Source organism: Mobula birostris, unplaced genomic scaffold (assembly GCF_030028105.1).
Source record: "Mobula birostris isolate sMobBir1 unplaced genomic scaffold, sMobBir1.hap1 scaffold_396, whole genome shotgun sequence".
Classification (NCBI taxonomy): domain Eukaryota; kingdom Metazoa; phylum Chordata; class Chondrichthyes; order Myliobatiformes; family Myliobatidae; genus Mobula; species Mobula birostris.
Window position 1 is genome coordinate 304,076 of NW_027277049.1, and position 144,179 is coordinate 448,254.

General features: G+C 45.8%; 2 protein-coding genes across 6 annotated transcripts; one reads left to right on the forward strand and one right to left on the reverse strand.

Moving 5' to 3' along the window:
- Positions 1 to 11,005: 11,005 nt before the first annotated feature.
- Positions 11,006 to 110,828, reverse strand: LOC140193142 (uncharacterized). Its single transcript, XM_072250557.1, has 4 exons — positions 109,125 to 110,828; positions 77,831 to 77,839; positions 18,636 to 20,907; positions 11,006 to 12,794 (listed from the first exon to the last, which is right to left on the reverse strand). The coding sequence occupies exons 1-3, from the start codon at positions 110,601 to 110,603 to the stop codon at positions 18,646 to 18,648; spliced, it is 3,750 nt and encodes a 1,249-aa protein (XP_072106658.1). The 5' UTR covers positions 110,604 to 110,828; the 3' UTR covers positions 11,006 to 12,794; positions 18,636 to 18,645.
- On the forward strand, positions 64,253 to 71,849 carry LOC140193140 (uncharacterized). 5 transcript variants are annotated; one of them, XM_072250555.1, is made up of 4 exons: positions 64,254 to 64,340; positions 65,330 to 65,446; positions 66,841 to 68,372; positions 71,292 to 71,849. In XM_072250555.1, exon 3 carries the CDS (start codon positions 67,415 to 67,417, stop codon positions 68,363 to 68,365), a length of 951 nt encoding a protein of 316 aa, XP_072106656.1. In that variant the 5' UTR covers positions 64,254 to 64,340; positions 65,330 to 65,446; positions 66,841 to 67,414; the 3' UTR covers positions 68,366 to 68,372; positions 71,292 to 71,849. The 5 variants fall into 5 exon arrangements, with proteins under 5 accessions (XP_072106653.1, XP_072106654.1, XP_072106656.1 ...); XM_072250550.1 differs by having other exon boundaries at positions 66,841 to 71,849; XM_072250552.1 differs by lacking the exon at positions 65,330 to 65,446 and having other exon boundaries at positions 64,253 to 64,663; positions 66,841 to 71,849.
- Positions 110,829 to 144,179: the final 33,351 nt, after the last annotated feature.

Below are 144,179 nucleotides of genomic sequence, written 5' to 3' on the forward strand. Positions count from 1 at the left end.
CCATGGGTTATTGAGCCAGACCAGAGGTCAGAGAGCATAGGTTATTATCATCATGAGGCCAAACCGAGATATACGAATGTGTGTCATCAGTGTAACTCTGGAAATCGAGTTTATGCTCTCTGATGAAGTCTCCTAATGGGAGCATGTGTAAGGTGAAGAGTAGGGGACCAAGACTGGTTCCCTAAGCAATACCAAAAGGTACATCGTATCTCTCAGAAAAACGGTCTCCAAATCAGACAAAAAGTTTTCTCTCTGAGAAAATTCTGAGCCTATTTCTTATGTCCATGTTCCAGTCATTTACCTCTCTCAGGTGCCTATCTAGTTTCCCTCTAAAGTCAATGATCATGTCTACTTCAGTTTTGTCACCGTTGGTGTGGTGCTGGGATCTGCGGTTCCCGCTGCTGCCCGTCGCACTCTGGACTGAACCCTGGACACTGGGCTTTGTCTCTGCAGATGTCGTTAACTGAGCTGGGGTTTCATATTCTGAACAATTAAACCAGTTCTATTTCAAATCCTCTGACTCAAGCCCCTGAAGGTTTGCGATAAACAGGACATATGGTAGAAAGAGAGGCCATTGGAACCGCTGGTCCCCGACGGTTTTATGCTCTACATCTGCTGCTGTAAATATTAAAACAGCAGATAACAAAACAATCAATAATAGAAATACCCGGCAGGTCAGGCAGCATCTGTAGAGCAACAATTCCTCACTCAGATTATCAGGGCAGAGTGAGGAAACTAGTGTGTTAGAGGCTGCCAGGGATGGGAGGGTGGAGGGAACACGGGGAACGTCTGTGAAAGGGTTCAGACAAGACAGTCCAGGTGACAATAGTTAATGGATGACGGGGTCCCACCGTTCCAGCCTGTCATCTTGTTGTTTTCTCTCCAAGAGTGGAAGTTCCAGCAAGGCCAGGCTTGAGATCACGTGCTGACAGAGCCACGTTGTAGGCACATTAACTGGACGGGGGTTAAAACTTGAAGCTCGAGAGCTTTATATCTCTTTTGCAAGTTTGAGTTGACTCTGCCCACCGCCCCTTACTGCAGTGCATTCGCGCCTTCGCTGGTGCATTTAATTCCAGTCACCGGCGCTCCTCTACCAGGGTCTGTGGCTGGCATCTTGCTGCCTCCCCGCCACCGGCTTTCTGCCCTCCTCCCCAGCCACACCCTCAACTTCCTGTCTTTCCCCCAGACCCTGTCTGTGGGCTCAGCCATTCCTGCCACAGATGCCACAGACCAATCAGGTGCCTGGATCGAATCAAAGGGCTGCAATGCTCCTCACGGCTGTGTATTGCGGGAGAGACATCAGTTACCGATGGAAGATGCCCCTCTGATATATTTAGCTGTCTGATATAAATATTTAATAGCTCAGGGTCCTTGTGTAATTGAAGGTGCTTTCACCTGCAAAAAATGTCCTGCATCGATTGGGCAATTCCAGAGCAACTTTCGGCATCTATAGCTGAAATTGATTAGACAAACACAGACAAAACATGGGATGTTACGTTTGAGAATGGGAACTGGCATTTCAACAAATGTCGCTAAAAAAAAAACTGGGATTGGAACAACTGGCATGGACCAACACTGTAGTAACTGTGGTAAACCATATATATGTTGTAACTGGGTTACCTGTCTGGACTCGTCCCTCTGCTGACTGCTCCTGTGGCTCCTCCCACAGACTCCTGAATAAAGGTGATTTCGCCTTGCCCTCCCCCTCAGTCCGGGGGCAGACACTCACCATGGAGGTCGTATTGTACAGCGAATAAAAAGCCTTTCAGTATTTTACCCAACTTCAGTCTTTTGGAGTTATTGAAGGTGCTTCAGTAACTCAAGTCAAAGACCATTACAATAAGACCTGGTATGGATGGAACAACCCCCACTGACGGGTACTGGAATCCCTGGGTAATCAGCATCAGTATCGGTGAAGAACCATGGTTATAATTCAACTTGTTGTGCACTTTCTGCAATAACTCTCACTGTCGCAGGTCACAGTGCAAACTTGCACCTGTGGGCCTTTCAATAATCACTCAAACCGAGATGGCTTAGGAACTGCTGGCCTTGGTTGGACATTACAACATCAGGTCACATTGTTGGGCCCACTGGGCCCATTTGGAGGGTTCCACAGCTCCACCATCTCTTCTGTTGACCCTTTGTTCCATTATAATCCCCGAATGTTTGCTGGATGAGGGAGATGTGGCGTTTGAAGAAATTTAGAGACATGAGGTAGGTTTAGCTGATAAGTACAGGGTGAGGAAAGTTTGATACAAACTAGAGGAATATAGACATTATGAGCACACCCCTAAAAAGTTCCTTATTAGCTTTTTAAGATCCCAGTGGATATATTAAAACAAAGTGGAAGATCGGAATGGGAGTAGGAATTTAAGCTCCTGGATAATCTGCCTAGACCGATCAGAAGTAATTACACTGAAATGCCTTTTTCTCGCATATTTCAAAACTGTTCATACTGCTCTTTGGTTTGAAGAAAATAAGAGATGAAAAGAAATTGCTGAGGATGGAGGCAGGAGGCGGGGGTGGTGTCGCTAGTGGAGGGGAGAATGGTTAGCTTTGTTGTCTGGAAAGAAACCAGAGCTTTACGGCTCCCCCTGGTGGCGATGGAGGTGTATCGGAACTGTTCCATCTCTGAACTACCTCAATGTCAGTAAGACCGAAGAATTGATTATGGGCGTCATAAGGGTGAGGGAACACACATCAGTCTTTACAGAGGGATCAGAAGTGGAAAAGAGTGAGCAATTTCAGGTTCCTGGGTGTCAATATCTCTGAGGATCTGTCCTGGACCCAACATATCGACGCAGTCATAAAGAAAGCACACCAGCGGCTATTAGGAATTTGAGGAGATTTGGTGTGTCAGCATAGCCACTCTCAAATTTCTACAGATGTACCATGGAGAGCATTCTGACTGGCTGCACCTGGTATGGTGTGTTGGGGGGTGGGGGGCTACTGCTCAGGATTGAAATAAGTTGCAGAAAGTTGTAAAATTAGTCAGCTCCTTCATGGACACTGGTCTCTGTCGTATCCAGGACATCTTCACGGACCAAAAAGGCAGCGTCCATCACTAAGGAACCATCACCCAGGTCATGTCTTGTTCTCATTGTTACCATCAGGAAGGAGGCACAGAACGATTCAGGAACAGCTTCTTCCCCTCTGCCATCCGACTTCTGAATGGACATGGAACCCATGAACACCACCTCACTACTTTTTTTATTTCTCTTTTTGTAATATTTGATATATATGTGTAATTGATTTTTATATTATGTATTGTATTGTACTGCTCACGCAAAGTCAACAAATTTCACGACAAGGAAAAGAATCTCAGGGTTGTATGTGGTGACTGTTACAAACTGTAACGTTTTACAAATAAACCAGCAGCAAGAGATTTCACACTGAGTCGGGTTTTAATGTTAAAACTACTATCTTTATTAGTATCTACTCATGATATCGTAACTTAACCAAAATAAACAAATGTTAACAGTGTTATGTGTATATATGTGTGTAAATATAGCTCCCAAATTACGTTGGGCTTGGGGAAGCAAAGCTTAGAGTCTTGAGATGGTAAGGTAGGAAAGTTCAGTCATCCACGGAATAAATGATAGGAGAGAGATGTTTGCTATCCAGGGTCAAACGTAGAGAAAAGGTGGTTATGTTGAATTCCACAGGTAAACGAAAGTATCCTCGTCGAAGATCTTGTCCGTCGTTTTGTTCCAAATCCACATATGAATTATCACCGAAAGTGATCTGTCACAGGGACATCGTCTTCAGGTGGCTGCCACACAACACACCAGGCAAGGGTTGACACATAAGTGCTCTCTACGGGATATCTCGAAAAATCCTTTCTTTTTTAATCTTTTTATTAATTTTCAAATGCATAAACATGGCAACAATACTAGTACAAAGAGATTGGGATTACATTATTGGCAATTAACATATGCAAATAAAAACTACAAATAATACAGGTGTATTAGGGCTCCCAAATTCTTAATATAATTAAACATAAGAAAAAAAAAGAAAAAAAATCAAGAAAAAAAACCCCAATTAGAAAAAAAAACTAAACAAAACTGGGCGATTATATTACATCGAAAACAATCATTAATGTCATTAATTCCACTCCTCTTTCCATATATTTTAGGATAATAAAAAGGAATCGGAAAAGGTCAAACTACATCATATGAAAGTGTTGAATAAATGGCCTCCAAGTCTCTGCAAATTTAACCGAAGGATCAAAAGTGACACTTCTGATTTTTTCTAAATTTAAACAAGATATAGTTTGGGAAAACCATTGGAATGTAGTAGGAGGACTAATCTCTTTCCAATTCAATGAAATGGATCTTCTAGCCTTTAATGTAACAAATGCAATCATCCGACGAGCTGAAGAGGATAAATAACTATGTTCCATCATTGGTAAACCAAAAATTCCGGTAATAGGATGAGGTTGTAAATCTACACGCAAAACTGTTGAAATAATATCAAAGATGTCTTTCCAAAATTTTTCCAAAAGAAGGCAAGACCAGAACATATGAGTCAAAGAAACTACCGCAGATTGACATCTGTCACAAACAGGACTTACATGAGAGTAAATACGAGCTAGTTTATCTTTAGATATGTGGGCCCTATACACGACCTTAAATTGCATCAACATATAGAGGAAAAGTTAATTTTCTACTATTTCTCTATACGTAAGTGAAGTTGAAGTACTCTTTCCCATTCATTCTTAATTTTATCAGATATACCTGGCTGTATTTTCATAATCATATCATAAATAATTGCTATTAAACTCTTCTGATAAGGGTTTAAAGCTAAGATTTTTTCTGTGATATCAGTTGGATATGAAGTCGGAAAGGTAGGTAACGTAGTATTTATAAAGTTTCTAATTTGTAAATATCTAAAAAAAAAAGTGGGATCTGGGCAAATTATATTGATTAGACAAGTGTTCAAAAGACATGAAACAGTTATCCAACAATAAATGACTAAACCATTGATACCCTTCACTTTCCATATCAAAAAGGCTTGATCCATAACAGAGGGTTGGAAAAAAAATTAGATATAATAGGGCTTGATAAAATAAATTTGTTCAAACTAAAAAATTTACGAAATTGAAACCATATCCATAATGTATATTTAATTATTGAATTAACCATTTGTTTATTCAATTTAGAGAGAACAAAGGGAAGCGAAGTCTCTGAAATAGAAGCCAATGAGAACCCTTGTACAGAATTACATTCAAGATTTACCCGTTGTGGACTTGGAATTATATCCAAATCTTGTGTCCAAAATATTAAATATCGAATATTAATTGTCCAGTAATAGAATCTTAAATTCGGCAATGCCAAACCACCATCTTTCTTGAACTTTTGTAAGTAATTTTTACTTAGTTTAGGATTTTTAGTTTGCCATATATATATATATGAGGAAATTTTAGAACCAACAGTATCAAAAAAGGATTTAGATTCAAAAATTGGTACCACTTGAAACAGATATAAAAATTTAGGTAGAATAACCGTCTTAATAACATTGATTCGGCCAGTTAGTGATAAAGACAATGGGGACCATTAAGTAAACAATTGTTTAACCCCATTAATTGAAGGTAAAAAATTCAGCTTAAATAAATCCTTATGCTTCTTAGTAATTTTAACACCCAGATACGTAAAATAGTCAGTAACCAATCTGAATGGTGAACGTTCATAAACTGGATCCTGCATGTTTAATGGAAAGAGTGCACTCTTATTAAGAATTCAATTTGTAGCCAGAAAAGTTGCTAAACTGAGCAAGCAGGGATATTACAGCAGGAATGGATTTCTCAGGGTTACAGATAAATAGTAATAAATCAGCTGCATATAGTGATAACTTGTGTACCTCATTCCCACGGGTAATGCCAAGTAAATTAGGTGAGTCACGAATAGCAATAGCTAAAGGTTCCAAAGCAATATCGAATAATACTGGGCTAAGAGGACAGCCCTGTCTAGTACCACGAAACAACTGAAAAAAGGGAGATCTTTGATTATTGGTAAATACCGAAGCCGAAGGGGTAAGGTATATCAATTTAATCCAAGATATAAATATCGGACTAAAATTAAATTTCTCAAGCATACTAAATAAATATGCCCACTAAATTCTGTCAAACGCTTCCTCAGCGGCCAGTGAAATGACACGTTCTGGAGTTCCAGATGAAGTATATACAATATTCATCAGTCTCCTAATATTAAAAAAGAATAGCGATTTTTAATAAATCCATTCTGGTCGACAGATATAATTTGAGGCAATTCATTCTCCAGTCTAGTTGCCAGTATTTTAGAAAAGATCTTAGAATCCACATTCAGCAAGGATATAGGCCTATACGATGCACATTCAGTAGGATCCTTATCTTTTTTAAGAATTAGGGAAATAGAAGCTCCATAAAAAGATTGTGGTAATTTAACTATAAATAATGCATCCTTAAAGATCCTACATAACCAAGAAGAAAGTATAGTAGAAAAGGATTTAAAAAATTCTACTGTATAGCCGTCCGGACCAGGTGCTTTGCCTGAATTCATCGAAGAAATAGCATCCTTTATTTCTTCTTCCGTAAAAGGTGCATCTAATATTAAACGCTCATTGGGTGGTAATTTCGGAATATTCAATTTCCTTAAAAATCCATGCATTTTAGTGGGGTCATCAGGAAATTCTGATTGATATTAAATATAAAATTCCCCGTGCCGATGTTTAACCCAGCCTTGTGGGCTTAAGAGCGTTCCAAGCCTCAGCTGTGACAAGCTGAAGCTACCGGCTTCCCCGGTCTCTCCCTCTCTCTCTCTCGGCTGCGACTACTGTAAAAAGTTTCTCTCTCACAGTCAGCAATGTCAGCCTGTGACTGACGTCATAGCCCCGCCTCACTTAAAGTGACAGTCCACAGTAAAGTCCCAGTCAGACCACAGTAAACGAAACCTGTGGGTTCGTAACAATGACATGTCTGTACCCCGATAATGAATTTTACTTTGAACTTTGAACCTGATTCTGAAGAACTCCGATTGTTTGTTGTCAGCGGGTCGGATAGCGAGACTGAAATCAGGAACATATTTAAGATTAGATTCAATTTTATTGTCATTGTGCCGAGTACAGATACAAAGCCAATGAAATACATTTAGCATCTGACCAGAAATGCAAAGAATAGCATTATTTACAAAATAACTGCGAATAAAAAAGTGCTACAGCACATAAATATAAAAGTACTGAGACAGTACAATGTGGATGCAGTACTATTTAGCGCTGTGATGAGAGGTTCAGCAGGGTCACAGGCTCAGGGAAGAAGCTCTTCCTGTGCCTGCTGGTGCGGGAGCGGAGGCTCCTGTAGCGCCTACCGGATGGGAGGAGAATAAAAAGTCCATGGTTAGGCTGAGATGCATCTCTGATAATGTTTTTCGCCCTAAAAGGTTACAATTGTTTCACAGAACCCAAAAGTTAACCTTCTGCAGTTTAAACGCTAAAGTTCTTTTTGAGGATCCCCGGTCTCCCCCGCCCCAACCCCCGCCAAAGCGCGGCCGCCGACCTCGGCTCCTTTAATGAGCCCGTTCATCCTTAATCGAGAGCGACTCTGCACCAATCAGGAAGCAGGGTAATGCAGGAGGACCATGTGATCCTCCAGCCAATCGTGGTAAGGGGGAGGGGCGGGAGTAAAGCCGCTGCTGACCTGTCCCCGGAAATTCGGATTACCTATACAAGAGATGCTGGACACACGCAAAATGCTGGAGGAACTCAGCGGCGCCGGGCAGCGTCTGTGGAGCCCACCTTCTCTGGCATTCTGTGTGTGTTGGTTGGATTTCTCTGCCCCGGATGCGTGTGGGGAATCGGTCGGGTCTCCCCGGCAAGATTCCAGACCATGTCCTGCATCAACTTCAGACAATGTCCCAATGGGACCGGAACTTGTGTTTCCGTCCCCTGTCGGGTTTTAAAAATTGAATTTGTTTTACTTGTTTGAATTGGGCGCGGGGAACCCCAAAATGTCATGGTGTCCTAAAGTAGTCAGGCATCAGAACTAGAATGAAGGTAAAATTACATGTCCTGAGCTGGCTGTGCCTGAAGGTGTGGCTGTAACATATTTCATAAAATCCCGAAAGGTCTTTGAATAAATTATTATTAAAGAGTAAAATGTCAGCGTGCAGAGATAAGGAAGTGAGCAGTTGGATTGATTACTTTTTAAAATTAACAATACTAATGCAATTTATTCGCTTTCCTCGCAGAGACATTTTCCACTCAGCTTAAAAATATTAGTCTGGTGAAAGATTATTGACCCGAAATTTCACGAGCGCTGTAAGTTGCCCCTAATGTATTGGCATTTGATGGAATCTGGGAGAAGTTGATGGGACTATGAGGAGAATATAAAGGGCTTAGTATCAATGGTCAGTGATTACTAGATGGGCTGAAGGGCCTGTTTCTGTCCAGAGCGATTCTATGATTTGTATCGTTTATTTTCCTAATTCCTTCCAGTATCAGAATATTATGTTTACACTGAATCCACCAGCCCAACACCATAGAACAGTACACGCCATTTCGTTACAGAGATAGGTGTGTAAAAAGGGCCCAAAGGATCATTGGGGAGTGGAGTCACCCCAACCACAAACTCTTCCAGCTGCTACCATGCAGGAAACAGTACCGTAGCGTAAAAGCCAGGACCAACAGGCTCCGGGACAGCTTCTTCCACCAGGCCATCAGACTGATTAATTCACGCTGAATCAATTGTATTTCTATGCTATATTGACTGTCCTGTTGTATATAATATTTATTACAAGTTATAAATTGCACATTTAGACAGAGACATAACACAAAGACTTTTACTCATGTACGTGAGGGATGTAAGTTATAAAGTCAATTCAATCCACCAGCGTGTTGTATGGGGTGGGCGGTCACAGTCCCCTCTCTATCTACGACTGTGATAGGTCTGGGCAACTTTTCCTACAGAAGTGGTTTGCCATTGCCTTCTCCTGGGCAGTGTCTTTACAAGACGGGTGACCCCAGCTGTCAGAGGTCGCATAACCAGGACTTGTGATATGCACCAGCTGCTCCCATGGCTTCAACTGATCCCGACCCGGGGGGAGGGGGTAAAGCAGGTGCTACACCGGGTCCCAGGGCGACCTGCAGGGAAGGAGAACCTCTACCAAACGTGGTGTAAGACACATCTCCACCCGCCACCCCAAGCCACTGTGCCAACCTTTTAACCTACTCCAATCTAAACCTTCCCTCCTTCATAGCCCTCCATTTTCTGTCATCCATGTCCTGAGTGTACCTGTCTCTACCAGTTCCATTGGCCATGCATTCGACCACGATGTGTAAAAAAATACATACGTACCTCAGCCATCCCCCTATACTTTCCTCCAAATCACCTTAAAATTATACCTTCTCATATTAGCCATTTGCATCCTGGGAAATAGACCCGAGCTGTCCACTTGATCTATGGCCATCATCTTTTCATCTCCATCAAGTCACCTCTCCTCCTCCTTTGCTCCAAAGAGAAAAGCCCTGGCTTGCTCATAACCTTTTCTCCAGTCCAGGGAGCATCCTGGTAAATCTCCTCCGACCCCCTCTAAAGCTTCCTCGTTCTTCGTGTAATGATGTGACCAGAACAGAATACAATGTTCCAACTGTGGTCTAACCCGAGCTTCATACAGCTGCACATAGTCTTCAAGGTCCAAGGTCCACTTGTTAACAAAGTATGTACGCAGTATACAACTCTGAGATTCGTCTTCTCCAGACAGCCATGAAACTAAGAAAACCGTGGAAGCCTTTCAAAGAAAAACATCAACACCCACGTGCAAAAAAACACACCTTATGCAAACGGTAACAAGTATATCCCAATGCCAATCCCCCCGCGCAAAAAAAAACAAACAAATGATGCAAACGGGAACTTCAGCCCCTCTGTGCAAAACAAAAACAATGACGCAAATGGGAAAATGGGAACATCAACCTCAAATCCCAACCCCCTGAGCAAAAAAACAAATCACACAAACGGTAACATCAACCCGTCTGCGCAAAAAAAAGACGTAAATGGGAAAACGGGAACATCAACCCCAAACCCCTGCACAAGAAAACAAATCATGCAAACAGCAGCAAGAACATCAACCCCCAAACCAACATCCCTGTGCAAAAATAACTGCGCAAAGAGCAACAAGGAAGAACGGATGAAAACACAGAATACCAAATGTGAAACTGAAAGAGCCCAATCTGAACTGCAGTCTAGTCTATCAATCGCAGAACCTCAGTATCACCCTCTGACAGATTCGAGGGAGAGAGAGATCACTCAAATGTAGGAGCCTTCCCTCAGGAACAGTGAGTGAGAAACGGTCACACACAGGCACCGCCCTTCATCAGCGGTGCGCAAGAGCCTGGCAGGCAGCACTGCACATCCATTGTTTATTCCCCCTCCACAGAGACTGCCCGGCCCACTGAGATCCTGCAGCAATCTTTGTGTGTTGCATTTATTTGTTCTGCTTTCTGTCCATTGTCCTGCTGGGCGATCTGGTTTTGCTGGGTTTGGGCTTTGTGAGTTTTGTTTCTTTTTCTTTTCCATGTGGGGGAGGGGGGGGGAGGCTGATATCTCTTTTTTCAATGACTTCCAGTCTTTCATGACTACCTGGAGAAGATGAATCTCAGAGTTGTATTGTGTGTACACACTTCAATAATAAAATGAATCTTTGAACCTTATTAACCCCCACCAAAGAGAACTCTCAGTCTTGTGATTCCTGGATTACTACAATGAGCTTTTGTCCATTGTATTCAAAAGATATCTTTTTGTAGATGCTGCGTCCACCCTTTCCTTTTTTCACCCAGATAAAAAGCACTGGAAATACTCAGCATGCCAGCAAATGTTAACGTTCCCCAGCTGGCCATTTCACAGTGTTATTGATCTTTTACCAGGGAGAGGTTCAAACCTCTGCACCCGTTGAAGACCTCACCTTCGGTAATGCCACGCAGCAGCTGACCGACCAGCCGGTCAGACAGACGGAGCCCCCGCAGACACCACACCAAGCAGCAGCATAAACATTATTTAATGAACCTGATAAACGCTGTACAGAGTGCTAAATATCGATAGAAACACACATGAACCTGAAATTCAAAGTCTTCTTAAAAAAATACTTTTTCAAGTGATTACATTTCAAAATACAGGTTGTAAAGAATTAAAAAAAAATTTGGGGACAAGTGTATAATTTTAGTGCTAGTTTGCAAAGCAGTATTTATGCCCAGTGCAGGATTATAAATTCACTTAAACCTCATGCAACTGTGTCAGATCTCCAAGTATTTTACAATGGGACAAGTTTGTGAACACCTTGTAACCAGATCAGTTCCACTTATCTGCTTTGGTCCTGGGGACAAGGGGACAGCAGATGTTGATTCATGGACAGCAACTTCAACTCCACTTGTTACAGACGGAACCCGCGTATCCCATCCCCGTGTCCGACATCCATGGGGTGTGGTACACCCTGCCCTGGGTGGTGCCAGGGGCCGACACATCAGGGAATTCTTCTCAAGGTGGAAACTCCAAGAGGATGAGAGGAAACTGGAGAAGGATGTCAGAGGGAAGTTTTTAATATACAGAGAGTGGCAGGTGTATGGAACGTTCTGCCAGGGGTGGTGATGGAGGCAGATACATTAGAGGCATTTAAGAAACTTAGTTAGGCACACGGATAAGAGGAAAATGGAGAGCTACAAGACCATAAGACATAGAAGCAGAATTAGGCCATTCAGCCCATTGAGTCTGCTCCAGCATTCCATCATGGCTGATCCCGGATCCCATTCATACCCCATACAACTATATTCCCATGTACATCTATGTAGAGGGTCAGATTGATCTTAGAATAGGTCAGAAAGTCAGCACAATATTGTCAACCAAAGGGCTTTTAAAGTTGAATATATATTTGTAAATCTGAATACTCTCTTGGTGGCTGTTCAGGGATGGTGCTGGGGCAGCCCAGTCATCTGGAATTATCATCCACCCCCGCTAACACCAACCTGGGCTGGATCACCATTACAGGGAAGGAAGGCAGATTTCCTCTCTTTGAGCTTCATGAATGAACCCGATTTTTTTTTAATATAACAATCCATTAATATCGGTACCACCTAAATTCACCCAATTCCCCAGCTGATGTGGCTGGGGTTCCAGCAGCTCTTGGGGTTGATTGCCCAGGCTGACTCACTAACTTAGTACTGAATAGAAAACTTCAGACCCGTTGTCCCAACCAGAGCAAACCACAGATGACCAGCATTGAACCTGGGCGGCCACCGACCGTGGCGGCAACTACAGAACTGTGCCCCTGCCACGTTGAAATATCCACACGCCAAGCGTTCCATTCTTACGACATACTGAAGCCTCTGCAGAATGGCCGCATCTGCTCCTGCATTCGGAGCAGATGAACAGCCTCTCCCCGTGCGGACTTGCTGCTGCGTCGCTGGATGGCAGTTCGGCAGAAAACCCTTCCCCGCAGTAGTCCCTCCTCACAATGTACCATCATAATTAGTTCATCCTTCCCCTCACCGTGGAGAGAGTACAAGTGAACCTCTTCCTGAATTCGCAACTTCTCTCTGGTAGGAACTCGCTACCTGGCCGAATGACCAAGTGAATCCTTCTCACACCAACAAAACCCGTCCCCATGTGATCTTCCTGGATGGGGTGGCCATGTTAAAATGGAGACCATCCTCCCCAGTTTTATCCAAACGGTCCCGTACTTTGGGTGCCAAACTCTCCCTTCTTTTCTGACTTGACTCCCAATATCAGTTGCATCTCGCAATGAAGCATAACTTGATTTTGGCATACATCTATGTTCCTGAAAGAAAATTTTCAATAAACAGGGGTTCAGAATCAGGTCTACTATCACCGGCATGTGTCATGAAACTTATTAACTGAACAGCAGCAGTTCACTGCAGTACATCATATAGAAGAAAAAATAATAATAAATAAATCAATTACAGTACAAGTATATTGAATGGATTAAAATCATGCAAAAACAGAAATAACATATATTAAAAAAGTGAGTTAGTGTTCATGGGTTCAATGTCCATTTGGGAATCAGAAGGCAGAGGGGAAGAAGCTGTTCCTCAATTGCTGAATGCGTACCTTCAGGCTTCTGTCCCTCCTACCTGATGGTAACAGTAAGAAAAGGGCATGCCCTGGGAGCTGGGGGTCTGACAAACAGGCAAAGTAGGAATTCTGCAAGATGGCATCAAAATAAAATGGTGTTGTGCTCGAATACAGCCGGCCAGCCTCACGACACACAGCGACAACTGTGGCTGCCCTGAGAAACCCTACATTAGGTGCTACAAAGCTCGTTCACCGCGCAGACACGTGCCTATCCTGGAATGATGAACTGCCAGAGGAATTTGTGCATTTGAAGCTCTGAAAACCAACAGTGGAATTTGTTGATGTCTAAAGACAGGGTAACAGTTTTAGCAACATCATGCCAAACTGCTGAATCTACAACTCGTGTTCTCAGCGTTATTTATTTAACATTAGCAAGGTTGAAAGAGCGCAGAGAAAATTTACAAGGATGTTGCCGGGAATGAGGACCTGAGTTCTAGGGAAAGGTTGAGTAGGTTGGGGCTTTATTGAGTGGAAACTGAGTGCAATAAAGTTGGACTTCACCTAAACGCTAAAAAGACAGAGTACATGGCATTTAACTGTGACGAAGGTACTCTTAAGACTGTAAAGAATGATACCATTAAGAAAGTCTTTGACTATAAGTACTTCGGGTCAAGAATGATGAGTTCGGAGAAGGACATAAGGATACGGAAGGTGCTGGTGTGGAGGGCTATGAACGACATGAAGGAAATCTGGAAGTCGAACCTGACCAGTGGGCTTAAAAAGAGGATTTTCATTGCAGTTATAGAGTCCATTCTCACGTACGGATGCGAGGTGTGGACACTCACCAAGACGATGTGAAAGTCTCTAGATGGTTGCTATACACGAATGCTCCGGATGGTTCTTGACGTGAGTTGGCAACAGCACATGACGAACGTCGAGCTCTACATCAACCTACCGATGCTCACCACTAAAATCGAGTCAAGAACACTGCAACTAGCGGGGCACTGTCTACGCCACCCCAAGCTACCTGCCAGCCTAGTCATCATATGGGAGCCCAAGCACGGGAGGATGGACCCTGGGCGCCCTCCCAAGACTATGGTCAACACGCTCCTAGAAGACAGCGGCACGGCTAATGTAGATGAACTGAACACACTGATGAGGGAGAGGGAGAAGTGGAGAGTCCGTCATCGTGCCTGATGCCAGCCCCTTAGGCCTGAGTCGACGTAGTAGTAGCTGCTTTATCCCCTGAAGCATAGGAGAATGAGGGGGATTTAATAGAGGTAGTCAGAATTATGAGTGGTACAGATAGGGTAAATGTAAGCAGCTTTTTCCACTAAGGTTGGGTGTAACTAGAACTAAAGATCATGGGTTAAGAGTGGAAGGTGAAATGTTTGAGGGGAAGATGAGGAGGAACTTCACGGGGGTGGTGAGAGTGTGGGACAAGCTGACAGCAGAAGTGGTGGATGCAGTTTTGATTTCTACATTTAACAGAAGTTTGGATAAACAGATGGGTGAGGGAGCTTGTATTTTATGGCACTAGGTTAATAGTTCAGCCTGCACTAGATGGGCTGAAGGGCCTGTTTCTGTGCTGTAAATGAGTCTGAAACTTTGTATTTCTTTGTTATTTGCATGATTTGTCTTCTGTTGCACATTGCTTGTTTGTCAGTCTTTGTTTATGTAGAGTTTTTCATAAATTCTATTGTATTTCTTTATTTTCCCGTAAACGTCTGTAGGAAAGTGAATCTGAGAGTGATACACAGTGACACGTATAACAAACTTAGTCTGAACTTTGAATCTGAATTTTGAAAACTGGGACGGAGTGCCGCAGCTGAGGAGCAGTCTCCACGTCTCCACGAGGTGTAGCTGGTGAAGAACACAGTAACGAAACACAAACCTTCTACCCATCATCAGAATACAACTGAGGAAAATCTGCTGAGCCGTCAGACTGGAAACCAGAACCCTGGCAGAAACTGCCAATCAGAGCCTGACGATACTAAACAGAGAGGGAGGAGGATGCCGATGAGGAGTAGTTCTGAGGGCGAAAATGCCCTCTTAATGAGAGAGGTCAGAGGAGAATGGCCAGATAGTCCCAAGCTGAGAGGAAGGCGACAGTGACTCAGAAAACCAAGTGTTACAACAGTGGTGTGCAGAAGAGCATCTCTGAGAGTCGGATCGTGAAGTGGACGGGCTACAGCAGCAGAAGACCACGAACGTACACTCAGTGGCCACTTTATTAGGTACAGAAGGTACTGACAATGAATTTACTTTGAACTTTTGAGTTCTTAGCAGGAATCCTGTGTTTAACTTCTAATGTCATTTTGCCAATTCCAACTCCACGGTTTATGAAATCATTGATTCTTTTAACGCGCGAGTGCGCTGATTTTCTCCTGCTCGTGTGGAGTTGCTTACATTTGCTCCTGCTCTCGTGTGGAGCCGATTCCCCATTTACATTAACCACTTTGTCAGCTGAGCTCAATTAGTCTTGCAATCTGGTTTGTGGGTTTGGGAGAGGAAAATGAATTTGAGATTCTACACATGAATGGTCTATTTACAATTACCTGCAAAGAAAATGACAGATTCAATGAAGATTTATTTTAATTCTACCAGAGCCATTTGTAGCACGTCAGGCATCATGTTAGTTGATTGATCTCTGTCTGACTGCCTTCACAACGTACACCATTGTCGAAAGAAAGCCTTCGAGACAGGGGATCTCGAATAAGCGACGCTGCAGTCTGTAACGTTGAAACAGCAAGCTGTCAACCTCCCTCTCGTCTGCTGGGGCAGGAGCGGTATCTCTCTCCCTCATTAGAGAGAGAGAGAGAGGGTCTGTCTGAGATGTTGAAGTGTTGGGATGGACAGTAGTTTTTGACGGACTCAGGATCGTGGTCCCTTTGGGGACTCGCTATTGCTTGCGTGGTGGGTGATGGTGGTGGGGCGATGCTTGTGCTGGAGCAAGCGGGAGGGGAAGGGGGCAGGTCAATGGTTTTGCTGGTGTTTGTGCATGGGAGGGAGAAGAGGTGCTTTGGGGTTCTAATATTTTCTGTCATTCATACTTCAGGAATTTTTTTCCCTACTGTTTTGTGGATGTCTGTGAAGAGTAAGAATTTCAGGTTGTATACCATCTCCGATACTAAATTGAACCATTGAGCTAAAGTTTTCAAAAATTAGCTCAGGTCTGCAGTGTGAATAGATTCTATTAATATTGTTTTGATTGTTTTAAACAAACTCCTACTTAATTTGTCTAGTTTTGTCTTTGAAATTTCAGTTCACTGAGTGTCAATGTGAGGTTCTATGTTTATTTGCACTGAAAAGTTTACAAACCTATTAGTTCTCAGTAAGACTACACAGCTCTGCAAATGGCCTTTATTTCATCAAAACGTTACGGCGGCAGTGCAGACAATGCAGAGGAGATTTACAAGAATGATACTGAAATGTGAGGATGTACAGTGCCTTCAAAAAGTATTCAGCCCCAACTTTTGTTCACACGAGTATTACAACCAGGGATTTTGATCAATTTAACTGAGAATTTTTATTTGAGAGTCACATAATCCTTTTGCACAGTAGCGCCCAAAATACAGGGAAAGTCGTAAAGCATTAAAAATTGACATATCAGCAGCTCAAAAGTACTCATCCCCTTTGCTCAGTACTTTGCTGAATCACCTCTCGCAGCTATTACAGTCAGCAGTCTTTTTGGAGAAGTCAATGTGATGAAGCAAGATTTGCCCGTTCCTCCTTGCAGAATTGCTCAAGCTGTGTCAGGTTAGTTTGGGAGTGGCGGTGGACGGCAATGCTGAGGTCCTGCCAGAGACGTTCGATTGCGTTAAGGTCAGGACTCTGACCGGGCCACTCAACGGCATCAATTGCCTTCATTTGAAGCCACTTCACGGTTGCTCTGGCAGTGTGCATTTGGTCCTTATCCTGCTGAAAGACGAACTTCCTCCCCAGTCTGAAATTTCTGGCAGAGGCTGGCAGGTTTTTATCCAGGATCACTCTGCACTTAACAGCTTTCATCTTCTCATCAATCCTGACCAGATTTCCAGTCCCTGCTACTGAGAAGCATCCCCATGGTATGGTGCTAGCCCCACCATACATTGAAGAAAGGAAGGTGTTACTGGCTGATTCCCAGTATTAGATTTATGTACACATACCGTTTCGTGTTGAGGCTAAAAAAGTTCCACTTTAATCTCATCTGACCACAAGACTTTCTTCCACATCTTTACAGCATCTTCCAGGTGATGTTTGCAAAGTGTTTACGGGTAAGGAATGTCTTTCTTTTAAAGCAGCACAGGTGGCATAAATCTAATACTGGGAGATAAATATAGAGAGATCCTAGATAAAAACCTGCCCGCCTCTGCCAGAAAGTTTAGACTGGGGAGGAAGTTTGTCTTTCAGCAGGATAACAGCCCAAAGCACACTGCCAGAGCAACCAGGGAGTGGCTTCCAGTGAAGGCAATTGATGTCTTTGAGTGGCTGGGAGTCCTGACCTTAACCCAATCGAACTTCTCTAGCAAGACCTCACCACCGCTGTTCACCTAACCCAGCACGGCTCGAGCAATTTTGCAAGGATGAATGGGCAAATCTTTCTCCTTCACCTTGTACCAGGCTAATAGTCTTATCCAAAACGACTACTGACAGTAACAGCTGTGAGACGTGGTCCATCTAGTTCTGAGCAAAGGGGGATGAATACTTTCGAACCGCTGACATCTCAGCTTTTGAATTTTTAGGTTTTCGCGCTCTACAATTTTCCCTGTTTTTCTGGGCTCTACTGTGGAAAAAGGAGCATGTGATTCACAAATAAAAATTCTCAGTTAAATTGGTCAAGATCCCTGGTTGTAGTACTCAGTCACGTCAACAAAGGGTCGGGGGCTGAATACTTTTTCAAGGCACTGTACATAACTGGTCAGAGCAAACAAACCATTTGTCTTGTGGAAAGGTTTCTGGCAACAATGAGCCAGATACACTAGGGACATCAGGGAACAACTTAGATTGGGAGATGGTAGCTGGAACACTGGACGGCTATGTAGGAGGGAAAAGTTCGATGTGTTGGCGTGTGGCCGTGGTTAAGGCATTCGTCTAGTGATTTGGAGGTCGCTAGCTCGAGGCAGTGTGTGTGTCCTTGAGCAAGGTACTTAACCACACCTTGCTCTGCGACGACACCGGTGCCAAACTGTATGGGTCCTAATGCCCTTCTCTTAGACAACATCGGTGGCGTGGAGAGGAGATGCTTGCAGCATGGGCAACTGCTGGTCTTCCATACAACCTTGCCCAGGCCTGCGACCTGGAAACTTTCCAAGGCGCAAATCCATGCTCTCATGAGACTAACGGATGCCTATAACCTTAGGAGTAGGTTGAAAGGTAGACACAACTTGGTGGGCCGAAGAATCTGTTGTTGCGTTCGGTGTTCTATATGATCATGTCTTTATTTGATTTTGTGACTGTGTGTGGCAGATTGTAACGGTATGTGATGTGATGAGTGCAGCGGTACGCAATGTATCTACTGTGTTTTGCACCTTGTCCCAGAGGAACATCGTTTCATTTGGCCATACACATGACAATAAACTTAAACTTGACGAGAAAGCGTACTTACGGTTTGGTAGCTATTGCTCTTTGGAAGAGCTGGCCTTCTCTTCTTTACAGTGCAAGGCTTCCTGGGTGTTGTAATTGTCTTTTGAAGCAATTTTTTGTAACGTCCATTTGTCTTTCAACAGTTTATCGTAGAAGGCCAAGCAGTCAAGGTCAAAGTTTACTTGCACCAGCAAGATGGCCTTCATTGTGGGAATACTGAGATGTGATTTGTCAGGCGACAGGACAGTGCTCATCGCTGAGAAGAGTCTTTCAATGGGGGCTGTGCTGCCCGGTAGGCACAGTATGAACTCCACGGCCTTTGCCAGGTGCGAGTACGCAAACCCGTTCCGCTGCATCTCCTGGAAAACGTGGCACCACCTCTCGGAGGCCGGCAGCTTCTCGGTGTTCCAGACAGGCAGGAGTCTGGAAATGGCTTGCTTCGAATTCCCCCATTCCTCGAAGAGGCGCTTCTTGTCTATCACGCGCAGAGAGGCGATGTTGGCTTGGCAGGTGGCCAGGCTGCCCTGAATGTCCTCCCACTTGGGCACGCTCCTCAGCAAGGCCCAGTCCAGCAGCTCGGCGCACTCAAAGGCCGACCTCCACCGATCCAGGTAGCTCACCGCCGTCGAGAAGAAGTTCTCCACGGCACCATAGAACTTCTCCTCAGTGATTTCCCCATCCTCAACCAGACACTGGAACAGGATCTTTGTGTCCGAGGTGACAAACTTTTCCCTGAGCCCCTCCACCAAGTTTTCTCGCAGGGCTCGGATCTGCAGGGCGACCTCCATCACCGAGGAATCGTTCCTCTCAATGGCCTCCACCGTCTTCTGAAAGGTTGCGATCTGCTTACTCACAAAAGCAAGCCACAGCTTGGTGCAGGGATTGTTGAACATGTGCGTCAACAGTGTCGGGCACTTTTCCTGAGAGAGAAAATACACCTTCAGCCCCTCAAAGATCAACAGAATCCGGTCGAGTGCCGGGCCCAGGGAAAGGAACCGTGTGCTGCCGTGCTCCAGCAACTTAGAGTACTCCAGGCTCACAAATCGGCAGAAGTCTTTCAGCTCCTCTGTACGAACAGTATAAATATGAAAGTATTTATAAATTTTCACGGCAAAGCACTCCACGTCGAGCGGGAGTGAGTCAGCTGCTGTCTGCAGACAGTTGTGAATGATGCGAGTCCCACAACCCACGCTGAAGATCTCCTTGCCGAGGTGAGCCTGCAGCTTGTGCCACACGCCGTTCCTCCCAGCGCGCTTCGTGCCGCCGAGATTCGTATTGGCGTTGTCCGCGCAGAGCCCCACCAGTTTCTCGCCGAGATTATTGCTCTTGATCAGCTGAAGGAGAAATTCGCTTTGCAAGTCCGACGTTTCACCTGGCCGCGAGGTAAACGCGATGATTTTCGTTTTGACCCCGGTCACTGGCAGGAAGTAACGCACCAGGACCGGGAACAGCTTTTGATCTTCCTTGTTTGACGTGTCCAAGCTAAGTGAAATAAATGAACACTGGTCTAAATCAGCTAGTACCTCTTCGGTTGACAAGGGCGCCAAGACGTTGCAAATAATTTCCTCGGAATTTGTCCATGCGGATGAAGATTCGGGCTGGTAAAGCTTTTTAATCAACTGTGAGGTACAATCAGTAAACCTGAAACCATGCCCATGGCGCACAGAGTGGTAAGCAAACAGTCCCTCACTGGCGTGAATATAATCATCGTCTGTATTCTGCTCCACAAAAGCAGGCGAGCCGCCTGCAGAAGGGCACATGCTTTGTTCTTCTTCCTTGCATTTTTTTGGGAGAAGTTGCTGAGTCTTATCAACGTGGTTAACCTGAGAGATTGAGAAGTGCTCCCCGGTGAATCCATTCCTACACTGAGCACAAGTCAACGGCCTCTCTCCAAGGCGTACTTGCTGCTGTATCAAAGGATGGGACGACTGAGTGAATCCCTTACCACACTCGGAGCAAATAAACAGGCTCTCCCCGTTGTGAACGCGCTGGTGCCGTACCAGGTTGGAAGACTGAATGAAGCCCTTGCCACAGGTCGGACAGGTGAACGGACTCTCCCCGTTGTGAACTCGCTGGTGCCTCACCAAGTGGGATGACTGAACGAACCCCTTCCCACACTCGGGGCAGGTGAACGGCCTCTCCCCGGTGTGCACTCGCTGATGCTTCAGCAGATCAGACGAGCGAGTGAACCCCTTCCCGCACTCGGAGCAGGTATATGGCCGCTCACCGGTGTGAATTCGTCGGTGCTTCACCAGGTCGCTGGGTCTCTTGAAGTGCCTCCCACATTCAGAGCACTGAAGTGGGTTCATTGCTGTCGAGATGAGGGCGGGGGCGGTAATGGGTGAACTCCCTCCCGGTCACGCAGCCTGATGTCGGTCCCTCCCCAGCCAGAACTCGGCCGGGGCTTCAATCAACACCGAGGCTGCATCAGGGCCCGAGCCCGAGGAGGAGCTCCAGGCTGGGGGGAGACTCGGTGTTGGCTCCAAAAGCGCCGCATGCCACCATGCTAGGGCAGTCCCGGCCGGCGCTCACTGACCACCCACCCTCCGCCGGCGCTCCCAGGCCCCGGGGAGTCTCCCGGTCTGGTTCTTACCGAAGGTCCCGCCGCCAGCTCGGCCCAGGAAGCACTGCGGGCCCACTAGCGCGCATGCGCGTCCTGTTGGCCCCGGCGAGTAGAGCAGTTTCCAGAGCGCGGAGCATTGTAGGTAGCAAGGTAGGCATGAGCTTCCTGTATCCCTTGCTTTAACCTTCGTATGCAATAGAAACCAACGGAATTCGGGGAAACCACAGAGAGACCTGGACTTGAGACCGGCAGAAGGAGCTGAAAAATCGCCAGTAAATATTCTGATAATCGGGTGGCTTAATTCGGCCAACTGTTTGCCAGGTTATTTATTTGTTTTATGAATCCACGTGACGATCTTAGCTCCGCCTTCAACACCATTGTTCTGGAGTTGCTCGACAGTGAACTAACCCAACTAATTATACCCCACAGTACCTGTCGATGGATTACGACCTTCCTGACAGGAAGGAAAGAGGATGTAAAGCTGGGCTCCTAGTTGACCGATCCAATGTCAATAGGCACAGGCTCTCCCCAGGGCTGTGTTCTGTCACCCTCCTCCCCCCCCCCCGCCCCGTTCTCATTTTATACCATACTTCCACAGACAAATCTATTAACATCCTAAAGATTGCCGCATGGTGCGCTCGTAACCACTTGGAGCTTAATGCTATCAAGACAGTGGAAATGAAGGTTTACTTCCACCGACAATTACCTACCTCCTCCCCCTTGGAAATCAGTGCTCAGGCTGTGTCTGATCGAATCATTCAGATGGCTGGGGACTACCATTACCAATACATTGAAGTGGGACAAGCACGTTACGGTCATCCCTACGAAAGGTCAGCAGAGATTGTTCTTCCTACGCCAGTTTAGGAAAATTAACATCTCAGGGCGTGTCCTGGTGAATTGTTAGTCAGCCCCATCATCGAGAGTGTTGTGACCACCGCTATCACCATTTGGTTTCCAGCCGCCTCCTCTCTCTCCAAGTCCAGGTTGCAGCGAGCGGCTCGCTCAGCGGCGAAGATCATTGACTGTCAGCTACCCACATGTTAATCGTCAGAGCGAAGAAAAAAAGCTGAAAAAATTGCCCGCCCCAGCAGTCATCTAATCGCCGAACTGACATCAGCGAGACGCTAAAAGTCCATCACCACTAGAACCACACGTCATCTCGGAAGCGGTCCAATTTCTCAACACAACTCACTGACTCCGGTGTCATACCCTAACCACCCTGCACAACACCCGTTCAATGGCCTTCCCTGCTCTCCTTCTTCTGTTGGAAATTATATAGACTGTTCATATATTCACATTTATTTAAGTTTGATTTTTAACGGTTATGCATGTGGCCGTTCTGCTAATTGTTGATTACTCATGGCTATTTGTGTTAGTGTCTTGTAAACTGTTGGTTTCCGTTATTTATTTATATACACATATTCTTTTTCTCTCAACACACATAAAAGTTGCTGGTGAACGCAGCAGGCCAGACAGCATCTCTAGGAAGAGGTACAGTCGACGTTTCCGGCCGAGACCCTTCGTCAGGACTAACTGAAGGAAGAGTGAGTAAGGATTTGAAAGTTGGAGGGGGAGGGGGAGATCCAAAATGATAGGAGAAGACAGGAGCGGGAGGGATGGAGCCAAGAGCTGGGCAGCTGATTGGCAAAAGGGATACGAGAGGATCATGGGACAGGAGGTCCGGGAAGAAAGACAAGCGGGGGGCGGGGGGTGGGACCCAGAAGATGGGCAAGGGGTATATTCAGAGGGACAGAGGGAGAAAAAGGAGAGTGAGAGAAAGAATGTGTGTATAAAAATAAGTAAAAGATGGGGTACGAGGGGGAGGGGGGGCATTAGCGGAAGTTAGAGAAGTCGATGTTCATGCCATCACGTTGGAGGCTACCCAGACAGAATATAAGGTGGCCCATGCCTCCCCACTGATCTCCCTCCTGGCCCATCCCTCCCCACTGATCTCCCTCCTGGCCATCCCTCCCCACTGATCTCCCTCCTGGCACTTATCAGTGTAAGCGGAACAAGTGCTACACATGCCCTTACACTTCCTCCCTCACCACCATTCAGGGCCCCAGACAGTCCTTCCAGGTGAGGCAACACTTCACCTGTGAGTCGGCTGGGGTGATATACTGCGTCCGGTGCTTCCGATGTGGCCTTTTATATATTGGCGAGACCCGACGCAGACTGGGAGACCGCTTTGCTGAACATCTACGCTCTGTCCGCCGGAGAAAGCAGGATCTCCCAGTGGCCATACATTTTAATTCCACATCCCATTCCCATTCTGACATGTCTATCCACGGCCTCCTCTACTGTAAAGATGAAGCCACACTCAGGTTGGAGGAACAACACCTTATATTCCGTCTGGGTAGCCTCCAACCTGATGGCATGAACATCGACTTCTCTAACTTCCGCTAGGCCCCACCTCCCCCTCGTACCCCATCTGTTACTCATTTTTATACATACATTCTTTCTCTCACTCTCCTTTTTCTCCCTCTGTCCCTCTGAACATACCCCCTGCCCATCTTCTGGGTCCCCCCCCCCCTCACTTGTCTTTCTTCCCGGACCTCCTGTCCCATGATCCTCTCATATCCCTTTTGCCAATCAGCTGTCCAGTTCTTGGCTCCATCCCTCCTGCTCCTGTCTTCTCCTATCATTTTGGATCTCCCCCTCCCACTTTCAAATCTCTTACTCACTCTTCCTTCAGTCAGACCTGACGAAGGGTCTCGGCCTGAAACGTCGACTGCACCTCTTCCTAGAGATGCTGCCTGGCCTGCTGCGTTCACCAGCAACTTTTATATGTGTTGCTTGAATTTCCAGCATCTGCAGAATTCCTGTTGCCAGCAACTTTGATGTGTGTTGCTCTTGTGTTGTCTGTGATGGTGCTCTGTGTTTTACGCTTGGCACCGAACCACAATCAATGCTGGTCTGTTTCACACACAGACAATAAATGATTCTGATTCCGAAACTTCTTTTATTAAGCAGGTATATTAATGCGCAAATTGGGAAGTCAGATTGACGAAGGTAATTGATTTATCTTTGATGGAAGGAACAGGAAAAGGCGGAGGAATTAAACGTTTTTTTAAAAAACTGGTGAAATATAGGTGAACCGAGAATGAGGGGCAAAGGAAATAAGTATCAATAAAAAAGTAGTTCAGGAAAAGTTGGTAAAAGAAGTAGCGAATAAATCCTAAAGGTGGTTATAACATCGCGGATGATCTGGTGATAATCTTTAACAAAATCTTGTAGATTCTAGAACTGTTCTGTGGTTTAGATCGTAGCGACTGTGATCTTATTTATGAAGAAAGGAGGAGAGCGAGGGTGGAGAACTGCGTTTTAGCCTGAAATCGGTGCGAGGCAAACAGTGATCGAATCGAAAACTCGGAAACGCAACAAATCCACACCGACCATCAACGTCTGCGCATGCGCACTGGTTCCACGTTCATCTTTTAAAAAAACTCCCAGGATTAAACTCCGCCCACGTTCCGTCCCCTCCCTCCCTCCGGGCACTGCGATTTGCCTAAACCCCCGAGGGTACTTACACAGTCAATTAGCGTTCCCTTTCGTGGGATATGAGTACCTGTAGTTGGTAGGGCACCCCATGGAAAGCCACACGGTCTAAGGGAGAATCTGTAATCTCTGCGTACATACATCCGACATCACCCGGGGCGTGCTGCCTTCTCATGTAAGCCATCAAGATGGAGGCACAGGGGCCTGAAGACACACACTCAACGTTTCAGAAACAGCTTCTTCTGTCACAATGGGGGCACTGGGAACGGACCCAAATGCAAGACACAGACACTGAAGTACAAGGAACAGGACTTGACTAGAGTAGGGATCTGACAGGATACAGACAAGGAGCAGACTAGGGCTTGGACCCCGAGCCAGAGACTGGGCAAGGACCCAGAACCTGAGTCTTGCCTTGGGCTCGGGCCCCAGAACCAGGCATGGACATGACATAACTGCAGGACTGGAGGCTGGCGTCTTGGTCTTGAGGCTCGAGGCTTGGAGACAGGCTTGGGGTTTTGAGGCTCGAGGCTTGGAGACAGGCTTGGGGTTTTGAGGCTCGAGGCTTGGAGACAGGCTTGGGGTCTTGAGGCTTAAGGCTTGGAGACAGGCTGAGGTCTTGGTTTTGAGGCCTGCAGGCTGGGGTCTTGGTCTTGTGTCTAGGGTACTTCAAGGTTTGGGTATGGACTCCGAGCCAGAGACTGGGCAAGGACCCAGAACCTGGGACTTGATTCGGGCTCAGACTCCAGAACTAGGCGAGGACAAGATGAGGCTACAGGACTGGACATGGCTTGGGTGTGGAACTCCTGGGTAGGGCAAGACACAAGGACAGGTAAAGGCACATGGACAGGACTCGGATAGGACTGGACTAGGCACGGACTGGACAAGGGCCTTCAGGAGCACAGAGCCTTGGACTGGAAGAGACAGGACCATGGAACACAGAGCCGGGACCCCTCCTTGGGAACAGGACATAGGGCCGGGACTCACACACATTACACAGAGCCGGGACTCCTCCTTGGGAACAGGACATAGGGCTGAGACTCATACACAGAACGCTGAACATGAAGAGACAGATCCCAACATAAGGTGGCGGCAAACGGCCGGACCCACCTAGCGAAGGCGTGGACACAGAGAGACAATTCCATACAACGAAAGACAGTTCCTTATCTTGACCTAACAAGGCTCCGGTCTTGCTCTGGTGGTAAAACTTCAGTGGTACAGGTGGGATATCCAGGCTAGGTGAGCAGGCAGAGAGGCAGGCGAGGTATCCAGGCAGAGGTCAGGCACGGGGGAAAAGACGGGGAGGGAAACAGAACAGTCCAGCAGAGAATCCCTGGTTTGCAGAGGTATTTACGTCTCAGCCCCAAAACAAGAAACGTGCGGCGACAACAGAAGCTGGAGAAGACTAGAAACCCTGGAATAAGGAACCATGGACTGGACCGTGAACCAGAACATGGACTTCACGGACCGGACTATGACATCTTCCCCTCTTCCATTAGATTTCTGATAGGACAAAAGTTCAAAGTAAATTTATTATCAAAGTACATACATGTCACCATATACATTTCTTGCGGTCATACGCAGTGAATCTATAGAACAATAACCAGTACAGAATCAATGAAAGACGGCACCCAACAGGGAGGAAAAACAGTGTGCAAAAACAACAAACTATGGAAGTACAAAAGAAATAAATAAGAAATAATAAAAATAAATAAATAAGCAACTGTTATGGAGAACATGAGATGAAGTGTCCTTGAAAGTGAGTCCAGAGGTTGTAGGAACATGTCAATAATATGGCAAGAGAAGTTGAGAGAAATTATCCCCTTTGGTTCAAGAGCCTAATGGTTGAGGGGTAGTAACAGTTTCTAAACCTGGTGGTGTGAGTCCTGAGGTTGCTGTACCTTTTTCCTCATGAAAGTCATGAGAAAAGAGCCTGACCTGGGTGCTGGGAGTCCCTGATGACAGATGCTGCTTTCCTGCCACAGCATTTCATGTAGATGTGCTCAATGGTGGGGAGGGCTTTACCCATGATGGACTGGGCCATCTCCACTACTTCTTGTAAAATTTTCTGTTCAAGGGCATTGGCGTTTCCATACAAGGCTGTGATGCAGCCAGTCAATATAATTTCCACCACACATCTATAGAAGTTTGTCAAAGCCTTAGATGTCATACTGAATCCTCGCAGACTTGTAAGGAGGTAGAAGCACTGCTGTGCGTTCATCGTAACTGGGCTCAGGACGGCTCTTTTAAAGGAGGAATTCAAAGTTACCTCTAATCCCCAATGAGGACTGGCTCGTGGACTTCCAGTTTCTTCCTCCTGAAGTCAATAATCAGCTCCTTGGCCTTGCTGACATTGAGTAATTATAATGAGCAATATATATTAAAATAATTAGCTTAGGATATAACAGTAACGCAGAAACAGTGAGAAGAATGTGGTAACTTGCCTCAATGACTATCAGTAACATTCACAGGTTGTTGTGCGGCACCATTCAGCAAGATTTTCAACCTCCCTCCTGCACGCTGATTCATCAATAGGTTTCAAAGGTACATTTACTGTCAGAGAAATGTATACAATATACTTTGTACACCCTGAAATTCTTTTTCTTCGCAGACATCCATGAAAACTGAGGAGTGCCCCAAAGAATGAATGACAGTTGAATGTTAGAACCCCAAATTCCCCCCAAGCTCCTCCCTCCCATGCACAAGCAGCAGCAAAGCAACGGCCCCCCAACCCCCACCAGTAAAGAAGCATCGGCACCCCCCACCGAGCACTCAAGGGTGCAGCAAAGCATCAATAAAGACACAGACTTGCAGTACCCCAAAGACTACTCGTTCATCCGGTAATTTGACAGGCCTCAGACTCTCTCTCTCCCTAATAAGGGAAAAAAGAAATGTCTCCATTTCACAGCAAGAGGGAGACATAACAAAACAATTCACTGACTTATGGTGTTCAAAGTCTGTTGCCTCGCTTTTTCTGAGCTCTCTGTGAGAACTCTGGTCTCTGGGCACACAGCCAGCAGCCAGCTCACTGCTTTCAATATAACCAACTAACAATATCACAACTACAGCATGGAAACAGGCCATCTCGGCCTTCTAGTCCATGTCGAATGCTTACTCTCACCTAGTCCGACCGACCTGCACTCAGCCCATAACCCTCCATTCCTTGCCTGTCCATATAGCTATCTAATTTTACTTTAAATGACAGTTTTGAACCTGCCTCTACCACTTCTGCTGGAAGCTCGTTCCACACAGCTACCACTCTCTGACTAAAGAAGTTCCCCCTCATGTTACCCCTAAACTTCTGCCCCCTAACTCTCAACTCATGTCGTCTTGTTTGAATCTCCCCTACTCTGAATGGAAAAAGCCTATCTACGTCAACTCTATCTAACCCCCTCATAATTTTGAATACCTCTATTAAGTCCCCCCTCAACCTTCTACGCTCCAAAGAATAAAGACCCAACTTGTTCAACCTTTCTCTGTAACTTAGGTGCTGAAACCCAGGTAACATTTTAGTAAATCTTCTCTGTACTCTCTCAATTTTGTTGACATCTTTCCTATAATTCAGTGACCAGAACTGTACACAATACTCCAAATTTGGCCTTACCAATGCCTTGTACAACTTCAACATTACATCCCAACTCCTATACTCAATGCTCTGATTTATAAAGGCCAGCATACCAAAAGCTTTCTTCACCACCCTATCCACATGAGATTCCACCTTCAGGGAACTATGCACCATTATTCCTAGATCTCTCTATTCTACTGCATTCTTCAATGCCCTACCATTTACCATGTATGTCCGATCTTGATTAGTCCTACCAAAATGTAGCACCTCACATTTATCAGCATTAAACTCCATCTGCCATCTTTCAGCCCACTCCTCTAACTGGCCCAAAATCTCTGCAAGCTTTGAAAACCCACTTCATTATCCACAATGCCACCTATCTTAGTATCATCTGCGTACTAACTAATCCAATTTACCACCCCATCATCCAGATCATTAATGTATATGACAAACAACATTGGACCCAGTACAGATCTCTAAGGCATACCACTAGTCACCGGCCTCCAATCTGACAAACAGTTATCCACCACTACTCTCTGGTGTCTCCCATCCAGCCACTGCTGAATCCATTTTACTATTTCAATGTTAATACCTAACGATTGAACCTTCCTAACTAACCTTCCATGTGGAACCTTGTCAAAGGCCTTACTGAAGTCCATATAGACAACATCCATCGCTTTACCCTCGTCAATCTTCCTAGTAACCTCTTCAAAAAAATTCAATAAGATTTGTCAAACATGATATTCCATGCACAAATCCATGTTGACTGTTCCTAATCAGACCCTGTCTATCCAGATGATTATATATACCATCTCTAAGAATACTTTCCATCAATTTGCCCACCACTGACGTCAAACTCACAGGCCGATAATTGCTAGGATTACTCTTAGAACCCTTTTTAAACAATGGAACAACATGAGCAATACGCCAATCCTCCAGCACCATCCTCATTTCTAATGACATTTGAAATATTTCTGTCAGAGCCCCTGCTATTTCTACACTAACTTCCCTCAAGGTCCTAGGGAATATCCTGTCAGGACCTGGTGACTTATCCACTTTTATATTCCTTAAAAGCACCAATACTTCCTCTTCTTTAATCATCATAGTTTCCATAGCTTCCCTACCTGTTTCCCTTATCTTACACAATTCAATACCCTTCTCCTTAGTGAATACCGAAGAAAAGAAATTGTTCAAAATCTTCCCCATCTCTTTTGGTTCCACACATAGCCATCCACTCAGATTCTCTAAGAGACCAATTTTATCCCTCACTATTCTTTTGCTATTAATATAACTGTAGAAACCCTTTAGATTTATTTTCACTTTACTTGCCAAGCAACCTCATATCTTCCTTTAGTTTTTCTGATTTCTTTCTTACGATTCTTTTTACATTCTTTATATTCCTCAAGCACCTCATTTACTCCATGCTGCCTATATTTATTGTAGATATCTCTCTTTTTCCAAACCAAGTTTCCAATATCTCTTGAAAACCATGGTTCTCTCAAACTTTTAACCTTTCCTTTCAACCTAACAGGAACATAGAGATTCTGTACCCTCAAAATTTCACCTTTAAATGACCTCCATTTCTCTATTACATCCTTCCCATGAAACAAATTGTCCCAATTCACTCCTTCTAAATTCTTTCGCATCTCCTCAAAGTTAGCCTTTCTTCAATCAAAAATCTCAACCCTGGGTCCAGACCTATCCTTCTCCATAATTATATTGAAACTAATGGCATTGTGATCACTGGACCCGAAGTGCTCCCCAACACATACCTCCGTCACCTGACCTATCTCATTCCGTAACAGGAGATCCAACACTGCCCCTTCTCTAGTTGGTACCTCTATGTATTGCTGCAAAAAACTATCCTGCACACAGTTTACAAACTCCAAACCATCCAGCCCTTTTACAGTATGGGCTTCCCAGTCTATGTGTGGAAAATTAAAATCTCCCACAATCACAACCTTGTGCTTACTACAAATATCTGTTATCTCCTTACAAATTTGCTCCTCCATTTCTCACTCCCCAATAGGTGGTCTATAATACACCCCTATAAGTGTTATTACACATTTCCCATTCCTCAATTCCATCCAAATAGCCTCCCTAGACCAGCCCTCTAATGTATCCTGCCAGAGCACCACTGTAATATTTTCTCTGACAAGCAATGCAACACCTCCCTCCTTGTCCCTCCGATTCTATCACACCTGAAGCAATGAAATCCAGGAATATTTAGTTGCCAATCACACCCCTCCAGAAACCATGTTTCACTAATAGCTACAACATCATACTTCCAGGTATCAATCCATGCTCTAAACTCATCCACCTTTCTTATAATGCTCCTCGCATTAAAATAAATTCATTTAAGAAATTTTCCACCTCTTACTCTTTGTTTATCACTAACGGTGCAAACAACTTTACTATTTTCTTTTTCTTCCTTCTCCCCTACATCTGTTCCTACACTCTGGTTCCCCTCCACCCCTTGTATTTAGTTTAAATCCACTGGAGCCTCTCTAGCAAACCTGCCTGCAAGAATATTTGTCCCCCTCCAGTTCAGATGTAAACCGTCCTGCCGGAACAGGTCCCACCTTCCCTGGAAAACTGCCCAATTATCTATAAATCTGAAGCCCTCCCTCCTGCACCATGTCTTCAGTGTTGATCTGCACTATCTTACTATTTCTAAACCCGCCTGCACGTGGCACTGGTAGCAATCCTGAGATTGCTATCCTGGAGGTCCTGTCCTTTAACTTGGCGCCTAACTCCCTGAACTCACCTTTCAGGACCTCCTCACTCTTCCCTGTACTCCCACGACACGTCACTACGTTTGATTCAGCCTACGGTAGTGGTGTCATCAGCAAACTTGAATATGGCGTAGGAGCTGTGCTTAGCCACACAGTCACAAGTGTGAAGTGAGTAAGGGAACTGAGCACACAGCCTTGTGGCGCACCTGTGCTGGTGGAGGAGATCTCATTGCCAATCCAAACTGACTGGGGTCTGCAAGTGAGAAAATTGAGGATTTAGTTGCAGGAGGAGGTATTTGGGCCAAGGTGTTGCAGCTTATTGATTAATTTTGAGGGGATGATAGTATTGAATGCAGAGCTGTAGTCAATAAATAACATCCTGATGTATGAATCTTCACTGTCCAGATGTTCCAGGGTTGAGTGAAGAGCTGTTGAGCTGGCATCTACCATGGACCTGTTGCTGCCCTATGTGGATCCAAGTCACTTCTCAGGCAGGAGTTGATATGTTTCATCACCAACCTCCCAAAACTGTTCCGCACTCTGGATGTGAATGCAGCTGATAGTCTTTGAGGCAACTTACAACAGTACCTCAATGACTTAGATAAGGATTAAGACATTCCCCACACTGTTTTTGATCTCTTTTGGCATTACTATTAATTATTTTAATATATATATTTCTGATTATAATTTACAGTATATTCTATTAGATTTAGATTATGAGGACACACAGTCCTCTTTTATTGTCATTTAGTAATGCATACATTAAGAAATGATACAATACTCTATGTATTGCACTGTCCTGCTGCCACAAGACAACACAGTCCACGATAAATGTGGAACCTGATTCTGATTCTGACCTTTCCCAAGCTGGCCTACTGTGGCCAAGGGACGTACCACAGGGATGAGCTCGAGATCCTGAGCTACTCCTAATATACAAGAGTTAGTGATGTGACAGGGTTTCCTCACGAGTGGTGAATGAACGGATCAGGCCTGTATGCTCCAGTGTTGGGCAGGGGATATCATTACAGCTTGGAGTTATGGTGTTATACAGTACAGAAACAGGCCATTCTGCCCATCCTGCCTCTGTCAACCATAATGTCTCTCCAAGCTAGTCCCATTTCCCCACATCTGTCCCATCACCTGTAACTTGTCCTGGCCAGTTCATGTTGACACCATGACCAAGAAAGTTTACCAGTGCCTCTACTTCCTCAGGAGAAAGAAATCTGGCCTGTTCCTCTGCCCCTCACCAATTCTTATCAATGCACTATAGAAAGCCTCTTACCTGGATGCATTGCAACTTAGTATGGGACCCGCTGTGCAGAGAACACAAGGAACTGCAGAGTTGCAAGGCCAAGTGGGCCAGCATATCGTGAAACTCAGTCTCCCCTCTTGTTGACAACTCTCACTGCTTTGCTAAAGCAGCCAGCACAATCAAAGACCACACCATGCGATGGTTCAATTTAATGTCACAGAACGTATACAGTATGCAACCTGAAATCCTTACTCTTCTGTTGCAAGGGGTGCTGGTAGCGGACCCAGATGCAAGACACAGACACTGAGGTACTAGGAACTGGACTAAGATTATCAAGAATGCAAGGGAAGTCAGGAAGAAACGATGCTGGACATGGACACAGGCCCTGGACAAGACAAGGACACAAGGCCTGGGCTAGAACTAAGATGAGGAAAGCAGGACCTGGATGAGGAACTAGGAACTTGGAGTCTAGACTAGGACTCCGAGCCAGAGACTGGACAGGGACCTAGAACCTGGGTCTTGACTCGGGCTCGGACCCCAGATCTAGGCGAGGACAAGACATGGCTACAGGACTGAACGTGTCTAGGCTACAGCACTGGGCGAGGCACTCCTGGGCTGGGCGAGGCTCTAGGACTAGGTTTGGTTAGGCTCTTGGGTACAGGGCCAGGACCCTTTCTCAGATGCCAGGCCGGGATGACTGCTGAGGGACTCCTGGACTGGACTTGGACAGGACTGGAACACGGCACCTGGAACTTGGAACACAGGAACACAGAACACAGAGTCAGGCCCCCTCCTTGGGAACGGGACCTAGGGCTGGGACTCTTCTTTAACACGGACACTAAACACAGGGACATGATAGTTCCAAACTCAACAATAGATAGTTCCTTATCTTGGCATGGCAAGGCTCCGGTCTCAGTCTGGCAGTTGAACTTGCCAGGGATGCAGGTGAAGCTTCAGAAGGAAGGGGAAGGGAACAGTCCAGCAGGGAATCCTTGGTTTGAGAGGTATTTATATGCCCGCCCAAAACGAGAATGTGCCTCAATTAAGTCACCCAATGGAACAAGGGAAAACAGGAAAACCCGGAATAAGGAATTGATGGACCGGACCGTGAACCGGAATGCGGATTTCATGGACCGGACCACAACATCTTCACAGACATCTACAAAACTGAGAGAGAAAAAAACCCAAAGGATGAATGACAAAGCTGTTAAAACCCCAAAGCCTCCCTCCCCTACACACAAGTGGCTGCAAAGCATCAACCCTCCCCCTCCATCTCCCCCCCCCCACCTGTTCCAGCAGGAAGCATCAGCACCCCCCCCGACCACAACCCACTGAGAAATAGCAAGCCTGTAGAGTCCGTCGGAAACTACAGCCCATAACCCAGCACTTTGACATGCTACAGGCTCTCTCTCACTGAAGAAGGAGAGAGACATTGCTCCTTCACAGTGAGAGGGGAGGCCAAGAGCTCATTGCTTCAATGTTACAATCTGCAGCATCACTTTCTTTGAGTTCCCACGACTCAAGAATCTTTGATCCTCTGTCACATCGAGAGAGAGAGAGCGAGAGAGCGATCGTGCGAGTATAGAGGCCTCCGACAGCCACACCCCGTCTCAATGTTTCGATCTCCCTCAGTGCTTCAGAAAGTGACATTGACGAGGAATCAGGTCACCCACGGGCCCAAGGCCACACCACGAAGACGCACGTCTTCCGAGCCATTCCCGGAGACTCTGAAGTACAGGCCGCCAGGCGAACATCCACTCTGGATATTCTCTCTTCTTCCTCCCTCCCACTGCGCAGATACAAAAGCCTGAAAGCAGGTACCATCATCCCCAAGGACAGCTTCTATCCCACTATTGAACAGTTCGCTGGTACCATCAGAATGGACTCTTAACCTCACTGTCTACTTTGCCATGTCCTTGCACCTTATTGTCTCCCTGCACTGCACTCTCTCTGTAACTGTAACACTTGTCCTGCACTCTTTATTGTTTTGCCTTGTACTTTATAATAGTTTGACTATATGGACAGTATCAAGAAAAGTTTTTCACTGTACCCTGGTACACATGACACTAATAAATCAATTTGCCAAATCTCTCTGCACTTTTCCATGTTCCTGTCAAAACGCCTTTTAAACTTCATGAATGTACCTTCTTTAGCAGCTCCTTCCATGCATGCATCAGCCTCTGAGTGGAAAAATATTCTGCTCAGCTGCATTTTAAATCTTTTTCCTCCCACCTCTAACACACAGTCAGCGGCCATTTTATTCGGCACCTCATGTACGTTCACGGTCAGCTGCCATAGTCCACCCACTTCAGGGTTCAACGTGTTGTGCATTCAGAGATGCTCTTCTGCACACCACCGTTGTAATGTGTGGTTATTTGAGTTACTGTCAGCTTGAACCAGTCTGGCCATTCTCCTCTGACCTCTCTCGTTCACAAGGCGTCTTCACCCACAGACCTGAAGCTCACTGAATGTTTTCTTTTTGTTTTTCACACCATTCTCTGTAAACTCTGGAGCAGGCGTTTCCAGCCCCAGGGTCCACGGAGTTGATGAGAGGGGTCCATGGCGTGAAGAAAGATGGAACACGCTGCCTAGAGAATCCCTATCAGTCTCGAGACTGTTGTGCATGAAAATCCCAGGAAATCAGCAGTTTCTGAGACATTCAATCTACTTCGCCTGGCACCAATAACCATTCCATGCTCAAAGTCCCTTAGATCACATTTCACCCCATTCAGATGTTTGTTCTGAACAACAACTGAGCCTCTTGACCATGACTGTGTGCTCTTATGGATTGAGTTGCTGCCATGTGATTGGCTGATTAGATATTTGCAGTAATAAGCTGGTGTACAGGTGTACCTAATAAAGTGGCCACTGAGTGTATGTCCTCTTGTTTTAGGAAGAAAGACAAGCTTTATTTGCCACAAGTACATCAAACATCCAGTGAAAAGCATCAAATAAAATCAGTGAGGACTGTGCTGGACAGCCCGCAAGTGTCGCTACGCTTCTGGCACAAACATAGCACATCCACGACCCACTAACCCTAACCTGTATGTCTTAGCGTGGAAGGAAATCTCAGCACCTGGGGGAAAGGCTCGCTGGCACAGGGAGATCATAGAAACTCCTTACAGTCAGCAGTGGCAATTGAACTGGTGCTGTACAGAGTTGCACTAACTGCCACAATCCACAGACTCCACTACCCTGGGAAAAGACTGACCATTCACCCCTGTGGTCACTCTTCAGCCTTCTACACTTCAAGGTAAAAACCCCCAGCCTATCCAACCTTTCCTCATAACTCAAGCCCTCCACTCCACATGATGGCCTCGTGTGTCCTTTTCACACCCATTCCTGCCCAATGACATCCTTCCTACCGACCTGACTTACTATCTGCTCAGCAGACTGAGGGACGTTTCCTGGACCAGGGTTCGAAGTCTTAAATTAAGGAAACAACAGCCCATTCAGGACTGAGTTGAGAGGACTTTATTTACCCAGAGGCTGGTGAGTTTTTTGAATTCTCTACCATTGAGGGACATGGAGACTCCGTCACTGATTTGGTCAAGAACACAGGTTGAGAGTTTTGGATATCGAGGCACTGAGGTGGAAGACCAAATTCTGAATGGTGGAGCAGGCTCAAGGGAGCAGCTAATCCCCTCCTGTCCCAGTTCTGCTTCTCTAAGGCCACAGAACAACACCCTGCTGGACTCATAACTTCACAATCTGCCTCATTATTGTTGTAAGCTGACTGGCCACATTAAAGGGCAGAGGAGGAGTTCGTCCAGCCCAGGTATGTCAGATTGAACACATTAGACCAGCAGTCCCCAACCACCGGGCTGCGGACCAGTACCAGGCCGCAAAGCATGCGCTACCGGGCCGCGAGGAAACGATACGATTTGGCGATAGGAGTCAGCTGCACCTTTCCTCATCCTGTCACGCCCACTGTTGAGCCATTACGCACATGAGGTCATTACCCGCGCGTCATCCATGTCAGCGCGGGAAGGAGATCAACTCCTCGAGCTTGCAAATGACGGCGGGCTGAAAAGTATGTTTGATATAACATCTCTGCCGGCATTCTGGATCAAAGTCAAGGCTAAATATCCTGAGATAGCCACGAAAGCACTGAAAACGTTGCTTCCATTTCCAACATTTTTCTGCGAAGTGGAGTTTTCTGCAATGAATGCAACGAAAACTAAATTGCAGAATAGACTGGACATAAGGAACTGCCTTCGAGTATCGCTGTCTCCCATCACCCCGCGATAGGACCGTCTTGTTGCAGGAAAACAAGCCCAGGGCTCCCACTGATTCAGCGACATTGGTGTGTTGCAATGATTTTATATGTTCATACGGGGAAAATATGTGCTGTGTGTTTAATATCCAAATGTTACTTAAAATGTTATGATGTTATTGATATAAGTGACTTATAGAACCATACAACAATTACAGCACGGAAACAGGCCATCTCTGCCCTTCTAGTCCGTGCCGAACTCTATTCTTACCTAGTCCCACCGACCTGCACTCAGCCCATAACCCTCCATTCCTTTCCTGTCCATATACCCATCCAGTTTTTCTTTAAATGATAATATCGAACCTGCCTCTACCACTTCTACTGGGAGTTCATTCAACACTTACTTCAAGCTCCCCTGTCCTCCCCTGATAATTGACTTATCACTATATTCATGCGAGGAAAATATGTGCTGTGTGTTTAATATTAAATTCGTTAGATAAACCCTTTCAGACATGAAATTGCGTGTGTTAGCCACTTATCACCTATATTCCAGTCATGATTAACATCACCCCCCCCCCACCCCAAACTGAATCGCCAAAAACAATTTGCAGGGGAAAAAAGTCCGCACGTACACGCATGCGCACTGGTGCCTGCGCAAGGCTTCATGGTCATTGTAGTCTTTCTTGGGGTAAACACAATGTATTTGACTGCTACTCTTGTCTGCTGGCAACCCTACCCTCCCCCGCCCCCGGTTGGCCGGTCTGCAAGGATATTGTCAATATTAAACCAGTCCACAGTGCAAAAAAGGTTGGGGACACCTGCATTAGATCCCTGCCCCAATGGCAGCAACTATTTAAGTAACACACATAAAAATTGCTGGTGAACGCAGCAGGCCAGGCAGCATCTCTAGGAAGAGGTGCAGTCGACGTTTCAGGCCAAGACTCTTCGTCAGGACTAACTGAAGGAAGAGTGAGTAAGGGATTTGAAAGTTGGAGGGGGAGGGGGAGATCTAAAATGATAGGAGAAGACGGGAGGGGGAGGGATGGAGCCAAGAGCTGGACAGGTGATAGACAAAAGCGGGTATGAGAGGATCATGGGACAGGAGGTCCGGGAAGAAAGACAAGGGGGGGGGACCCAGAGGATGGGCAAGCTGCTAAGGAGATACTCTATTGCAGACATCCCACCACTCCCGGAAGTTCCCTGGAGTCTCCTGCAAATTGATGGTGTGATCTCCCTGAAATGAGTTTTTGCAGGGTGGGATGTCTGTAAATGGACTTCTAAAACAACAGATTTGTTTATTGACACCAACTCATACCTTATAGGGATGGCTGCCTGCACTATCCCAAGCCTTGTACAATCTGAATAACAGATCTTTACCCCCAGGATCACCTATGACCAGGAGGTCTAGTGTGCCCGAAGACTGGAGGAGGAAACAGGTACTGAACTAAAGGCTCCCACAGTAGGAGGGATGGTGTGGGTGTACATTTCAAACTCTCCCACTTGCATGGGGGAAGTTGTAGCCAACAGAGATGGTGACATTCACTGGGTATCTGTATAAAGGAAAGATTATCTGGTGTGTTTAAACAGGGAGAGATTGACCAAATGAGAATGATTTAAATCTTTGTGTAACTGATAATAACAGTTACACAGGTGAAATGACATCTGATCCGTGCTATAATCCCACTGTTTAAGGAAATGTATTGTAAAAGTTCTAGCTAACTTGTATTTAGCATAATGTTTGTGTAATGCACCAATGAGGAATGGAGGAGGACAGTGTAAGGAAAGAGTTAATTGTGATTTCTCCTCGGTGTACGCAAAAATAAAATGGAAGTTTGTAAGGCTGTTAGTCTGGAGTGGGATTGTGCTGAGAAAGTACAAGAGAACTAGTTCACAGCAATGTTCTGAAAAAGACAATAAATACAAGTCTGCAGCCAAACTGTGGAAAATGGTGAAAAATAAGTTTGCCTGGGCTGAAGGTCATGAGAGATAAGTGTGTTAGAAACCAGTTATTACAGCAGAGTGCCATTGATATCAGTTATTACTCTCATGTGCTGTAGATACCAGTTATTACAGTTATGTGCCATGGATGACAGTTCTTACAGGAGCGTGCCAACAATATCAGTTATTGCAATAGTGAGCTATTGAGACCAGTTATTACAGTAGTGTGCCAATGATACCAGTTGTTACAATTGTGTGTCACGGATACCAGTTATTACAATAGAGTGCTGTAGATACCAGTTATTACAGTAGTGTGCTGTAGATACCAGTTATTACAGCAGTGCGTCATGGCTACCAGTTATTACAGTAGTGTGCCAATGACACCAGTTATTACAATTATGTGTCACGGATACCAGTTATTATGGTAGTGTGCTGTAGATACCAGTTATTACGGTAGCGTGTCACGGATTCCAGTTATTACGGTAGTGTGCTGTAGATACCAGTTATTTTGATAGTACAGCATCGATACCAGATGTTGTAGTGATAATACAAGTTGATGCAGTGTCAGTGTTATCTTTCTTTTTCAGTTTGAACTCTTTGTCTCTATTTGGTATTTCTCACCAATCCAATCCCTCAGTTCCCAGTTTTGAAAAATTCTCTGCCACCGTCTTTTCCATTTACAGTAAATCGCTCCTAATCTTCTTCTGTTAATATCTGCTGAATAGAACGCTGCACTATAGTTTATGATTAACTGACTGGTTGTTTGTCGTTTCGACGGTGACTTTTGAAACCTGTGCGGGAGACTTTTTGAAGTGGAAAAGCTATTGAACTGGGGCAGTTCCACTCTCTTGCCCTCAGAAGGTCGTGTCTAGAGGTTGGTTGGTTAATTGGCCACTGTAGATTGCCTCTAGTGTGGGAGCGGTGAAATCTCGGGGTGGGGGGGGACTTGATGGGAATGTGGAGAGAATAAAACGGGATGAATGTAGGACCGGTGGGAATGGATGGTTGGTGGGCTTTGCAGATGGGTAGGCAGGAGGGTCTGTGTCTGTCCTGTATGACTGTGAGACAAGGTCACATTGCTCCTCCTATCCTGCTCCCTCACTGGAATTCAGTCGTCTCGTTCAAACCTATGGTATGTTGAAAAGCCTCGATACAGCGGATGTGGAGAGGATGTTCCCTGTGGTGGGAGAGTCACAGCTTCAGAATAGAGGGGCATCCTTTCAGGCCAGAGATGGAGGAATTTCTTTAGCCAGAGAGTGGTGAGTCTGCGGAATTCATCGCCACAGGTGGCTGTGAGGGCCAGGTTATTGGGTATATTTAAGGCAGAGGTTGGTCAGGGTATGAAGGGATGTGGGGAGAAGGCAGGACTTTGGGGCTGAGAGGGAAAATGGATCAGCCATGATGAAATGGTGGAGCAGACTCAACGGGCCAAATGGCCTAATCTTGCTCCTATAATCTCATGGCCTTACTTCTCCTCAAATCCTATGCTATCACTTTGTACAGTCATGGCTTTTCTGATCTTGGGTGCACTTTGCTGCTTCTTTCCACAACCAGTGACTCCGTACAACAAAAACGTGCCTACCTCAGCCTTGGCTATTCGGATCTGCAGAGATTCACACCCACCTGAGAGAAGAAATTCTTCCTCTATTTCTCTATTTCTTTCTGAAACTGTGCCAGCTGGTCGCAGATTCCAGCTCAAGGCTCTGTAAGTTGGCCTTCACTTTCCCAACTTTCCTTCATTTTTCTTACCAAGTGAGCACAATCAGAATCAGGTTTAATATCACCAGCATATGTCATGAAATTTGTTAACTTTGCGGCAGCAGTACAATGCAATACATGATAAATATAGAAAATAACTGTAAATTACAGTAACATATTTAAGGCATCCATTAGTCTTGCAAGACCATGGACCTGTGCCTGGAAAGTCTTCACTCTCCAGAACACAGGCCCGGGCAAGGTTTTATGGAAGACCGGCAGTTGCCCATGCTGCAAGTCTCCCCTCTCCACGACATCGACATTGTCCAAGGGAAGGGCAAGGGCCGATACAGCTTGGCACCAGTGTCGTCGCAAAACAATGTGTGGTTAAGTGCCTTGCTCAAGGTCACAACACGCTACCTCGGCTGGGGCTCGAACTCACGACCTTCAGTAATATATATATATAGATATATATAAATATATATATATAGATTAAAATAAGTAGTGCAAAAACAAAACTTAAAAAGAAAAGAAATGAGGTAGTGTTCATGGATTGAATGTCTATTTAAAATCAGATGGCAGAGGGGAAGAAGTTGTTGCTGAATCACTCAGTGTGTGCTTTCAGACTTTGGAACCTGCTTCCTGAAGGTAACGGTGTGAAGAGAGTGGTGCAGGTCCATAATGATGGCTGTTTCTGAGGCATTTCTTGTTGAAGATTACTTGGGTAATACGGAAGCTAGCGCCCACGATGGAGCTTTCTAATTTCAACAGCTCTCTGCAGGATTACTTTAATCCTGCCCATTAGCCCCTCCCCATACCATACTACCTGTAGAAGTTTTTGAGTGCTTTAGGTGACAAAGCAAACTCCGAATGAAATATAGCTGCTCTCTTGCCTTCTTCATAGCTTTATTCTTCCTTCCTGTCCAAGTATCCTGGACAAACTTCAACTATTCCAACTCACTAACATTCCAGTTTCTTGTCCAACAATTACCCTTCAGTTAACATTGCCAAAACAGTAGCTGAAAAGCAAACAAAAAAGTGTAGTGCTCAAAATAAAAGTAGAATTCGCCAGGAATGTTCAGTGGGTTGGGCAGCATCTGTGGAGAGAGAAGGTGAATGAATTTATCATGTACGTGACTTTTTCTCAGAACAGGAAATTAGAAAGCAATCATGTTTTCATGACTGACAAATGGGGTAGGGGTGCAAGGAAGAAAAGGAGCACCCTCTGTCAACTGCATTCACCTGATTCCACTCCGGAACAATATATCCAAACTTACCGTTCAGTTAGATCATAGGTAATCCCATGTCTGGTTGATTTCCAAGTGGCAGTGATCTTCCAGGTCCACGGGGTAGACAAATCCTTTTGTGCCGTCCCTACACATGCACCGTTTCTTTCCAGTGTGGTGCGTGGTGTCGTACATGTCATATTCGTAGCTGAAGGCTCATGCTCTCTCAGAAGGTTTGAACAATCCCTTCCATGAACGAAGTTGCCCGACGAATTGAACAACTCTGCTAAGTTGTTCATTTTGAGCTTGCTGAATGGGACTGTAGTCTCCATTAGACATAGATGGCTGCTACTGTGCAATCGAGAATCTCTGGAGGGGAAGGCCCCAAATCCTCGGCTTTGCCTATTGCCTGTTGCTGGGGCCAGGGTCGAAGAGCTTGGCAGAGATGATGCTCGGTGTCGGAGGGCTGGTTGGAGTTTTCGGACAGACTCAAGACTCGGCTGTGGTCGGGTGCTTCCAGGGTGCTGCATCGGCAAGTTTGCGGCGCTGGAGGTTCATGGCAGGGAGAGATTTTCTTCCTTCTACCGTCTGTGTGAGAGGATGGGACTTTCAAGAGACTTTGAGACATTTTTTTTAGCGTGCCCATGGTCTGTTCTTCATCAAGTTACGGTATTGCTTTGCACTGTTGTAACTATATGTTATAATTATGTGGTTTATGTCCGTTTTTCAGTCTTGGTTTGTCTTGTGTTTCTGTGATATCATTCTGGAGGAACATTGTATCATTTCTTAATGCATGCATTACTAAATGACAATAAAAGAGGACTGCGTGTCCTCATAAGCTAAAAAAAATTGGGCCATTCGGCCTTAGGTCTGCTCCACCATTCCACTTTCCTTTGATGTCCTTACTAATGAAGAACCTGCTTTAAGTATTCCCATGGACCTGGCTTCCTGTGGCAATGAATTCCACAAATTCACCACAAATGTTAATCCAAAATGTTGGTGGATTGCTGGATAAAGAGTGACCATTAAAGTGTCTAATTGATTTATAAGGGTATGTCGAACACTGTGTTAATAAACACATGCATTGTTTGAATGAAAGAAACCAGGCTGAGTTTCTAGCATGAGAACAAAGAGTTTCTCTGTCTCTGTGTGTCTCTCATATTTATTCAGGTACTTTTCTCCCGGTCTTTGGACTTTGCCTAGGTCGGGGAATGGCGATTGGTGCCTAGGACCCAGGGTGATTTCACGAGTGACTAAGGATCGTGAGCCTGTGTTACAAGATGCTCCCAACTGCACCAGCTTCCGGGGTTTAGACGGTCAAACCCCTCGGAGTACGGATAGCTGACACAGCCCCTTAAGGGTTCAGGACAGTCCTGCTAATTGGTCTGTCTGTCTGTATCTTGTTTTACGGCGGTTGGCATCCAGCTTAATGGTGCATTACCGCCACCCTCTGCTCCAGAATGTGCACTAGACATACATTCTAAATCCCTTCACCCAATCACACACACACACACAAACCTACACTTCACCCTCCCATCTTTGACCATCCTAGTATCCTATTCCTGTTTATTCGTCATATTCTATAAAAAACCCCTGTACCCCTTAAAAACGCTAAAAATACCCGGACTTGTGCTCTCTCACTCATGCCCAGCAACCCTTGTAATGTGAATTCTTGCATCCCCAACTCCCTTAATTTATTTCTCATCATCTCTCTCTGTATCCCATACTTCCTGCAACACAAAACTACATGTTCTACTGACTCCTCTTCCTGACATTCCTCACACAGTCCTGCTAATTGGTGATCAAGTACTGAGTATTTAAGGAGAGTCTGAACTGTGGTTCGGTGCTCAATCATAAGCCTTACTAGTGATTTCACCTGGCGTTTGTTTTGTGCTCCGTTCTCAATCCAGTTTGATACCGTGTCTCGATCCTTGCTTCAGTTGCTCCAGCATTTGTGTCCAAGCTACTCTCGTCGCAGCCTGAAATCTTTGTGACTTGCTGCGTAGTATTTTGTGGGGTTTATCTGTGCTTTCTATCTTATGATAATAGATTTGGCTTGCGTTACTTTGTTGTGCCTGTATGCAGTGTCCACATCTCCAGGACACTCGAGTTCTTTAGTCTGATCAGCCCAGCCCATTACACCTCACTCTTCCAAACTCCAGTGTGTACAGGTCCAGATCCATCAAATGCTCCTTGTGCGTTAACCCTTTCATTCCCAGGATAATTCTCATGAACCTCCTCTGGACCCTCCCCAATTTCAGCACATCTTTTCTTAAATGAACGGCCAAAAGCTGACTAGGAAGAACACCAAGCAGTACTCATGAAGGGTATTCTTGGGGGACCACCCAGTGAGGCTACCCACATGGAAATTAGAAATAAGAATGGGAAATTCACTTTGCCATGCACCCCATCCCCTCTGTATTCTGCTGAAGTTCGAGGAGCAAATATGCAGCTGGGAGGATTGTAACATTTGGTGTTTTCAACATCCCGTGTATCGACTGCTAATGCAGAAGGCTTGGACGGGGTGGAGTTTGTTAAATGTGACTGGGAAAGTTGCAGCAAACAATTTGTAGGTGGCTCTGCCAGAGAGGGGGCAATGCTGCACCTCCAACAGGGCAACAAATGGGAGAGCAGTTTGGTCCAATGCTATCACCTTAAAAATAACTAGTTATGGTAAGAGGTAGGGCTGGTTCACACATGGAATCGTAGGTTGGGGCAAGGCACTAGACAGAGAGCAATTTCTAGACCTAGATCAGGGCTGCCAATGTCCAAGCCACAGAAGATGGTAAAAGATTATTATTAAGACAAAGACATAAGATCAGAATTAAGCCATTCAGCCTGTCGAGTTTGCTCCACCATTCAATATTGGCTGATTTATTATCCCTCTCAATACCATTCTCCTGCCCTTGGAGTGGGGAACGTCGAGGGGAGGGACCTCCTCCCCTCCTGCCTTTGACACCCTGACTAATCATGAACCTAACAACCTCCCCCTGAAATACAGCCAATAACTGGCCCCCACAGATCTCTGTGGAACGAGTTCCCCAGATTCAGCTCCCTCTGACCTTGTCTTTGCAGGAGATGCTGACACTCAAGCTCTGTCACAACTATTGAGCATCCTTCTGTGTTTCACAGCTGCTCTGGACTTGCCACCTTGCACGTCAGATTACTTTCCGAATCGCCAGAGCAGAGTGCCACTGATCTGGATTGTGGGTCTCTTGGTTCATCCAGGGTTGCGGAAGACTCTGAATTGTTTTATGGGGCACACTAATCCATGAACATCTTTATAAAGTCTGTGTATTCATTTAGGTCCTCCAGCGAGTCCTTGGAAATGGCCCAGACCACCAACTCAAAGCAATCTTGTAGCCACCTCTCGTGACCAGCTCTTTGTTGTCCTTGTCTCTGGTACGCTGCTCTTTCGCCTTTGCCTGTGCACAGGTAGGATGTGGACAGCCAGATGGTTATGTAGTGCGAGCAACACACACACAAAATGCTGGTGGAATGCAGCAGGCCGGGCAGCATCTATAGAAAGAAGTACAGTTGAAGTTTCGGGCCGAGATCCTTTGTGTCCTGACGAAGGGTCTCGGCCCGAAACGTCGACTTACTTCTTCCAGTCCTAACGAATTTTGCCTCCAAGGTTTCAATTTTTCTATCCCTTCACCGAGCAGTTTCATTGAGTTCTGAAATTCTTGCTTGTTGTTGTTCAAATTCGCGTCTAAGCGATCTAAAATTATGTTCAACGTCTTTAAAACTCCTTCAATCGCAGAAAACCTGTGGGAAAATTTTTCATCCTGATGGTTGAATTTTTCATCTAGAAGGTTCGAAATTGTATCTAAGGTTAATGGGATGTCCGTAGATGGTTTAGGGTCACCATTTTTTCTTTCCTTTCCGTCAGAATCTTTGCCGTTTTTAACGTCTCTGTGTCTGAGAGTTGCCATTTCCAACAACTTGAAACAAAGTTCAAAAAATATAAGAATATAAACTGTTTAGTGTAGGTTTAATCAAAATGAGTAAGGGTGGTTACGGGTAAAAAAAGCAAAGGAAATGGGGCGAAGCCAAAGTGTACCTCACTCCATGAGCACCTCCTAGAAAGTCCGGTAACTTCTTCCTATAGATGCTGCCTGGCCTGCTGCATTCCACCAGCATTTTGTGTGTGTTGCTTGAATGTCCAGCATCTGCAGGTTTCCTCACATTTGGTTAGGTAACACCCTGGTTAAGATTTCTATTGCTATGCTATAGGTATTTCTGCAAAAGCAGTGTGTCCTGCTGGTAGAATGTTTTGGTTTCGGCTAGAGATAAGAGCCCTACTGTTCAACTTAGGAAAGTCGCGTCAGCCAGTCAGGATGGGATCTGGAGAAAGTTCTAGAGAGAGTGGGACGGAGAGTAGACTGGTTTGGGGTCTTCTCAGCAGGAGCTGCAGAGCGGGATAGAGAGAAGATGCTGCAGAATGCCGGGGAAGGAGACTCTCCTTTGCCAGAAGTGCTTTGTGCAGATGAATGGCTCCAAGGAGGACGGGCCGCTACTCCTGAGAGAGCACCAGTTTGTTCGAGATGGACACCGAGCGAAGTTCAGGCTGTGGTGGGTGCTTTCACGCAGGCGGAGGGTTCAGCACTGTGAGTTCAGCTTTGGAAGAGACGATCTCATGTGCATAGCTAGGCCGGTTTAACTAATGAGCCCTTTTCATTTTTTCTTTCTTTTAATAACTGTTTGATAAAGCTGAAATTGGTAAATATGTATTTTCTTTACAATTTTATGCAGTTATTGCCTGTTATGCCTGTTATTTCTTGCTGACAATTATTTACACAGCATTTGCTCAAATTAGGGTCTTTAATTGGAACAACACCACATTCCTGTTCGGTTGAAGCCCAGATCACACCGACCCTAGACAGGTGTTGCTTATGGGGAAGCTGGCCTTCTCACCGCTGAATCACTTGGCTGTTAGCACAGTTCACCTACAAGCCTAGTTTGTATACGAGCCTGGTGAGAGGGCTACAGTTAGATTTTCAGAAATGAGGCCGAGGGATGGAACAGCAGGCATTCTTGATGGTAGTGTAACACACTGTAAGGTTTCACTGCTAAGGCTAATGTAATGGCTTCTATGTAATGTTTCACTGCTAATGTAATGGTTTCTCCTGTAGCAGCAATATTTGGGTTATGACTAGAGATAACGGGACTTTGGCATGCCGGGGCTACCCAATGGGGGAAATGTTGTTCTTTCTTGTGTGTCTGGGAGCCGGGTTTTTCACGGTCTTTCATCGGGGAGCGATGGAGAGCGGAAACACGAATGGAGAGAGTCAGAAGGCCACCAGACAGAGTGGACTGAGGACCGAGGGTCCGAGGGCCGGTACGCTTGGAGGTTGATGGTTGATGAATAGCCATATCAGTGAGCTCTAACGATGCGCAACAGACTGTTCCTTAAAATGGGCCCTTTTCCTTTTGATTTTCTTTATTAATCCTTTATCCAGATTAAGATTTATAAAGTTCAGTCATTTAATTGCATATGGTGTACTGTCTGATATTTTGCAGTGTGGATTTGTAAACAGGCAACCCATTACGCAGCATCCACACAACCGAGATTTCTCAGTCTGGCTGGGCCGGAAGTTGTTTTCCCCTGGACGGACAGGTGCTGCCCCAGCCTGAGGGTTACAGTAGTGTAGTGTGTTGGGTCCCCTGGTGCTGCAGGTGATGTGTTGATGATAACTGGGCAGTGATTTCTTCAAGCTAGCCTGACTGAAGTCTCTGGCAAGGACGTGAAGATGGTCAGGGAAGGCTGTTCCTTGTTTGTTAAACATGGCTTTGCATATGCCGAGTGCTCACTTGACATCTGTCTTTGGTGGTAAATCAACTGCGGAAAAGATCATGGCGCAGAACTTAAAGTTTGAAGTTAATTTATTATCAAAGCCTGCATAGAAAACATCCTCTCCATGTCCACTCTATCAAGGCCTTTAACTATTCGATAGGTTTCAAACTATCTAAAGCTGCTTTGTCATTTTGCACTGTAAAGTGAGTTACTTCAGATTTTTCCGGATTATATTCCTTCTTCCACCCTTCTGTCACACATCTTGTCTCATATCCTTTATGTTTCTCTTCCTCACTCATAGTCCCACCAAATTTCTGTCTTGTGGAACTATGGGTATATTGAATTACCAGAGAACTGCCTTCCTGAAAATCTTCCTTCTAGTTTCTAGTTCCTAGCATCAAAAAGCAGGTTAGATGCATTATGTGCCAACTATTCCCATGGGCCTAGTGTGATGTGCTTTTCATGAGTGAATATTTGCGATTTGAAGAACACCGATATGATGTTTGGTGCATCATTGTGATGGGCTGGGTTGATCAGACCCAAAAGACCCAAACAATTCTGGTGTCCAGATGTGGTAATAAGTGTAAAGCACAACAACGTAACAAAGAGAATTTATTACAATAAAACAGAAAGCACAAATAAACCACACTAAGTTTACAAAGATTTCAGGGCTCAACATTCTTATTCCCCACTTGATTGTTGCCATCACTGGGGGAACCCCAAATTCCGACTTGTGACATCACCCTGGGTCCATCCTAGCACCGATCGATTGCGATTCCTAAAGGTGCCTCAATAAACAGGGATTCAATCCACAAGCACTGAGACAGACAAATCTTTTGGTCTCTAGTTCTCATGCCACTAGTGCCTGAAGTCTAAAAGAATCTAGCCACTATTAGCAAATATTTAACATACCTATAATGTTTAACTTGTACAGTCACTTTACATGCTGCAAGCTCACAGAGAGTTAGTGTCACCTGGAATCATTCAGACTATCATCTAATATTTTCACAAAATTTAATACACCACAACAGACCCTGCATCCAAACATCCGGATTGCGGTCCAAATACTGATCGGATCAGTACCCCACGAGTAACACCAGCCAGCCTGGGTATGATCTATTTATTCACAGGTTGTCCCCCAATAACTGAGTATCCACCCATTCTGTGATATGGCACAGAAATAGGCCCTTCGATTCACCAAGTCTGTGCCGAACTGTCTATTCCCATCAACCTGCACCCAGGCCATAGCTCTCCATAACCTTCCCAGTATGTACTTATCCAAACTCCTCTTAAACATTGAAATTGAAATTGCATCCTCCACTTGCACTGGCTAAATACTGAGTTATCACCCCACGAGTGAGGAAATTTCCTCTCGTTCCCCTTTCATTTTCACCCTTAATCCATAACCTCTAGTTGTAGTCTCATCCAACCTCAGTGCAAAAATACGGCTTATATTTATCCTATCTGTATCCCTCATACGAGTCAATCATGAACAGCTGGTCAATTGCCTGAACTCAGTGGGGCTGGATGGGAAAGATGTTCGACTGACTGTGAGTCTGTACTGGCATCAGAAGGCAGTAATAAGAACTAGTGGTGGGAATTCACTGGAAGTTGAGATCCAAAAAGGGGTTCGCCAGGGCTGCATTATCTCCCCTTTATTATTTAACATTTACTCAGAGGTAATCTTCAGGGTGTTGAACGATGAAGCTGGTGTCCAAATTGGTGGAGTGATGGTGAACAGCTTGAGGTATGCAGATGATTCAGTGTTGTTAGCCCAGACTGAGGACAAGTTACTCAATAGTAGATGAGATAAATGCTGAAGGAGAACGATTTGGAATGAAAATAAATGCTGCCAAGACGAAGATGATGGTAGTATCATGGAAGAAGGAAGTCCCCAAAATCAGTATCAAAATTAACAGCGTAGGCATAGAGCAAGTCAAGAGGTTTATGTACTTGGGACAGATGGTCACAGAGGATGGGAAATGTGAAACAGAAATTAGACGAAGAATTGAGATTGCAAGATCAACGTTCTGGAGCCTGAGTGACGTGCTGTGTGGCAAGAGGTTGGACTTTGGGCTGCGTTGTAGAATTTGGAAATGCTACGTCTGGAGCAGTCTGTTGTACGGAGTCGAATCATGGACCTTATGCCAGGAAGCGCAACGACGACTGGAGGCATTTGAAATGTGGTGTTTAAGGAGAATGCAGAAAATTAGATGGGTGATGAAAGTCAGTAATATGGAAGTGTTGAAGACAGAGAGGAGAGAACAGGAGTTGATGAAGAATGTGCAGAAAAGGAAGCTGGAATATGCCGGGCACTTGTTAAGAGGTGGTGGACTGCAGAAATTGTTATTAGAAGGGATGATAGAAGGAAAGAGGGGAAGAGGAAGGCAGCAAACCACTTGGTACGATAATGTGAGGCAATGGACTGGGTTGCGTTATGCTGAGGCCAGAAAAAGCGCACAAGATTGAAGAAGATGGGGGTGCATAGCCGCCAACCCTGGATTCGGGACGGCATCCACTGACTGACTGACTGACCCCTCAAAATTTTGTACACCACTATCAAATCTCCCCTCAATCTTCTATGTTCTAACCTATTAAATCTTTCCTTACAACTCAGGGGGATAAATCTACTTGACTTCATCCTCACCAAGCTTCTTGTGGCAAATTCATTTGTCCAGGGCAACATATGTAGAAATGCAAGAAACCCTGAAGATGCTGGAAATCCAGAGCAACACACACAAAATGCTGGAGGAACTCAGCAGGTCAGGCAGCGGACCCAGACAGGTGTTGCTTCTCATAACCTTTTAATTCTGATTCCCATTCTGACATATCAGTCCATGGCCCACTTGTGTCATGATGAGGCCACTCTCAGGGTGGAGGAGTACTCCCTTGTATTCCATCTGGGTGGCCTCTAACCTGATAGCAGCTGACATATAAACCCGTAGCTTAGAACATCTTTCACTCCACCATTACTGATGTTATGGGGTGTGTGGGGGAGTCAGGGAGGGGTAGCACCTCTGGTGGGGGAACACGTCGCATCCTTTTTAGGGCGGTTAGTCCACCTTTAGTCCCCACCTGGCACTCAGCTCTCACCTGTGGCTCCCCGTAGCTGTTTGCATGCGACAGCGGCCACACCCCGGGCAACGGCTTCGACAAGCCGGCTAAACCAGGTGAGGGTAGCCGACGGGTCTCAAACCCTCGGTGAGATAGGGAGTTGTCTATTCCAGCATTTGAAGGCAGACTCCGGCAGATTGAGCAGACGAGACCAACGGAAGGTTCAACGGTCAAGAAGGCGGTCTCTGCAAGTGTCGTGGAACGCGCAGATCACAACTAGATGTTGAAGACATCCTGGTCATCCACTGCGCCTAGTCCCATCTCCAGCCATCTCGACTCTTGTCTTGATAGATCCACTGGATCCAGATGGGAATTGGGAAGAGAGAGTGAGGCTGACGCTGTGCAACTCTCCTCCACTTAAATCCAAATCATGTGTTAGTCTCGACACCATCAATTGGTGTCAAGGTCTTCGTCGACAACGATGGACGAACACGAACTGATGTTATACCTGGAGATAACATTGTCCAGAATGTTCTTCAGAGTCAAAAAGGAAGCACAAATCTTATGGTTACATTTGTTTTATTAAATGTTCAACAGAATACAGGTCAGATTTACAGGGTTAGGTCAGAGTTTAAAGGTATAGGTCAGAGTTTACAGGGTCAGGTCTGAGTTTACCTGTACTGGCCAGAGTTTACAGATAAAGGTCACAGTTTACAGATAAAGGTCAGAGTCTACAGATAAAAGTCAGAGTTTACAGGGTCAGCTTGAAACAACGAGTCTTACAAAGTAAAAGATGAAAGGCCAGTAACAAAGAATTGGACCTTGCCTTTCCCCTTTTGACTGCAAAGTAGGTTGAGGTGGTTAGATAGGGGAAGTTTTCTCTTACAAGAACAATTCTGTGAACAAGGACAGACTTGATTGATGCTGCCATGACTTCTCAGGCTTACTGACAAGAAAGCACCAAGCCAACTACATTGCAATTTGTTGAAGATAACTGAAAACTGTACAGGAAATTAAAGAAATACAATAGAATTTATGAAAAACCTATATATAATAAACACTGACAAACAACTAATGTGCAAAAGAAGACAAATTGAGCAAATAAAATAAAAGTACTGAGAACACGAGTTGTAGAGTTGCTGAAAGTGAGTCTGTAGACTGTGAAATCATCCCAGATTTGAGGTGAGCGAGGTTACCCAGCCGGGTTCAGGAGCCTGATGTTTGTAGGGTAATACCTGTTCCTGACCTGTTGGTGTGTGTCCTAAGGTTCCTGTCCCTCCTGCCCGATGGTAGCATGAGGAGAGAGCATGGACTGGACAGTGGTGTTCCTTGCTGATGGATGCTGCTTTCTTGTGTCAGTGCTTCTTGTAGATGAGCTCAGTGGTGGGGAGGGGTTCACCTGCAATAGACTGGCTGCATCCACCACTTTCTGTAGACTTTTCTGTTCCTGAGAAAAAACAACTTAAATAGAAAATTGTACCTAATCCAACACTGACTAGACATAGGATCAATGCAGATTCAGTGAGGACAGCAGTAGAAGCACTAAACATACCGATTCAATGAGATGCCAGTCTGGTCGAGCTACGAGAGCAGCAGGTAATAGACATAGCTGGATGATGCTGAATGCTCTGTAATCCCAGCCCAACTCATCATGCCAAAGCGACAACTGGCACAGGAGCAGCTGTAAGAAAATCCTCATCTCCAATGATGGCAGAGTGCAGCACCAACAGAGACAAGCTTTCACAAACACATTTGGTAAGAAGTGACGAATAAACGGTCCAACTTGGTTTTCCCTGAGGGACCCATCAGCACACAAGTCTATGTCCAGCCAATTTGATTAAGTCCATGTATTGCCATGAAAGAGTCATGAACACTGGATACACCTGGGTCTGTAGAATTAGTCAACATCCCAGCTGTACTGCTAAAGACCTGCCCTTGAAGACTAGCTGTGCTTCAAACTGAGTTGTTCCATTGCAGTTACAACATTGGCAACTACACAACAATATGGAATGTTGCCCTGGTTTGCCCTATTCACTAAACAGAGAACAGATCAGGTCCATGTAATTATCCCCGATTAGTCCACCCTCATCATCCGTACTAGTGTCCAGTTTCGTTAAGCCAACAACACACACAAAATGCTGGAGGAACTCAACAAGTCAGGCAGCATCTATGGGAAAGAGTAAACAGTCAGTGTTTTGGGCCGAGATCCTTCAGCAGGGTCCTCTAGGGTCTCAGCCCAAAACGTTGACTGTGTACTCTTTTCCATAGATGCTGCCTGGCCTGCTGAGCTCCTCCAGTGTTTTGTGTGTGTTGCTTTGGATTTCCAGCATCCCAGGACCGTTTAGCTGCAGACCTCAACAAGTTCTTGCCATCATGGAAACATTTGAATGTGCTTGGCACTGGGAAATCATGGTAAAACTGAAGCCAATGGAGACCAAAGGAAGAACAATCCAATGGTTGAAGTCATACTTTGCACAAGGAAGATGGTTCTAGTTGTTGGAAGTCATCATCCCAGCCACAGGAAATTCACAATGTCTTGCTTTAAGAAGGCTAGATTTATTCCCTGGAGCACAGGAGAATGAGGGGGTTTACTAGAGTGATACACAATTATGAGGGTAAATGCAAGCAGGTTTTTCCCACTTGTAATTTCATTAACTTTGCCTCCAAATTCACTCAGCCCATTTCTGACACATCTCTCCCCTTTCTTGATCTCTTTGTCTCCATCTCTGGAGACAAATCGTCAAGCAGCATCTTTTGTAAACCTACCGATTCCCATGGCTATCTTGAATATACCTCTCCCCAGGCTGTCTCCTGTCCCTGTCATGGTCCGGATCGGGGTCTCTTTAAATTTACTTTGTTTATGTTATGATCCAGACCGTTGACTCCCTGTTTCCCTTTGGTTCCCTGTTTTCCTGTGTCCCTCGGCCTTGGTGATTAAAGGCAATTTACTCTCGGCTAAACTGGTAGTTTATAGTCTCCGGCTCTCAGCTGTTCGAAGTGAGAGCGTTTGCAAAGTCACCAAAGGTACGGCGCACCAATGTCATCTGGCCAAAGCAAGCCTAGTCTCCGCCGGAAGCGAGTGCCGGTAATTCGCCTTTCCTCACCGGAGCAGCCCTGTCAAGTTACCTTGCCAAAGCGAGCCTGCAAAGTTTCCTCACTGAGGTGGGTCCGTCAGTTAACTTGCTGGAGGGAATCAAGAACCGCTGTCGACTGTTCCCGGGCAGAGTCGAGAGCTCACCACTACCCGGAGGCTCCAAGTCAAGTCCCAGTCCTGGCGGCATCCAAGCTCCAAGTTGAGTCCTGTCCCTGGCAGTATCCAAGTTCTGAGTCAAGTCCTGGCCCTAGCGGTCTGTGATTCCTGTCCTACCCCACCGTCTGAATACCTTCTCTGCCCCTCTTGCTTCTAGCCCTTGTCTGCAGCCCTCGCCTGCACCTCAGTCTAGTTCTATCGCCGGAGCTAGATAGGTACTGTTGGTGTTCTTTTGTGTTGGTCTTGTCTTGTCCTCGCCTCCATGGAGTAAGTCAGGCTGTCTTGCCATTGCCCCGCAGGGGGTCATGTCTTGTCGTGTCTTGTCCTCACCTCCGTGGGGTAAGTCAGGCCGTCTTGCCGTTGCCCCGCTGGGGGTCATGAGTCCTTGCCCTATGTCCTGTCCCCAAGGAGGGGTCCCGGCTCTCTGTTCTGTGTATGTGTCCATGGTTCCAGGTACCTGCTCTCCCAAGATCAAGGCTCTGTTTTTCCATGTTCCTCCTCTCCCTAGCCCATATCATGTCCATGCCTGGTTCTGGGGTCCGAGCCCGAGGCAAGACCCAGGTACTGGGTCCGAGCCCGAGGCAAGACCCAGGTACTGGGTCCTTGCCCAGTCTCTGGCTTGGAGTCCATACCCTAGCCTCTTCATGTCACCTCTAGTTTTGGGATCTGTTCCCGAGTCCTAGCCCAGACCCTTAGTCCCAGCCTAGTCATAGTCCTGAGTCCTTGTCCAGTTTGCTATTCCTGTTCCTGCCTTGCTCTCCTGGTATCGAACAATAAACTAAATTTAGTTAACCTCACAATATGTGTCTTGCATTTGGGTCCACCCTTGCTCCCAATGCCCCCCCCCCACTGTGACAGTCCCCTTTTCTCAGTTTCTTTGCCTCCATCTCATCTGTTCCCAGGATGTGGCTTTCATTTCCAGGATATCAGAGATGTCCTTCTTCTTCAAAGAACGAGGACGACTTCCACTGTTGATGCTGCCCTCACCAATATCTCCTCCATTTCGTGGACATCCGTGCTCACCGCATCTTCCCACTGTCTTAACAGTTCCTCTTGTCCTCATCCACCACCTCATGCACCTCCAGATCCAACACATCAATCTCCGCAACTCCTGTGATCTTCAATGGGATCCTACCACCACACACATCTTTACCTTCCCCAACCCATTCTCTGCTTTCTGCAGGGATTTCTCCCTCCATGATTCCCTTGTCCATTTGACCCTCCCCATTATCTCCCACCGGCATTTATCCAAGCAAATGATAGAAATGCTATACCTGCCTATTCACCTTCTCCCTCATCTTCATTCAGGGCCCAAAACAGTTCTTCCAGGTGAGGCAACACCCGTAAATCTGTTGGTGTCATCTATTGTATCCAGTGCTTCTCTACATTGGTGAGGCCTGATGTTAACTGGGGTATTGCTTTGTCGAGGACCTCTGCTCTATCTGCCAAATGTGGAATTTTGCGGCCAACCATTTGTATTCCTATCCCCATTCCTGTTCTGACATGTTGTCCATTGCCTCCTCTTTTGCTATGATGAGGACACTGGGTGAAGGAGCAACACCTCATATTCCTTCTAGGTAGCCTCCACCCTGGTGGCATAAACATTGATGTCTCCTTCTGGTTAACCCTTTTATTTCCTCCCCTTTCTTCTTCTACTCTCCACTCTGGATCCTTACCTCCATCACCTGCCTGTCTTCTCCTTCTTCCCTTTCTCTTATGCTCCACTCTCCTCTCCTATCAGATTCCTCCTTCTCCAGCCCTTTACCTTTCCCACTCACCTGTCATCTTCCAGCTAATCCTTCTTCCCCACACCCCACCTTTTTATTCTGGCATCTTCCCCCTTCCTTTCCAGTCCTGAAGGAGGGTCTTGGGCCGAGACTTCGGCTGTTTATTCATTTTCTTAGATGCTGCCTGGTGTGCTGAGTTGCTTCAGCGTTTTGCGCGTGTTGTTTTAGTGGGAGAAGGGGCAAGAGAGGGTGTCCGGGGTGGGTCAGATCCTCAATTATGCTGGTGCTTTATTGAGGCAGCAAGAAATATAGACAGAGTCCACGGAGGGGAGACTGTTTTTGTGTGATGTTCTGAGCTGTGTCCACAATTGTCTGCAGTTTCCGGTGGAACAGTTGCTGTACCGAGCCGTTACGCATCCGGACAGAATGCCTTCCATGGTGCATCCATAAAGACCTGTAAGGGCTGACAGGGACCTGCCAAACTTCACTGTTAAGTTGCAGGAGGCAGGTAGCTGGGTGAATCAGAATTATTTATTGCCAGTATGTGAAACATGTCAGGAATAATTGTGGATCGGTGCCAAGTACAAAGCACCGGACAAAACCTTAATACTTAACACAATAGAACCAATCGATGTTGGCACTTTCTTGAACTTCTAGTAAGTTCTCCTTCACCATTCCCCCCACCCTTTCCCTCTCTCACCTTATCTTCTTACCTGCCCATCACCTCCGTCTGATGCTCCTCCTTCCTTTCCTTTCTCCCATGGCTTTCTGTTCTCTCCTGTCGGAACCCCCGTTCTCCAGCCCTGTGTCTCTTTCACCAACTTTCCAGCTCTTTGCTTCACACCTCCCCCACCCGGTTTCACCTATCACCTTGTGTTTCTTTCTCCCTTCTGCCCCATCTTTTAACTCTACTCCTCATCTTTCTTCTCTCCAGTCCTGCCGAAGGGTCTGGGCCCGAAGCGCCGATTGTACTGTACTCTTTTCCATAGCTGCTGCCTGGTCTGCTGAGTTCCTCCAGAATTTTGTGTGCGTGGTTGTTTGCTCTGTTGACTTGTTAATGGTTAACGTTTGCGCATGTGACCGTTCTGCTAATTGTTGATTGCAATCCGCAAATGTCAATAATCGGCAGAACGGTGACATGTACAAACGTCAATAATTAAACTTAAATAAATGTAAACAAATGAACAGACTCGATAATCATGAACAGAACAGGGAGATCCGGAAAGGCGCTGGGCGTGGACAGTTCCGGTATTACACCTGAGGGAGTTCTGGTGAGAGTCAGAGATGATGCGTAGCCCTGGTGGGAATTTCATGTATCGTTGACTACCAGGGTGGATGGAATTAGCAGTAGTTTTTTTTCAGCTCTTTTCTTTGCTGTGGCGATGAGCGGGTCTTTTAACGTTGGTATCTGACAGCATCTCCGCTGCAACCTGGACTTGGAGAGGGAGGAGGCGGCTGGAACCCAAATGGAGATAGAAGTGATTACAACGCCCTCAGTGATGGCCGGGTAATAATTCAGGAACCCTGAGATATTAAATCTCCTAAAATAGATGGGGGAAGGGATTAGTCGGAACATGCAGGATATCCCTGTCGCCAGTACTGATTGGGATATTGATGGTGGCCCCATTGATGGGGCGAGTCTGTGAAAGGCAAGCTGCAGCGACTGGGTCTCTGGCACTGACTCTGGCTCAGAAGGGAAGGAGGGAAAGAGGAGTTTAGTGGTGACAGGGGATTCCACAGTTAGTGGAGCAGGCAGAGGATTCTGTGAACATGAAAGAGACAGCCGGGTGGCATGTTACTTCCCAGGCGACAGGGCCCAGGACGTCTCGGATCAGGTACCTGGGGGAGGGTGAATAGCCAGAAGTCGTGGCACGTACTGGTACCACTGATGTAGGTAGGAAAAAGTATGTGGTCCCGAAGAGATCATTTAAGGACTTAATTTAAGGCCGTAGGGCGAATGGCCGCAGTTCGAATCCGGCCGGCTCTTTCCTCGCACGCTTTCCATCCGTGCTGGGTTGAGCGTCGAGTTAGCAACTCGGCCTCGTAAAACAGACAACGGCTAAAGAGACGCACGATGCGCCAAACACGGCGCGGGGAGGAAGCTTAGTCCATTGTGTTCAGTCATAGCTGGCCCTGTACTTTACCAGGGTTAACTTCCCTCCCCCTCGACCACAGGGCTTCGGAAACCTCTTTAGAGGACCCTGCACTGGCACATCATTAACTACGTTAATGCTGGGGAATAGGACAGGTCACACAGACACCGTGCTACCACACTATGTCGAGTAGGAGGACTGTGGACAGATGTCCCTGTGGAAGCCGTGTAACCATGTACTGAAAGCTACTCCATGTGAAAGCAAACTGATCTTGGGACTTCTCAGCAACGGGGATGGAAAAGGAAGCATTAGCCAAATCAATAACAGCATAATAACTGTCAGTTAGGGTTGCAACGTCCGCAGAGGGGCAAACCAGTTTAACTGGTGAAAATCAATGGCCATGCACCATGAGCCATCAGGTTTCCGAACTGGCCAAATGGGGATATTATAAGGACGAGGTAGGGCGAATCCTAGGTTTAAAAGGGACTCAGTGGTCCTATCGAATTCCTTATGCCCTCCCGGGATAAGATATTGCTCGGCAATTCCCATTTGCGATGTCAAGGGCATAAAGTCAGGTTCCCATTTTGCCTTTCCAACCAGAAAAGACATCTTCCTCATACCAGAAGCAAATTTGCCAAAGGCTGTGGTGATAGAAGTTCCCGTTAACAAATCTATTCCCAAACTGTTTTCCGGTACCCATAGGTGGGTGAGCCAGCTGGCCATGGATTTCCCTGGCCGCTGGTGCAGCCTTTGGGCTAAGTCCTGTAACTTCGAGGTAGTGTAGATACAGATGCTGGACTCCATGATGGCAGGGACAACCGCTGCATATTGATTTTGTTCGTCAGCATTTCCGCGTTCCTCTTTCCCCTTTACAGGTCTGAGGAGGCGCGCCTCGGCTACAGTGTTCTCATCCCCATCCGAATCATCATCATACCAGATATCCCCGTCAGCCACGGCGGTGTGTTCAGGCTCGGAGCATTTAGTGAAGTCCTGCCTCGCCCGCGGCGCATCGCTTAAAGCAGTGTTCTGAGAACTCAAAGGGCCCAACGTGCTACAGTCGCTTGTTTTCCTGAGTTCAGCTGTTTCAAAACCCAACTGCGACAATGCAGTTATAAAAACCCACCTTACTTGAGGCAGGGAATCCTTCTTAGAGAGAAAAGCCATTTGCTTAAAGCATTGCGATACTACGCACAGAAGCTTAACGTCAGCTAATTCAGCAAATGCCTTCTCCCAAACATTTGGGAGGTCCACGCTTACTCAGGACATTAGCTAGCAATGCAAAACTCTCAGAGTTATCCGGCCATCCGGGGATCTGATAAGTCTTGTGAAAGTATCGCTGGACTTGCTTGTCCACCTGCACATGTTCCTGGGCCCTGCTTGCAGCGCTAAAGTGTAATGGGCTGGACTCATCAGACCCGAACTATTCAACTGTCCAGGAGATGTGGTAATAAGCATACAGGTGCAACAAAGTAACTTAAACCTAATTTATTATCATAAAATAGAAAGCTGAAATAAATCACACAACATACTAGGTAGCAAGTCACAAAGATTTCAGGGCTCACAGTTCTTATTCACCACTTGATTGTCAGGGCACTCGAATTCTGACTCACTTGTGAAACCACCCCTGGGGCCTAGGCACCAATCGCCATTCCCCAATCTAGGCAAAGTCCAAAGACCGGGAAAAAAAGTACCTCAATAAATATGAGTTCCACAAGCTTAGAGAAACACACAGAGACAGAGAAACTCTTTGTTCTTTTGTTCTCATGCTATAAACTCAGCCTGGTTTCTTTCATACAAACAACACATGTGTTTATTAACACAGTGTTCGACATACCCTTATAAATCAATTAGACACTTTAATGGTCACTCTTTATCCAGCAATCCACCAATGTTTTGGATTAACATTCCTCTATTTACAAAAGAACATTAATATTACATGTAAGCGATTAGCTCAAATCCGAAAAGGAATCCATCAAGGCAACTTGACAGACACTGAGAAAGAATCCAGCAACCCAGCATCCTCATGTTTATGGTGCCTGAGACCAAGAAAGAATCCAGCTGCTATCAACAAACATTAGACATTAACAACCCTACAGTGCTTACCTGTTACAGACAAGCTACATGCTGCAAGCTCACAAAGAGCTAAACTGTCATTTTGAACTGTTCAGACATTAACCCAGCATTTTACAAAATTCAATTTAACACATGAATGTTTAGTGTTTTATTATTCTGTAAGTGAATGGTGATGTGTCTACTGTCCCCATTCACCAAACCCGGCAACCTGATTTCACACAACACCATGACGTTTGTAAATGTGTAGATGGAGTTGCAGCAGAGACAACCTTGTGGAGAACTAAAAACCTTGTGTTTACGATAACTGTGGTGCATAGGATTCTTAGGGTGTGCAGGGAGGGGTAGCACTTCTGGTGGCGGGCCTGTCGTGCTCTGCCCAGGGGCAGCTCGTCCACCTCTGGTCCCCACCTGCCACCCAGCCCTCACCTGTGGCTCCAAGTAGCTGCTTGCGTGCAACAGTGACCACACCCCAGTAAACCGCTCCGACAGGCAGGCTAAAACCAGGTGAGGGCAGCCGGGAACCTCCGACCTGGTGAGATAGAGATATGCCTACCCCAGCGTGAGAAGCCAGTTCTGGACGACTGGGTGGACGAGATCAACTACGAGATCCAACTGCCAGGAAGGTGGTGCTGCAATGCTTTGTGGAGAGTGATGCACATGACAAGATACAGAGGGTGTCATGGCTATCCACTGCAGCCCAGGAAGTCTCCAGTCATGATGATTTTTTTGTACCGTTGGAGTAAGAGTTTTGAAGCCGAGAGACTGGAACTGCCCCAGTGAAATGGCTATTTCACTATAAACTCCTCCCGCACAGGTTATGTCAGTGTTGGAAGCGACGGACAACTAACCTGGGTGGATGGGGTAGTGAATATGGCATTTGGCAGGCTTGCTGTGGGCTGTGGCATTGAGAAAAAGAGTTAGCGTGTTAAGAAGACGGTGATCAGGCTGCCCTGGGGTACTGTACACAGTTCTCCATCATCCTTTCATTGTCCTACAGAAAGGATGCTGGAGCTGTGAAAAGAGCGGAGAAGGGATTGACCAGGGTGTATTCTGGAATTCAGGGCTTTATTTACAGGAAGAGATTGGATAGGGTGACTTTATTTGTAATGGAATGTGGGAGGATGAGGGTAGAGCGTTAGGAGGGGTATAGCTAGGGTGGGCACACTGCCTGGGGTGAGGGCTGGTCTGGAGGACCTAAGTTTAAGGTGAGAGGAAAGAAACAGAACAGAAATGTGGTGCAGCATTATCCGCACAGTTTGAAGTGAGCTGTCGGGGAACATAGTGAGGCAGATGCAATTTTTAAATCTATCGACATAAACTTCATTCATAATTTTAAACATTGTTTACAAGAATCAAGTGTGTAATGCCATCTCATTCTTACACTTGTACTCAGTGCGTTAAGTTGTGTTTTGTTACATCCCTTAAATCGAAAAGGACAGTTGCAAATCATGTGCCCCCGGGGGTGGTTCACTTTTACAATAGTTGAGGGGTTTCCTGACCTGGCCCCTCCCTGTCCCGCAGCAGAAAAACCTTACCCTGTGGTCCTTCCCCACCGAGCCCTTGCACATACTTTATACTTTATTGTCCCCAAACAATTGGTACTAGAACGTACAATCATCACAGCGATATTTGATTCTGCGCTTTCCGCTCCCTGGATTAGAAATATTAAATATTAAAAATAGTAAAAATTAGTAAATATTAAAAATTTAAATTATAAATCAGAAATATTAAATAGAAAAATGGGAAGTAAGGTAGTGCAAAAAAACCGAGAGGCAGGTCCGGATATTTGGAAGGTACGGCCCTGATCCGGGTCAGGATCTGTTCAGCAGTCTTATCACAGTTGGAAAGAAGCTGTTCCCAAACCTGGCTGTACGAGTCTTCAAGCTCCTGAACCTTCTCCCAGAGGGAAGAGGGACAAAAAGTCTGTTGGCTGGGTGGGTCGTGTCCTTGACCATCCTGGCAGCACTGCTCTGACAGCGTGCAGTGTAAAGTGAGTCCACGGACGGAAAATTGGTTTGCGTGATGTGCTGCGCCATGTTCACGATCTTCGGCAGCTTCTTTCGGTCTTGGACAGGACATACTATCCTTTTTAACAAAATAAACTTATTCATAGTTTAAAAAATTACAAGAATAACCAGTTCAAAGGCTGCTCATTCTTTCCATCCCTAGTCAATTCTTTCGGCACTGTCCTATTGCTTTCATATACATCAATTTCACCGCTGTCACTCGTGGCCCTCCATCGCAAATACCACTTTTAACAGAATAAACTTTATTTACAACAATTTAATTATTTACAAGAATGAACTGTTCAATGCTTTTCCATATATGATCAAGACTTTCCACACTGTTCTCACACTGCTGCCCCTCACGTGGCACTCTGGGGTTTTATATTAAATGCTACAATAATGAAGGGGCTTCCTCCCCCTCCAATCGGCCCCTGTCTCTCCAGAAGCGGAACAACCCTACACTGTGGTCCTTCTCCACCGAGCCCTGCGGTGGAGGCACCAAGCTTCAGCGTGCCCCTCAGCATACATTCCCGCAACCAGGAATGTGCCAGTCGGCAGCATTCTTCCACGGTCATCTCATTGCGCTGGCGGACCAATTACTGTCAGGCTGACCGAGGGGCATCTTTTACCGAGCTGACGATCTGCCAGCAGCGCTCGATGTTGGTTTCTGTGTGTGTCCCCGGGAACAGCCCGTAGATCAGTGAGCCCTCTGTCCTGCTTGGGATGAACCACGACCCAGGCCCTTTCATCTTTCTCCGCACGCTCTCCGCAAACCCACGGTCTGCAAAGAGGAGAGCTACTTTCTCTTCCCCACTCAGTCATCCCGAGGGCAGCCTGATGTGGGGACGATGGTCTGGACACACAGGAAGGATCCGTCTGGGAGGGGCCCTTCTCACCGACGACCAGGTGAGCTCTCGATGCCTGCTGGTCTGCTCAGGAAACCACCTCACAGTGTCCATTGAGTCCTCCTCCTGCAGTGTCTGCAGGACCTTCTGTGCTGACCACTGCCTGACGGCCCTGTGGTCAAAGCTATTGGTCCGGGAGAACTTCTCCACAAAGGGCAGGTAATGCAGCACCACCCGGTTGATTGGGACGCTGCAACGGGGCCAGATCCAACCCTTGCAGATACAATTATAACATTTAAAAGCCACTTGCGCAAGCAGGAGGAGATGGATGTGGGCTTAATGTGTAGAAATGGACATCATGGTCAGCATGGGTGATGTGGTTCTGGAGTCTGTTTCAGTGGCAACAGACCCTCTGCAGGATTTACTCAGAGAGTGTGAGAGGAATTTCTGTCATTTCTGTGTTATACAACTTTATGAATATAACTCCCCCAGAGTGCTCATTCTAATATCAGAGGCTTGAAGAGGTCTGGCCTGCTAGTCGGTGTTGCAATGAAGTGGTCAACGTTCAAATTTATCTTATTATCGAAGTACATATACGTCACCATGTAATACTTTAAGATTCATTTTCGTGCAGGCATTCACAGTAGAACAAAGAAATTCAACAGAATCGACGAAAAAAACACACACAAAGACTGACAAACAACCAATGCACAGAAGAAGACAAACCATGCAAATACAAAAAATGAATAACTATTACAGAGAACATGAGTTGTAGAGTCTTTGAAAGTGACTCCATAGGTTGTGGAATCAGTTCAGATTATAGTTGAGGTTATCCACACTGGTTCAGGAACCTGATGGTTGAAGGATAATAACTGTTGCTGAACCTGGTGGTGTGGGACCTGAGGCTCCTGTACCTCCTTCCCGAAGGCAGAAGTGGGAACAGAGCTTGGCCTGGGGGGTGGGGGTCCTCGATGACGGAGGCTGCTTTCTTGTGGCAGTGCTCCTCGTACATGTGCTCAGTGGTGGGTGGAGTAGATGCAGAGCTGACTCGATGGATTGAATGGCCTAATTCTGCTCCTACGTCTTATAGTCTCTTGGTCTTGTGATGGACTAGCGTGTGTCAACCACTTTTTTGTAGGCTTTTGCATTTTAGGGCATTGGTGTTTCCAAGCGCGATGTTAAAAACAGTCAGGATACACTATAGAAGTTTGACAAAGTTTTAGATGACATGCCAAGTTACACAAACCTCTAAGAAAGTAGAGGTGCTGTTGTGCTTTCTTTGTAATGGCACTTTCATGCTAGTGCCAGGACAGATCTTCTGAATGATAATGCTAAGGAATTTAAACTTACTGGCCCTGTCCACCTCCAATCCCCTATTGAGGACCGGGACATAGACCTCTGGTTTTCCCCGAAGTCAATGATCAGCTCCTTGGTTTTGCTGACATTGAGTGAGAGGTTGTTGTTGTGGCACCACTCAGCCAGATTTTCAATGCTAATATGTCACCATCTTCGATTTGACCATAAACAGAGCAAACTTAAATATGGCATTAGTGATGTGCTTAGCCTCACCGTCATAGGTACAAAACGAGTAGAACAGGGGGCTAAGCACACAACCTTGGGGTGCACCCGTGTTGATGGTGAGTGGGGCAGATATTGCCCCCAATCTATACTGACTGGGGTTTGCAAGTGAACAAATCGTGGACCCAGTTGCACAAAGAGGTTTCGCTGTTAGAGGCAGTGTTCTTCAGGAGAGCTGCTCTCCTAGATGGAGACAAAATACCACCAGATGATTTAACCAGAGCTGAAGAATTATTCACAAAATCCTTACAATAATTACCCCTCTATCAACATTAGAAGCCTGCCCAGGCGATGTCGCATTGTTCTTTGTGGGAGCTTGCTGTGTGTACATTCTCTGAATTTAAAAGAGCCAAGCAATAAAACAAAGGGGGAGGGGCGAAATGCGATTAAAGGCGTTATTTAATTATGTCTAAACAGGCGATCGGACTACATTACCCAGAAACCACCGAGTCAGAGGCTGCCAACCAGTACAAATACCGGATATGACGCCACAACCCCGCCCTGCGGGAGCTCAACAGAGTAGCTTCTGGAGGTGAATGGCGGATCGTAGCCCAGGTTGCAGGTGTAATGAACACCAACTACCGGGCCTGAGGAACAGCCCTCGACTCCAGGAGAGTCGGTAGGGACGCTAAAAACAGCGCGGGACGCCGCAATGAGGACAAACCCTCCCCAACCCCGTTCCTTTTCCGCCCCGAAGCGCCGGGGAATTTCCAATCGCAGTCCACGGAGTCCGAGCCCACAGGGCGGTGCATGCGCGCTGGTGGAGTGGAGCGGTTGCTGTCTTGCGAAGGATTGTGGGTAAAGAGACAGCCATTAATTGCCCTGAGCCAGATTCAGATTGAGAGCTGGTAGTGCGGTTTCCAGACCCTGTCGAGCTCTCCAATCTGAAGAGGCAACGGTTGGAGCTGAAACTCAGTAACTGAAGGAAGGCTTCTTATCTGTGTTAGTTCATTTAATTGATCCACATAATGTGAGAATAATTGTGAATTGTACATGTTAATGACCCCTGTAAAAGTTCCCAAGTATGAAAATGAATGGGAGCAGTTCATGAGAATTGTTGAGAGGAAGATATAGGATTAATAGTGTAGGTGGGTGATTATGGCTGGGCCAAAGGTCCTAGTTCTGTTTTGTATCGTCCTATGAATTTATAACATGGATTTATAAGAAATCAATAGTTGACAATCTTGATTTTGAAAACAGAAAAATAGAAAAGAGTTGATATGGTGAATTTGGGCTATATAGATACAGGTCCTTCAAGCCTAAAGACGGGACAATTTGCAATAACCATAAGACATAGGTAGAGAACTAGGCCATTCGGCCCATTGAGGCTGTTCTCCCATTTCATCATGGCTAAATAAGGGGCCCTATACTACAAACGTACTTTGGTGGGGGGGGGGGGGGAAGCTGAAGCACCTGAAGAAATCCCCCACATTCCATGGGGAGGACATTGGAATTGAAGTCCAAACCGCGCGCCCCCCCCCCGCCTCCAGCTGTAATAGGGTCGCGCTAACCGCTGTGTATTATGCACCAACACGAATGTACAGGGAGACTTATCCTTTAGCAAACCAGTTATCAGTGGTGTTCTAGGGCCCTTCCCTTTCTCCTCAGACAAGACCTCTGACGCCGCAGTCTACCGTTGACAAAGCCTGGACGGAGCTGGCTATTTGCCGTCAACAGCCAAAGCCTGACAGATCAGGAACCATTCAGGAGGAAGTTTTTAAGCAGGTGACAGACTAATGTTGTTGCTATTTATTTAATCCTGATGTTCTTAAACTCTTCAGTTGTTTATTGGGAGCTACAGTCACCTGAGATGGTTGGACAGAATTGTAGCAGAGGGGTTGGAGGTGGTATAAGGTGTGAGTGCATATCAATCAGAAGGATAGGAATATGTGGGTTGTTTCTGCATCAGGAAGCTAACTGTCGAAGAGCTGCGACTGCGGCCAAGTGCAATGTACCAGTTTTACTGTTGGAACAGAGTGGGTGAAAGTGTGCTGCGAGGAGGGAGCAGGGAGATTTCGAGGGTAGAGGAGCAGGATTTGTGCATGGGTGAGAATAGGCAAGTGGAATATATCATGGAAACGTGAATTCATCCTTCGGAATATATAGAGCTGTGGTTATATCTTAAATTGCTCAGGATTTGATATGTTTGGATTTTCACAGCAAGCTCGGAGTCCTTGTATGTGAGTCATCTGTGTATGTACTAAGTTCAAAGTAAATTTATTATCAAAGTATATACATGTCACCATTTACAACTCTGAGATTATTATTTTGTTGGCAAATCCAAAGAAGCACAATGGAATCAATGAAAAACAACATGCAGCAAACAACCAATGTGCAAAGGACAGCAAACTCTGCAAATATAGAAAGAAAAAAACCCACAAACTAATAAATAAGCAATAAGAAATCGAGTGCATGAGGTGAAGAGACCTTGCAAGTGAGTCCATGGATTGTGGGAACAGTTCAGCGATGGGGCAGTAAAGTTATCCCCTTTGGTTCAAGAGCCTGATGGTTGAGGGGTAATAACTGTTCCTGAACCTGGTGGTGTGGGTCCTGAGGCTCCTGTACCCTCTCCCTGATGGCAGCAGTGGGAAGAGAGCCTTGCCTGGATGGTGGGGTGGATCCCTGGTGATGGATGCTGATTTGCTGTGACAGTGGACTTTTCCTCACCCTTGCCACCCTTTTACTCTTAATACACCTGTAGAATCTCTTAGGATTTTCTTTAGCTTTGTCTGCCAGATTCAAGTGATGTCCTGCTTTTGTCCCCCAGACTTCCCTTGTAACTTCGTGCTTCAAGGGAACGCTTAGTTTTGATTGCCTCTAGCTGACGTAGACCTCTGTTTTTCTGACCATCTCTCATAAACCAGGGTCCCTCATGCTTGACAGCCTTGGCCTTTGCGGGAATGTGCTTCCCCTTGCTCTTAATATTGCATTTTTATAAGCCTCCCACAAACTAGTCCTCCCTTTACCTGCAGGCAGCGTCACCCCATCGAGCTCAGCAAGAGAGAGCCCAACTCAGAGGTGGTATGGCTACCAAGTCGGAACTGACCGAGAGGGATTACACTGTTGTGTCTGACTGTCTTCCCTGCACTTATTGGTGATGTTTTTAATATGTTTTACAGGATATCCAAGGAGCAAGGTTTGCAAACGGGAATCTCAGACGTTATAACACATTGGGTCTGAAGCCTCTCACGGTTCACCAGCACCCAAATCACGTCGTCCTGCGAATGTGGAAGGAGGGACGTTTCTGGGCGTTGAGACTTCAAATCTCAGGCGGTGAGATGCCTGTGAAGGGCACTGACCGTGTCCCAGCTGGGGAGACGTGACACCGACTAACCTGGGGAAGGAGAGAGTGAGGATTTTCTTGAACCGGTTTGCAGAGAAACTGTGTAAATTTTCTTCAGCATCTGGAAGGACTGGGCAGTGCTTACGTCAGTGCAGGTTGGGAAGGAATCTCCCATTGGAAATGGGGTGCAAAATGACCCCACCTGATGTGTGGCTGAACAAGCTCACGTCATCCTGCTCTCTGCACCAGTGAAGGTGTCTCATCGGGGAATATTTCCATGTGATCCACTGCCCCGATAACATTCTAACACTTACCTATCGGAGCAAAGTCATTCACTCGGTCATCGTTTACCACTGACAGAACCGTGGGTGTGTGTCCCTGCCCCAGCTTCACTCAGACATCAGATCAGGATGGAGAGCTCTGGAGAGAGATCGTTCTCCTGGTCCAAGTGTGGGGAAGGGTTCACTCGGTCCTCCCATTTGCAGCTGCACCAGGTCGTTCACGCTGGGGAGAGGCCGTTCACCTGCTCTGTCTGTGGGAGGGCATTCACAAACTCCTTTAACCTGCAGAGGCACCAGCGGATCCACACCGGAGAGAGGCCGTTCGTCTGCACCGAGTGCGGGAAGGGCTTTACACGCTCAACTCACCTGCTGCGGCACCGGCAGGTTCACACCGGGGAGAAGATGTTCATCTGCTCTGAATGCGGGAAGGGATTCATCCGGTCTTCCAGCCTGCTGATACACCAGAGGAGTCACACGGAGGAGAGGCCCTACACCTGTTCCGAGTGCGGGAGGGGATTCACTCAGTCCTTTACCCTTCTGAGACACCAGCGGATCCACACCGGGGAGAAACTGTTCAGCTGCCCTGAGTGTGGGAAGGGATTTACTCGGTCAGCTTACTTGGCGATCCACAAGCGTATTCACACTGGCGAGAGACCGTTCATGTGTCCCGAATGTGGGAAGGGGTTCACCCAGTCGTCCCACCTGGTGACGCACAAGCGTATTCACACCAGGGATGGGCTGTTCACCTGCTCTGTGTGCGGGAAGGGATTCATTCAGTCGTCCAACCTGCTGAGGCACCAGCGAGTTCACAATGAGGAGAGGCCGTTCATCTGCTCGGAGTGTGGGAAGGGGTTCACTCAGTCGTCTGGACTTCAGAGACACCAACAAATTCACTCTGGCGAGAGGTCGTACAACTGCTCTGAGTGTGGAAAGAGCTTCTGTCGATCATCTGACCTGCTGATGCATCAGGGGATTCACACTGGGGAGAGACCGTACATCTGTACCGTGTGCGGAAAGGGATTCGCTTGGTCGTCCCACCTCTTGAGACACCAACGATCTCACACTGAAGAGAAAGTTTAAATGTGTGGTAAGTATGTGGGACATTTAAACACGGCCGCCGCTGAGAGAGCTGTGAGTTCACAAGTGACTGCAGGAACTGATTCTGCAGTTGTTGCTGCTGTTGATCACATCCAGGTTTGGACCCTGGTTACTGGGCACATTTGGGTTGTTTCCCCTGGAACTGCAGGTACCAACACAGACAAGATACTGCAGGAATTCAGCAGTTGGGCAGCATCTGCCTGACCAATTCCCTGCCAACACCCTCCTGCATCTGGCAGAACTGGTCCTCATCTTGAAAGACGTGTTCTTTCGGATCCTCCCACTTTCTCCAGACTCGAGGGGTCGCCATGGGTACTCGCATGGGCCCTAGCTTTGCCTGCCTCTTCATTGGCTACAGAGAACAGTCCATGTTCGAAGCCTTGCCGGTAATACTGCCCAACTCTTCCTCCGCTACATTGATGGCTGCATTGGTGCTGCTTCCTGCACCCGTGCTGAGCTTGTCAATTTCATCAACTTTGCCGCTAACTTCCACCCTGCCCTTAAATTCACTTGGTCCATTTCTGACACCACCATCCCAACATCTTTTATAAACCTACTGATTCCCACAGTTATCTTGACCAACCTTTTCCCACCCTATCTCCTGCAAAAATGCTATTTTCCTTTTCCCTGTTTCTTGGCCTCAGTCAGGTCTGTTCCCAGGACACGGTTCTGTTCCAGGATATCAGAGATGTAGTTCCTTAAAGAGTGAGGTTTCCCTTAATGCTGCCTTCATCCCATCTCCTCCATTTCCCAAAGATCGACGCTCGCCCCATCTTCCCGCTGCTTTAACAGAAATAGAGTTCCTCGTCTTTACCTGCCACCGCATCCAACGTGTTATCCTCCGCAACTTCCACCATCTCCAAAGGGGTCCTGCCACTCATCCCCTCTCCACTTTCTGCAGCGATTACTGCCTCTGCGATTCCGTAAGACGATAAGATATAGGAGCAGAATTAGGCCATTTGGCCCATTGGGTCTCCTCCAGCCTTGCCCAGTCATCCTCCCCCACTAATCTCCCTCCCGGCACTTGTGTCTGCAAGTGGCCCAGGTGCTACACCTGCCCACTCACCTCCACTCAGGGCTCGAACAGCCCTCCTGGGTGAGACAACAGTTCAACTGTGAATCTGCCTGGGTTGCCTCCTGTGTCCAGTCTCCCGATGCAGCCTCCTCTACACTGGTGAGACCCAACATGAATCAGGGGATCACTTCGTCGAGCACCTCCGCTCCATCCGCCACAAGTTGGCCAAACGTTTCAATTCTGATTTCCATTCATGTTCCGACGTGTCGGTCCATGACTTCCTTGTGTACCAAGATGATGCCACCCTCAGGTTGGAGGAACAACACCTTGTACTCCGTCTGGGTAGCCTCCAACCTGATGGCATGAACATCGACTTCTCTAACTTCCGCTAATGCCCCACCTCCTCCTCGTACCACATCGTTATTTATATACACACTCTCCTTTTTCTCCGTCTGTCCCTCTCACTATACCCCTTGCCCATCCCCTGGGTTTCCCCCCTCCCCCTTTTCCTTCTCCCTGGGCCTCCTGTCCCATGATCCTCTCGTATCCCTTTTGCCAATCAACTGTCCAGCTCTTGGCTCCATCCCTCCTCCTCCTGCCTTCTCCTATCATTTTGGATCTCCCCCTTCCCCTCCCACTTTCAAATCTCTTACTAAATCTTCCTTCAGTTAGTCCTGACAAAGGGTCTCGGCCTGAAACATCGACTGTACCTCTTCCTAGACATGCTGCCTGGCCTGCTGCGTTCACCAGCAACTTTGATGTGTGTGGCATGAACATTGGTTTCACTTTCTGGTAAACAAATTCCCTCTCCCCCCCCCCCAAACCATCGTCCTCTATTCCCCACTCTGACCTTTTACCTCTTCTCACCTGCCTATCACCTCCCTGTGGTTCCCCTCCTTCAATCCGATCAGATTCTTTCTCCAGCCCTTAACCTTCACCTATCACCTTCCAGCCAGCGTACTTCCTCTCCCCCCTTCCTTTGCAGTCCTGAAGAAGGGTCTCGGTGTGAAATGTCAACTATCCATTCATCTGTCTTCTGCATCAATTATAAATAGATCTAGTGTGAATGAACTGGGCTTGAGGAGGATGTGGAGAGACTTTGAGGGGATGCATACAAGCTGAAGGGACAGGCAAGAACACGGCAGATGGAGTCAAATGTGGGGAAATGGGAGATCATTGACTTTGGTTCCTGGCCTGTTCATATATCTGTGCTAAAACCTTTAAAACAATGCTATCACCTCTGTTTCCCATACCTGCCCTGAGTGTGCAACCCGGGCACATACCACAGTCTGTGTGTAAATTAAATCTTACTTTATAATTCTCTCTGAATCATTCTGCCTCTCACCTTAAACCTTTGGCTTCTACTGTCGGACGTTTTCAATCTGGGAGGAACAATCACTCTGACTAGTTGTCTATGCCCCTCATAATTTTAGATACTTTCTAAAGTTATGAGAGGCACAATTTTACCAGGTATTTAAAGATAATTCCATTCAAATCCCCTTTAAAACTCCCTTTCACGCTAAGCCTGTCCCCTCTTACTTTTGATACCCCTACCATGGGTAAAGGATTCTGACTGCATTCACTGTCTGTGCCTCTTATACTATTAAATACCTCTGTCAGTCACCCCTTAGCCTCACTCTGTCCGGAAATCATCCCCACACTTTCCAATCCCTCCCCATAACTCGTGCTCTCCACCAGGTACTGTCCAGGTTGAGGCTGCCAGTGAGATGCCAAGTATCCCATCAGCCTCTGGGAGGGACACCCTGCTGACTCAGAAGAGATGCTGGGAACCAGAAACTAAGAGGCACGGTGAGGGGAGGTCATATGATTGACACTTGATCTGTATCAAGCTGAGACAAATTTACAGTCCTGCCATCTTTCCCACTATTCCAGGGAAGAGGACAAGCGATAAGGATGTTTTGGAACTGACAGCTTGTGGAAAGGAGCTAGCTAAAGAGATAATTGTAGGATGGTGTTGCAGTTAAAGAAAGGATTGGATTGAACACAGCTGAATAATTGGTAATACAAAGTCTGGAAGGTATGTGGGGGAGGAGGGATTGTTGACTCAGGCCTAAGAGGTGAGCATCGGGCACTTTCATGCCCTAAGACGCAGAATGAAACACTGTGTGGCGTGCCACTCCTCACAGAGCAATGTGTGGTTAAGTGCCTTGCTCAAGGACACAATGAGGCTCGAACTGGCGACCTTCAGATCACTAGACGAACACCTTAACCACTTGGCCATGTGCCCACACGGTATGTGGAGATGTATAAAAGGTGCTTTACGATGTAGCCAGCACCCTTGCCTCTGGAGACCAACCTGTATTTAAATACAAGTTCTGTGTTTCAGAAATTGGGGAAAATAAACTGAAGATCTAATTGTTTGAAACAATGTGTGAATCTTTGAGATATCTGATTGTCACGTACCCCGTGACGGGGATAAAGAAACCAGCAGAGATGGAAAACACTTTGGAGGCCAGTATTGCTATAAACTAATAATATTTATTAGTAACTACGCAATACAGTAATATAAATGTAAATAAATCAAACAGGTTAACAATGATTATATATGAAAGTAAGTGTGGAATATATTTGTATGAAAAAACCAAGCTTCTTTAAGTCTAGGGGTAAAAAGATACAGTCTTACGATGTTGAGTAAAGTTCAGTTCAGTTCAGTTCATGGTATTTAGTTGAGTAGTGATGGATGGAGATGGAGAGAGAGAGAGAGTGTTGAGTCTTCAGGTGAGCTGATACCGTCGATCTTCTCGTCGTCCTCCGAAATCCTTTACAAGTCACCGACTGTGACTTTAACCAGGGGGACTGGTCTTCTGTGGTGGAGCTATCACCCAGGCGAGGGTGGACACATAGACAACTCCCCACCAGTCAGCCCCTTCTCCTTCAAACTGGAATAGCAATTTGGATCGATCCACCTGATTGATCCTCCAAAACCCACTTTCTCTGCGGGCACAACAATGCTCATTCAGTGTCCAGATCATGTGTCCTGAGGTCTGTATCATCTGACCTCCCAGTTATTTCACCAGGCTGAGCATCACCTGTCATTCAAAGAGTCCCTCCTTCCTTTGTAAAGAAATGCGAACAGGCAACAAGTCCTTGGAAGTAACATCAATAATGTCCTGTTGGTCACCATAGCAACCTTCGAGTTGCTCAGTTTTTATCTCCAAAGTTAACTCCCGTGTCAGTCCAACTGTCAATCTTGGTCTCTCTCTCCTTTCCAAACAAACCATCAACAATAAATGTCTCTCTCTGTCTCTCTTCAAATAGTTAATAGGGGCACTCCTGGATCCCCTCGCACTGATCAATAAAGGAGTGTGGTTGTTGGGTAAAGTCACTATCGGGTGCTGTAGTTAATTGGTGTCCCTGGGTGGGCCAATGAGGTGATTTAGAGCTGAACTGCCTGTGCACATTATCTGTATTTGTACCAAAGACTGGGTCAGTTATAGCACGGTTACTCACCCAGTGGTCCTGTTACACCCACTGGCTCGGAATCATCTCATCACACTCGAGTCACAAACATCTGACAGTGAATGAAGCCCAGTGATTGTGATGGATCGTCCCGTGAGACCAGTTCAATAAAAACCGGCGTGAGGATTCGGGTATGGGTTCGGGATGTGCTCAGTTCCCTCAGGGCAAAAGAGCAACAGGATCGAGTGAATCATGGACAGTCTGGTGTGCGTTACAGGGATTGGAAGCTGCAGAGGAGGAGATCAGGGACTGAAATGACAACTGGAGAGATGTTGGAAAGAAATGTTAAAACAATATTCCAGTACCCAAGTAAATGTTACTCCTGATCTGATGCAGCACAAAATAGAACACAGTAAGGTAAAGGACACTATAAATATGAAATAGCTTATATACATTGGTATTCGGTGACGTAGTGGTGATTGGGTAGGTTGAGGGGTGGGTTAGTGGGTGAAGGTGTTCAGTATTCTTACTGCTAGGAGAAAGTAGCCAATTTTGAGTCTGGGGGTCCTGGCGAGGATGCTAAGTAGCCTCCTCCCTGATGGGAGTGGGATGAACAGTCCATGGGCAGGATGGGTGGGTTACTTCATGGTATTTCTTTTTGTATAACAGAATCGGGTTTATTATCACCGGCAGGTAACGTGAGAGTAGTTAACTCTGCAGCAGTTCAATGCAATACATAATGCAGAAGAGCGAAAAAAAATACAGTAATAAATAAATTACAGTATACATATATTGAATAGATTTAAAAATGTGCAAAAGCAGAAATGCTGAATATTTTAAAAAGTGAGGTGGTGTCCAAGGGTTCAATGTCCATTTAGGAATCATACGGCAGAGGGGAAGAAGCTGTTCCTGAATCGCTGAGTGTGTGCCTTCAGGCTTCTGTACCTCCTAGCTGATGATAACAGTGAGAAAAGGGCATGCCCCGGGGGCTGGAGGTCTTTAATAATGGATGCTGCCTTTCTGAGACACCGCTCCTTGAAGATATCCTGGGTACTTCGTAGGCTAGTGCCCAAGATGGAGCCGACTAGATTTACAACCTTCTGCAGCTTCTTTCGGTCCTATGCAGTAGCCCCTCCATACCAGACAGTGATGCAGCCTCTCAGAATGCTCTCCATGGTACAACTATAGAAGTTTTTGAGTGTATTTGTTGACATACCAAATCCCTTCAAAATCCTAATGAAGTATAGTCATTGTCTTGCCTTCTTTATAGCTGCATTGATATGTTAGGACCAGGTTAGATCCTCAGAGATCCGGACACCCAGGACGTTGAAAATATGTCCTTGATGTCAGTGATGCGTTGGGCAGTTTTGATAACCTGTTGCAGTGCAGTTTCCGTACCATGCAGTGATGCAACACGTTAGCATGCTCTCAAATGTGCATCTCCGGGAGGCGTGGAAATGTGGGGAGCAAGAGGAAAGTAAAGGGGAAATTAGTATATTGCAAGAGTGCATTTCGGGATTATGCCGAGAGAGTGAGTTTCAACTGTTGGTGACAAAGCAAACGGAATCAGAGGAGCAACATAGAAATTTAATGTAATGCAGTAAAGCAAGTCTTTCCAAAGTATCTTCAGGCTGACTGAGCATTGTAAAATCCATCGGGAAGCTTGCTACTTGGAAGGGATTTGCCTGCCAAAAAAGGCAGGATATGATGAGGAACAGGAAGATGTAGATTATGGGATATAATCCTTCAGGACCACAGTCCAAGAGATTCCAGCAGCCAGTGAACCCCTCGGTGACGACCAGGTCGTTCCCTGATGAGTGAAACCCCCTTTTAGTCACACATCCGGCGAACTTCGACCCGCATGAATTATTCAATGCCGTCTATTAACAGTGGGTCCCCTGTGAACTCAATGACGACAAGGTTGTAAAATTGGTTCAGCTGGAAAACAAGGCAGGAGCCTCCTTGGGCGGTATGAAAAATGTAATTTTAGTGGGTGTGGGATTTAACAGAGGAGATCCTGTCGAATGGTTAAATAAGCGTAAGGAACAAAGCTGAAAACACCCCCACAGTGTTTGCAAGCTGCTTGTGGCATCATTTTGGAGGGGTTTATGATGCAGATTTAAATAGGCAAATTCTGTCAGAGATAGAGAGACAGTGCGGGTTTGAATTTCACTCTCACGTTTAGCTGAAATGTCCCAACCGATAATTTTGACCCTCCTGAGACCCACAACGAGCCGTGGGCGTTGTGTAGAATGAGCCAAGTGTGGGAGAAGGAAGTGCAGGAGTCGGGTACAGAACCGGCAGAGGTTTCAGGAGCAACTGGAATGTTCCTCCAGGAAAATGTAGAGGACACCGCGTGACGCGATGAGGGTCGAGGGAGGGAACGGCAGAGGTTCTGCTGAAGGAAAGCACCACAGTGCAGAGGTATATCATCATCCGAGCAGAACTGGCCGAGGTGAAACACCCGCGGGTGTACACAAATTCACTGTTTCACCCGGAGTGACGTGGCTCAGCGTGTTTCACCCGGAGTGACGTGGCTCAGTGTGTTTCACCCGGAGTGACGTGGGTCAGCGTGTTTCACCCGAAGTGACGTGGGTCAGTGTGTTTCACCCGGAGTGATGTATGACGGACAGAAATTTTATCCGAGCTCCATTGTAGATCAGTTTGGAATGTGAGGTCATGGAAAATTGGAAATTTTGTTAATGTCAGAATGTGATATTCCAAACAAGTTTTAATGTTTACTTGAGTATTATCAATCACTTCCAGCATTCTTTTCCAACCTTAGAGTTAAATGTTTACTTAAAGCTTGTATGATAGTCATTTAAAAGTTTTATTAACTGTTTAACCTCTGAAGAGTAGGTAATTTACTCTTTCATCCAAACTGTGTGGGGCCCCAGCCATCCATCTTTCCTTTAGACTACACAATAAAATTTTTTACTGTTGAAATGAACTGCTTGTTCTCTGTGCTTTTGTATTCACAAAGCTCAGGCATGGGTTTTTTTGTTTGGTTGTGCTTGTGTTTTAACTTTGTGTTCTTTTGGAATTGCTTTCGGAGAGACCCTGATTCTGCGCTGACAACGTGGTATACGGGTCAGAATGTTAGAAATGTTGGTGATTCGTTCTGGATGTGAAATTCTCACAATTCAGGTGCCCAGGTTTTAGTTATATTTGTGTTTTATAGTTGTGTTCTTTTATGTGTTTTCTTTGGAATTGCTGTGGGAGAGAGAGAGAAGGGCCCGATTCCACACTGGCCATGTGGAATCCAGTTTAATCCCCCTTGGCTCTATGAGGGGATTTCATTTTTAGCCTCTGTTCAGTATCAGAATCAATGTCACTGTCACATGTCATGAAACCTTTTCAGTGTTTTTGGATTCAGTTGTACATTTACTGCCACTTTTTTCTCCTGTTCTCTCTTTGATTCTTACTTTCTCTGTACCCCCTCTCCAAATGTTCTGCTCCTCACTCATGGGGAGTTATTAGCATGGTGACAGCGTTGGTGGAGGCAGCGAGTAACCATGCTAAGAAAAGGAACTTTTTCTGGTTGGCTGCTAGTGACTCGTGGTGTTCCGCAGGGGTCAGTGTTGGGACCACTTTTTACGCTGTATATCAGTGATTTAGATGATGGAATTGAAGGCTTTGTTGCCAAGTTTGCAGATGATATGAAGATTGGTGGAGGGGCAAGTAGTGTTGAGGAAACAGGTAGGCTGCAGAAGGACTTAGACAGATTAGGAGAATGGGCAAGAGAGTGGCAAATGAAATGCAATGTTGGAAAATTCATGGTCATGTACTTTGGTAGTAGAAGTAAATGTGCAGACTATGTTCTAAATGGGGAGAAAATCCAAAAATCTGAGATGCAAAGAGACCTTGTGGAGAACACCCTAAAGGTTAACTTGCACGTAAGACCATAAGACAAAGGAGCAGAATTAGGCCATTTAGTCCATCAAGTCTGCTCTGCCATTCCATCATGGCTGATCCCAGATCCCACTCAACCCCATACATCTACCTTCTCGTCATATCCTTTGATGCCCCGACAGATCAGGAAGCAATCAACTTCCACCTTAAATATACGCATGGGCTTGACCTCCACCACAGTCAGTGGCAGAGTGTTCCACAGATCCACCACTCTCTGGCTAAAAAAATAAATCCCCCTTACCTCTGTTCCTAAGGGTCGTCCCTCAACTTTAAGGCTGTGCTCTCTAGTTCTGGAAACCTCCCCCCCCCCCACCCCTCATAGGGAACATCCTCTACACATCCACCCTATCTTGTCCTTTCAACGTTCGGTGGGTCTCAGTGAGATTCCCCCCCCCCCCCCACACACACACACATTCCTCTGAAGTCCAGTGAGTACAGGCCCAAAGCTGCCAAATACCCCTCATATGTTTAGCCTTTCATTCCTGGAATCATCCTCGTGAACCCCCTCTGGACTCTCTCCAATGACAACACATCCTTTCTGAGATATGTGGCCCAAAACTGTTGACGATACTCCAAGGCAGAGTCCGTGGTGAGGAAGGCAAACGCCATGTTAGCATTCATTTCAAGAGGTCGAGAAATCAAGGGCAGGGCTGTGATGCTGAGGTTTTATAAGGCACTGCTGAGGCTTCATCTTGAGTATTTTCAACAGTTTGGGCTCCGGGCTCCTCGTCTAAGATGTGGAGGAGGTAAAGATGCGTTTGATGGTAGGATCTGTAGAGATCGACAGTGTACGGTGTGCTTCCAAATAACAGTTCCGGTTCACAACAGGTACTTTCGATCCTTTAATTACAAATCTAGCAAAGACGAACGATCTTTTTGTGATTCAAAAAGAACTAACAAAACTAAATTAGTGATATAATGACCAAAGTGTTAAATCAGTGTAACTAAGCGTTCTAATTAGCAATACCAGAATTGATGTTCTATGTGTATTTAAGCGGTGCAATAATGTTCCAGTTAACATCCCACTGAGCGATCGAATAGCGAACTAAGCGAATTTAGTCAAATAAGTTCCAATTAGCGGGAACAGACAAAAAAAACACTCTCTGTGGCTCAACACCTCTCCACAAGACCAAGCATGAATACATAACGATACTCATTTGCTTCTCCCACACCCCAATTCACGTGACAGGTTACCACAATAAACACGCCACAAAATACAATACAGACAGAAAATTGATACGTGGCGCCAATGCACAGGAATTAGATACGTAGCCCATACATGAACCCTTTGGAAGTGGAAGTCGTGGAGGATGCGGAGGTTCATGGGGCGGCAGGCAAGGACAAGGTGAACTCTATCCTTGTCAAGGCAAGGTGAAATGGGGAGACGCGGGTAAGGGCAGCATCGATGGAGAAGGAAGGGAAACCCCGCTCTCTGAAGAAGGTGAACACTTCTGATGTTCTGGAAAGGACAGCCTCCTCCTGGGAACCGATGCGGCAGAGACGAAGGAACAGAGAAAAGGGAATCGCGTTTTTATAGGAGATGGCGAGAAGAGATTATAGTCAAGATATCTGTGAGAATTGGTATAGATTCAATGAGAGTTATGAGGATGTTGCCGCGATCAGAGGGCCTGAGTGTGTCCAGGTCAGGTCCTGATTCCTCGGAATGCAGGAGAACAAGAGGTGACCTCAGAGGTTTATAAATCATGAGAGATTATAGGTTAGGTGGATGGTAGCAGTCTTTTCGCTGGAACAGGGGAGTTCCAAAGCTAACGGACGTTGATTTAGATTGAGGGGGGAAGATTTAAATGGGACTTGACGGTCAAAATTTTCAAGCAGAAGGTAGTGAGTATGTAGAATGAGCTGCCAGAGGTAGTGGTTGATGCAGGTGCAACAGAATCATTTAAGAAGCACTTGGATTGGGACATGGAGGGTGCGTCTTGTATCTCTGCTCAGTTGCTCAAAAACATTATAAGAACTTGGTGATTTAACATAAAACTGATTTTTTTTGTCACTTATCTGAAGTATTAAAATTCAGCCCATTTCAAGGGGCAATTATCAGCAGAAACAGCCTGTGACTGAGAGTGAAAAGGATTCGATACTCGATAATTAAAAGGAGCATCAACAGCAGAATATGATTTTTTCCCTGATCACTTGTAAACTTGTAGACTAGATAATCAGTCAAATCCCTTCAATATCATGGAGCAAGTAACATCTTTTCTTCAGCTTAAACTTGGTGTTTGAGAAAGTGTGATGGCTTTCTAAATGCCTCCCCACCCTTGCAGACACATGGGACTAGTTTAGACGGGAATATCGATTTCAAGATAACGATTAGAGCAGTCAGGCTGTGCTTTATCGCCCTCTTGAGCTTTAGGGTCTTGTCAGACCCTCTGCCATCCCCATGTGTCAAGAGATTAAACGTTCAAGGTAATTTATTGTCATTGTTCGGTACACGAATGGAAAGGAGAATGAAAGATTGTTACTCCGGATCCGATGCAGCATAAAAAAGTGTAATTTGAAATACTTAAGAGGGACTTCTTCACGAAGATAAAGACTCCTTAAGATGGTGGGCTCGTAGGTTATTGGCCACTGTAAATTGCCTCTACGAGTGAGTGGTAGAATCTGAGGACTGCAGGTTTGACGGTGATATGAGAGAATAACACATTTCAGGAGTGGCATAGACTCGATAAGTCGAAAAGCTATTTGATTCAGATTTATTGTTCATTTTGAGATTTCACCTTTTAAAATACAACCCTCCATCTAACTTTAAGACAATGAACTTTAAAATGTACTAACACATGTTAGAACTACAAATAACAATTCCTTTCAACCCCTTAAAATGGAGGGGTTTAAAAATAAAGGAGAACAGGACTGCAGCGCTCTCGTCAGCGATTAGGGATGTCACCACATTCCGACCTCCCACGCTTGCACATGCGCTCTACCTTCTCTCAATTACTCTCACTCCCACCCCCTTCTTGCATTCTGAATGGTTGGAGGAATAAGCAGTCCTCCGGTACTCCTCTTTTCGATTGGTATAGAAACGCTGTCAGTCAAAGCGGGGAGACCCACAGATGCGGGTTGGAGGAGGCGTGATTCGTATAAATCAGAGGCGGCAAAATAGTTGGAAGTAGAATTATCGGGTCTGGGGGAAACAGTTCTGACTCACCTGCCTCCATCTCAGACTGACACTGAATCACTTCGCCTCAGCCGGCCGTTTCCATAGAGACAGAACCGAGCGCGTCCAGCCAGGTCGTGACGGCACCATGAGCATGCGCACAGAGCTGTGTTGGCTGCGCCCCTGATGGGACTGGGGCGGCGTGTCCAGATGATAGATTTTCACTAGGAATAAATCACTAGGTCGGGTTTGGATGAGGAGAGCCAAAAACATTAGATTTGGGGTAGAATATGCTATCGATTTCAAGATAATGATTACTTTCATGTCTAATTGTGATAAACATCTTCAGCCGGTTAGATTGACGAAGGCTATTCGGAAGGATATTGGTAAAGTCAGCAATATATCTCAGTGTGTTTAGAGGGACGCCCTGGAAAATGCCTCGGTTTATATTGAAACGGTGGGGTTTTTTTTGATTTAGAAGGGTTATAAAAACATCACTCATTCACAGTTCTATGCTTTGCGTTGACGTGTATATCGGTTTGCGATCACGTTGGAGCGCGTAGCATATTGTGTGTACTCATTATAATAAAGTAATTGTATTTTCAGGGGTATTTATGATAGAAAAATGTCTCGCTAATGTTTTAACAGTTGCAATATTTTCTGTTATGTTTGTGGAGAGTACACGCTAAAATCTCAAAGACGGAGCATGGAACCACTTATTCAGAAGGCTGTATTTTGGGTGTAAAATCGGTGTCCAAGACGGAGCCTGGGCTCCTCACTTTGTTGCGCAGTATGTGCTGTCGATCTTGGAGTTTGGCTCAGAGGCACTCGGAAGTCAATGACGGTCTCTGTCCCGATGATATGGCGAGAGCAGAAAGATCATGTGACAGACTACTATTTCTGTCTGACCAGTGTGTCTGGTTTCTCTGCTAAAAACAAGAAATTCATTGAATACCCCAATCTGCCTTCAGCCACGAGACCTGTGCTGCATGAGACGGCCTTCCAGTACCGAAGCCAACACAGACTTGGAGACAAATGAGCCGGAATGGAAAACGATACTGATACAGATTTTGAACCCTTTACGCCGAGTGAGCCTCATCTGATAACTCAATCTGAGCTAAATGACCTGGTCAGAGACTTGGGTTTGTCAAAGGCAAAAGCAGAATTACTGGGTTCAAGACTGCAAGGATGGAATCTACTGTCACCAGGCACAAAATTTTCTGTAAAGGATTTTGATATTTGATGCAGATGTTTCCCAGAATAACTGATGTGAAGATTAAGAAGGCATTTTTTTTTTTGTTGGTCCACAAATCAAGCAGGTCATCAATGACCGACAACTCGAAGAGCTTCTTGTGGGACTGGAGAAAATCGCAGGGAAGGCATTGAAGGATGTTGTTGAAAATTTTGTCGCCAACTACAGAGCACCAATCTACGTGCGGCTGGTTGACAACGTGCTTCAAGCAACAAAACCATAAAGTGCAACAAGTCACCAAAGATTCATTTTATGCATTCCCATTTAGGCTTCTTCCCTGCAATTCTTGGCGCCGTCAGTGACGAGCATGGTAAAAGGTTTCACCGGGATGTTGCGGTCATGGAGAAATGGTATCAGGCAACTGGAATCCATCAATGCTGGCTGATTATTATTGGACATTTAAGCGAGAAGCCTCCGACACTGAGTACAAACGATAACCATCAACAAAACATTTTAGCTCAGTTGAACTATTGCAAATCATCAATTAAACTCATTGTATTCATAAAAGTTAATTACTTGTTTCTCCAAATTCCTATGTGATACAAGTAGTCTGAAATTACATTTGTTTTCACCTTCAAGCAGTCCATCATAACCACAAACCACTTCTGAGAAAGCAAAACTTTTGGGGAAATAAATGCTGTCCAGTATTAAATGTGCTGATTTAAAACAACCGTAGAAAATACTGAAAATGAAGGTTCGGAACGGGAGTAATGTGTTAGTACATTGGTAAGGGCAAAAATGAAGGTTCGGGGTGTTATTTCAGCTATTCCCCAATGTGTAACAATGGAGAATACTAGACACAATCTGAGAGGGGTAAAGTAATTTCGCCCAAGAGATTACAGATTTGGAGAATGTGATAGTTTGTTGTGTTTTTCTTATGAAGTGCTATCATCGGAAGTCTAGTTAGACTATTATTCAGTCAGAATGACCCTCCACCTGGTGTTTTCACTGCTAACGAGTGGGATGTGTTGCAGTTTCTTGCCGGGGGGGGGGATTGTGATGTGCAAAATGTGGAGGTGAACATGAATTTTGGAATTGTAGAGTTGGTGCAGAGGCAGGACGCTGCAACTGTAGGGTGTTCAGAGTGCTGCTTATTTAGGTTGCCCTGTTTCAGGAAATTCAAAAGGTGAAGATAGTGCATCGTATATTTAGCTGTGAGAAGATGGGATTCCTCTACATTTGTTGGGTTAAAAAAGACAGTTGCAGGGATTCGGATGGAGGTGGAGAGTGGGGGAGGTGGGGCATCTAGTGAGGTATTGATTCTTACAAAAGTATTTTCTTGTGTTTCTATGTGCTGTGGTTAATAAGGCATAAATCTGAGACTCAGATAGTGGTGAATGCAGCATCAAGGCATTTGGGATTTGTGGGAATTACTGCAGAATAGGTACATAAAGTACTTTGGAGAGAAGATTTGGGGAGTGATGGTAGAGAGAACGGGCTGGCGGCGGGGGTGGGGGGGGGGCTGCTGCCTGGGGAAGGGGCTGGAGCCAGAGGCTGATTGTACACAGTGTGCTACACATTGATCTGCTCCAATCAACTGACAGTTCTTCATTGGAATGTGAGAGGTCTGTAAGCCAACAGACAGGAATTTCAAGCATATCTTTTAAGCTTGGGTGTTCCCCTGAGTGTCATCTGTGTACGAGGAACTTGGCTGCGATCACATTTATCGTCTAAGATTTCGGGTTATAAGGTATGATAGACGTACAGCTGTGGGGTGGGGGGGGGGGAGTGTGCCACCTTTGTGAAGGAGGATTTATCGTATAGAATTCTGCCTTCTCCGGAAAATACTTTGGCTGAAGAGCCTGATGGTTGAGGGGTAATGATTGTTCCTGAACTCGGTAGTGTGAGACCTGACACTGCGTGGTGGAGGTCCCTGATGATAGGTGCTGCTTTCCTGCAGTAACACTCCATGTAGATATGGTCAATGGGGTAGGGGGAGGAGGGTTCATTCTCATTTTAATAATTTCTATTTCCTACCACTGCCTTTTCCTCATTTTTATCTCCATTTTTGCTGTTTATTTTATTAAAGCACCGCTTCACATCTGCCCCTGTTCTTTTCCTCTTTACATTCCTGTTCCTCATATTGCCTGTTTTAAGGACATTCTGCTGGAGTTACCCTCGCTCCATTCCTTACTGAGGTTCAGCCAGGAGGATCACCCTCTGATGACGTAGTGTTACGTACGCAAAGGTTTAAAAGAACCAGCAGCAATAGAATACACCTGGAGTCTGGTCCTGATGTTAAAAACCATGATTTTATTAGTAACTACGTAATATAGTAACTTAAACCAGGTAAACCAAGAGTTAGCAGTGTTATGCCTGTATCGGTATAAATAAAGTTCCCAAACTCATTTAAGCTCAGGTGGCAGGAGTTACAGTCTTACAGTGGTATGTAAGAAAGTTCAGTTCAAGCCACGGAACTGAGGTGAGAGAGGTATTTGTAATCCAAATAAACAGGTGTTGTCGATCTTCCCAATGTCCCCTGAATCCTTCAAGTTACCCAAATGTGACTACACTAAGGGTACCGTCTTCAAGTGGTAAAACTACCAACCCAGGCGAGGGTTAGACACACCGGTAGGTCCCACAGGGTCACCCTTACACGCACTGTGATAGCGACTGATCGATCTCTCTTGATTGACCCTCAACCCACCCTTGTGGGCACTCAGAGTTCATTCAGTGACTCCTTCGTCCTGTATCTTCAGGAAAGACAGTTGACCTTGTTTAAATACACACACGCTGAACACCAGCTGTCCATCATGTAACTCCTCCTCTCTCTCTAGGGCAACTCAGTCAGTTAGCAGTAGAAGACAGCTGCTTTTCGTAACGCTGTCTCTCTGTCCTCTTCCCCCCCCCCCCCTTAAAGGCATAGTCTATAACGAATGAAACTTAAGGTCCTATCACAGTAGCTTCCTGTCAAGGGTAAGTTGTCATTCTCATTTCTTCTCGTAATATCTCACATTGACAGGGCTAATGTTATTGAGTTACTGCAATGTGAACTGTGAGCTCTTTTGCAAAGTTCTACAAATGTGAGTTGTTGCCCTATGACAGCAAGATGAGCTATCAATGTTATTGTTATAATCCATCAACATGAAAGGTTTAGGTATGGACTAACTATGTGAATTGTCAGTTGTTGCTATCATAGTCATTCAACATGAGTTGCTGACTGAATTAGCTATCAGGGGGTGTCATATCATCAACATTGCTGTAGTGCCCTATTAATATCAGTCTGTGTCACATCATAAACATCATTGCTGTAGTGCCCTATTAATGTCAGTCTGTGTCACATCATAAACATCATTGCTATAGTGCCCTATTAATATCAGTGCTTGTTACTCTGCTCTCTCTCTGCCTTAAAGATGTAAGCTGTAGTGGAAGCATTCTTTCGACACCCACTTCTCTTGTTGGAATGTTCTATTGATAGGAACGTCATTGCAATAGCTTGCCACTGCTACTTCCTTTTGGAATGTCCTGTTGAGGATATTGTAATGCTACATTTATTATTCTTGGATTACTTTTTAAGTGCCAGTTTTCATAATATTCTATGAATGAGTTGTTGACGTAATGTTTTATCAATATGAGTTATTTCTGTCCAACCTGCTGAGTTCATCCAACATTTTGTGTGTTTTGCCTTGGATTTCCATCGGCGATTTCCATCTATGGATTTTTCTCTTGTTTGTGAGTTATTCCTGTAGTGGCTTATCAATATCATTTGTTGTAATGTTCTGTTGATGGGTTATCCTGCTCCCTGGCCGATATCCTATGTAAAGGGTTAGGGGGAGACGGCAGGAAAATGGGGTTGAGAGGGATAATAAATCAAACCATGATTGAATGGTGGGGAAGGCTTGACTTGATGGGTCGAATAGCTTAATTCTGTTCCTATGTCTTATGGTCATGTGTGCAATTGTTGTAGTGCCAATCAATGTCCAAGGTTGATGTTTTACCTGATCAGAATCAGAATCCCCCTTAATATTACCGGCATCTGTTGTTTTGTGCGTCAGTACCTAGCAATACATAATGGTTTAACAACGTACGGCAGAATGTTTCCCGGCGGAAGGCAAGGCAAACCAGTGCTGTAACCTGCCAACTACATCATTTCCCAACATGTCAGAGCGGCGTGGAGGGAAACGGTCTGCCAACTGGAAATTCCAGATGCTACCGATGATGATGAAAGTACAATAAAAAGTGCGTATGCATATATATTAATTATATATACACATACACACTTGCAGACCTCTGTTAGTTCAGATTGCCAACAACAGCTCCTCAACAATCTCCCTCAGCACAGGTGCACCACAGGGCTGTAGGCTTAACACCTTGCTCTACTCACTTTATACTAATGACTGAGTTTAAACACAGCTCCAATATTTAGGTTTGCCAATGGCACCGCTGTCATTAGCCAAATTAAAGGTGGTGACACAGTCTATAGGAGGGAGATTTAAAATGCAGCTGAGTGGTGTCACAGCAACAACCCCTCACTCAATGTCAGCATGTCTAAGGAGATTATTGACGTCAGGAAGAGGAAACCGGAGGTCCATGAGCCAGTCCTCATTGGGAGGTCAGAAGTGGAGAGGGTCATCAATTTTAAACTTCTCGGTGTTATCATTTCAGAGGACCTGTCCTGGGTCCAACATGTAAGTGCCATTAAGAAGAAGGCACAGCACCACCTCTGCTTTCTTGAGAGTTTGTGAAAATTGGGCATGACAAATAAAACTTTGACAAACTTCTGTAGATGTGTGGTGAAGAGTATATTGACTGGTTGCATTATTTGTTTGTTTGTTTAGAGACACTGCATGGATTAGGCTCTTCAAGCCACACTGCCCACAACCTCGATTTAACCCCGACCTAACCACAGGACAATTTACAATGACCAATTAACCTACCCCATACGTCTTTGAGAGGACCCGGAGAAAACATGCACATTCCACAGGGAGGATGTATAAACTCCTTACAGACAATGCTGGAATAGGACTCTGACACCAAGCAGTGATACTGTCGCGCTAACAGGTATGTTACCTTGGCATCTTAGCCTTGTACAGAAATGCCGACAAAAAAGTAGTGGATATGGTCCTGTCCATCATGGGTAAATCCCTCTCCACCATTGAGCACATCGATACGGAGCACTATTGCAGAAAAGTATCACCCATCGTCAAAACTCCTGCCATCTAGGCGGTACAGGAGCCTCAGGACCTGAACCAACAGTTATTACTCCTCAAACATCAGGCTTTTGAAATGGGATAACTTCACTCAACTTCAGTCACCCCATCACTGAACTGATCCCTCAACCTTTGGACTGACTTTCAAGGATTCTTCATCTCATGTCCTCAATATTTATTGCTTATTTATTACTTTGTCATTTTTCTTTCTTTTTGTATTTGAAGTTCTTTTTGCGCATTAGCTGTTGCTCATCATGTTGGCTGTGGGTTTTCATTCATTTTATTGTTTTTCTTGTATTTACTGTGATTGCCTGAATGAAAATGAATCTCAGGGTTGTATGAGGTGGCATATATGTACTTTGTACTTTGAACTTTGAATTTTGTAGACAACATACACCCTCATCAATCATATTCATTCTTCTCAAAACATTCAATCAAGTATGAGTCATGTGACAACCCCTGCACAGGGCCAGCTAATAATCCATTCCTTTCCAAATGCAAGAACATCCTGTCCATAAAAATCTTCTCCAATAATTCCCTACTATTTTATAATGTCCTGCCTGGCCTGATTGCCTTTCTTAAACAAAAGAACAACACTCCAGTCTTCTGTAACCACACCTATGACTAAAGAGAGTACATGATCTCTGTTAAGGCCTTGGCAATCTCCCGCCTTGTCCTTCTTGGTGAATACTGACATGAAATTCCCATTTAATCCCACACCCACTTCCTCTGGCTCAAAGTATCAATGCCCTCATTTGATCTTGAGTAGACCAATCCTTTTCCAACCTTCCAATTGTTTTTAATATGCATATAAAATACCTTGGAGTTTTTCTTTCTGCTATTTGCCAAGGATATTTCATGGTTCAATTTAGCCTCTCTGATTCCTTGTTTAAGTTATTTCTTGCTTTCTTTAGACTTCTCAAGGGCCTTGTCCAATTTCAGATACATAAACCTTGCATAGAACATAGAACATTACAGCACAGCACAGGCCCTGTGGCTCCTGATGTTGTCCCAACCTTTTAAAGTACTCCAATCTATCCCTTCCCTCCTACATGGCCCCCATTTTCCTATCATCCATGTTCTGTTCTGTTCCCTCTGGTTCTAGACTCCTCCACCTCCTCTCCACATCCACTCTATCTAGGCCTTTCAACATTCGATAGGTTTCAATGAGATCCCCCCTCATTCTTCTAAATTCCAGTGAGTATAGGCCCACGGCCATCAAACACTCCTCATATGATAACCCTTTCATTACCAAAATCATTCTTGTGAACCTCCTCTGACCCTCTCAAATGTTAGAACATCCTTTCTTAGATAACGGGCAGAAAACTGCTCACAATACTCCAAGTGAAGCCTCACCAGTGCCTTATAAAGCCTCAACATTCTTGTTTTTATATTCTAGCCCTCTCAAAATGAATGTTAATATTGTATTTGCCTTCTTCGCCATCAACTGCAAGTTAACCTTTAGGGAATCCTGCATGAAGACTCCCAAGCACCTTTGCTCCTCTGATTTTTTAAAAAATTTTCTGCCCATTTAGAAAATCATCTACACTTTTGTTTCTCCTACCAAAGTGCATGACCATACACCTCCCAATGCTATATTCCATCTGCCACTTTGCCCGTTGTCCAAATCTGCCTAAGTGCTCCTGCGACCTTCCTGCTTTCTCGCCACTACCTGGCCCTTCAACTATCTTCCGGTCTTCCACAAACTTGGCCACAAAGCTATCATTCCGTCATCCAAATCACTGAGATATAAGATAAAAAGAAGCAATTCCAAAACCTGACTACTTTGGAGCACCACTAGTCACTGCCAGCCAACCAGAAAAAGCTCCCTTTATTCCCACTCTTTGCCTTCTGTCAATCAACCAATCCTCTATCCATTCTGGTATCCTTCCTGTCTGTAATACCATGGGTTTTTATCTTGTTAAGCAGCCTCATAAGTGGCACCTTGTCAAAGGCCATATGAAAAATTGAGTACACATCGACCGATTCTCTTTTGTCTATCCTACTTGTTGTTTCCTCAAAGAATTACAACAGATTTGTCAGGCAAGATTTTCCCTTAAGGAAACCGTGCTGATTTTAACTTATTTTATCATGTGCCTCCCAGTACCTTGAGACCTCATCCTTAACAATCAACTCCTACAACTTCCCAATCACTGAGGTCAGGATAATTGGCTTATAATTTCCTTTCTTCTGCCTCCCTCCTTTCTTGAAAAGTGGAGTGACATTTGCAATTTTCCAGTCCTCTGAAACCATGTCAGAATTTTATGATTCTTGAAAGACCAGTACCAATCCCTCCACAGTTTTCAGAATCCTGGAGTCCATCTAGTCGAGGTGACTTATCCATCTTCAAACCTTTCAGCTTCCTAAGCATCTTCTCCCTAGTAATAGCAATTGCACTCACTTCTGCCCACAACAGTCTCAAATTTCCGGCATACTGCTAGTGTCTTCCACAGTGAAGACGGATGCAAAATATCTATTTCCTTGTCCCCCATTACTACGTCTCCAGTGGTCCGGTATCTACTCTCACCTCTCTTTTACTCTTCATATATCCGGAAAAAAACTTTTGGTATCTTGTCTAATATTATTGGCTAGCTCACCTTCAAATTTTATCTTTTCCCCCCTTGTAGCCTTTTCAATTGCCTTCAGTAGGTGTTTAAAAGCTTCCCAAATCTCTAACTTCTGACTAATGTTTGCTGTATTATATACCCTCTCTTCTGGGTTTTATGTTGTCTTTGACTTCCCTTGTCAGTCACGCATGTATTATCCTGTCTTGAACAATCATGATGAATGGTCGAACGTACTTCTTCCTATAGATGCTGCCTGACCTGCTGTGTTCACCAGCAATTTTTATGTATGTTGCTTGAAATTCCAGAACCTGCAGATTTCCTCGTGTTGAACATTTCTTCTCCTTTTGGGATGTATTTATCCTATGCCTTCTGAATTTCTCTCAGAAACTCTAGCCATTACTGTTCTGCCATCATCACTGCTAATGTTCCCTTCCAATCAATTTTAGCCAGCTCCTCTCCCAAGCCTCTATAACTTCCTTTACTCCACTGTAGTACTGATAGATCTGACTTCAGCTTCTCCCTCTCTCAAATTGCAAGATGAAGTCTAGTATATTATGATCACTGCCTCCTAAGGAAGGGTTCCCTCACCTTAAGCTCCCTAATTAAATCTGGTTCATTATACAACTTTCAATCGGGAATAGCCTTTCAGCTACTGGGCTCAACCAGAAGCTGCTCTAAAAAAAAATCCATCTCATGGGCATTCTACAAATGTTCTCTCTTGGGAACCATTACTGTTGTGTTCATTATTGAGGGATAGTGCGAAGCACACCAGGACACAGCATGCAGGATATTCAACTGAACTTTATTGATAACTTTGTACAACGTGTGAATTTCTCCCATGTGGGAGTGGTTAACTGAATTATATAAGAATAACTATTAACCACCTACATCTCCCCTTGGTGGGGAGGAGAAAAACTAGGTGTGTATTTCTTGTCTCTTGAACTACATTAAAATTATAATCACTGAAATTGAGTGATTCGGTTCACTTTACCCAAAGCATGTAACTTGTGCCTCTTACATAAACATAAAAAAGAATTGCCAACGTTATAACTGTCTTTCTCATTGTTTTTAATGGTTTCTCTCTCTTTGCTTTTCCATCTTTTTTCACCAATTCTGTTTTTTTTAAGAACAGTCTCATTTTATGAAATGTTTTTACATTAGAACTCTTTTTTTTGAAAAAAAAGACAACTATATCTAACGGAGGTCAGGGTAAATTACCTGAACACCCTGGCAAAGTGAGAGGATTATTCTGCCTCCTTAGTCACTTGCCCTAGGCTATTAGGCTATGGAGTACATCTCTGGTGGGACAGATAAACTACCCAATCTGTTATAGGTTCCCAGAAGTGTTGGAGCAGATGGAGATTCTTGAACAGGTGCATCCACCTTGGGTAAGTGGTCCTTGTTATAAGGATCAGCCCACTCCATTTCTTTCTCTACCTTTTGTGGACTTTGAAGGTGCACGAGCCCACACCTGTTCTACCTGATTTCACCTTGCGATGCTCTGCTCACAAACGATTGAGGTGCACGCTGCCGGACTATTGTTCCTTTGGTGAATTAGTCTGGGACCCAAGCAGCTTCACCATTCCGGAGTGTCTGTGTCTGAGATCATGCATGCTCTTTGTTTTCTCACACTGTGTTGTCTCAGAATTTTTACTTTAAGTCTGGTAAGTGAGGTTGGAGAAGGGAAGGAAGTACGAGCAGACTTGTTCTCAGTCAGCCCATCGACAGCTCTGATGGACTGTAGCCATTTGCAAGAGGAATGGAGCAATAAGCAGGTAGTGTTTTGCCTTCAGTAGGAGACTCTTAACAGTTGGCACTGCTCTTTCTGCCATGGGTAGTGTGATCTGTTTGTCTGGTGCTTGAACTCATAGTTCCTAGCAAAGGCTTTGAATTCTGAGTAACTGAATTGTGGACTGTTGTTTGGCACAAGTGTCTCTGGTCATGATGAGTGAATACAGCTTTCCGGTGCTGTATAACTGTTGCTGAAGATGCAGAGGACAGCTTGGACATCTCAACATTCTGTGAGTACCAATCCATAGTGAGAAGATATTTGTCTGTTTTCAGCTCAAAGCTGGCCATGTTTGCAATTTGCCATGGAACGCCTGGGAATTCTGTGGGTCAGGGAGGTTCAGCGTGATTTTCGTGCAGATTTCACATTGCATAATCTCCCAGTTGTGTGCTCAAACCAGGCCCCCCACACAGATTGCCTTGCTCTTAAGCAACATTGTTTGATGCCTTGATATCCTTCGTGGATTTAACTGATGATTTTGGCGTGCATAGAAGCAGGAGTGATAAGTCTGTAACTTTAGCAGCAAACCAGCAAGAATGGAGAGTGTGTCTCTTTCGAGCCAGTGTGCTCTGAGTGTGTGAGCTTCTTTTGGAACAGCTGGCCATCCATGCTTGCAGTATTGCATGACTTTGCTGCATAGTTGGTCCACTTTCCACTCAGCCCAAATTTCATCCAGTTCACCCTGTGATGCAGGAAAGCTTTCATGTACCTCAGCTAAGCAGATGTTGGTATCTTCCATGGGGTGGAGACATCTTCTGTCCACTCACTTTTGCATGGCATCCTCGACAGAGTGTCTGGTATTGATGGGGATATGTTCAATGTAATAACAGTATCGCATAAGCCTCATTCTGAACCTTTGTAGACGTGGAGGTAAGTCATCCAAGTGTCTCGAGTTGAGGAGGCTAAGAAGTGCTTGTGGTCTGTTTCAAGTAGGAATTTAGTGCCTATCAAGTAGCAGCTGAAGCGTTCACAAGCCTACATGAGATCCAGTATCTCCTTTTTGATTTGGGCATAATGCTGTTCAGTAGGAGTCAGTGCCCTTGATGCATATGCCACCGGTTTCCACACACTACTGCAACGTTGTATGAACACTCCCCCTAGTCCAAGGGAAGAAGGGTCTGCTGAGACCTTGGTTGCTTTGTTTGGATCAAAAAACACCAATATTGGTAAAGAATAGCTTTGCTTTAAGTGATGAGAATGATTTCTCTTGTGGTGCATCCCAGGTCCAAAAGTTTCTCACATAGTGGCTTTTTTTTTTCTCTGCCAAATCTGGAATGAGCTTACCCAGCTGGTTTTCCATGTCAAGGAAACGGTGGATCTCTGATATATTCGTAGGTTGTTCCATGTTCCGAACTCCTGCCAGTTTGTGGGAATCTGCTTGCACTCCCTTTGAGGACAGTTGATGGCCTAAGAACTTCATCTCCGACTTTGCAAATTCACATTTCTTTTTGTTCAGGGTGATTCCAGCCTGTTTCAGTTTCTCCAAGGCAGCTTCCACTCTTTTGTCATATTCCTCACTTGAGCCTCCAAAGGTAAGTATGCCATCCATGGGGCAGGCTACACCTTCCAGTCCCTCCAGAATTTGGTTCTTCCTCATCTGAAAGAGTCCAGGGGCAGATGAGATGCCAAAAGGTAGTCTCTTAAAGGCATAGCATCCATATGGTGTGATAAAAGTTGTGAGCTTCCGTGACTCAGGAACTAAATGGATCTGCACAAACCCTGACTTTGCATCTAGTTTGGTGAAGAACTTTGCTCCATCCAGTATACCCAATGTGTGCTCAACAGAGGGCAGAATAAAATTCTGCCTCACTGCATTGTTCAATTTTGTTAGATCAACACAGATACTCATTGTGGCATCTGGCTTGGGAAAAGGAGCAATGCCTGCACGCCAGTTAGTAGGTCCATTCACTCTGGTTATGATGTCAAGTGCCTCCATTCTTTCAAGTTCAGCTTTGACTGTTCATCAGTGGTAGGGGTCACTCGTGGCCTCAGTGGGATAAGGTACTTTTCTTTCTGTAACCCCCTCCCCCCCCCCAGGCCTGTGAACAACTCCGGGTACTCTCCTGCCATTGAATATTGTTTTGTGAATCCAACCTTGCAAAGAGGTTCAGCTTCTTGATGGTATGTCATCCCAGTAATGGTAAGAAGAGATTCTGGACAATAGAGACATCCTGTTTTAACTGCTTCTCATTTTTACGGATAGAAGGAGTAAACATTCCTTTCACTCTGAGCTTATGTTTCCCTGGGCCCATGAGCACTTTCTTTGTTACATTTAGCATAATGCCTGTTTTCTTCACCAGTTTAGTGAACAGATATTGGGGGATGGCCGTGACATCTGCCCCAGTGTCTATTTTGAATGTCACTGTCTCATTTTGCAACTGAATAGTAGTACACCAGCCTTGTCTATTTGAATCTAGAGCTCCAAGAAAAGCTCACTTTGTTTGGATCATGGTCGTCTTTGACCTCCTGAAGAACTTTTTGAGTGACACTTATATATATTTATAATGTCCAACTCTGTTGCATTGGTGGCATTTCACTTCTGCTGGACAGAGCTCTTTGACATGAATATAGACTTGCTGTATCTCCTGCAGAAGGACATTTTACCTGCCCTTTGTTTTGCTTGCCTGTTTTGTTTGAGCTGACCTCTACCGTCACCTCTTCCTGTAGTCTTGCTAACTGCACCTTCTTTGTACCCTTCATTTTGTAGAGCTTCCAGCTGTACCTCAGCAACATTTTCATGCCCCAGTTCTTCCTGTTGGTGACAAGCATTCTCGCTATGCCTGACCATAGTAATAGCTTTCTTTAGTGTGACATTTACCTGCAATTGCAGTCTCTCTGACAATTTTGTGTCCAGTAGCCCGACAACAATTCTGTCTCTAAAGAGCTCATCTCTCAGATTTCCATATGCACAGTTGTCCAACAGGGCATACAATGCTGTGATGAAGTCATTTACACTTTCATCTGGCTCCTGTTTTCTGGAGTTGAACTTTGCCCTCTCGTATATCACACTTTGCTTTCCTGTGAAATATTTTTTGAATTTGTCCCGCACTGTTTTATACTCCTTTTTCTGAGCATATCAGACCTAATCCACCCATGATGTCATCAGCTTTGTCACCCATGCAGTATATCAGTGTGCTTACTTGATGCTCTTCTGAAGCCTGAATGAGATTGCTTGCAACCCTAAGTTTCCTAAAGTGTCTCAGCATCTCAAAGTCCCAGGTTTAGAAAAATCAAATGTATCAGTGGGGAGCTTTATTAGGTAAGTAGAAGTAGGTACTGTAAGTATTTGCACATTTTCCTGTTTGCTAATATTTTATTTACTCGGACTACAAAAGTCATCTTTTCTCTCCCAGAGAGTTTGACTGTCTGCTCTGCTATGTTTGTGTCTCTGTACACTTCCCCAGGATAGTGGCCCATGGATTATTACAGTGCATCCACTTTTGGGTACAGCCTGAATGTGTTGCCTAGCAACCCTAGCCAGTTCTCAGCTCACGCAATGCATACAATTGGCAACTAGTACAGGCAGTTTAGGTTGATGAGTCTGGATATTTTTCATAAACATAGGAGAACATGGACAGTATTACTGTAAATTCTTTCTCGTTGGCAATCTCACTTGGTCTGTAGCACCAATTCATCGATGATCAACCACCCTGGCACCATGTTGTGCTCATTATGGAGGGAGAGTGCAGAGCACACCAGGATGCCAGCATGCAGAATACTGAACTGAACTTTACCGATAACTCTGCTGCTAGTGTATGTTAACTCCTCCCCTATGAGAGTGACTAACTGAGTAGCATAGCAATAACCTATTAACGACCTCTACAATAAATAACCTGATTTTCCCAATCTACCTGCATATTGAAATCCCCCATGACTATCACGACATTGCCCTTTTTACATTTTTTCTATTCCCTGTTGTAATTTGTAGCCCACATTCTGGCTACTGTTTGGAGACCTGTATATAACTCGCATCAAGGTCTTTTTATCTTTTCAGTTTCTTAACTCTACTACATGGTTTCTATATTTTCCAGTTCTGTTGCCCATCTTTCTAAGGATTTGATTCCATTTTTTACCAACAGAGCCACTCACTCGTGTCTACCTGATTGTCATTTTGATACAATGTGAATCCTTGATGTTATGCTCCCAACTATGATCTTTTTTCATTTTCACTACACTGCCTCTGCTTGTAAACCAACAGCCCTAATCTAATCCCTATCATCCTCCTGCCAAATTAGGTTAAACCTTCCCCAACAGCTCTAGCAAATCTACCCTCAAGGATATTGCCCCCACCCCCAAGGTTCAGGTGTAACCCATCCTTTTTGTACAGGTCATGCCATCTACAGAAGAGATCCTAATAATTCAGAAATCCTGTCCCCTGCACCAATTCCTCAGTCACACATTCATTTACCTACACATCCTATTCCTTCCTTCACTTGTGCGTGGCCTAGGCAGCCATCCAGAGACTACTACGCTGGAGGCCCCGTTCTTCAGCTTTCTACCTAACACTCTAAATTCTCTTTTCAGGACATCCTCCATTTTCCTACCTACGTCATTGGTGCCAACTTGTACCAATACTCTGGCTGCTCCCCTCCCCCTTTAGAATGCTGTGGATCTGATCCGAGATGTTCCTGACCCTGGCCCCTGGGAGGCAACATACCATCTGGATGGATCTTCATGTCTACAGAATCTCATGTTGACTCCTCTAACACTGGAATCCCCTATCACTACTGCAGACCTCTTCTCCACAGCCCTCCCCCCGCCCCACCCCTGCCACCTTCTCTTCTGAGCCACAGTGTCAGATTCAGGCTACGCCCACACTAGACTGGATAATTTTGAAAATGCCGGTTTCGCATAAAAATGATAGGCGTCCACACCAGGTGTTTTTGAAAATATCTCCGTCCACATTAAAACGGGTATTTGGGAGAATCTCCTCCTACTGGGCATGCGCAGGACACACCTACAGAAAACAAGTGAAGAGGAAACAATATACTTGGTGCACGTTTGTCCAGTTACAGACTAGAAAAACTTAAAAGGAAATTGTCAAACAACAGATAGCTGTTGGCTCTCGCGCAGGAGGGTTTAAAACTAAAAAAAAAAACAAATACTGGAGCGTATGGAGGCAACCAACAGGGAGTTCATGGACAGAATGACCCGGCTGACGACAAACATTGAAAAACTGACTAACTCTGTTGCAGAGGGTTTGCAATGATGAGGAATATGATGGCTCCCCCCCAGTACTTTTCACCGCCACAATACCAGCCTCACAGCCACTACAATAGCTACACATACGGACACACAGACCCCCGGGTGGCCCCACCAATATCTTGCCCACTCCCACAGAGGGGTCACCCTGGAAACATTTCCTACAGCCATAGTCTCTTCATCGATGAAAGGGACGACAGCTACAACTAAATGCAATAAGGCTTGTTACTGGGCAAAAGTGAAATTTGCTGTTACCTCATTTGTTTGCCTTTACTTTTGCCATGTCTTTCTGTATTATTTTGCTGTATTTAACATGTGCAATAAAACGAGTTACTGGGAAAAAGTGATTTTATTTTTTACCTGAGTAAAAGTGAAACTTACAATTTTACTTTTTTGGCCTTAACATTTTCACATCTACGCCAAAAATAAGCTACTACTTAAAAATGACATTTTGGAAGTAGTGACAATGGCATCTATTGAGTGTTTGCACAAGCAATACATTAATAAAGCACCTTGTTAAATGTATAAAACATGTCTGCATCACTACTATCTGGTATTTCAATACAATGTTACATTAGGCTATTGTCAGATATTGTTGTTGTGGTGTTGCAGGTTGTGTTCAGGAAAACAATGAAATGCAGCGCTGTCGCTACCATCTGTTACGGCACGTCATGACAGTGTTTTTAAAAAGCTCCGGTTACCCCGTCCACACTACACCGCCCAGCCAGCGTTTTCAGATTTAAACACTCTGGAGAGCGTTTTAGAAAAGCTCCGTTTTTGGGGGAGGAAAATGCTGTTTCAGTGTGGACGGAGGGTCAAAACAAAGAGAAAAAGCTTCGGTTACGGATTTATCCGGGCTAGTGTGGACGTAGCCTCAGTGCCAGAGACCTGGTCAGGGAGGTTGACCCCCTCAACAGTATCCAAATTGATATACTTATAATGGAGGGGAATGGCCACTGGGGTGGTCTACATTAGTTACCCATTTCCTTTCCTTCTCCTGACAGTCACCCAGGTACCTGCCTCCTGCAACCCAGTGGTGACTATGTCCCTGTAGCTCCTATCACCACCTCAGTTTCCCATATGAGCTGAAGGTCATCAAGCTGTTAAGTTTATTAACATTGGCATCGAGCTGCAGCTCCTTGGTAAATTTTGTGCTAATGTAGTTATCAGGGAGGCTGGTTACTATATGCCGGTTACTATAATCCCCCATCAGTCCCAGCGTTGTAGTTCTGGACCTTCAAGGCCAACCCTGCTCTATCAATAACAGCTAATGTTACAGTATCTTCTCAGTGCCGGAAGCTGGACTGCCTTGTTGTGAATGTTGAAATGCTCAATCAATTTTAGTTTTGATGTGTTGCCACAATAACAAGTTGTTAAATCCCAGTGATTTCAGATGAGCTGTTGTTCTGATATAATGTGTGTTTTGATGTTTGCTGATATAATATTCATCAAAATAGTTGCTGTTGGTATACCTTGTAACTTCATCAGTGCGGCAACACCTCAAATGGCCCTCAGAAAATCGTAAGTAGAAATAAGTCTCTTGGCCACTCTAGTCCATTCCCCCATTCACTACCCTCCTTCCCTGGTCTACCTAGCACCTCTGCCACCCTTCCCCTCATCTTTGTCTACTATCTTCCCTTTTACCCAGGCCTCATCTCCTATTCTGTGCCAGATCCCTGTAGTCCTCAATTCCTTCATGTTTCAAAAACTTATTTACTTTTTTTTTTAAAAAATCCAATCATTTACTTTTCATAACCCTTTGAAGATGGAAATTCCATTGAATCCACACCCTCTGCTGAGGTTGTTCATACGCACTTCGTTTCAAGTAACCACTCTCTAATCTTTTAACTATACCCTGCTGTTGGAGATTCCTCCACTAGTGGAGCAAAAACATCAACGATCCCTTTGCCTCCACAGCTGTTGTCTGATTCACTGAGTTCTTCCAGCAGTTTGTTTTGTTTTTGCTCCAGATTACATCTGCAGTCTGTGTGTCCTTCTCATTATCCACCCCCCCGCCCCCCCCAGGAGCTTATCTGTTTCAATAAGATCAATCCTTTTTTTTCTTCAAACTACAAAGAATATTGATCTAATTTCTATAGCCATTCGTAATAGAACGACGACCTTATCCCAGGAGTTAACCAAGTGAATCTCTATTGGACTGCCTCTGAAACAAGTCTATCCTTCCTTAAATAAGGTGACCCAAACTTTGCACAGTGGCCTCATCAGTACCCTGTACACTCATTACAACACTTGCCTATTTCCAACCTCCGGCCCCTTTGTAGTGAGCTAAGTACAGAGAGATCTAGGCGCTTACAAAATAAAAGTACACATGTGCAGCAAATCTAAGTACTCCTATTTTCTTGTGTTCTCTGCAACTTTAAACCTACCTGATTCCTACCTCTCTGGCTTCTGGTTCCGAGCAAGATTTCCCCCATTGCAGTAGCTCAGCATTGCTTTATAGGTAACTTTGTTGAAAGGGGGAAAGTGCTGAGAGCAGCAGTTTAAAATCTCATTAGTTTCTACCTGGCCCCAGAGATGTACTTATAATTATTTTATATTTATTTAGAGCTTCAGCATGTTAACAGGCCCTTCTGCCCAATTACACCCACGTGACCAATTCACCAACTAACTCAGTTGGCTTTGGAATGTGGGAGGAAATCCAGATCATACAGACAGTGGCAGAACTGAACCAGGATCACTGGGACAGTCAGTGTTATGGTTACCACTCTGCTATAGTGCCACTCCCAGTCTGAGGGATGGCGAATGTCCAGCACAGATACCACTCACTTCATGTACAATCGTTCAGCTTGTAGTAAATTGAGCAGACAATTCGGGACAAACATCTTTCACAGGAAGATGTTGTCAAGGTGAAGAGAATGCTTTTTGTGTGGAACGCCAGATTTGCAATGCAAACCATTTGAAAGGTTACTTGTGAAGCACACATTTATTTTAACTACATAACCAGATACTGATTGTTTTAGTTGGCAAACGCCACAGATCTCAGAGTTTCACAAAGTACCTTTTTGATGCTCCTTGCCTGCCCTCTTTTTCAAACTTAATTCACTGTTCTGGATCTATGGCTGCTTGTAAAGCCAGCACTGACTGTCCACCCCTAAACACCTCTGATGATGTGGCTTTCTAGGTGCCTTGGAAGACATGTAACTATCAACTACATCAGTGGCCAGACTTGGTAAGGGTGGCAGTTCTCTTGGCTCGAAGGTCATTGGTAAGCTATGTGATTGTTTGCCACAATCATTACCAATTATTTTTCCTTAAATCCAGAAGTTTTGTGGGGAATTTAGATTCCACAGCTGCCGTTGTGGGATTCAATAGTGTATTCCTGGATTGTTAGTTCATACTCTTGAATTATGGGCTTGGTCATTTAACTTCTGTATTGCCAACACTGCACCCTCACTGACACTGATTGTCATGCCATCATTAATCTGGTTACTGCCCCCACATGGCCCACTCTCAGCAAAGAAGTGGCAGCTAGAATACAGTGTAGGGAAATGTATGGTCAGGCACTTTGGTAGAAGGAATAAAGATGTGAACTATTTTCTAAATGGGGAAACATTCAAAAATCAGAGGTGCAGAGGGACAAGAGTCCCAGTGCAAGATCTTATAAAGGTTAACTTGCAGGTTGAATCAGTAGTGAGGAAGGCAAATGCAATGTTTGCATTCATTTCAAGAGAATATCAAAACAAGGATACAATGCTGAGCCTACATAAGGCATTGGTCAGGCTCCATTCAGAGTCTTGTGAGCAGTTTTGGGCCCCTTATTTAAGAAGGAATATGTTGGCATTGGAGAAGTTCCAGAAGTTGTTCACAAACATGATCCTGGGAATAGAAGAGTTATTGTCTGAGAAGCATTTGATGGCTTTGGGCTTGTACTCACAGAACTTTAGAAAAATGAGGTGGGGGGGGCAGGGGGCGATCTCCCTGAAACTTGAATATTGAAAGGCCAGGATAGAGTGGGCATGGAGAGGGTGTTTCCTGTAGTGGGGGAATCTAGCACCAGAAGGCACAGCCTCAGGATACAAGGACGTCCCTTTAGAACAGAGATGAGAGCCAGAGGGTGTGTGAATCTGTGGAACTCATTGCCACAGATAGCTGTGGAGGACAAGTAACTGAATGTATTTAAATCAGAGGTTGATGGGTTCTTGATTAGTAAGGGTATCAAGGGTTACAGGGAGAAAGCAGGAGAATGTAGTTGACAGGGATGATAAATCAGCCTTGATTGAAAGGTGCAGCAGACTCAATGGGCCGAATGGCCTAATTCTGTTCATACGTCTTACGGTTAAATATCCAGTGGTCCTTTACATCTTGCCAATCTCATTAACTCTTGGTTTAGATATAAGATCAACAATCTCTACAAGTAATTCAGTATTTACAGATTTTCAGCATCTCTGTATGGTGCTTTTCAACTTCAACTTCCTCATTTCCTATTTTTAAAGTACCTGAGCCTCACTGATTGGTAAGGAGAAGGGTTTTATTTGAAAGTTGGACCAGTCAGAATCCAGTGGGGCATGGTAATACAACATTTAGAGGTAAATCCTAAAGCTAACATGTCAGGTTGTACAGATGTAAAGTTCACATCTTCCTGACAGAACACTGTGATACTTCCTTAGATCTTCCCTGTCCACACTCCATAATCACAGCATCAACTTTAACATGGCATCCCTCAAGTTCACGTTCAGTGTCTATTCCCAACATCAATAAAATGTGGGGCAAAATCATTCCACACCACGTTATTGTTGTTGGAAACAGACACAGGATGGTCATTCAAAGAAATTTACAACCCAATATACTGGTATTAGCCCTTTAAAAGTCCTCTGTAGGAGTCGTGCATCTGTTCTCAATCTGCATTCTATTTTGTGTTGTATGTTATGGTAATTACATTGAGTGAGGGTATGGTAAGAGTCAAGGGTATATTTAAATCGTAGTTTGATGGGTTCTTGATTAGTAAAGGTATCAAAGGTTACAGGGAGAATGGGGTTGAGAGGGATGATAAATGTGCCATGACTGAATGGCGGAACAGACTCAATGTGTCAAATGACCTAATTCTGTTCCTACATCTTATATCTTATGGTCAAATATCCAGTGGTCCTTTACACCTTGTCAACAAACTCATTAGCTCTTGGTTTAGATATAAGAACTACTTTGCTCAATGCAATTTGTAGCTTGGGACTGGCAGAGGTCGTAACTTTTACTGACCACTCAATAACGCTCAATTACACTTGACTTACAACTGGGTTTCATCGCTTCAAGATTGTATGTTTGCTAATTGCTAATAAAGGATTGAATACATAACCTCGAATTTTGGAGCAATCGATACAGGAGTGAGGGTGTGTCAGGCAAGTATAACAAATCTTCAGAATTGCCCACAGAGGCAACTGTTTTGGTTTGACCACCACATTTAGTAAGGAACAGCTTTCAACAGTTATACCAAATGAACATCAGCACTCGCACATGTCCATGAAATTTGAAGCACCACAGCCTGGAGCAACTTGCAGCAAATAAGGACACTTTGTTGGTTCATGCTATGTGTTTGGGTTTGAAGCAGTTTTCAATTGTCAGTGCTGCCTGTCCATTGGGGACTGGAAGCTGTCTAGTGGTGTTTGCCTGAGTAGTTTGACCCTCGGTTCTGTTGAAATGCTGAATTGAAATACTTTGACCAAGGACAACTGAATTGAATTTAATGTTGATTTGTCTGGTTCATGCACTTGTAAAGCAATATCATTCAAACTGGAAGCAGTGACCTTAAGTCAAGAATAAGATAAATTAATTAAACATGTGATGTTGAAGTTTAGTTTGGAGGAAATTAAATATTTATAAAGCCACAGAACAGGTTGTGACTATGCATAAAGCTGAAGACAGCATGATTAACATGCATGCAGCATGTTCGACTGCTAGCAGGGTGTCCCATGCATCTAGTACCTCAACGGCACACATTGGAATGGAGGCTGATTTAGCTGAGTTGTATGTGATACAACAAGTATTGAGGGATAAGCACACATGGGAAGAACAGGCAGAACAGCTTTGAAGAAGCCAGTTAGAACAGGCAGAACAGCTTCGGAGAAACCACGAAGAACAGGTGGAACTTCAAAGAAAGATGGAGCAGCTTAAGTTACAGGAAGAAATTGAAGCCAAGATGGCCAGAGTTAAAGTGCTAAGTACTTCAAGTGACATGGGTGCAAAATGTGCTCCAGCAGGACAGTTCTATGGTGGGAGTTCCTATGCTGACATGGAACAGAGGAAAACCAGCATACTCAATGTCAACGTGGATACATTTGAGGAACAAATGTCTGTGAGCCACAAGTTTGAACCCCAAGGGGTAGCTCAGGGTGTTCATTCTCAGCCTGTACTGAGGAGGCTCTCTGAACCTACGCCATATCCAATAGTACGAGGTGCTGCCGAGGACATTGAGTTACAGTACGATGACACTCGTGTTTCAGATGATTAAGGTTTGAATGCTGTGCTGGAGGACGTAAGGAAATGAAAGGAAATGGAAGGAAAGTGAAGCAACAACAATGCATCACATCTCTGACTTAAAGAGATTCAAATCTTCGATGGTAATCCATTGCAGTTTCATTCATTTATGAGGCTTTCAAAAACAGTAATGAAGGCAACACGGATCTTTATGGTGACCACATCTATTGTCTCAAACAGTTCACTGAAGGTTACCCTAGACAGCTTGTCAAAAGTCGCCAGCCAGCCAGCCCACAGCAAGAATATTTAAAGGCTCAAGCTTTACTACCAGAACATCTTGGTGATGAGCACAAAATTGCTGTGGCTTACACGGAAAGGGCCCTTCCTTGGCCACATGTCAAATCAGAAGACATGAAAGCTCTTCAAGATAACAGACTTTTTATTAGAGGCTGTTACAATGCCATGGAAGACGTGCAGGACAAGTGTGATTTGGACATGCCTGCTAATATGAGGATTGTTGTAAATAAATTGCCCAATAAACTTTGGGCTAAAATGGAGATTGGCACTCTTTAAATTGCAAGGAAGGCATAACCATAAGGTTACTTTCACTGACATTGTTGATTTTATTGAACAGTAAGGACAGATTGCTACACGCTCAGTGTGTGGGGAAAAATACAATGCTACATTGCCAGCAGTAAGTAAAGGAGTGAACAAAACTGGATCACAAATTCATTCTCAAGCTAAAGGAAGCAGCTTTGCTGCTACTGTGGAAAGTGAAGAAAAACTGAGCCCAGAACTGATGAAAAGATGCAGATTCAAAACAAGCCGTGAATGAAGCAAACACTGCAGTGAGTACTCTCCTGGTATCTAATTGTCTTATGGGGGCTGGTGATCATGAATGTAAACTTCCTATAATTCCAGTTTAGGTGAAGCCTAAGAACAGTAACAAGACAGAGTTACTTCTGCTTTTCTAGATCAAGGAAGTACAGTGGTGTTCTGCACAGAGAGCTTCATGAGCTGCCAGGAAAAGGAACACTCATTCTATTATGCACAATGGGCCAAAATGTCATATGTGGCTACGTCGTTTCAGGATTGGAAGTGGCTGGCTTAAGTAGTGAAAACTATTGTGAATTGCCTGACATGCACACAAGAACATGGGCCTGTCTACACAGGGAACATTCCGCAAAGGAATCTTCAGAAATGGTCCCACCTGAAGCATGTTCATTTGCAGGAAATTGAACTGCTGACTGGGGTGAACGTGCCAAAGGCATTGGAGCCATTGCAATTGATTTGCAGTTTTAATGATGGACCCCATGCGATCAGAACAATCCAGTGTTGGACTGTTAATGGACCAATGAACAGAGACCATGGTGGTGGTGGAAGAGACTACGCTCGGCCAGAGCTGACAGTTAATGGGTCGTCAGTTTTGTGTATGGATGAGCTTTGGCAGAAGACATTCAAGACATATTTTCCTGAATGAGGTCAAGAGGAACAACCAGGTTTGACAAAAGATGACAATTCAGGACAGACTGCTTACCAAAAGTGGACATTTGTGTAAATGTTGCGATTTCATGTCTCCTGTGTCTTGGTAGCAGACAGTTGGAATTATTCTAGTAACAATAATTAGGAGGCTGGGATGTAAGAGCCTTGCACCTGTTCTCTATCTGCACTGTATTTTGTATTGTGAGTTTATCACGCTAACTAATCGTGAGTGAGGGCGTGGTAAAAGTGAAGGGAACAAGTTACGTCTTTGTGCTTTGTTCTGTGTAGTTTGGGACCGGCAGAGGTCGTGTCTTTTGCTGACCACTCAATAACGCTTGGCTTACAATTGGTTTTATCGCTACAAAATTGTATGTTTGCTAATTGCTAATAAAGCATCAAATACATCTCCTTGACTTTTGGAGCAATCATTACAGGGGTGAGAGCATGTCATGCAAGTAAACGAACCTGTAGCGTAGTCAGCAGTGGCAATTAAGAACACAGCGCATTACAGCACAGAAACAGGCCCTTCAGCCAACAAGGTTGTGCTGAACCGGCTTAAAAAGTAATCAGAAACCCAAAAACACTAATCGCTCCTACCTACACGATGTCCATATCCCCCCATCTTGCTCACATTCATGTGCCTCACCAAACATTTCTTAGAAGCCTCTGATATATTTGCTTCTAGCACCACATCAGGCAGTGCACTCCCGGCATCCACCACTTTGAGTGAAAAAACTTGCCCCTCACATCCTCTTTGAACCTGTCCCCTTACCTTCAATGCATGTTCTCTGGTAGTAGATATTTCACCCTGAGCAAAAGATACTCCCTGTCTACTACCTATCTATCTATATACAGTATATATACTGTGTGTGTGTGTGTGTGTGTAAAAAAATTATCTTATAAACCTCTGTCAGATCTCCCCACAGCCTGCGCTGCTCCAGAGAAAACAACCCAAGTTTATCCAGCCTCTCATGATAGCACAACCCTCTAAACCAGGCAGCATCCTGGTAAACCTCTTCTGCACCCTCTCCAAAGCCTCAACATCCTTCCTATAGAGTGGTGACCAGAACTGTATGCTATACTCCAGATGTGGCCTAACCAGAGTCTTGTAAAGTCGCAACATAACCTCTTGACGTTTGAACTCAATGCCTTGACTAATAAAAGCAATCATTCCAGAAGCCGCCTTAACCCCCCTATTGACCTGTGTGGCCACTTTCATAGAGTTATGAACTTGGACCCTAAGATTTCTTTGCTCAGCAACACCTTTAAATGGTCTTGCCCTTAACAGTGTCCTGTGCCCTTGTATTTACCCTGCTAGGGTGCAACACCTCGCACTTATCTGGGTTAAGCTCCATCTGCCATTTCTTTGCCCATATCTGCAACTGATCTATATTGCACTGTATTCTTTGCCAGTCTTCTACACTATCCACAACTCCACAAACCTTGGTATCATCAGCAAACTTGCTAACCCACTCATCTACATTTTCATCGAGGTCAATAATATACATCACAAACAGTAGAGATCCTAAAACAGATCTCTACAGAACACCTCTAATTACCAGCTTGAGTAAGTCCCTTCACCCATTACCCTCTGTCTTCTACGCATAAGCCACTTCTGAATACAAACAGCCAATTCACCGTGGACCCCAGGCATCTTAATCTTCTGGATCAGCCTCCCATGAGTGGCTTTGTCAAATGCTTTTCTAAAACCCATGTAGGTAACATCCACTGCTCTATCTTTATCAATCTCTCTCATCACCTTGTCAAAATCTCAATCAACTTGGTAAGACATGACCTGCACTGCACAAAGTCATGCTGGCTCTCTAACAAGGCCATGGGTTTCCAAATGCTCATGTATCCTATCCCTAAGAATCTTCTTCAGGAATTTCCTTACAACTGATGTGAGACTCACTGTCTATAGTGCCCAGAATTTTCCCTTGTTCCCTTCTCAAATGGAGGTACATTAGCCTCTCACCAATCCTCTGTGCTCTCGTGTGCTCTATTTGATCCTAACTTCTGAAGCTTTACCTACTTTTTCCTTTTCTTCTTGACTCAATTCATCACGTCAGGACATTCAAGACTCTCTTATCTTTCCATCTTCATCCTTCCTTCTAACAGGAAAGTACTTTTCCTGTACTCTGTGCAATTGATCGTTAAACACCCTCCCTGTGTCCGATGTGGACTTGCCAGAAAAAATGGTCCCAATTAATTCTTCTTAGTTCCTGCCTAATGTCCTCGTAATTTGCCCTACTCCAATTTAAAACACTCCTGCAAGGACTATACCTATCCTTATCTATAGCTATCTTGAAAGTTAAGGAGTTGTGATCACTGCTCCTTGGCCGCTCACCCACTGAAAGGTCAAACACTTTGCCAAGCTCATTAACCAACACAAAGTCCAGTACAGCCCCTCCTCTTGTCGCACTGTCCACATATTGATCCTCCTGGATACACTTAACAAATTCTGCCCCATCTCTACCCTTTGCACTAAGAAGGTCCTAGTTTATACTGGGGAAAGTTGAAATCTCCAAAGACAACAACCCTATTATTTTGACACATTCCTTCAATCTGTTTACATATCTGTTTCTCAATGTCCCGGTGGCTACTGGGGGTGGGGGTGGGGGGGGGGGGTTCTACAGTACAATCCTATCAGTGTGATTACATCCTTCCTATTCCTGAGTTCTACCCAATTGGACTCTGTGTTTGAACTCTCCATGATTGCTTCCTTGAGTGCAGCTGAGGTATTGTCCCTGATTAGTAGCTTCCTCTTTCGCCTCCTTCTCTATTATTTCTAAAAAATTGAAAACCTGATACATTAATCACCCACTTCTGCCCCTTGACCAAGTTTTGGAAATACCTACAACATTGTAGTTCCATGCACTGACCCTTGCTCCAACTTCTTCACCATTACTAATAACACAGCATTAAAATATACTCACTTCAATTTATTCATCCCATCATATCTGTTATTTCAATTTTTGCCCTTCAGTACCTTCTTGTCTGATCCTTCACATTGACCTGGGGCTCTGCTTCCCAACTCCCTGCAAAATTATTTTAATCCAGCAGAAATGGCAATGGGCCTGTGCCTATTTGCACAGTGCTCCAGTATTACCTGGGAACAGATCTGTACTGCAGTGTTACAATAACAAACTTACTTCCATGACTACAGCACCACTACTGGAGCCATACAGCATTAAAACAGGTTTATTATCTTTGGCAATTTAAGTGCTATTCTAAATAAATCTAAAACATTGAGAATACCTGCCTTCACCGCTCACTTGTATGTTCCAGATTCCAACCACCCTCCAGTGGAAAAGCTATTTTCCAGATCCTTTCGAGGCCTCTCCCCCCTTCTCCTAACCTATGTCCTATAATTTTATACACCTCTGTTATGGGGAAATGTTCTCTGCCATCTATACCCCTCATAATTTTACATTGCAACAATGGACTTGTATACCCACATCACTGTACCCCATTCCGATGAAGACAAAGATGTGTCTACTAGAACAGGACTGGATGTAGCACTGCATCTGGATTTCCAGCATCCATCATCAGGGACCTCCACCACCCAGGACATGCTCTCTTCTCACTGCTGCCATCAGGAAGGAGGTACAGGAGCCTCAGGACCCGCACCACCAGGTTCAGGAACAGTTATTACCCCTCAACCATCAGGCTCTTGAACCAGAGGGGATAACTTCACTTGCCGCATCACTGAATTATTCTAACAATCTGTGGACTCACTTTCAGGGACTCTTCATCTCATATTCTCTATTTATTGTTTACTTATTTATTATGATTTTCTTTCTTTGTTGTATTTGTTTAGTTTGTTGTCTTTTGCACACTGGTTGCCTGCCCCATTTGTGCACTCTTTCATTGATTTTATTATGGTTATTGGATTTATTGATTCTATTATGATTATTGGATTTATTGATTCTATTATGGTCACTGGATTTATTGATTCTATTATGATTATTGGATTTATTGATTCTATTATGGTCACTGGATTTATTGATTCTATTATGGTTATTGAATTTATTGATTCTATTATGGTCACTGGATTTATTGATTCTATTATGATCATTGCATTTATTGATTCTATTATGGTTATTGGATTTATTGATTCTATTATGGTCACTGGATTTATTGATTCTATTATGATCATTGTATTCATTGATTCTATTATGGTCACTGGATTTATTGATTCTATTATGGTTATTGGATTTATTGATTCTATTATGGTCACTGGATTTATTGATTCTATTATGGTTATTAGATTTATTGATTCTATTATGGTCACTGGATTTATTGATTCTATTATGGTCTCTGGATTTATTGATTCTATTATGGTTATTGGATTTATCGAGTATGCCCACAAGAAAATGAATCTCCGGGTTGTACATGGTGATATAGATGTACTTCAATAATAGGTTTACTTTGAGCTCTGTGATTGGACCATGCCTGCCATGCTTCCTGAGTATCAGGTCCTTGGTCCTAGACTTGGCTTTGATGGGTCCCAAGGACACAGTGGCAGCAGGAGAGCAAAGACTGCTGCTGCAGCCTCTACTGCATTCCTGCAGCTCACCACGTCCTTCCACCTGCTTTGAATGTAAGATGCAGGAGCAGACTTAGCCCATCAACAGCTGATTTATTATTCCTCTCAACTCCATTCTCCTGCCTTCTCTAAGTCAATGGCTGCTCCTCGTATGGTGGTGTACACAGGATTCCAGATCTGGGAGTTGTGGGGGAATTAGCATCCTGAATGATTATCAAACAGAACAGACCTTTCCTACAAGCCAAATGTTGTGCAACGGGGTATGGATGTGTTTAAAGGGAAGCTGAATGAACATAGAGGAGGCAGGAAATATAAGCACATTCCAGCAGAGAGAGATGGAAGGCTGGTATGAAGCACAGAAACTGACCGCACCAGCTGTTCTGAATGACCTGTCCTTCTACTGCATATTCTAGAGACATGAAAAGCTTGATATACAGTAATCCCTCAACTTATGAACATTTGATTTGCAAACTTTGCTATAGAGCCTTTGACTCTTTGGGTACAAGTCTTTGATTTACAAGGCAATTTTTTGTCATAATGAATAGCACAATTGTCTGTCTCTATCGTAATAAATGAATTTCCCCCAGCCCTTACCCTTAAAGAAACATCTTCCTGAAACACAGCCCTTTCATAAGTTCAGGAATTACTGTACAGAGTGTTTAAAAGAGGCTGATGTATTTACCACAAATCCATAATGATAAACTATGCAGTTATCGGGTCATTAGCATCAACAGAATTAAACCCAGTGCCAAATAACAGGGTGTATTCCAGCCAGTGATTAGCAGCAGCAATAATTGCAGAATCCAACTGCTGTCTCAGCAGATATAATGTTTAAATCTTTCATATCCAATAATGTTTAGACGTTCTCCCCATTGTGAATTCGCTGGTGTCTCAGCAGGTGGGAAGACAGTGCAAACCCCTTCCCACACTGGGAGCAGGTGAATGGTCTCTCCCCAGTGTGGACACGCTGGTGTCTGGCGAGGGCAGATGACTGAGTAAATCCCTTCCCGCACTCTGTGCAGACGAACGGCCTCTCTCCTGTGTGGATTCGCTGGTGCCTCAGCAAGTAGGAAGAATCTTGAAATCTTTTATCACATTTGGTGCAGGTGAAAGGCCTCTCTCCTGTGTGAACGCGTTGGTGTATCATCAGGTTGGAGGACTGCGTGAATCCCTTCCCACATTCGGAGCAGATGAAGGGCTGCTCCCCAGTATGAACTCGTTGGTGTCTCTGCAGATGAGATGACCGAGTGAATCCCTTCCCACATTCAGAGCAGGTGTACGGCCTCTCTCCAGTGTGAATTCGCTGGTGTCGCAGCAGGTGGGATGACCGGCTGAACCCTTTCCCGCATACGGAGCAGATGAACTGCCTCTCTCCGGTATGAACTCGCTGGTGTGTGACCAGGCTGGATGACTGTGTGAATCCTCTCCCACACTCAGTGCAGGTGAACGGCCTCTCCCCAGTGTGAACCCGCTGGTGTGTTACCAGGCTGGATAATCGACTGAATCTCTTCTCACAGTCAGTGCAAGTAAAAGGTCGCTCCCCAGTGTGAACTCGCTGGTGTGTCATTAGACTGGATGACTGAGTGAACCCCTTCCCACACTCAGAGCAGGTGAACGGCCTCTCTCCAGTGTGCACTCGCTGGTGTCTCAGTAAGTGTGATGACAGACAGAATCCTTTTCCACACTTCAAGCAGATGTACTGCCTTTCCCCTGTGTGAACTCGCTGATGTATCACCAGGCTGGATGACTGAGTAAATCCTTTCCCACACACAGAGCAGGTGAATGGCCTCTCGCCAGTGTGAACCCGATGGTGTGTTATCAAACTGGATAATCGACTGAATCCCTTCCCACAGTTGGAGCATGTGAATGGCCTTTCCCCAGTGTGAATTCGCTGGTGCGTCATCAAGTTGGACGACTGAGTGAATCCCTTCCCACACTCGGAGCAGGTGAATGGCCTCTCTCCGGTGTGAACTTGCTGGTGTCTCATTAGGTGGGACGATCGACTGAATCCCTTTCCGCACTCCGAGCAGATAAATGGCCTCTCCCTGGTGTGAACTTGATGGCGTGTCAGCAGCTGGGACGAAGGAGTGAATCTCCTCCCATCCTCGGAGTAGCTGAATGACCTCTCGTCATTGTAACTTTCCTGATGTGTAATCAGGGTACTGGATTGCCTGTACTGTTTCCCACAAATGGAATACTGAAATGGTTCCATTGGCATGAAGAAATGATATTTTGAGCTGAAGGATAAATGAAAACACCTCTTGCTAAATACACAACAAATAAATTCTCTCCTCGGTGTGACGCAAAATATTTCGGCAAATGATTTGGTTCCAACTGTCATCAACCTGCAGATTTTCTGATCAAATCTTCAACATGCGTGGACAAGTGTTTAGCTGGGGCCTTTCTTTGACTGCGGAATGATCTAAACTCTTTCCACAATCAGTGCTGAAGAATATTTCCACTCGGGTGTGAGTCTCGCTTCTTTGTTTGAAAGCTTTTCCCTCTCATGATGTGCTGAATGATCCTGCTGGAGCTTGATGTGTTTTTTTGATCCAGTCTGGAAATCTTTCCTTCCAGTGCCCTGTAAGAGTAGTTTACAAAAGTCATCATCATGAAATTGATAGAAATTTAGTGAAGATAACTCTGGTCTCCCTAAGCAACCGTGACAATTGAAAGCCTGGCCTCTGATCACAAGGACCTAAACAGAAATGTGTCAACAGTTGCTCCAGTGTGGTACTGTTGTGGGTGATGTATTTCAGAACAATCTACAACCCAGGTCTGCTCTTTCAGACAGACTGAAGAGATTTCCTGGTTTCTATTGAAGAGAAAGAGTTTTCTCCATGAGCTGGTTAATGTTAACTGTCAATCAACATCAATAAAACAGATAACACACATAAAAGTTGCTGGTGAATGCAGCAGGCCAGGCAGCATCTCTGGGGAGAGGTACAGTTGACGTTTCAGGCTGAGACCCTTCATCAGGACTAACTGAAGGAAGAGCTAGTAAGAGATTTGAAAGTGGGAGGGGGAGGGGGAGATCAGAAATGATAGGAGAAGACAGGAGGGGGAGGGATGGAGCCAAGAGCTGGACAGCTGATTGGCAAAAGGGATATGAGAGGATCATGGACAGGAGGTCCGGGAAGAAAGACGGTGGGGGGGGGGGGGAACCCAGAGGATGGGCAAGGGGTATATTCAGAGGGACAGAGGGAGAAAAAGGAGAGTGAGTATAAAAATAAGTAACAGATGGGGTACGAGGGGGAGGTGGGGCATTAGCGGAAGTTAGAGAAGTCGATGTTCATGCCATCAGGTTGGAGGCTACCCAGACGGAATATAAGGTGTTGTTCCTCCAACCTGAGTGTGGCTTCATCTTTACAGTAGAGGAGGCCGTGGATAGACATGTCAGAATGGGAATGGGATGTGGAATTAAAATGTGTAATGGGATGTGGAATTAAAATGTGAACAGTGAATCTTACCAGCCCCTCCACCTATCTTCATATCATCAGCAAACTTAGCCACAAAGCCATCTATTCCATAATCCAAATTGTTGATGTACAAAGTAAAAAGAAGTGGCCCCAACACGGACCCCTGTGGAACACCACTGGTAACCAGCAGCCAACCAGAGTGGGATCCCTTTATTCCCACTCTCTGTTTCCTGCCAATCAGCCAACACTCTATCCACGTATGTAACTTTCCTGTAATTCCATGGGGTCTTATTTTGTTTAGCAGCCTCATGTGCGGCACCTTGTCAAAGGCCTTCTGAAAATCCAAATACACAACATCCACTGCGTCTCCCTTGTCTAGCCTACTAGTAATTTCCTCAAAAAATTGTAATAGGTTTGTCAGGCAGGATTTTCCTTTAAGGAAACCATGCTGAGTTCTGCCTATCTTGTCATATGCCTCCAGCTACTCTGTAACCTCATCCTTGACAATCGACTCCAACAATTTCCCAACCATCGATGTCAAGCTACAGGTCTATAATTTCCTTTTTGCTTCCTTGCCCCCTTCTTAAATAGCGGAGTGACATTTGCAATCTTCCAGTCCTCCAGAACCATGCCAGAATCTATCGACTTTTGAAGATCATTGCTAATGCCTCCGCAATCTCCACAGCTACTTCCTTCAGAAAATGAGGGTGCATTCCATCTGGTCTGGGAGATTTATCTACCCTTAGACTATTCAGCTTCCTGAGTACTTTCTCTGTCGTAATTGTGACTGTGCACACTTCTCTTCCCTGCCACCCTTGAGTGTCCAGTATACGGCTGATGTCTTCCTCAGTGAAGACTGATGCAAAATACATGTTCAATTCCTCCGCCATCTCCTTATCTCCCATTACAACTTCTCCAGTATCACTTTCTATCGGTCCTGTATCTACTCTCACCTGTCTTTTACTCTTTATATACTTGAAAAAGCTTTTAGTATCCTCTTTGATCTTATTTGCTAACTTCCTTTCATAGTTCATCTTTTCCCTCTTAATGACCTTCTTAGTTTCATTTTGCAAGCTTTTAAAAACTTCCCAATCCTCTGTCTTCCCACTAATTTTTGCTTCCTTGTATGCCCTCTCCTTTGCTTTAACTTTGGCCTTGACTTCTCGTCAGCCACGGTTGCATCTTTTTTCCATTAGAAAATGGAATTTTTTTTGGAATATATCTGTCTTGCACCTTCCCCACTTCTCACATAAACTCCAGTCACTGCTGATCTGCCGTGTTTCCTGCTAGTGTTCCTTTCTAGTCAACTTTGGCCAGTTCCTCTCTCATGCCACTGTAATTTCCTTTACTCCACTGAAATAATGACACATCAGATTTCGGCTTCTCATTCTCAAATTTCACAGTGAACTCAACCATGTTATGATCACTGCCTCCTAAGGGTTCCTTCACCTCAATCCCTCCAATCACCTCCGGTTCATTACACAATACCCAATCCAGTGCAGCCAATCCCCTAGTGGGATCAACAACAAGCTGTTCTAAAAAGCCATCTCGCAGACATTCTACAAATTCTCTCTCTTGAGATCCAGTGCTGACCTGATTTTCCCAATCTACTTGCATGTTAAAATCCCCCACAATTATCATAACACTGCCCTTCTGACAAGCCTTTTCTATTTCCTGTTGTAATTTGTAGTCCACATCCCTGCAGCTGTTAGGAGGTCTGTATATAACTGCCATCAGGGTCCTTTTACCCCTGCGATTTCTTAGCTCAACCCATAAAGATTCTGCACCTTCCGATCCTATATCACCTCTTTCTAATGATTTAATATCATTTCTTACCAATAAAGCCACGCCTCCCCCTCTGCCTACCTTCCTATCCTTCCGATACACCGTGTATCCTTGGACGTTCAGCTCCCAGAGACATGCATCCTTTAGCCACGTCTCAGTGATGGCCACAATATACCTGCCAATCTGTAGCTGTACGACAAGATCATCCACCTTATTCCTTATGCTGCGTGCATTTAAGTATAACACCTTAAGTCCAGTATTTGGTCCTTTTTGCTCTGATTTCACTGCAACTTTATTGCACTGCAACTCATCCCAATGGCTGCAAATTTGCCTCATCCACTGCCTGCACTTCCTGACATCTTTACTGCTCACTATCTTAGATTTATTTCTGTTTTCCCCCTCCTCTGCTCTATCATTCTGGTTCCCATCGCCCTGCCAAATTAGTTTAAACCCTCCCTAACAGCTCTATTAAACTTTCCCGCCAGGATATTGGTCCCCTTCGGGTTCAGGTGTAACCTGTCCTTTTTGAACAGGTCATAATTCCCCCAGAAGAGATCCCAATGATCCAAGAATCTGAAGCCCTGCCCCTGTACCAGTCTCTCAGCCATGCATTCATCTGCCTGATCCTACCATTCTTGCCCTCGCTATCACGTGGCACAGGTAGCAATCCCGAGATTACTACCCTGGAGGTCCTGCTTCTCAGCTTCCTTCCTAACTCCTGGAAATCTCTCCTCAGGACCTCCTCCTTTGTCCTGTCTACGTCATTGGCACCAACATGTACCAAGACAACTGGCTGCTTGCCCTCCCCCTTCAGAATATTCTGGATCCGATCCAAAACATCCCGTACCCTGGCACCTGTGAGGCAACACACCATGCGGGTATCTCTATCAGGCTCACAGAATCTCCTGTGTGTTCCCCTGACTATGGAATCCCCTATGACTACTGCATTCCTCTTCTCCCTCCTTCCCTCCTGCACAACAGCGCCAGGCTCAGTGCCAGAGACCCGGTCACCGTGGCTTTCCCCTGTCAGGTCATCCCCCTCAACAGCATCCAAAACGAAATACTTGTTGCTGAGGGGGGCAGCCATAGTGGTGCTCTCCATTATCCGGGCATTTCCCTTCCCTCTCTTGACAGTGACCCAGTTTTCTGACCCCTGTAGCCTAGGGATGACTACCTCCCTGTAGCTCCTGTCTATCACCTCTTCACTTTCCGTAATACGCAGTAGGTCATCAAGCTGCAGCTCCAAATCCCTGACACGGTCTCTGAGGAGCTGCATCTCTTGCAATAGAGACTAACCAACATGATTCTTTCCTGTCCCTCTACATGGTAAATTTGTGTCTAATCAGATACCACAACAAGTTTGCTATGCAGATCAAATTTACTCTCTTCCTTGCTTAGTGGGAAAATTGTTTTTCCACTTACCAAATGGATACGTAGACATTTCCCAAAATGATGCTTGAGATACTCTCTCAATTGCTTAACTGATGAGTGTCACTCTGCACCCTCTTAATGGCTTTTGAAGACCCTGCAAGCATTTCCGCCACTCTGCAACTTCAATGTACTGGATTCTCTTTGTTTAAGCTGTTGATTTTAACTTAGGAAATAGGACGAGTTCCCTGTACCAGCTTGCCTAAAACAAGCCGATTATTCCAACTGTTCTACCCTTGAATCAATCCTCTACCCTTGCTCATATTACTGACTTCTGAATTTACTTAGAGATACAGTGAGGAATAGGCCCTTTCATCGCACTGCCCAACAACCCTTGATTTAACCCTAGCCTAAAAAAAGGCATCCGTTAGTCTTGCGAGACCATGGATCTGCGCCTGTAAAGTCTTCACTCTCCAGGGCACAGGACTGGGCAAGGTTATATGGAAGACTGGCAGTTGCCCATGCTGCAAGTCTCCCCTCTCCACGACACCAATGTTGTCCAAGGGAAGGGCATTAGGACCCATACAGCTTGGCACCAGTGTCGTCGCAGAGCAATGTGTGGTTAAGTCAAGAACACAACAGCTGCCTCGGCTGGCGCTCGAACTCACAACCTTCAGATCGCTAGTCGAATGCCTTAACCAATTGGCCACGTGCCCACACAACCCTAGCCTAACCACAGGACAATTTACAATGACCAATTAACCTACTAACTGTACATCTTTGGACTGTGGAAGGCATTCAGAGGACCTGGAGAAAACCCACTCATTCCACGGGGAGGACGTACGTGGACATACAGATTCCTTACAAATGACGCCATTATTGATGACGCTCCAAGCTATAATAGCATCAGGCTATCTGCTACACTACCGTGGCACCCTACGTGGAAGCAAAGAGCTCCATGCGCAGCAGAGAGAAACAGTTCTCTTGTTCTAAGCAGAGGCAATAGTTCAACTGAGCATCTGTCTGCTGAGGTAACAGGGAACACAACTTTGCAACTGGAGATCTATCGATAAGGATTTCCATCAAACACAGAAGTTAATTTCAGTCACGCTATAGAAAAGCCATGAATGGACTCGTCCTTTATTCTTCCAACCATTGTAAGGTGTGCTGATCTTTCACCAGGAGACAACGCTCACTTGCTGATGTGCAAAGAGATTACCAGCGAGTGCATACTGGGGAGAAGCTTTTCACTTGTTCTGTGTGGGCAGGGATCTTCTCAGCTATCCCATCTGCAGAACCAGCAGTAGATTCATTCTACAGAAAGGTTGGTAACCTGCTCCTTCTCGGGGCAGGGATTCCACGCTCCCCTTGCTTTGTAAGAATATCAGCTATCAGATCTGATTATTGGGGTTAGATTCTGCAGTTAATCACATCTGAGATTGCACAATGTCTCCTCCTGCAATAATGGGTTGTTTTTTTGCCAATAGTGAAGATCCCTTCCAATGAGGCAGGAGTTTAATATTTTACATTTTTGTGAAATATGTTGATCTCATGTTAAAAATGCAATCCAGTTTCACATTATTTTTAAAAGAACAGAATTTCCATTGGAGTGCAGTTCATGTGTCTTTTTGGCAATCACTCAGTACCTAACGAGTTCCTACAAACTGCTGGAAGTCATATTGGCTCAAACAGTGACAAACAGCACTGCGGGAGTAAGGGTGATGCAGTGCTGTTTGTCACTGTTTGAGCCAATATGAATCAGCAAGTATAAACATGCAGCAAGTACTGGCCACAGAAGACATGCTACAACTTGAGGAGCTGACAGCAGAGTTCTGAGACCAGTCATGCATGAGCTTCAACAACAGCTGCTCTGACAAAGATCGGGGGCAGAGGGGTGGGGAGGAGTGGGGAGAGGAGAGGGAGAAAGAAAAGGAGGGGGAGAAGGAAAGGTGGGGAGTGGGAAAAGAATCAGCAGGGCACCTTTAAACATGGACATTGTGTTTGTTACCAACATCACCATGGGGCAAAAGTAGATTGGAAAGGGAAAGAAAATGACAATAGATGCAATGAACAGTTTAAGAAAAGCTCTAAAAATAAAGAAGGAAATTATAAACCAGGCAACAGACACAAAACGCTGCAGGAACTCAGCAGGCCAGGCAGCATCTGTGGAAAAAAGCCAACAGCCGATGCTTTGGCCAAGACCCTTCATTAGAACTGGAGAAAAAAGATGAAGCCAATGAGCCTGACATCAGTAGTGGGAAAGTTACTGGAAAGTAGTCTAAGAGACCGAATATAGGAGTATTTAGGTAGACATGGATTAAAGACGGTCAGCATGGTCTTGTGCCTGGTAGGTCGAGATTTTCGAAGGAGTTACTGGGAGAGTTGATGAAGGCAAGGCAGTGGATGTTGTCTGCATTGACTTTAGCAAAGCATTTGACAAGGTCCCACATGAAAAGTTGGTCAAGAAGGTTCAATTGCTTGGCATTGAAGATGAGGTAGTAAATTGGATTACACATTGGCTTTGTGGGAGAAGCCAGGAAGTGGTAATAAATGGTTGACTCTCTGACTGGAGGCCGGTGACTATCAGAGTGCTGCAGGGATCGGTTGTTTGTCATCTATATCAAACGGCCTGGATGATGATGTGGATAAGTGGATCGGTAAGTTTGTGCATGACACCAAGATTGGGCGTGTAGTGGACAGTGAGGAAGACTATCATGGCTTGCAGCAGGATCTGGATCAGCTGGAAAAAATGGGCTGAGAAATGGCAGATGGAACTTACTGCAGACAAGTGTGAGGTGTTGCTCAGTGTAGGTCTTGTACAGTGAACAGTGAGGCACTGAGGAGTGTGGTAGAACAAAAGGATCTGGGAATACAAGTCCATAATTCATTGAAAGCTTTTAGCATGTTTGCTTTCATAAATCAAAGTACTGAGTACAGGAGATGGGGTGCTATGTTGAAGTTGTGTACGACATCGGTGAGGTCTAATTTGGAGGAAAGATGTAAATAAGGTTGAAAGAGTACAGAGAAAATTTACAAGGATGTTGGCAGGTCTGGAGGACCTGAGTTATATGGAAGGATTGAATAGGTTAGTTTCAACTTGATCATGGATAAAATTAGATCTGGTCCTTGGGTTGAGGTTCTAAATTGGAAAAAGGCCAAATTTGAAGAAATGAGAAAGAATCTAAAAAGTGTGGATTGGGACAGGTTGTTCTCTGGCAAGGATGTGATTGGCAAGTGGGAGGCCTTCAAAGGAGAAATTTTGAGAGTGCAGAGTTTGTATGTTCCTGTCAGGATTAAAGGCAAAGTGAATAAGAATAATGAAACTTCGTTCTCAAGGGATACTGGAACTCTGATAAAGAAGATGTATGACATGTATAGGAAACAGGGAAAAAAAAATAAGGTGCTTGAGGAGTAAAAAAAGTGCAAAAATACTTAGGAAGGAAATCAGGAGGGCTAAAAGAAGACATGAGGTTGCTTTGGCAGTCAAGGTGAAGGATAATCCAAAGAGCTTTTACAGGTATATTAAAAGCAAAAGAATAGTAAGGGATAAAATTGGCCCTCTTGAAGATCAGAGTGGTCGGCTATGTATGGAACCAAAAGAAATGGGGGAGATCTTAAATGGGTTTTTTGCGTCTGAGTTTACTAAGGAAACTGGCATGGAGTCTATGGAAATAAGGCAAACACGTAGTGAGGTCATGGAACCGATACAGATCGAGGAGGAGGTGCTTGCTATCTTGAGGCAAATCAGAGTAGATAAATCCCCAGGACCTGACAGGGTATTCCCTCGGACCTTGAAGGAGACTAGTGTTGAAATTCCAGGGGCCCTGGCAGAAATATTTAAAATGTCGGTATCTGCGGGTGAGGTGCCGGAGGATTGGAGAGTGGCTCATGTTGTTCCATTATTAAAAAAGGCTCTAAAATTAATCCGAGAAATTATAGGCTGGTAAATTTGACGGCAGTACTAGGTAAATTATTGGAAGGAATACTAAGAGATAGGATCTACAAGTATTTGGATAGACAGGGACTTATTCCGGAGAGTCAACATGGCTTTGTGTGTGGTAGGTCATGTTTGACCAATCTATTGGAGTTTTTCGAGGAGGTTACCAGGAAAGTGGATGAAGGGAAGGCAGTGGATGTTGTCTACATGGACTTCAGTAAGGCCTTTGACAAGGTCCCACATGGGAGGTTAGGAAAATTCAGTCACTAGGTATACATGGAGAGGTGGTAAATTGGATTAGACATTGGCTCAATGGAAGAAGCCAAAGAGTGGTAGTAGAGAATTGCTTCTCCGAGTGGAGGCCTGTGACTAGTGGTGTGCCACAGGGATCAGTGCTGGGTCCATTGTTATTTCTCATCTATATCAATGATCTGGATGATAATGTGGTAAATGGGATCAGCAAATTTGCTGATGATTGGAGGTGTAGTGGACAGTGAGGAAGGTTTTCAGAGCCCGCAGAGGGACTTGGACCAGCTGGAAAAATGAGCTGAAAAATGGCAGATGGAGTTTAATACAGACAAGTGTGAGGTATTGCACTTTGGAAGGACAAACCAAGGTAGAATATACAGGGTTAATGGTAAGGCACTGAGGAGTGCAGTAGAACAGAGGGATCTGGTAATACAGATACAAAATTCCCTAAAAGTGGCGTCACAGGTAGATAGGGTCGTAAAGAGAGCCTTTGGTACATTGGCCTTTATAAATCAAAGTATTGAGTATGAGAGTTGGAATGTTATGATGAGGTTGTATAAGGCATTGGTGAGGCCGAATCTGGAGTATTGTGTTCAGTTTTGATCATCAAATTACAGGAAGGATATAAATAAGGTTGAAAGAGTGCAGAGAAGGTTTACAAGGATGTTGCCAGGACTTGAGAAACTCAGTTACAGAGAAAGATTGAATAGGTTAGGACTTTATTCCCTGGAGCGTAGAAGAATGAGGGGAGATTTGATAGAGGAATTTAAAATTATGATGGGTATAGATAGAGTGAATGCAAGCAGGCTTTTTTCACTGAGGCAAGGGGAGAAAGAAACCAGAGGACATGGGTTAAGGGTGAAGGGGGAAAAGTTTAAAGGGAACATTGGGGGGGCTTCTTCACACAGAGAGTGGCGGGAGTGTGGAATGAGCTGCCAGATGAAGTGGTAAATGCAGGATCACTTTTAACATTTAAGAAAAACTTGGACAGGTACATGGATGAGAGGTGTATGGAGGGATATGGTCCGGGTGCAGGTCAGTGGGACTAGGCAGAAAAATGGTTCGGCACAGCCAAGAAGGGCCAAAAGGCCTGTTTCTGTGCTGTAATGTTCTATGGTTCTAGGTTAGGATTTTATTCCTTGGAACATAGAAGACTGAGAGGAGATTTGATAGAGGTTGACAAAATTATGAGGGCTATAGATAGGGTGAATGCAAACAGGCTCATTCCACTGTCATTGGGTGTGACTACAACCAGAGGTCATGTGTTAAGGGTGAAAGATGAGATGTTGAAGGGGAACATGAGGGGAAACTTCTTCAGAGGGTCGTGTGTGAGTGGAATAAGCTGGTGGTGCAAGTGGTGAATGCAAGCTCAATTTCAATGTTAAGGGAAGTCTGGATAGGTACATGGATGGTAGGTGTATGGAGGGCTATGGTCTAGGTACAGGTTGATGGGAGCAGGCAGATTAAGTGACTCGGCATGGACTAGAAGGCCCTGTTTCCGTGCTGTACTTTTCTATGATTCTATCCTAGGTGAGGATCCAGTAGGAATTGATGAGTATTTTTTGTTTCAGTGGAACAATATGAGTCAGGTATCAGAACTGAGTACTTTCTCCTTCAGAACTTGCGTTCACAACTTAGCGATACAGAACTAGGTGGGAAAACAGGCTGAGAGGAAAATGTGAAGTCTGTGCACGTGAGATACAGATGGAGGATGGAGATAAATGTGGACAAAAGTTACACAATTAGCACAAAAAAGAATGTTTACTAAGTGGTACAGAAGTAATATATGCAGGTCTCTAGAAAGAGTCTGTTGTGATGGATGGCATGATACAGAACATGCAGGAACAGTATTGTTTGAGAAGGTAAGTAGCACATTGATCTTCATTTCAAGGTAACTGAAGATGACAATTTTCTTGAGATGCCATTTGAAATATCCTGTGAAGAAACTAGGAATATCCTGCCCTTATAATCAAAATCTCTTTGATTTTGATTACTGGGATGAGGGGTTTGTCCTTTGAAGAGACTGATCTATTTTGATCGGAATTTTAAAAAATGAGAGCAGGCCTCATTGAGAAATATGAGACCCAAAGTGGAATTGACAAGGTAGATGCTGAGATCTGGTTCCTCTGGATACAGCATGATATCTGAATGAGGAATCTTAGAACTGAGAATACGGAGAAATTTTTGTGAGTAGACATCTTAAGATTCATCAGAATTCTCTGCCCCAAGGACCGTCATTGCTCATACACTCAAGACTGATTTATGGTTTTCTGAATCAAATTATAAAACAGGCACAACACACAAGTATCATATTGAATAAATGATCAACTCATGGCTGTTACGTCTTTTTCCCACAGTGGAATGAGGTGAATGTAGATTCAACTCCAGTGGATTCAGGTTCATTGGGACACATCATGACCAGTACATTTTGGCTCAATTAGACTGTATCATGGAAGTATTTAAAAAGGTGTAAGCATGACAAGCTGAGTAACAAATTGTGTATGTAAATGAAATATGGAACAAATTAGAACACTACCAATACTACTACAGTACTAAAACTGTGTATTAGTTCCTGTTATCAACAGAGGAATTCATCCAGTGTACACAAAATCAGCACAACCACCTAGTGCAGACATTGGACTGTCTTCATACAATACTATCGACAATTGCAACCTCTAAGTCTTCATTTTCCTTGTAATATTTAAGATGATTGTCAATACCTTCAAATTCTTTGTAGTTCCTAACTTGTGGAAGTAGTGAAATCGTTTCATTTTCACTCCCGGCTGTTTCTGGCATCTCCAAGCCTGAATGTTTGAAATTGCAGTGAGCAAAATGGTTCTGAATTGTCTTACTGCTTACTCCTCACCCCAAAAAAATCAAAGTTTTGAACACGTACACACGCAACCAACACTATTTAAAACTGACAGCTCTAAGTACCATGTAGTGTCTACTGGCAAACTTGTTAGAACCTAACAAGTTAGAACATGTTCAGTAACAGCCTCCTGTCCCAATTAACCAGCCTGGTGCCCCAAATAAACAAAGGGAATCCCAACAATTTTCTTTTTTAGTCTTTGTTCTTTAAGAGTTGTCCTAACTAAGCAACTGCCCCAATTAACTGTACTTGCATTGATGGCCAGATATGAGTGAACATGGAGCTAGAGAAGAATAGTGATCAAATGACTGAAAGAAGGAATTAAAAACAATTTTAACTTGTGTAATTCTCACTAGCAAATTAAAATCTGACGGGCTCTTTTGGGTTTAGGATAGCTTTACAAAGGAAACAGGATCTGGAGTCTTGATTTAGCCCTCTAGTCTTTTCTCACATGGCTGATGTGATCCAACTTCACAATTTCTCTGTACCAATTTACTTAACATTCAATAATCTGGCAATGTTGGATATAAATTGAACACTTCGCCAGTTTTCAGTTGACATACTTAATGCATTGGAGAAAACTCGGGTCAACATTTTGAAAATAAAAAAATTAACTTTAACGTTCCAATCAATTGCTCTTCATTTTATGTTACAATGAACTTGTTTCTAGCTCCACGGATGCTGCCGGATTTGCTCGGCGTTAGACTGCATGAACCACAGCAGATTTTCTTTCCTTTCCATCTGAGCCTCCAACTCGACCCTCTCTAGATTTGGACAACGACAGCCCGATCAGGGTTTCCAGGCTCCATCGCCGAAAGCAACAAAACACCAATCTCGGAAGGATCGATGGCTACCGCTTTACCCAGAATCCCCAAGTTCCAGAAACCGCTCTGCACCATCGGGGGGCCACAGCAGTGCGCATGCGCTAGTGGGCCGGACTGCAGCGGGTGAATCGGGTAAGGGGCGTCAATCCCCGGGCCCGGGGGCTGCAGGGTGTGCGCCGAGGGGAGGGGGTAGTGGTAAGGATAGGGACTGCTCCGCGGGACGGACCTCGCCGTCTCCGGCGTTCATTATCGGTTCCTCCCCGCCAATCGCGGGCAGCCGCCCGTCCTGGTGCAGACTAACACACAACCCGGTACTCGGCTACTGCTCCTACCTGCGGCCAAGCTTCTCGAAGCTTCTGTGTCCAGGGTGGGCAGTGCGCATGTTTGGGGCGTCATTTCCGGTGTCTGGCACACCGATCGGTCGTTCCATGGGGATCCCCCCCAGCAGTGCGGGAGGTGGGGGTGATTGCACACTTGTGCATGGGCTGCAAAGCAGCGCGGCATCCCTCAGCCTCAGCCCCTATCCAGTTGCTCAGCCAGGGCTGGCTCGTCTGCTGCTTCTTCCTCACCATAAATGCTGCCTGACGGGCTGAGTTCCTCCGGCATTTGTGTAGAAACTCCTGTGTTTATAAGATGGGAGTGACAGGGTCGGTCAGACCTCCTCCCTGGAGTTCAAAAGAGGCTTCTCAGAAACTTGAGTGGAGAAGAGGTGGCCAGTGCCCGAATCTGGACAAAGAGAAACCCCGACTGCTGGGGAGATCTGTACAGGGAAATGGACAACACACGTCAAAGTTGCTGGTGAACGCAGGCCAGGCAGCATCTCTAGGAAGAGGTACAGTCGACGTTTAGGGCCGAGACCCTTCGTCAGGACTAACTGAAGGAAGAGCTAGTAAGAGATTTGGAAGTGGGAAGGGGAGGGGGAGAGCTGAAATGATAGGAGAAGACAGGAGGGGGAAAGATGCTCCTATCATTTTGGATCTCCCCCTCCCCCTCCCACTTCCAAATCTCTGACTAGCTTTTCCTTCAGTTAGTCCTGATGAAGGGTCTCGGCCTGAAACGTCGACTGTACCTCTTCCTAGCGATGCTGCCTGGCGTTCTGCGTACACCAGCAACTTTGATGTGTGTTGCTTGAATTTCCAGCATCTGCAGAATTCCTCGTGTTTGCGGAGGGAAATGGACAGTCCATGTTTCAGAAGGAGACCCTTCATCAGGACCGTGAAGGGCAGGTGACAGTGGCAGCAGGTCTGTGCGAGATGGTTGATGGAGATCAGGGAGGTGAGCAGTGAGAGAGAGGATCTTACACCACAATAAAAAGAGCAGGAAGAACTCTTCAAAGTGAGCGGAACTGGAGCCGCGCACACGGAAATGCTGGAGGAACTCAGCAGGCCAGGCAGCATCTATAGTTTACCGCATCCTGGGACAAGGCACTTCATCGGGACTGGACAGAAAGGGGGCAGAAGCCAGAATGTGTGGCGGAAGGGTAGGAGGCACAAATTGCAGATGACACGTGAGGGTAGATGTGTGAGAAATGGAGATGTGGGTGAGGATGGATGTGTGGGAAATGGAGATGTGGGTGACGGTAGATGTGTGGGAAATGGAGATGTGGGTGAGGGTAGATGTGTGGGAAATGGAGATGGTGAGGGTAGATATATGGGAAATGGAGATGGTGAGGTTAGATATATAGGAAATGGAGATGTGGGTGACGGTAGATGTGTGGGAAATAGAGATGTGGGTGACGGTAGATGTGTAGGAAATGGAGATGTGGTTGAGGGTAGATGTGTAGGAAATGGAGATGTGGGTGATGGTAGATGTGTGGAAAATGGAGATGTGGGTGAGGGTAGATGTGTTGGAAATGGAGATGTCGGTGAGGGTGGATGTGTCGGAAGTGGAGATGTGAGTGAGGGTAGATGTGTGGGAAATGGAACTGGTGAGGGTAGATGTGCAGGACATGGAGATGTCGGTGAGGGTGGATGTGTTGGAAGTGGAGATGTGAGTGAGGGTAGATGTGTGGGAAATGGAAATGGTGAGGGTAGATGTGCAGGACATGGAGATGTGGGTGAGGGTAGATGTGTGGGAAATGGAGATGTGGGTGACGGTAGATGTGTGAGAAATGGAGATATAGTTGAGGGTAGATGTGTGGGAAATGGAGATGTGGGTAAGGGTGGTTGTGTGGGAAATAGAGAGGTGGGTGAGGGTAGATGTGAGGGAAATGGAGATGTGGGTGAGGGTAGATGTGTGGGAAATGGAGATGTGGGTGAGGGTAGATGAGTGGGAAATGGAGATGTGAGTGAGGGTCGATGGGTTTGAAATGGAGATGTGGGTGAGGATAGATGTGTTGGAAATGGAGATGTCGGTGAGGGTGGATGTGTCGGAAGTGGAGATGTGAGTGAGGGTAGATGTGTGGGAAATGGAGATGTGGCTGAGGGTAGATGTGTGGGAAATGCAGATGGTGAGGGTAGATGTGTAGGACATGGAGATGTGGGTGAGGGTAGATGTGTGGGAAATGGAGATGTGGGTGACGGTAGATGTGTGAGAAATGGAGATATAGTTGAGGGTAGATGTGTGGGAAATGGAGATGTGGGTGAGGGTGGATGTGTGGGAAATGAAGAGGTGGGTGAGGGTAGATGTCAGGGAAATGGAGATGTGGGTGAGGGTAGATGTGTGGGAAATGGGGATATGAGTGAGGGTAGATGTCTGGGAAATGGAGATGTGGGTGACGGTAGATGTGTGGGAAATGGAGATGTGCGTGAGGATAGATGTCTGGAAATGGAGATGTGGGTGAGGGCAGATGTGTGGGAAATGGAGATGTGGGTGAGGGTAGATGTGTTGGAAATGGAGATGTGGGTGACGGTAGATGTGTGGGAAATGGAGATGTGGCTGACGGTAGATGTGTGGGAAATGGAGATGTGGGTGAGGGTAGATGTGTGGGAAATGGAGATGTGACTGACGGTAGATGTGTGGAAATGGAGATGTGGGTGAGGGGTGATGTGTGGGAAATGGAGATGTGGGTCAGGTTGGATGTGTGGGAAATGGAGATGTGGATGAGGGTAGATGTGTGGGAAATGGGGATGTGGGTGAGGGTGGATGTGTTGGAAATGGAGATGTGGCTGAGGGTACATGTGTGGGAAATGGAGATGTGGGTGAAGGTAGATGTGTGGGAAATGGAGATGTGGTTGATGGTAGATGTGTGGGAAATGGAGATGTGGGTGAGGTTAGATGTGTGGGAAATGGAGATGTGGGTGAGTGTAGATGTGTGGGAGATGGAGATGTGGATGAGGGTAGATGTGTGGGAAATGTAGATGTGGGTGAGGGTAGATGTGTGGGAAATGGAGATGTGGGTGAGGGGAGATGTGTGGGAAATGGAGATGGTAAGGGTAGATGTGTGGGAAAAGGGGATGTGGGTGAGGGTGGATGTGCTGGAAATGGAGATGGTGAGGGTAGATGTGTGGGAAATGGGAATGTGGGTGAGGGTAGATGTGTGGGAAATGTAGATGTGGGTGAGCGGGGATGTGCGGGAAATAGAGATGTGGGTGAGGGTAGATGTGTGGGAAATGGAGATGTGGGTGACGGTAGATGTGTGGAAAATGGCTATGTGGGTGAGGGTGGATATGTAAGAAATGGAGATGTGGGTGAGGGTAGATGTGTGGGAAATGGGGATGTGGGTGAGGGTGGATGTGTTGGAAATGGAGATGTGGTTGAGGGTAGATGTGTTGGAAATGGAGATGTGGCTGAGGGTAGATGTGTGCGAAATGGAGATCTGGGTGGCAGTAGATGTCTGGGAAATGGAGATGTGGGTGAGGGTAGATGTGTGGGAAATGGAGATGTGGATTAGGGTGGATGTGTCGGAAATGGAGATGTGAGAGTCAGTTAATGTGTGGGAAATGGAGATGTGGGTGCGGGTAGATGTGTGGGAAATGGAGATGTGGGTGAGGGTTGATGTGTGCGAAATGGAGATCTGGGTGACAGTAGATGTCTGGGAAATGGAGATGTGAATGAGGGTGGATATGTGGGAAATGGAGATGTCGGTGAGGGTAGATATGTGGGAAATGGAGATGTGGGTGAGGGTATATGTGTGGGAAATGGAGATGTGGCTGAGGGTGGATGTGTGGAAAATGGAAATGTGGGTGAGGGTAGACGAGTGGGAAATGGAGATGTGAGTGAGGGTCGATGGGTTTGAAATGGAGATGTGGCTGAGGATAGATGTGTTGGAAATGGAGATGTCGGTGAGGGTGGATGTGTCGGAAGTGGAGATGTGAGTGAGGGTAGATGTGTGGGAAATGGAGATGGTGAGGGTAGATGTGTAGGACATGGAGATGTGGGTGAGGGTAGATGTGTGGGAAATGGAGATGTGGGTGAGGGTAGATGTGTGGGAAATGGAGATGTGGGTGAGGGTAGATGTGTGGGAAATGGAGATGTGGGTGAGGGTGGATGTGTTGGAAATGGAGATGGTGACGGTAGATGTGTGGGAAATGGAGATGTGGGTGAGGGTAGATCTGTGGGAAATAGAGATGGTGACGGTAGATGTGGGGAAAATGGAGTTGTGGGTGACGGTAGATGTGTGGGAAATGGAGATGTGGGTGAGGGTGGATGTGTTGGAAATGGAGATGTCGGTGAGGGTGGATGTGTCGGAAGTGGAGATGTGAGTGAGGGTAGATGTGTGGGAAAATGGAAATGGTGAGGGTAGATGTGCAGGACATGGAGATGTGGGTGAGGGTAGATGTGTGGGAAATGGAGATGTGGGTGACGGTAGATGAGTGAGAAATGGAGATATAGTTGAGGGTAGATGTGTGGGAAATGGAGATGTGGGTGAGGGTGGTTGTGTGGGAAATAGAGAGGTGGGTGAGGGTAGATGTGAGGGAAATGGAGATGTGGGTGAGGGTAGAGGTGCGGGAAACGGAGATGTGGGTGTGGGTAGATGTGTGGGAAATGGGGATGTGGGTGAGGGTAGATGTGTGGGAAATGGAGATGGTGAGTGAGGGTCGATGGGTTTGAAATGGAGATGTGGGTGAGGATAGATGTGTTGGAAATGGAGATGTCGGTGAGGGTGGATGTGTCGGAAGTGGAGATGTGAGTGAGGGTAGATGTGTGGGAAATGGAGATGTGGCTGAGGGCAGATGTGTGGGAAATGGAGATGGTGAGGGTAGATGTGTAGGACATGGAGATGTGGGTGAGGGTAGATGTGTGGGAAATCGAGATGTGGGTGACGGTAGATGTGTGAGAAATGGAGATATAGTTGAGGGTAGATGTGTGGGAAATGGAGATGTGGGTGAGGGTGGATGTGTGGGAAATGGAGAGGTGGGTGAGGGTAGATGTCAGGGAAATGGAGATGTGGGTGAGGGTAGATGTGTGGGAAATGGGGATATGAGTGAGGGTAGATGTGTGGGAAATGGAGATGTGGGTGACGGTAGATGTGTGGGAAATGGAGATGTGCGTGAGGATAGATGTCTGGAAATGGAGATGTGGGTGAGGGCAGATGTGAGGGAAATGGAGATGTGGGTGAGGGTAGATGTGTTGGAAATGGAGATGTGGGTGACGGTAGATGTGTGGGAAATGGAGATGTGGCTGACGGTAGATGTGTGGGAAATGGAGATGTGGGTGAGGGTAGATGTGTGGGAAATGGAGATGTGACTGACGGTAGATGTGTGGAAATGGAGATGTGGGTGAGGGGTGATGTGTGGGAAATGGAGATGTGGGTGAGGTTGGATGTGTGGGAAATGGAGATGTGGATGAGGGTAGATGTGTGGGAAATGGGGATGTGGGTGAGGGTGGATGTGTTGGAAATGGAGATGTGGCTGAGGGTACATGTGTGGGAAATGGAGATGTGGGTGAAGGTAGATGTGTTGCAAATGGAGATGTGGCTGAGGGTAGATGTGTTGGAAATGGAGATGTGGCTGAGGGTAGATGTGTGGGAAATGGAGATGTGGCTGAGGGTAGATGTGTGGGAAATGGAGATGTGGTTGATGGTAGATGTGTGGGAAATGGAGATGTGGGTGAGGTTAGATGTGTGGGAAATGGAGATGTGGGTGAGTGTAGATGTGTGGGAGATGGAGATGTGGATGAGGGTAGACGTGTGGGAAATGTAGATGTGGGTGAGGGTAGATGTGTGGGAAATGGAGATGTGGGTGAGGGGAGATGTGTGGGAAATGGAGATGGTGAGGGTAGATGTGTGGGAAATGGGGATGTGGGTGAGGGTGGATGTGCTGGAAATGGAGATGGTGAGGGTAGATGTGTGGGAAATGGGAATGTGGGTGAGGGTAGATGTGTGGGAAATGTAGATGTGGGTGAGCGGGGATGTGCGGGAAATGGAGATGTGGGTGAGGGTAGATGTGTGGGAAATGGAGATGTGGGTGACGGTAGATGTGTGGAAAATGGATATGTGGGTGAGGGTGGATATGTAAGAAATGGAGATGTGGGTGAGGTTAGATGTGTGGGAAATGGGGATGTGGGTGAGGGTGGATGTGTTGGAAATGGAGATGTGGTTGAGGGTAGATGTGTTGGAAATGGAGATGTGGCTGAGGGTAGATGTGTGCGAAATGGAGATCTGGGTGGCAGTAGATGTCTGGGAAATGGAGATGTGGGTGAGGGTAGATGTGTGGGAAATGGAGATGTGGATTAGGGTGGATGTGTCGGAAATGGAGATGTGGATTAGGGTGGATGTGTCGGAAATGGAGATGTGAGAGTCAGTTAATGTGTGGGAAATGGAGATGTGGGTGCAGGTAGATGTGTGGGAAATGGAGATGTGGGTGAGGGTTGATGTGTGCGAAATGGAGATCTGGGTGACAGTAGATGTCTGGGAAATGGAGATGTGAATGAGGGTGGATATGTGGGAAATGGAGATGTCGGTGAGGGTAGATATGTGGGAAATGGAGATGTGGGTGAGGGTATATGTGTGGGAAATGGAGATGTGTCTGAGGGTGGATGTGTGGAAAATGGAAATGTAGGTGAGGGTAGACGAGTGGGGAAATGGAGATGTGAGTCAGGGTCGATGGGTTTGAAATGGAGATGTGGCTGAGGATAGATGTGTTGGAAATGGAGATGTGGGTGAGGGTGGATGTGTCGGAAGTGGAGATGTGAGTGAGGGTAGATGTGTGGGAAATGGAGATGGTGAGGGTAGATGTGTAGGACATGGAGATGTGGGTGAGGGTAGATGTGTGGGAAATGGAGATGTGGGTGACGGTAGATGTGTGGGAAATGGAGATGTGGGTGGGGGTAGATCTGTGGGAAATAGAGATGGTGAGGGTAGATGTGGGGAAAATGGAGTTGTGGGTGACGGTAGATGTGTGGGAAATGGAGATGTGGGTGACGGTAGATGTGTTGGAAGTGGAGATGTGAGTGAGGGTGGGTGTGTGGGAAATGGAGATGTCGGTGAGGGTAGATATGTGGGAAATGGAGATGTGGGTGAGGGTAGATGTGTGCGAAATGGAGATGTGGGTGAGGGTGGATGTGTTGGAAATGGAGATGGTGACGGTAGATGTGTGGGAAATGGAGATGTGGGTGAGGGTAGATCTGTGGGAAATAGAGATGGTGACGGTAGATGTGGGGAAAATGGAGTTGTGGGTGACGGTAGATGTGTGGGAAATGGAGATGTGGGTGAGGGTGGATGTGTTGGAAATGGAGATGGTGAGGGTAGATGTGTGGGAAATGGAGATGTGGGTGAGTGTTGATGTGTGGGAAATGGAAATGTGGGTGACGGTAGATGTGTGCAAATGGAGATATGGGTGACGGTAGATGTGTGGGAAATGCAGATGTGGCTGAGGGTAGATGTGTGGGAAATGGAGATGTTGAGGATAGATGTGTGGGAAATGGCTATGTGGGTGACAGTAGATGTGTGGGAAAAGGAGATGTGAGTGAGGGTAGATGTGTTCGAAATGAAGATATGGCTGAGGGTAGATGTATGGGAAATGGAGATGTGTGTGAGGGTGGATGTGTGGGAAATGGAGATGTGGGTGAGGATAGATGTGTTGGAAATGGAGATGTTGGTGAGGGTGGATGTGTCGGAAGTGGAGATGTGGGTGAGGGTAGATGTGAGGGAAATGGAGATGTGGGTGAGGGTAGAGTTGCGGGAAACGGAGATGTGGGTGAGGGTAGATGTGTGGGAAATGGGGATGTGGGTGAGGGTAGATGTGTGGAAATGGAAATGTGGGTGAGGGTAGACGAGTGGGAAATGGAGATGTGAGTAAGGGTCGATGGGTTTGAAATGGAGATGTGGCTGAGGATAGATGTGTTGGAAATGGAGATGTCGGTGAGGGTGGATGTGTCGGAAGTGGAGATGTGAGTGAGGGTAGATGTGTGGGAAATGGAGATGGTGAGGGTAGATGTGTAGGACATGGAGATGTGGGTGAGGGTAGATGTGTGGGAAATGGAGATGTGGGTGACGGTAGATGTGTGGGAAATGGAGATGTGGGTGAGGGTAGATCTGTGGGAAATAGAGATGGTGAGGGTAGATGTGGGGAAAATGGAGTTGTGGGTGACGGTAGATGTGTGGGAAATGGAGATGTGGGTGAGGGTAGATGTGTTGGAAGTGGAGATGGGAGTGAGGGTGGGTGTGTGGGAAATGGAGATGTCGGTGAGGGTAGATATGTGGGAAATGGAGATGTGGGTGTGGGTAGATGTGTGGGAAATGGAGATGTGGGTGAGGGTGGATGTGTTGGAAATGGAGATGGTGACGGTAGATGTGTGGGAAATGGAGATGTGGGTGAGGGTAGATCTGTGGGAAATAGAGATGGTGACGGAAGATGTGGGGAAAATGGAGTTGTGGGTGACGGTAGATGTGTGGGAAATGGAGATTTGGGTGAGGGTGGATGTGTTGGAAATGGAGATGTTGAGGGTAGATGTGTGGGAAATGGAGATGTGGGTGAGTGTTGATGTGTGGGAAATGGAAATGTGGGTGACGGTAGATGTGTGCAAATGGAGATGTGGGTGACGGTAGATGTGTGGGAAATGCAGATGTGGCTGAGGGTAGATGTGTGGGAAATGGAGATGTTGAGGATAGATGTGTGGGAAATGGCTATGTGGGTGACAGTAGATGTGTGGGAAAAGGAGATGTGAGTGAGGGTAGATGTGTTCGAAATGAAGATATGGCTGAGGGTAGATGTATGGGAAATGGAGATGTGTGTGAGGGTGGATGTGTGGGAAATGGAGATGTGGGTGAGGATAGATGTGTTGGAAATGGAGATGTTGGTGAGGGTGGATGTGTCGGAAGTGGAGATGTGAGTGAGGGTAGATGTGTGGGAAATGGAGATGGTGAGGGTAGATGTGTAGGACATGGAGATGTGGGTGAGGGTAGATGTGAGGGAAATGGAGATGTGGGTGAGGGTAGAGTTGCGGGAAACGGAGATGTGGGTGAGGGTAGATGTGTGGGAAATGGGGATGTGGGTGAGGGTAGATGTGTGGAAATGGAGATGTGGGTGAGGGTAGATGTGTGGGAAATGGAGATGTGGATGAGGGTGGATGAGTGGGAAATGGAGATGTGAGTGAGGGTCGATGGGTTTGAAATGGAGATGTGGGTGAGGATAGATGTGTTGGAAATGGAGATGTCGGTGAGGGTGGATGTGTCGGAAGTGGAGGTGTGAGTGAGGGTAGATGTGTGGGAAATGGAGATGTGGCTGAGGGGAGATGTGTGGGAAATGGAGATGGTGAGGGTAGATGTGTAGGACATGGAGATGTGGGTGAGGGTAGATGTGTGGAAAATGGAGATGTGGGTGACGGTAGATGTGTGAGAAATGGAGATATAGTTGAGGGTAGATGTGTGGGAAATGGAGATGTGGGTCAGGGTGGATTTGTGGGAAATGGATAGGTGGGTGAGGGGAGATGTCAGGGAAATGGAGATGTGGGTGAGGGTAGAGGTGCGGGAAACGGAGATGTGGGTGAGGGTAGATGTGTGGGAAATGGGGATATGGGTGAGGGTAGATGTGTGGGAAATGGAGATGTGGCTGATGGTAGATGTGTGGAAATGGAGATGTGGGTGAGGGGTGATGTGTGGGAAATGGAGATGTGGGTGAGGGGTGATGTGTGGGAAATGGAGATGTGGGTGAGGTTGGATGTGTGGGGAATGGAGATGTTAATGAGGGTAGATGTGTGGGAAATGGGGATGTGGGTGAGGGTGGATGTGTTGGAAATGGAGATGTGGCTGAGGGTACATGTGTGGGAAATGGAGATGTGGGTGAAGGTAGATGTGTTGCAAATGGAGATGTGGCTGAAGGTAGATGTGTTGGAAATGGAGATGTGGCTGAGGGTAGATGTGTGGGAAATGGAGATGTGGCTGAGGGTAGATGTGTGGGAAATGGAGATGTGGTTGATGGTAGATGTATGGGAAATGGAGATCTGGGTGAGGTTAGATGTGTGGGAAATGGAGATGTGGGTGAGTGCAGATGTGTGGGAGATGGAGATGTGGATGAGGGTAGATGTGTGGGAAATGTAGATGTGGGTGAGGGTAGATGTGTGGGAAATGGAGATGTGGGTGAGGGTAGATGTGTGGGAAATGGAGATGGTGAGGGTAGATGTGTGGGAAATGGAGATGTGGGTGAGGGTAGATGTGTGGGAAATGGAGATGTGGATTAGGGTGGATGTGTCGGAAATGGAGATGTGAGAGTGAGTTAATGTGTGGGAAATGGAGATGTGGGTGACGGTAGATGTGTTGGAAATGGATATGTGAGTGAGGGTAGATGTGTGGGAAATGGAGATGTGGGTGACGGTAGATGTGTGGGAAATAGTGCTGTAGGTGACGGTAGATGTGTGGGAAAAGGAGATGTGGGTGAGGGTAGATGTGTGGGAAATAGAGATGGTGAGGGTAGATGTGGGGAAAATGGAGTTGTGGGTGACGGTAGATGTGTGGGAAATGGAGATGTGGGTCAGGGTAGATGTGTTGGAAATGGATATGTCAGTGAGGGTAGATGTGTGGGAAATGGAGATGTGGGTGAGGGTAGATGTGTGGGAAATGGTGATGTGGGTGACGGTAGATGTGTGGGAAATGGAGATGTGGTTGAGGGTAGATGTGTTGGAAGTGGAGATGTGAGTGAGGGTAGATGTGTGGGAAATGGAGATGGTGAGGGTAGATGTGTAGGACATGGAGATGTGGGTGAGGGTAGATATGTGGGAAATGGAGATGTGGGTGAGAGTAGATGTGTGGGTAATGGAGATGTGCGTGAGGGTCGATGTGTGGGAAATGGAGATGTTGGTGAGGGTAGATGTGTGGGAAATGGAGATGGGGGTGAGGGTAAATGTGTCGGAAATGGAGATGTGGGTGATGGTAGATGTCTGGGAAATGGAGATGTGGGTGCGGGTAGATGTGTTGGAAATGGAGATGTGGGTGACGGTAGATATGTGCGAAATGGAGATTTGGGTGGCAGTAGATGTCTGGGAAATGGAGATGCGCGTGAGGGTAGATGTGTGGGAAATGCAGATGTGGCTGAGGGTAGATGTGTGGGAAATGGAGATGTTGAGGATAGATGTGTGGGAAATGGCTATGTGGGTGACAGTAGATGTGTGGGAAATGGAGATGTGAGTGAGGGTAGATGTGTTGGAAATGAAGATATGGCTGAGGGTAGATGTATGGGAAATGGAGATGTGTGTGAGGGTGGATGTGTGGGAAATGGAGATGTGGGTGAGGATAGATGTGTTGGAAATGGAGATGTTGGTGAGGGTGGATGTGTCGGAAGTGGAGATGTGAGTGAGGGTAGATGTGTGGGAAATGGAGATGGTGAGGGTAGATGTGTAGGACATGGAGATGTGGGTGAGGGTAGATGTGAGGGAAATGGAGATGTGGGTGAGGGTAGAGTTGCGGGAAACGGAGATGTGGGTGAGGGTAGATGTGTGGGAAATGGGGATGTGGGTGAGGGTAGATGTGTGGAAATGGAGATGTGGGGTGAGGGTACATGTGTGGGAAATGGAGATGTGGATGAGGGTAGATGAGTGGGAAATGGAGCTGTGAGTGAGGGTCGATGGGTTTGAAATGGAGATGTGGGTGAGGATAGATGTGTTGGAAATGGAGATGTCGGTGAGGGTGGATGTGTCGGAAGTGGAGGTGTGAGTAAGGGTAGATGTGTGGGAAATGGAGATGTGGCTGAGGGTAGATGTGTGGGAAATGGAGATGGTGAGGGTAGATGTGTAGGACATGGAGATGTGGGTGAGGGTAGATGTGTGGGAAATGGAGATGTGGGTGACGGTAGATGTGTGAGAAATGGAGATATAGTTGAGGGTAGATGTGTGGGAAATGGAGATGTGGGTGAGGGTGGATGTGTGGGAAATGGATAGGTAGGTGAGGGGAGATGTCAGGGAAATGGAGATGTGGGTGAGGGTAGAGGTGCGGGAAACGGAGATGTGGGTGAGGGTAATGTGTGGGAAATGGGGATATGGGTGAGGGTAGATGTGTGGGAAATGGAGATGTGGCTGATGGTAGATGTGCGGAAATGGAGATGTGGGTGAGGGGTGATGTGTGGGAAATGGAGATGTGGGTGAAGGGTGATGTGTGGGAAATGGAGATGTGGGTGAGGTTGGATGTGTGGGGAATGGAGATGTGAATGAGGGTAGATGTGTGGGAAATGGGGATGTGGCTGAGGGTGGATGTGTTGGAAATGGAGATGTGGCTGACGGTACATGTCTGGGAAATGGAGATGTGGGTGAAGGTAGATGTGTTGCAAATGGAGATGTGGCTGAAGGTAGATGTGTTGGAAATGGAGATGTGGCTGAAGGTAGATGTGTGGGAAATGGAGATGTGGCTGAGGGTAGATGTGTGGGAAATGGAGATGTGGTTGATGGTAGATGTATGGGAAATGGAGATCTGGGTGAGGTTAGATGTGTGGGAAATGGAGATGTGGGTGAGTGTAGATGTGTGGGAGATGGAGATGTGGATGAGGGTAGATGTGTGGGAAATGTAGATGTGGGTGAGGGTAGATGTGTGGGAAATGGAGATGTGGGTGAGGGTAGATGTGTGGGAAATGGAGATGGTGAGGGTAGATGTGTGGGAAATGGAGATGTGGGTGAGGGTAGATGTGTGGGAAATGGACATGTGGATTAGGGTGGATGTGTCGGAAATGGAGATGTGAGAGTGAGTTAATGTGTGGGAAATGGAGATGTGGGTGACGGTAGATGTGTGGGAAATAGTGCTGTGGGTGACGGTAGATGTGTGGGAAATGGAGATGTGGGTGAGGGTAGATGTGTGGGAAATAGAGATGGTGAGGGGAGATGTGGGGAAAATGGAGTTGTGGGTGACGGTAGATGTGTGGGAAATGGAGATGTGCGTCAGGGTAGATGTGTTGGAAATGGATATGTCAGTGAGGGTAGATGTGTGGGAAATGGAGATGTGGGTGAGGGTAGATGTGTGGGAAATGGTGATGTGGGTGACGGTAGATGTGTGGGAAATGGAGATGTGGTTGAGGGTAGATGTGTTGGAAGTGGAGATGTGAGTGAGGGTAGATGTGTGGGAAATGGAGATGGTGAGGGTAGATGTGTAGGACATGGAGATGTGGGTGAGGGTAGATGTGTGGGAAATGGAGATGTGGGTGACGGTAGATGTGTGAGAAATGGAGATGTGGGTGAGGGTAGATGTGTGGGAAATGGAGATGTGGGTGAGGGTAGATTTGTGGGAAATGGTGATGTGGGTGACGGTAGATGTGTAGGAAATGGAGATGTGGTTGAGGGTAGATGTGTTGGAAGTGGAGATGTGAGTGAGGGTGGATGTGTGGGAAATGGAGATGTCCGTGAGGGTAGATATGTGGGAAATGGAGATGTGGGTGAGGGTAGATGTGTGGGAAATGGGGATGTGGGTGAGGGTGGATGTGTTGGAAATGGAGTTGGTGAGGGTAGATGTGTGGGAAATGGGGATGTGGATGAGGGTAGATGTGTGGGAAATGTAGATGTGGGTGAGTGGGGATGTGTGGGTAATGGAGATGTGCGTCAGGGTAGATGTGTGGGAAATGGAGATGTTGGTGAGGGTAGATGTGTGGGAAATGGAGATGGGGGTGAGGGTAAATGTGTCGGAAATGGAGATGTGGGTGATGGTAGATGTCTGGGAAATGGAGATGTGGGTGCGGGTAGATGTGTTGGAAATGGAGATGTGGGTGACGGTAGATATGTGCGAAATGGAGATCTGGGTGGCAGTAGATGTCTGGGAAATGGAGATGTGGGTGAGGGTAGATGTGTGGGAAATGCAGATGTGGCTGAGGGTAGATGTGTGGGAAATGGAGATGTTGAGGATAGATGTGTGGGAAATGGCTATGTGGGTGACAGTAGATGTGTGGGAAATGGAGATGTGAGTGACGGTAGATGTGTTGGAAATGAAGATATGGCTGAGGGTAGATGTATGGGAAATGGAGATGTGTGTGAGGGTGGATGTGTGGGAAATGGAGATGTGGGTGAGGATAGATGTGTTGGAAATGGAGATGTTGGTGAGGGTGGATGTGTCGAAAGTGGAGATGTGAGTGAGGGTAGATGTGTGGGAAATGGAGATGGTGAGGGTAGATGTGTAGGACATGGAGATGTGGGTGAGGGTAGATGTGAGGGAAATGGAGATGTGGGTGAGGGTAGAGTTGCGGGAAACGGAGATGTGGGTGATGGTAGATGTGTGGGAAATGGGGATGTGGGTGAGGGTAGATGTGTGGAAATGGAGATGTGGGTGAGGGTACATGTGTGGGAAATGGAGATGTGAGTGAGGGTCGATGGGTTTGAAATGGAGATGTGGGTGAGGATAGATGTGTTGGAAATGGAGATGTCGGTGAGGGTGGATGTGTCGGAAGTGGAGGTGTGAGTGAGGGTAGATATGTGGGAAATGGAGATGTGGCTGAGGGTAGATGTGTGGGAAATGGAGATGGTGAGGGTAGATGTGTAGGACATGGAGATGTGGGTGAGGGTAGATGTGTGGGAAATGGAGATGTGGGTGACGGTAGATGTGTGAGAAATGGAGATATAGTTGAGGGTAGATGTGTGGGAAATGGAGATGTGGGTGAGGGTGGATGTGTGGGAAATGGATAGGTGGGTGAGGGGAGATGTCAGGGAAATGGAGATGTGGGTGAGGGTAGAGGTGCGGGAAACGGAGATGTGGGTGAGGGTAGATGTGTGGGAAATGGGGATATGGGTGAGGGTAGATGTGTGGGAAATGGAGATGTGGCTGATGGTAGATGTGTGGAAATGGAGATGTGGGTGAGGGGTGATGTGTGGGAAATGGAGATGTGGGTGAGGGGTGATGTGTGGGAAATGGAGATGTGGGTGAGGTTGGATGTGTGGGGAATGGAGATGTGAATGAGGGTAGGTGTGTGGGAAATGGGGATGTGGGTGAGGGTGGATGTGTTGGAAATGGAGATGTGGCTGAGGGTACATGTGTGGGAAATGGAGATGTGGGTGAAGGTAGATGTGTTGCAAATGGAGATGTGGCTGAAGGTAGATGTGTTGGAAATGGAGATGTGGCTGAGGGTAGATGTGTGGGAAATGGAGATGTGGCTGAGGGTAGATGTGTGGGAAATGGAGATGTGGTTGATGGTAGATGTATGGGAAATGGAGATCTGGGTGAGGTTAGATGTGTGGGAAATGGAGATGTGGGTGAGTGTAGATGTGTGGGAGATGGAGATGTGGATGAGGGTAGATGTGTGGGAAATGGAGATGTGGGTGAGGGTAGATGTGTGGGAAATGGAGATGTGGGTGAGGGTAGATGTGTGGGAAATGGAGATGGTGAGGGTAGATGTGTGGGAAATGGAGATGTGGGTGAGGGTAGATGTGTGGGAAATGGAGATGTGGATTAGGGTGGATGTGTCGGAAATGGAGATGTGAGAGTGAGTTAATGTGTGGGAAATGGAGATGTGGGTGACGGTAGATGTGTTGGAAATGGATATGTGAGTGAGGGTAGATGTGTGGGAAAAGGAGATGTGGGTGAGGGTAGATGTGTGGGAAATAGAGATGGTGAGGGTAGATGTGGGGAAAATGGAGTTGTGGGTGACGGTAGATGTGTGGGAAATGGAAATGTGGGTCAGGGTAGATGTGTTGGAAATGGATATGTCAGTGAGGGTAGATGTGTGGGAAATGGAGATGTGGGTGAGGGTAGATGTGTGGGAAATGGTGATGTGGGTGACGGTAGATGTGTGGGAAATGGAGATGTGGTTGAGGGTAGATGTGTTGGAAGTGGAGATGTGAGTGAGGGTAGATGTGTGGGAAATGGAGATGGTGAGGGTAGATGTGTAGGACATGGAGATGTGGGTGAGGGTAGATATGTGGGAAATGGAGATGTGGGTGACGGTAGATGTGTGAGAAATGGAGATGTGGGTGAGGGTAGATGTGTGGGAAATGGAGATGTGGGTGAGGGTAGATGTGTGGGAAATGGTGATGTGGGTGACGGTAGATGTGTAGGAAATGGAGATGTGGTTGAGGGTAGATGTGTTGGAAGTGGAGATGTGAGTGAGGGTGGATGTGTGGGAAATGGAGATGTCCGTGAGGGTAGATATGTGGGAAATGGAGATGTGGGTGAGAGTAGATGTGTGGGTAATGGAGATGTGCGTGAGGGTAGATGTGTGGGAAATGGAGATGTTGGTGAGGGTAGATGTGTGGGAAATGGAGATGGGGGTGAGGGTAAATGTGTCGGAAATGGAGATGTGGGTGATGGTAGATGTCTGGGAAATGGAGATGTGGGTGCGGGTAGATGTGTTGGAAATGGAGATGTGGGTGATGGTAGATATGTGCAAAATGCATATCTGGGTGGCAGTAGATGTCTGGGAAATGGAGATGTGGGTGAGGGTAGATGTATGGGAAATGGAGATGGTGTGAGGGTGGATGTGTGGGAAATGGAGATGTGGGTGAGGATAGATGTGTTGGAAATGGAGATGTTGGTGAGGGTGGATGTGTCGGAAGTGGAGATGTGAGTGAGGGTAGATGTGTCGGAAATGGAGATGGTGAGGGTAGATGTGTAGGACATGGAGATGTGGGTGAGGGTAGATGTGAGGGAAATGGAGATGTGGGTGAGGGTAGAGTTGCGGGAAACGGAGATGTGGGTGAGGGTAGATGTGTGGGAAATGGGGTTGTGGGTGAGGGTAGATGTGTGGAAATGGAGATGTGGGTGAGGGTAGATGTGTGGGAAATGGAGATGTGGATGAGGGTAGGTGAGTGGGAAATGGAGATGTGAGTGAGGGTCGATGGGTTTGAAATGGAGATGTGTTGGAAATGGAGATGTCGGTGAGGGTGGATGTGTGGGAAATGGATAGGTGGGTGAGGGGAGATGTCAGGGAAATGGAGATGTGGGTGAGGGTAGAGGTGCGGGAAAGGGAGATGTGGGTGAGGGTAGATGTGTGGGAAATGGGGATATGGGTGAGGGTAGATGTGTGGGAAATGGAGATGTGGCTGATGGTAGATGTGTGGAAATGGAGATGTGGGTGAGGGGTGATGTGTGGGAAATGGAGATGTGGGTGAAGGGTGATGTGTGGGAAATGGAGATGTGGGTGAGGTTGGATGTGTGGGGAATGGAGATGTGAATGAGGGTAGATGTGTGGGAAATGGGGATGTGGCTGAGGGTGGATGTGTTGGAAATGGAGATGTGGCTGACGGAACATGTGTGGGAAATGGAGATGTGGGTGAAGGTAGATGTGTTGCAAATGGAGATGTGGCTGAAGGTAGATGTGTTGGAAATGGAGATGTGGCTGAAGGTAGATGTATGGGAAATGGAGATGTGGCTGAGGGTAGATGTGTGGGAAATGGAGATGTGGTTGATGGTAGATGTATGGGAAATGGAGATCTGGGTGAGGTTAGATGTGTGGGAAATGGAGATGTGGGTGAGTGTAGATGTGTGGGAGATGGAGATGTGGATGAGGGTAGATGTGTGGGAAATGTAGATGTGGGTGAGGGTAGATGTGTGGGAGATGGAGATGTGGATGAGGGTAGATGTGTGGGAAATGTAGATGTGGGTGAGGGTAGATGTGTGGGAAATGGAGATGTGGGTGAGGGTAGATGTGTGGGAAATGGAGATGGTGAGGGTAGATGTGTGGGAAATGGAGATGTGGGTGAGGGTAGATGTGTGGGAAATGGAGATGTGGATTAGGGTGGATGTGTCGGAAATGGAGATGTGAGAGTGAGTTAATGTGTGGGAAATGGAGATGTGGGTGACGGTAGATGTGTGGGAAATAGTGCTGTGGGTGACGGTAGATGTGTGGGAAATGGAGATGTGGGTGAGGGTAGATGTGTGGGAAATAGAGATGGTGAGGGGAGATGTGGGGAAAATGGAGTTGTGGGTGACGGTAGATGTGTGGGAAATGGAGATGTGCGTCAGGGTAGATGTGTTGGAAATGGATATGTCAGTGAGGGTAGATGTGTGGGAAATGGAGATGTGGGTGAGGGTAGATGTGTGGGAAATGGTGATGTGGGTGACGGTAGATGTGTGGGAAATGGAGATGTGGTTGAGGGTAGATGTGTTGGAAGTGGAGATGTGAGTGAGGGTAGATGTGTGGGAAATGGAGATGGTGAGGGTAGATGTGTAGGACATGGAGATGTGGGTGAGGGTAGATGTGTGGGAAATGGAGATGTGGGTGACGGTAGATGTGTGAGAAATGGAGATGTGGGTGAGGGTAGATGTGTGGGAAATGGGGATGTGGGTGAGGGTGGATGTGTTGGAAATGGAGTTGGTGAGGGTAGATGTGTGGGAAATGGGGATGTGGATGAGGGTAGATGTGTGGGAAATGTAGATGTGGGTGAGTGGGGATGTGTGGGTAATGGAGATGTGCGTCAGGGTAGATGTGTGGGAAATGGAGATGTTGGTGAGGGTAGATGTGTGGGAAATGGAGATGGGGGTGAGGGTAAATGTGTCGGAAATGGAGATGTGGGTGATGGTAGATGTCTGGGAAATGGAGATGTGGGTGCGGGTAGATGTGTTGGAAATGGAGATGTGGGTGACGGTAGATATGTGCGAAATGGAGATCTGGGTGGCAGTAGATGTCTGGGAAATGGAGATGTGGGTGAGGGTAGATGTGTGGGAAATGCAGATGTGGCTGAGGGTAGATGTGTGGGAAATGGAGATGTTGAGGATAGATGTGTGGGAAATGGCTATGTGGGTGACAGTAGATGTGTGGGAAATGGAGATGTGGGTGACAGTAGATGTGTGGGAAATGGAGATGTGAGTGACGGTAGATGTGTTGGAAATGAAGATATGGCTGAGGGTAGATGTATGGGAAATGGAGATGTGTGTGAGGGTGGATGTGTGGGAAATGGAGATGTGGGTGAGGATAGATGTGTTGGAAATGGAGATGTTGGTGAGGGTGGATGTGTCGAAAGTGGAGATGTGAGTGAGGGTAGATGTGTGGGAAATGGAGATGGTGAGGGTAGATGTGTAGGACATGGAGATGTGGGTGAGGGTAGATGTGAGGGAAATGGAGATGTGGGTGAGGGTAGAGTTGCGGGAAACGGAGATGTGGGTGATGGTAGATGTGTGGGAAATGGGGATGTGGGTGAGGGTAGATGTGTGGAAATGGAGATGTGGGTGAGGGTACATGTGTGGGAAATGGAGATGTGAGTGAGGGTCGATGGGTTTGAAATGGAGATGTGGGTGAGGATAGATGTGTTGGAAATGGAGATGTCGGTGAGGGTGGATGTGTCGGAAGTGGAGGTGTGAGTGAGGGTAGATATGTGGGAAATGGAGATGTGGCTGAGGGTAGATGTGTGGGAAATGGAGATGGTGAGGGTAGATGTGTAGGACATGGAGATGTGGGTGAGGGTAGATGTGTGGGAAATGGAGATGTGGGTGACGGTACATGTGTGAGAAATGGAGATATAGTTGAGGGTAGATGTGTGGGAAATGGAGATGTGGGTGAGGGTGGATGTGTGGGAAATGGATAGGTGGGTGAGGGGAGATGTCAGGGAAATGGAGATGTGGGTGAGGGTAGAGGTGCGGGAAACGGAGATGTGGGTGAGGGTAGATGTGTGGGAAATGGGGATATGGGTGAGGGTAGATGTGTGGGAAATGGAGATGTGGCTGATGGTAGATGTGTGGAAATGGAGATGTGGGTGAGGGGTGATGTGTGGGAAATGGAGATGTGGGTGAGGGGTGATGTGTGGGAAATGGAGATGTGGGTGAGGTTGGATGTGTGGGGAATGGAGATGTGAATGAGGGTAGGTGTGTGGGAAATGGGGATGTGGGTGAGGGTGGATGTGTTGGAAATGGAGATGTGGCTGAGGGTACATGTGTGGGAAATGGAGATGTGGGTGAAGGTAGATGTGTTGCAAATGGAGATGTGGCTGAAGGTAGATGTGTTGGAAATGGAGATGTGGCTGAGGGTAGATGTGTGGGAAATGGAGATGTGGCTGAGGGTAGATGTGTGGGAAATGGAGATGTGGTTGATGGTAGATGTATGGGAAATGGAGATCTGGGTGAGGTTAGATGTGTGGGAAATGGAGATGTGGGTGAGTGTAGATGTGTGGGAGATGGAGATGTGGATGAGGGTAGATGTGTGGGAAATGGAGATGTGGGTGAGGGTAGATGTGTGGGAAATGGAGATGTGGGTGAGGGTAGATGTGTGGGAAATGGAGATGGTGAGGGTAGATGTGTGGGAAATGGAGATGTGGGTGAGGGTAGATGTGTGGGAAATGGAGATGTGGATTAGGGTGGATGTGTCGGAAATGGAGATGTGAGAGTGAGTTAATGTGTGGGAAATGGAGATGTGGGTGACGGTAGATGTGTTGGAAATGGATATGTGAGTGAGGGTAGATGTGTGGGAAAAGGAGATGTGGGTGAGGGTAGATGTGTGGGAAATAGAGATGGTGAGGGTAGATGTGGGGAAAATGGAGTTGTGGGTGACGGTAGATGTGTGGGAAATGGAAATGTGGGTCAGGGTAGATGTGTTGGAAATGGATATGTCAGTGAGGGTAGATGTGTGGGAAATGGAGATGTGGGTGAGGGTAGATGTGTGGGAAATGGTGATGTGGGTGACGGTAGATGTGTGGGAAATGGAGATGTGGTTGAGGGTAGATGTGTTGGAAGTGGAGATGTGAGTGAGGGTAGATGTGTGGGAAATGGAGATGGTGAGGGTAGATGTGTAGGACATGGAGATGTGGGTGAGGGTAGATATGTGGGAAATGGAGATGTGGGTGACGGTAGATGTGTGAGAAATGGAGATGTGGGTGAGGGTAGATGTGTGGGAAATGGAGATGTGGGTGAGGGTAGATGTGTGGGAAATGGTGATGTGGGTGACGGTAGATGTGTAGGAAATGGAGATGTGGTTGAGGGTAGATGTGTTGGAAGTGGAGATGTGAGTGAGGGTGGATGTGTGGGAAATGGAGATGTCCGTGAGGGTAGATATGTGGGAAATGGAGATGTGGGTGAGAGTAGATGTGTGGGTAATGGAGATGTGCGTGAGGGTAGATGTGTGGGAAATGGAGATGTTGGTGAGGGTAGATGTGTGGGAAATGGAGATGGGGGTGAGGGTAAATGTGTCGGAAATGGAGATGTGGGTGATGGTAGATGTCTGGGAAATGGAGATGTGGGTGCGGGTAGATGTGTTGGAAA

Coding starts and splice junctions, on each gene's coding strand:
- LOC140193142 (XM_072250557.1), bottom strand. CDS start 110,603: ATGACAGTTGGAACCAAATCATTTGCCGAAATATTTTGCGTCACACCG.
- LOC140193140 (XM_072250552.1), top strand. CDS start 67,415: ATGGAGAGCTCTGGAGAGAGATCGTTCTCCTGGTCCAAGTGTGGGGAA.